This window comes from Vulpes vulpes, chromosome 13, assembly GCF_048418805.1.
Source record: "Vulpes vulpes isolate BD-2025 chromosome 13, VulVul3, whole genome shotgun sequence".
Classification (NCBI taxonomy): Eukaryota; Metazoa; Chordata; class Mammalia; order Carnivora; family Canidae; genus Vulpes; species Vulpes vulpes.
The window spans coordinates 40,939,414-41,083,592 of NC_132792.1; the positions used below are offsets into that span (position 1 = coordinate 40,939,414).

At 43.5% G+C, this 144,179-nt stretch overlaps 2 long non-coding RNA genes and 2 pseudogenes across 2 annotated transcripts; 3 read left to right on the forward strand and 1 right to left on the reverse strand.

The window, feature by feature from the left end:
- The first annotated feature begins 19,348 nt into the window (after window positions 1–19,348).
- LOC112932684 (U6 spliceosomal RNA) lies at window positions 19,349–19,449 on the forward strand (annotated as a pseudogene).
- A 15,610-nt stretch (window positions 19,450–35,059) lies between these two features.
- Window positions 35,060–77,891, forward strand: LOC140595165 (uncharacterized). The gene is made up of 4 exons (XR_011996579.1): window positions 35,060–35,197; window positions 35,682–35,767; window positions 70,998–71,108; window positions 77,752–77,891. It is a non-coding gene; the product is annotated as an uncharacterized lncRNA (long non-coding RNA).
- LOC112931652 (large ribosomal subunit protein uL6 pseudogene) lies at window positions 73,572–74,323 on the reverse strand (annotated as a pseudogene).
- A 1,284-nt stretch (window positions 77,892–79,175) lies between the features above and the next one.
- Window positions 79,176–83,956, forward strand: LOC140595166 (uncharacterized). The gene is made up of 3 exons (XR_011996580.1): window positions 79,176–80,524; window positions 83,590–83,654; window positions 83,764–83,956. It is a non-coding gene; the product is annotated as an uncharacterized lncRNA (long non-coding RNA).
- Window positions 83,957–144,179: the final 60,223 nt, after the last annotated feature.

A 144,179-nucleotide genomic window follows, 5' to 3' on the forward strand; every position in this document is an offset into this window, starting at 1 on the left:
CTGTTCAATGTGGGTGAGATAGGTACACAGGGATTTCAATGCCACAGATATTTATTTATTTAGATTTTGTTTATTTATTCATGAGAGACACAGAGAGAGAGAGGCAGAGACACAGGCAGAGGGAGAAGCAGGCTCCCCTTGGGGAGCCCAATGTGGGGCTCAATCCCAGAACCCAGGATCATGACCAGAGTCAAAGGCAGACACTCAACCACTGAGCCACCCAAGCTTCCCTCATTGTCACGGTTATTAGAATGGCAATATAATTGTGTATCAGGCACAATTAGGAATGTCAAGAAGGAGCTTTAAAGTTTGCTTGGGGGGAAACCAAGAGATAAGTTTTTAGTTGAAAATTGCATTAAAAGTTTGTCAACTGGAGATGGGCCAAGGGCATTCAATGCAAATGGGCTTTGGGTACAAAGGGAAATACTGGGTGTTTAGTGTGAGTAGAATGGGGAGTTGTGAGACTGGAAAAAGCCAAAAGGTGAGTAGGTAGGTAGGAGCCAGATCACAGTAGGTCTTGTACCTCATAATTCTTCCCTCAGGTAGCAGGAAGCCACAGAAGGGTTCTAAGCAAAGAATAAATAGTATCTGAGTTGAGCTTTAGAATGTTCCATGTGTAAGAATGTGTGGGAGAAGGTTATTCTGGAAGCAGGGAGAACATTTAGGGGATGTGACAATGGCCCCAGTAAGAAATAATTGAATTTAAACCAAGGCAGTATTTTGATAAAGATGAAGGTATATTTTGGGGGAGGATTTAAGAGAATAAAATGCATGGGACTTAACAAATCACTGGAAATAGAATGTGTCCTCCAGGAAAACCCAAAATTTTGGTTTGAGTGATGCATAGATCAGAGTTTTATTCATTCAAAAAAAAAATATATATATATCCCAAGAAAAAGGGTGAGTGCCGAGGGTCTTTAAGTGAAAAGATGTAAGATCTGCCTTCAGCTTTAGTAGGAGAGAGAGACGTCACAACTGACACATGTATATGGTACTTGCAAAATGAAATTGTGACTGTTACCTCCAATAAGAACCCCCACATCCTGAGCTTAAGGATCTCGCGAGACATCCACTGAAGATGCAGTAGACACCCTGCTGTATGTGACCAAGGCTCAGACGCTATGTATTTAGGAGTAATCAGGGTTGAAGTCACAGTCAAGGTCTTGGGAGTGAAGATATCATGAGTGAGAACAAGGGTGTCATAAAAGAAGGTTGGTCAAGGAGAGAAGCACATTTTAAAGGAGTAACAGAGGAAGAGTTGCCAACAAATAAGACTGACAAGGAACTATTAGAGAGACAAGAGGGAGACATTTGTGTCTTATCTCCCATCACCCTTGAAAGCCCTGCTTTGGTGGTGCATAGGACAAAAGGACCCCTATTATTTCCAGTATGTATTTTGGTGCCTAGTAGAGAGCAGTCACTAAAGAATGTCAATTAGTTAAATGTAATAAGGATTAGAAAATTAATTCTATCCTAATAATATGATGAAGGAAATGGAGAAGTAATGCAACACACAAAATTTGAAAAGGATTGAATCTGATATTTATTGAATTTATGATCAGGGAAATTGTAGTTTCCACCTGGCTTCATCACCAACAGTAGGCTAAGTTACCTGTCCTTCAATAGTGTTTGTACTTCAGGGTCCTCCTTAGTAAATCAGGGGATTGGGATAAAAGGCCAAGGCCTATTTGATTCTGAAATTCTGATTTTGGAAACATAATTATCAGGGCAAGCTGAAGAGGTGATATATTATCCAATGGAGGTATCCTGTCGGCTTTCACTGATATATTATCTTATAAAACATTGGGACATTAAGTATTTGATAGTGGAACTCTGGATATTGATTTTCCCCCCAGTCATAAATGGCCTTTGCTTCTGAAGAATGGTAGGCATTGCAGAGTTGTTTATACCAGTAGATTGCGTCCCTGCAAAACGAATGTCAAACAGTGCATCTGGGTATTGTCTTGATAAATTACATGACTCAGTGATCACTGACCCACATTTTGTAATATGATTTTATAAAACCCGTGTGACAACGCTAATGGAGATAGATGCACTATAGTTCTTATACAGTAGAGGCCAACAGTGTTCTTGGGGGAAAAAAAATGAAAATAGGAAATGTAATTACAGATTTGCTATTATAAGATTTCATCCAAAGAAAGAATGTTAGGTGGGTGGATATTCTTTACAGGGAGGTTGTTAGAATTTCAAGCAAATTTACTGCCTGCCAGCCAATAATACTGCTTTGTCAAAATAATTGTTAATTTCTGTACTTCTAGAATCTGCTCTCGTGTAGCACCAGGTGTGGAATAATAGGCTTGCACTCTGTACATATGCTGGGGTGCATGATACTTCGGCGTAGGTAGTCTTGGTCTGGGATTTCCTTTTTTATGACTTCATTTTTGTTGTGGCAGCCTCCATCTGAGGATTCATTCAGAGCAGAAAAAAGACACTGACCTTATCAGTGAAGATTTTAGCCTCACTCATGAAAGGAGAAAGAGCACCTCCGACAACAAATTCACTTGTGTTTACAGAGGAGGCATTAGGAGAGTTTTAAAGATTTTTTTCCTTGAAACACAGCAGCTTATATGGTTTTGTCATGTAAACTGCCAACAGAGAAGGAGGAATTTAGTGAGCTTCAGTGTAGCAGACGTGTTCACAAAAATCCTTTTTTTTTGGAACGGAACATTTGCATTCTCAGAGTTTTGTGTGTATGTTTCAGTTTGGAGTTTGAGTTTTCACTTATTGAAAAATTGCAATCAGGGACTGGCAACTGCACGTGATTATGGCTACCCTTCCCATTTCATTTCTTTAGTGATGATAGGAATCTAAAAAAAAAAAAAAACACTCACTTGGTGTTTGATCACTTTTTGAGAACAGGGTTTCTAATCTCTATTTGCTAAGTGTTCTGGGTATGCTATTATTTTGCAATTTAGTGATTCGTTGCCAGAATTAAAATGGTGGTAGAAAGGCGAAGCCGAATAAGAAGACTAGACAGTTTAGGTTTACAAAAGGACTTTTCCCCTCAATTTTTTTTTTTGATGGGTTGGGGACAAGGAAAATGATGAGGTCAGCTTTGGTCAGTTTGAAGTCATAAGCTTGTGGCATATGCAAGTAGAGATGTGAGTCTCGAGGTCAGATGTCATCATCTGTAGCATTAGTTGAAGTTTGTGCATGGAAGAGATTACCCAAGGGAGAGTATGAGGAATGAGATAAGTAAAGCACTGAGAGTAAAATCTTGGTAAAGATCAATTTTTAAGTGGCTGTTGGAGAGAGACAAGGGAACTCAAAAAAAAGAGTCAGTCAGTCACGAGGAAAATCTTGAAGGTTACGGCAGAAGGGAATTTTAAAAAGAAGGGAATGGTCAAAAATGACAAATGCTGCAGGAAGATAAAGTAATAATTGAAGTGGAACGTGTCCATTGCGTTTGTCAACCAGTAGGATGAAACTGACCATTGTGAGAACCAGTTAGGTGGAACGAAGCAGATTGCAATAGATTAAGGAACAAATAGAAAAAGAACAAATAGAACAAAAACTATTTTCCTTTTAAAGAAACTGGGTTTTCTTCAATGAAGTTGCAGTGTGGTGTGTATGGTGGTGGTGGTGGGGGAGTGGTTGTGAATTAAGATTTCAAGGAGAAAGAAGGGTTTAGGAATGTTGTAATGATGGAAAGAAAAGTCTGTTGGGGCTCGTTTGGGGATTTTTATCAAGATGATAGCATTTGACAGGACAGGGTGGTGGGTAGATTAGAAGCAGGATTATTTAATAAACTTTCTTGGAAGAACATGGAGTGCAAGCAAGGAAACAAAAGGAGGAAGGCGAAGGGCTAGCGATTGGACTGAGGTTATGCAGAGAAGCTAGATATTGTCTGTATCACGATGGAATTCCAAGGTCATGGGTGTGGGAAGAGCTTTCTCAGAGCCCAAAGTGCATATTGTCGGTAGCCTTGATGACTGCAAAATTTGCAAAGGAAGGAGACTCTGGAGGCAGTGGGCTCTAGTGGGCTCTGCACAGTGCACAATAGTGAGGGTGAGATTGCTGGAAATGGGTGGCCCTCACAGATGTGTGAGGATCCCTGTGGCTGAGCTCGAAATCGCTGCACACGTGAGAGGTCTAAAGCGACTGGAGAACCACTGTCAGACTTGTTTCTCAAAAAGTACATGATGCTTTGGGGCACCGGGGTGGCTCAGTCTACTGAGCCTCTGACTCTTGATTTCGGCTCAGGTCATGATCTCAGGGTCTTGAGGTGGAGGCCCCAGTCAGGCTCTGCATGCTCAGTGTGGAGTCTGCTAGTCCCTCTCCCTCTGCTCTTCCACCTCCCACCCCGACTCACATACTCTCTCTTCCTCTCAAATACATAAATAAAATCTTTTTAAAAAAAAATTAAAAATTTTTAATTTTAATTTAAAATTAATTTTTTTTAAAATTTAACACTTTTAAGAAGTATAGGAACAAAGCATGGGTCTGGTGAAGCATTGGCTACTCACGCTCATAACTAAGATGGACAAAAAGGAATGACTGGGTCTTGCCGTAGATGTCCTCAAGAGGAACTCATCCAAAAAGCTTTGACATCCTTGTTTATTTATACCACTGCATCTGTGACAATGGAAGTATCTGACATTTTAAGAAACCATAAGAAGAGATGTTTGGGACCCTTTAAAAGTCGGTCCAATAGAAAGAGGACTTAATTCCCCAAACTGTAGGATAACTACTGAATCGAAGGCAAGGATGACTCTCAAGTGGCAAAATGGGCATGGAGTAAAGTTACTCCCCTTTCATCCTTTAGTGACACAGAGGTCCGTGTGGTGGTGATGAGCTGTTTATTAGAATCTCAAGGGAGGAAGACTCCAATCTTTTCTCCAATGGAAAAAAAAAATCCCAGTCAGGTATCTGTAACAAATTGGATGAACACGCCCAGTATCTCACGGTTGTCACTAGCCACGATCATCTTCAGTGGACCTCTCTGAGAGATGGTGCGCTCATCTCTAGTGGGAGGAAGATGACAGGCTGTAAAGCTGCCCATCCCATTTGAAAATTCTAATTTCCTTGTCAGCCAGGGCTCTACAATCCTCCTAGCTCCCCAAAATTATTTTTTCTAAAAATGTCTTCCTTATGTAGAGATTTCACTCAGTGATCCTATTGTAAGTCCACTGGAGTTACTCTTTTAGAAGGTTAGGGACCTCTGTCTTTTTTCACATGTGTCTTTCTACCATTTTTTATACCGTCTAGAGTCCAGGTCTTCAAATACATTGTCACTGGGTATGAGGATCTAGAACTAGACACAGTTCTCCAGATGTGAGCTGGTGGTGTTAGTAGAGTGGTTACCTATCTTGATTCAAATACAGTGAGATCACTAACAAAGTCTTGTTTGTTTTTTTTCTTTTTTGTTTTCATTTTTTCCCCCAAATCATAGCAAGAGGGTCATAGGGCATTCTAACACAGGTAAAATTTATTCAAATAGAGTTTATATGTGCTACAAAGTGGGGATTACCCATTTTACCCTCCAACAGTCAATTATATTTTAAACATAAATGCAGTTTAACATTTTCTCTTGCTGGCTTCATCCTACCTTTGAGAGCTTCTTGAATCTCGATAATGCTGAACAATACATTCGCCTTCTTCCCAGATCCGTGTCATCTGTAAAAAGGTTTTGCCCCAATTCTTGATACATTCATTGAATAAAAAGAGAGCATCAAAAACAGGGTACAGAAAAATGCCAACAAAGCTCTTCCTACTTGCTAATAATTTTATGCACTGACATGCCACAGGACAATTTTCTAAATAGTTACAAATCCTCCTCATTACTCCCCAGTCCGCAGGCCTCCATTGTATCCACAGTAGTATTGTGAAAGATTGCCTGATGTCTTGGTAAAATCAGTGTGCACTTCCTGGCTTGAAGATCTTTCAAAGGTACTCTGTCCCTCTCAGGATACAAGTCTAAACTCCCCACCATGGCTTTCACTTCTGATTTTGCTGGTTTCTCCTGCCTTTTTCTTTTCATTCCTCACTCTACAGACTGGGGAGCTCAGGATGTGTGGTCTTCTCTTCCACTACCCAATGGTCTTGGCTGTTCCACCATACTTCGCCGGAAGGATCAGCTCAGCTTGCTGCTCAGCTATTTGGATTAAACAACCATTTGGCATGGGCTAAACTTCGAGCAAGTATATTGAAAGCATGGATTTCCTTGAAACAGGCTGACAAAAGAATCCGAAAGGGCAATTTATAAAACATCATTGTTTTTTCTGTTTGTTTTTGTTTTTGTTTTTTAAGAAAAACTATACATTTCTTGTTTAGTTTCAGAAAAAAAATCAAGCTGAACAGATTTTAAATCAATCAAAATAATAAAATTTACTTGTGAATAAAAAAAATAATTTTATGAATTCTATGTCCCAGGCTTTGCTACTTGCAGCTCCATAAGCCATCCTGCCCTCCATCAACTCAAAGCTTTGCAGCTTGTATTCACTTTCATTGGCATGTTCGAGGTCCCTAGTCCCCAGCTCCTTCAGCCTGGCTTATTTCTCTTTGTTCTTCCCATCTACAATGAGATGCCGATCTCTTAGTCTCTGTCCCTCACCTCAGAGCTTCCCTTCATCTTTCTCCATTACACCCACGTTTAACCCCATCTAATGCCTGGCCTTGTTTTCTTTTCCATCTCTCCCTCTAGACTGACATTCCCCTCAAGGCAATGACTGAGCACTTTATCCTCAAGGCTTACGTGGTACCCAGCACATGGTAGGGACTCAATACTTTTTTTTTTTTTTCGTAATCAATTCTGATTGGTGTTTGAATAAATTTTACCGGTGATATTCCTTCCATCTATTCTCCTTCTAATATAGTCACTGTACAAAAATAGTTTGCACTGAATTCTTTTTGGCAATCTCCTGCTGGCCTATGGTGATCACTCTTTCCCTATTAAGTGCATATAAATTATCCAGTGAAGAATATACTTTAGAGGGGCCCCTGGGTGGCTCAGTCGGTTAAGCATCTGCCTTCGGCTCAGGTCAGGATCCCAGGGTCCTACGATCCAGCTCCCATTGGGATCCCTGTTGAGAGGGGCCTGCTTCTCCCTCTCCCTCTGCACTCCCCACCCCCACTTTTGCATTCTCTCTCTCTAATAAATAAAATCTCTTTCTTTCTTTCTTTCTTTCTTTCTTTCTTTCTTTCTTTCTTTCTTTCTTTCTTTCTTTCTTTCTTTCTTTCTTTCTTTCTTTCTTTCTTCTTTCTTTCTTTCTTCTTTAAGAATACACTTTAGAATGTTGCTGGCTATGAAAGTCAAACTCTTCTGGCTTTAGAATACGAAATCTCCCTTTTTGAAATCCGAGGCATTTGCTTAACTCTGATCTTCTGGCAATTTTCCCATTCTCTCTGATTTTTTTTTTTCCCCAGGACACTAGCAGCTGCAGTAACAGCTGCAAATTGTTTTAATTGTCTTAGATGTAATGCATCTGGACTCGAACACATTTTAAAGCTGCTAGACACTCTCTTACTATCTCCCCTACTAAGATTTGTGCTCTATCCATTGCAACCTGAATATTAGCCTCTTTCGAGGAAGAAAAATGGAAGCAGATCAGAGAGAGAACTTTTCTGCTTTTTTTCTTTCATCATCTCCACCAAGCCATTAACTTATCATTCCTTTATCTTATTGTTATTAAAAACATAACTTTAAAGCAACAACAACATTCTTATTTTGGTCTCATCTCAGTTACAATTTGGAAGGTTTTACCAGCCAGGTGGTTGGGGCACAAGGAATATAACTGGATACACAGGAAAGAGAAATCTCTCTCTCTCCCAACCCTCAAGATCTACTTGGTGCCAGACAAGATCCTGACAGACAAGATCCTGCTACAACTACGATTTATTCTCTGTTTTTAGGGAGCTCATGGTCAAGTAGAGGGTGTTAAAGACCGTAGTGGTATATTTTGGTTAGCTGTGCATCAACCTTGGCAAAAAGAGAGGTGCTGATAATTATTTTGCATGATTTAGTTTTATATCCACCCATCCAGCCACCCATCCATCCTTGCCTCTTTTAAGTCATGGTTCTCAACCATAATTATATGTGAGAATCATTCAGGGATTCTGGATTGGAGAACAAAAAATAGATGGATTTGTAACTATTTGAAAACCTTTATAACACAACAAGCCAACTCAGTCAGGATCTCTGAGGAATGACGCCTGGGGGAGGTATCTACTGAAAGTTCCCTTGGGGAGTCCATATTCAGACAGTGGAGCATCATGGTCTTAAGTCCTGACCATGTGTTTTGGTAGCGCTGTGCCAGGGATTGAGGAAGATATACACTCTTATGTAATACAGAGTCCTTGCCAGAGGTAACACTTCAAGTGGGCAAGGTATTCTCATGGAAAAAGAGAAAAAATGCAAGGCAGTGTATTGTATGATTAAGAGCCAAAGTGAGAAGTAGAAAAAAAAATACCATGGAAGTTGGAGGTGAAAGGAGACAAATCATGGTCCAGAGTTATGAGAGAAGTGTTGGGGTAGGGTGAACGTTGAAGGATGCTTGGGATGGGACAGGTGGTAGGACAGAGACATGTGATTCTGACCCGGAATATATAATGAACAAAGGCTTGGTGGCAGGAATGAATATGGAATATTCTGGACATTTTGCAGACCAGATCAGCCAAAATGGAACAGACTAAGGTTATGGAAGTAAGACCCAAATATGGAGAACTGTGTGTGCTATTTTGGGGCACTTTTCTTTAAAAAAAGGCAATGCTTTTTTTTTTTTTTTATTAGGGAATATGACTCTTTCTTTTCCTTTCTTTCTTTTTCTTTCTTTCTTTCTTTCTTTCTTTCTTTCTTTCTTTCTTTCTTTCTTTCTTTCTTTCCTTAGATTTTATTTATTTATTCATGAGAGACACAGAGAGAGAGAGACAGAGACACAGGCAGAGGGAGAAGCAGGCTCCATGCAGGGAGCCCGATGTGGGACTCGATCCTGGGTCTCCAGAATCAGGCCCTGGGATGAAGGCGGCGTTAAACCGCTGAGCCACCCAGGCTGCCCCATAACCAGCCTTTAAACATTTCTCAAACCTCTTTCAAATGAGAAAGTATTTTATGGCATTGATCAACCTCAGTTTGGCTCCTGAGTTTAGAGTCTATGATATGAACTTGTGAAAGGAGAGAGGAAACTGGATCTCATGGCCAAATGGAAGTATTTTCTCTAATGCTCACATTCATTCGTGTCAGCAGCGTTCTGACAAGTGTGTAACAGCCAGCTATCTAGGGGGGAGGAGCCCTGATTTATAGTTTGCCGATTTCCGTGGTGTAAATACTACTACTGTGACCAATATCAGGATACCATCGGTTTAAAAATCACTTTGCAAAATTCCTGGAAATTTGACATTGACTCACAAGCTGGCATGAGCTGCCTTTAGTACAGCCTGGCTTGCGTTTACTACATCAATTCCCTCATAATAACCGTTTGTCTCTGGGAAGAAGCGCCTTTGAAGTATAATATTCAATTTAGTCTAAACTTCTGTGACTCATTAAAATATGGGGACTGGGGTGGTGGAGGAGGAGAAAAACCCCTGACACTTTCACTAAAGCAAAACTGAAAGAACATGTGAACATCCATGTCTTAGGAAATGTGATTCCAGAAGCATCTTGGGCTAACAGCGTCTCCCCCTTCCCCTGCAGGTGCTGGGTGGCCAGGTGGGGCTTCTTACCTTAATTCATGGTGTTTCCAGGTGTTTCCAGCAGAACAGCGAGGGGCATAGAAAGCCTGGGAAGGGGACAAATGTGCTGAGTGAATCCCAAGGCCCCGCAAGGGTGCTATGTGTGCATCTGGAGGAATCACAGACAATTGCATTTGCATGTTTGGGGAAGGTTGGCTCCTGCTGTGAGGGGCCCTTTCACTTTGGCTTCTGAACCACGGCCCCTTGGCCCCCTTGGTTCTCACAGCCCAACAGCACCAGCCTGGCCAGTGGAGACTGTTCTTGAGACTTGAAGGGCCACCAGGCCTGGTCTATTGCAGTTGCCTCTCCCCAGCGCCCTGGGTCCCCCCAGGGCCTGTGGGCTCTGGCCCTCAGTGCTCCCGAGGCCATGGGGCTGAGAGTGCAGGGGGCCACCCTGAGCATCCACAGGCCCCTGGGTCCTGCGCCTGGCCCAGGCCAGCCTTCCCCGGGCAAAGCCGCCACAAGGCCCTCCGCTCAACCTACATTTCCCTTTTCTCCCCCTCTTCAAAAACAACTCATGTGTGGGTAAGAAAGCCATTTAGTCAAAGATAAAGACTAAAATGTTTTTTCCTTCTGATAATGTTCCTGGTTCCGTCACTCGGCATTATGCTCCATAATGTGCCGCGTGCAGCCATTTTGTCATCGCTTTGGGTCATCCTCGCTCACAATTGGTTATTTACTCAGGGGCTTTTGAAATTATTGAGTTGACACATCTGTCAGACGGCAAAAGCAGAAATGCTAAAAGGTCACTTGGAGAGAAACCAGCTGCTCCAGACAAACCTTTCTGCCTCCAAATAGCACAATCATTACAGCCTGGCAGATGGGGCCTCTGCTTTCATTTCAGGGCTCCCCTTGCCTTCAGGTATTTAGCTACAGCACCTCATTGCCTGGGTCAGCCAGGCCTCCTTGTAATTACCCACACAATAGGCATCTCCCTGCTTAAGAATAACAGCTCCATTTTCTCTAAATAGGAAACCAGTTTCCTCACAGATATGGGCGACCCAACCCGTTGCCCCAAACTTTGCTATTAACAGATTCGTTTTGACAGGGGTAAGTATGTTTCTATTACTTCTGCAGCCTTCATTACCCCGAGAAACATGAGGTTTGGTCCGATTGAACACTTTGGAGGGCTTTTGAGGGTCTGAGGAGATGGCCTCTGGAGAGTAGGTCTGGGATTCCCTTTCCCCTCTGTCTAATCCTTCCTCATCCTCACCTCAGTCACCTCTGTGTGCCCCGGAGAGCCTGTGTCATGTTGGGAGGAACAGGGCAAAAGGTGATGCCTGTTTGTGCGGCTCCACAGGGAGGTTTCATTTAGATGACTTTTTAGTCAGCCTGGCTCCCCTGAGGCCACAGCATCTGAGAGGTGTGTGTGCACATGAGTGCCTGTGTTTACAGCGATGAGAGATAATGTGAAATAAAAATTAAAAATAAAAACAAGCTGATGCTGAACCTCAAGTGTGTGTAGGGAGGAGAATCTTCCATAAAGCAGATTGTCATAAACTCTGCTGGGGGACAGTTAATACATTAGCAGCTACAATAACAGCATCTTAGCCTTTCAGAATAATAACAAATATATTGATAAATAGGAAGTGATGCCTCTCAAACTTAGCGGCCATGGTGGTGGTTTTTAGAAACCCTATCTTCAATGTGGTTATGGTCCCAAAAGTAGTAATATTGCCAACAGTAGGTTAAAGTTTGCTCTCTGTCATTAGGGACCTCTCAGTGGGTAAGTTCGGAGAGTACCACATCGAGCACGAGGCAGTGAGTGGAATGGGTTGTGGGAGTTGCCTTATAATCATCATTAGAGTTCTGAAATCATCATGGATTGAGTAGATCACACAACCTCAATATCCCCTTTCAGTGTGGTAGGGCTTCACCCCTAAATGGATGTGAACTTTGGGACTTCACTTGGGAAAGGCTACCAAAGGGCTTCCAACAGAAAACCAATAACAAAGCCTTCGACAGCTCAGTATCATGATGACTCATGGTTGACGCTGTGAAGGTTGATATTTTCCCTTTCATTTCCCCTTGATCTACTCACTACCTTGCCTGTCAGCCTTCCCTTTCCACCTTTGTGTTGTCTTCGGTCTTTTATTCTGGGAGCTAAACAGGAACTCCATGGTTGCCTTTACAGCCTGCGAGCACCAAGAATAATTGCTATTAATGGCAAAAGGAGGACTCTCGGCATTGTGCCTCCATTATCTCATAAGCACTCAAAACAGTTTGTTACACAGGACAGCCTGAGACTAGCTATGGATCAGGAAATGGTGTAGAGTTTGGAAGTGAGACTGTGGCAAACAACCAGATCATTCTAGGTAATTCTTCTGTGATAAAACTATAAACTAATAAATAACTTTACTGTTTGGGAAATTCTCAGAGCCAAGGGTTTGCTCACATGGGTAAATAGTTCCATCAGGAAGAGAGACTGCTTGTTTAGGCAACAGTTCACTTCTCAGACGATACTTATTGCCAATTGCTTCAAGACATGAGTGTTTCTATATTCATCAGTTTTAAATTACTGTATCATAAACCTTGTCTAATCTCAATTCATTTCTTTCCTTAAAAGACTCCTCCTTAAGCCAGATCCCAGAATCCTAAAAATGTCCTCTTCTGATCTCTCTCTTGTGAGATATCTGTAAGATGCGGTCAAGGGGTCACTCTCCATTACTGCAGTAAGTCTGATAAACTTTGTTTTGCTCAGTCAAGTTTTTCTGGTGGACTTTTTGGGGAAATTGGTGGTCAACAACGTGGACTGGTGTCCAGTCTTGGAACAAATTGCTACAGAAAGAGAGAATACCCTGAAGAGATCCCCAGGAGAGTTCCGATGTAGCAGTAATTCAGAACATGGGTGATGGGGCAAGCCTCAAGATAGATTTGGAACATGTATGTATTTCACAGGGGTTCCCAGAAGTTAGATATGGAGAGAAACTGGTGGAAAAATAGACATCCTGTGATTCATGGGACAAAATTTAGAGTCATTGTAAGTTTAATATTAAAGAATAAATGGTGGGGTGCATGGCTGGCTTGGTTGGTAGAGCATGCAACTCTTGATCTTAGGGTCTTGAGTTTAAGCCCCACATTGGGCTTAGAGCTTACTTTAAAAAAAATGAATAAATGTCTTACTTTGAGATCACTACTGAGACTTGGGGCATATCAGATCCATAAGCAGAAAGGACATATTCTGGAGCAGTGGGAGAGGAGGGTGACTAGGGAAGACTTTATGCAGGAGGTAGCATTTGAGGGGGGTCTTGAACAATGGGTAGAATTTCTGTGTGTGTTTAGGTGGAGGTTGGTCGTGAGGGCATTTGGAATAGAGTGAGATGAAGGAGGCCGTATACTGAAGCGGCCAAGGGAGTGGGCATATGATTCAGAGGCCTGCATTTGAATTGTGTAGATGATCATGGGCAAGTTGCTTAATTTCCCCAAGTCTCATCTTTAAAATGGGGATATGATACCTACTGTATTAGGGTTAGTACGAGGACAAAATGATATATAGTAAAGGCTCAATCGACTATGGCTATTATGATCTTTCATTGTTATTATAGGCTAACACAACAGAGAAGTGAATGGGAAGAAAGCTCAGGGCTTATCTGGGGAGAGTCTGAAGCTTCCACTATGCATGCAAATGTAGTACAAAGCAATTTGGGAAGAGTCAGGGACAACGGTATGAAACCTTGAATTTATTTTTTTTTTAAATGTATTGGGTAGGTGGAGGGGGCCCGCAAAGGATTCTTACGTGGGAGTGACATGATCAGAGCTGTGCTGGTAACACACAGGTTGGATGAAAGGAGAGAACCAGTGAGCTGGGAGGCTGTAGGAAAGTCAAAAGTGTGGCTTCCTAACACCGGGAGAAGGAACGACTGCAAGAGATCGTCATGGAAGGTTTGGTCCATTTCATGCAGGCTCAACAAATCCGTATAGAGCTCTAAGCCCCTAATCTGAAACATGTCAAATGAATGGTAGCCCCAAGTTGAAAACTGGCTCATCATGCTGCTGTCGTCGTTTATGCTCTGGGCCTCCTGCTCTCTGATCCCGGGTCCCAAGGACACTAGGCACGTGGAATGAATGCAGAGCAAGAGCAGTGAGCTAATGCATCCGGCCTCTGTCCAGCTTAGAGTACATTTACGTTATGCAGGAACTTACCGTGGGCTCAGGGTCCTGTGGATGGTGAGTGAGTTGCTTAGTTTTACCCGCGTTCTGCAAACTCTAACCGACTCTAACCTTTTATCATATAGGATGTGAAGTTGGATGCCCTTCCCTTCCTTTTGGGTTCATATCAATTTAGGAAGGGAGCATTCATAAATCCACTGAACATAGATTTTCTGAATGGATTCTTGCCAGGCTCTATCTATTGGCATTCAAATTTATTTAATTAGTAGGCTTTAATTTGTGCTAAACAGAAAAGCCAGGATTCAGAGCAAGCATCAGGTGACACTAATGTTAGCCTAATTGGTCGATCTGTGTTAATTATCAGGTAACTTGGCTAAATAATAAAGCCATTCACAGACAAGGACAAAGTGATTTTAAAAGTCTCTCTTTAACAAGGGCTCACTTCCCTAGAACAGTCTAGCAGCTTTTAGAGCCACAACGTGTTATTTCTAATGGCTCTTATTAGAGATTCTATTTTTAGGTGGAGGCTGAGTATTAAGGATTGGGATTTAAGACCGGGAGATATAAATCAGAGTTAGTAGAAGCCACATAATGGAGGGAGATCAGCTCTGAAGGTTGGGATGATATTTAGAAAGAGAATGAAAAACGTAATGGGTTTTCTTCTTAAATAATTATTAAACTTCTGAAAAGACTGAGAATCATGAAGATAAAATTCAAACCACCTTGAACGAAAGGTAACTCTCCCCTCCCAGGATTGGGATCGTATTGTGTATATGGTGTGGTTTCTCTGATTCTTTTACTTAACAATCCGAGAGCATTTTTTCCCTTATAGTATTATTTCTCAAAAACACTCGTCTAACTTCACAATTAAACTGCATAAATCACGGGTCACCTTTTAACCTTTTTATATGAGGAGTGAGGTAGTGAATAAACTCAGAGGGTTATTTGTAGGCTCCAAATGGTTAAGGGGAAGTGCCCCATGTAGAGAGAAGGGAGATGGTCCCCTCTTTCTTTGGTCCTGGGTAGTTAAAGTGAGATGATGCTGGGAGAGGGTGAAGCCACACTGACCTAATTGACCTGCGTAAATTTCTTACTCCACAGCAAAATACATTCAAGCAGCCTTTCTAACATTAGGTTTCAGGATAGTTAAAGTGGGAAAATATGGCCTGTAGGCCATTTTGGTCCCCCTGCATGTTTTTAGACGGTCCATGAGCTAAGAATATTTTTATATTTTTAAATGTTGTAAAATATGAAAAGAAAAATCATATTTTGTGACACATTAAAGCTTCATGAAATTCAAATTTCAGTGTCCTTAATGTTCTATTGGAACCCAGCCATGCCCGTCCATTTGCATGTGGTCTCTGGCTGTTGTCTGCTACCACTTTCCTAGGACAGGGACAGGGCTGAGTAGTTGCGATGGGGACTGGCCTTCATCGCCAAAATTTGTCCACCTGTGCTCTAGGAGATAAATTTTTATGCTCCTATCCACATGTCTTCCTAGAATTTTAAAAGGAATTCTAAACTCTTAAATTATAACGTCCTGACATCACGACCCCGTACTCACTTGTTACGGAGCATATTCGTTTCAGATACCTACTCCTTACTAACAAGAACATTACAGCCCAGACTAACTTTCCACAGCCGTGCTAATGCTTTGGAATCTCCTGCCTCTCTCATAACTTGCCCAGCCTATGTATTATCATCACATTGTTAGAATCATTCATTAAGAAAAAAAAGACTTTTATTAGCTTTTCATTAAGCTGAGAAAGACATTTTCAATGTTTTGTTAACATTAAAGCGATAATGATGTGAACGACGTTGCAAAGCACCTTGAGAGATCTTGGATGACAGTGAGAACTGGAAGTGTCCGGAGTAAAGCTACATGCCGGTCCGCTGTTTGTTCAAACACGCACTTACACATTGGAAGATAAAATTACCTGGAGATTGTATCATTCCCTCCCTCTCACTCGCTTTCTTTCTCTCTCGCTGACACGCACACACTCACACACACTCCGTGACTCAAAGTCCACACTGGCTGCTCTATAGACAGCAGTGATTGTTGCGTACACAGCATCATGTGGATTTTCGTGAGTCGGTTGAATTGTGAGTCATACAGCAGCTCTTACCTTTCCTGACTATTCATTATTTATGAAACGTGGGGAGAGCAACGATTTTATTTTAGCATGCAGTAAGCGCTTAATAAAAGCCACCTATTACTGTGATTCGTAGTGGAAACTTGATTAACCTTAAGTATGTCTCCAGAAAATATTTTGGGGCCAGCGAATCGAAATGCTATTTGTGACTCTTAGTGGCACAACTGGAGAATGTATTAAAGGTTAGAACTCAGACTGAGTTTTGCTCTAAGGCCAAAAGTAAGGTGTTTTCATGGCTCATTTAGAGCAACGGAGAGAAGTAGAGGAATATAATGTGCTTGTATATGGAGCCTTGGCAGAGATTAGTTGTGGGGATCACAAACTGGGGCCCCTTAGTTGAATTTGGCTAGCAGTGGCTTCAATTAGCAAAATAAATATCGGTGAAAAATAAATCTGAATATTCTTAGGCAGGGCATGTGCTATATGACTCTGCCATAGTCTTTACTATTGCATAGTGCGTAACATCATACCTGTCTTATCCCTAGCGGCTTTTGAATTAGTAAGTCTTGATTAGAAACACTGTTGAGGAATCCATTAGAGGCATGTTTTAAGGGAGTTGGATATGCACGCATGTGTGTGTGCGTGTATGCATATATAGGTAAATAATTAGTTTCAGTTTTGCTGCTAGAGTCCAGATCTCAAAGTCATATAGTTCAATAAATATGCATCCCAACCAAAAAGAACTTAAGGCAAATTCTGTAGTACTTTTCTCTGTGTAGTGAAAAAATAATTCCCTCCTGTCCTTTTTTTTTTTTTTTAAAAATAATGTAGTCTTCTTGCTATTTATTACACTCAATGCTAAAAGTCGAACAGCATCAGCTCACAGAAAGCTGGCACTGCTCTGAAAATGTGTGCATCCTTGGGTTACATGAATTTGCTCTTCTAATCTGAGGGTACTATAAAGCCCTTAGGGAAAGAGCAGAATGCTTTCCTGTCCAGAGAATTTTGAACACTAGCCAGAGTAAATGAATGTCCTCTGGCTGAATGATGAGGCTCAGACTTATTATGTAGACACCTGTCCATTAAATACTTGTTAGACACAGTCCTTTTGCTCTCCAGTGGCCCTGGGTAAGTCTGATTTCTTTTCCAATCACATTTTAGGGGATATTCTGAGAAAGTGACCTGGTTATCTTGGAGTTCCTAATGGTAAAGGAAAAAAATGTTAGATAGAGTCGGACATGGTACTAAGGTTGGGAAGAGAATTTTTAAGAGTTTACATAATGGTTTCTGTTGCCGGAAACCATAGAAAGAAATAGTACTCAAGAGAGGAAGGAAGCTGTAAAAATGAACTATGGACCGTGACCATGGTAGGGCAATCCAGGAACACATGTGCTTTTGGTGGGGCTATGACCCCTTCAAGACAGGGATGTTCCTGACCAAAGACCATTGGTGCCACTTGCCTCTGTGTGCAGACTTGAACTTTTGCTTCTAACCTTGGTTCAGCACCTACCCACTTGCCTTTAGGCCTCTGACTTTAGTCAGGGCTTGTTGAACATTTGTCCGCCTGTTCTTTAGTCTACTGTGGTGCCGTTGCTGTCTGGTCTCTTTCCTCTCTGCCCTGTAAGGCAGAGAACCAAATTCTGGTTCGGATACTGTGCAAAATATTGAAGTGGATGGAAAGATTGCAACTCTTACTTTTTTGAGGTTTATGGTGAAGGACAGAGCCAGATGCAGGTGCTCAAATAAAGGTAAATGCAAAGAACTATGGGAAAATGAAGGACTTTGTCCCTGATATTTACATCACATGACATATTCAACAAACATTATCTCATTAATCTCTCCATTGTCTTGCGATGCAAGCAGTGTTCTCACTACAAGGTAAGGAGGGAAGTGGAAGCACTTAGGAGGAAAGAAGAAACAATGTGTGAAAGATTAAAAGGCTCTAAATGCAATAAGATTGGGGGGGGACATGCTAAAGAAAAAAAAAGATTCTTTACTGTATTTGGAACAAAAGAGAAAACAAATAGGCCCATTACTGGAGCATTTCATGTTAAAATGATAGGAAATAGAAATTATTATGATCCTGTTTGGCTTCTTATTTATTCTACAATAAGAATAAAAATCCATTGACTGTCAAATTCCCTGAAAAGACACCAAAAGATGCCATTGATAAAACAAAGCAGTAAGGGAGACAAGCATTTTAGAAGAAAGAGAGCAAAAAAGGGATACTTATGAGGTTTTTAGAAGTATATTTTAAGGTCTTTCAGTGGGTAGACCTGATTGGGATTGAGCAAAATTCATGATGTAACTGTTTAGGATTAGCAAAGTGTATTTTAAAGGATAAACAATCATGCAGTGAGTCTGGTTGTGAGGCCTATTGTCTGGGGAAGGGGCTATTAACTATGATGAGGGTCATAGAGTTTCACATTGTATGGAGAAATGGATTTTCAGAATGTTCTTAAAGCAAAAACAATGCAACTTCATTTTCTTGGAAAACTTCCTGGCAAAATTTTCGTGGAATATTGAAGTCACTTGAATGTAGGCAGGTGGATAGTAAAGTCATGTTAATATGGACAGTGTTGGAGATGGTTTCCATTCTCAAAGCAAGCAAGCAAAGTAAAAAATTACTACTTAATCACACAATTTGGTTCTTAGCCTTCTGCCCTGGCCCCTCCAAAATTCGTGTCCTTTTCTCATGCAAAATACACATATTCTATGCCAATAGCCCCCAAGGTCTTAATTCATTCTAGCATCAACTCTAAAGTCAAAAGTCTCACCTATATATCCTCTAAATCAGATGTGGGTGAGACCCAGGGTATAACTCATCCTGAAGCAAAATTGCATAGCAGAGGCAGAAAGGGGGAAGTGTGTATCCACAGACTACAAAAATTTACCCTGAGGCTATAAATTCTTCTGAGCATCTGGATCAGTCCTGGAGGCCCAGTAGGGCCTGCCCCCATCTGTAGGGTAGACCTGGATATAAGGTGGGGGACCCACAGTATGGCCTGAGGCAAGGCTCTGCCCAGCAGAGCCCGGGTGGAGTTGTTTGGAGCCTCGGTTGCTGCGTGGTGGGTGGAATGGGGACTGTAAGAGAAAGTTTCTAAAGAGGCGCATAACAGGGCAGGATCATTTAGGAGACAGACTCCCTCCATTGACTTTCTTATCCCCTAGCCAACAAAAATGCGTATGTTTGAGAAAATGTCTGAATATCTGTTTATGATACCGGAATTTAATTTGGAATAAAATGTATTCCACAATTAGAAATAAAAGTTGGAACTATAAATTTATATGGAAAGGTGCAATGACCAAAATTCATCGCACTGAAGAGTAATTAAGCAATGATGGTACAGTGACCTGATAATAGATCCCTTTCTGATGCGATGGAAAGGAAAGGAAGTTAAAAGGCATGGACGCTGGAAAGGGGGAGAAACATTTACTAAAGACAACACAGAGTAGCAGTCGGTTGGGCAGCACATATACTAAAATTGGACCAATGCAGAGATTAGCATGGTCCCTGAGCAAGGATGGCACGCAAATTTGTGAAGCATTCCATATTTAAAAAAAAAAAGAAGGGGATCCCTGTGTGGCTCAGTGGTTTAGCGCCTGCCTTTGGCCCAGGGTGTGATCGTAGAGTCCCAGGATTGAGTCCCTGCATGGAGCCAGCTTCTCCCTCTGCCTGTGTCTCTGCCTCTGCCTCTCTCTCTCTCTGTCTGTCTCTCATGAATAAATAAATAACATTTTTAAAAGAAGAAGAAGCAGCAGAAGAAGACGATGACGACAGAGTAGAAAAGAGCTGGAATTCCATCAGCAAATACTGCACACTCTATTTGCTATCGGCACTCTCCTAGGTACTGGGGTAGAACAGGTTACAAAGCGGACTCAACCTCAGTGCTCTAGGGCAGGGCTGGAGGGAGAAACAGCCATTAGGCAAGCAAACAAATGAAAAATAGGTCAGTGAGGGCAAATCCTACGAAGAAATATATAGAAGGATAGGAATAAAGAGAATCACGGAAGGGCATTATTTAAAATAATTGAACAGGGAATCTTCTAGAAATAAGATGAGGGTTTTAAGAGAGGTTATAAAGCAATTGAAGAGGGATGCCATGCCAAGGGCTAGACAAAGACACTTCTGCCCTGAGAGAATAGCTTGTGCAAAGGCCCTAGAGTCAGGAGCATGCTTATCATATGCAGGGAACAAGAAGGGCCAGTATATTTGGAAGAGAGGGTGGTGGCAAGAAAATGGAGGCTCTGAATCATCGGAAGGCCTTGGATGAGTGAAAAAGGATGGATTTTTTTCTAGGCTGATAATTTTTGAGAGTAATCCCTGCTTACTTCACTTGAGCACAGAAACATGGAAGATATAGGAAAATAGTCTATTATTCAAAACTTTGTACCCTCCCAGTTTAATGGAGCATCGCCCTGAAGCACCATGCTCACCTTTGCTTGTGATATTTCCCGGAGCCCCGCCTCATACCTTTCATGCTCTATAGGTAATAGGAACTTTTAGAGAGAAAAGAGTCTAAGAGGACTGTTGCCCGCATCCGTGACCCAGTTGTAGCTGCTGGAATGAACTCCCCTTGTCTTATTCCTCAAGGCGAGATTTGTCCTTCCTCCTGCCCTTCTGGGCTTCTGGGCTCTGGGGCCCGTCCTCTGACTGTCCTTGTTTGTAAATCACCTGTTTGCTCTCTTTATTGCCAACTTCCCCTCTTCCATTGGTTCTTTGTCTTGGGCTCTTAGAAAGGCTCAGGTCTTGCCCATCTCAAAACTCCTCCCTCTAAACCTGATGACAAACTCCAGTTCTTGCCGATGTCTTTCTCCTCCTTCAAGGCCAGATCTCCCTCATGTCTCCTGCTCTGCCCTTTTGATACAGGAGAGCTGGGTTCTGGTCTCACAGAGTTGAAGGATGAATCTCGCCGACACAGGAGAGTGAGGAAAGGGACAGAGGTTTATTAAGTAAAGATATAGAGGAAACTCCCAGGGGTGAGAGGGGTCCCGAGAGGGCTGTGCCTGATGGCTTTAGGGCTGGTCCTTTATTGGAAGCCTAATCAGGGAACCTAAATCCTTTTAACATCTCCATTGACATCACCATTGAGTAGGGACTAGTGAAAACATCTTTAATGCCTTACTTCCTTTTTAGAGTCTGATGATTTTGTTGGTTACCCAGGGCAGGTGGTCTGGCTTTGTTCCTTTATCTCTGGTTTCCTTACATCTCAGCATTTTTGGGATTTCTGTGAGCCTGCTTCCGTGGCCCCCTACCTAGCCCTGCCCAGCCCTGTTTGTCCCTCACTTTTCCCCTTACTCTCATTTCTCACCCCAATGAAGTCATCGCCTCACACCACCTACCCACAGAACCCCTTTCTCTTAGTTCTTACTCTTGGCCCAAACTGGCTCATACCCTCCAGTTTCATTCTATGCAAACTCTCAAGTTCCTTTTTAACAATTCTTTCCTCTTCTGTGGCTACCTCTTGGTTTCCTCTGTTCTTTTCCACCTGCCTAAATGTATTCGTTCCATAGGACTGAGCTTCCCAACCATCATGAAGCAGTGATCCCCTGTTCCTTGCTGTGGCCAGAGCCCCCAGGCGAGTTGCCTGCAGACTTGAGCTGTCTTGCCTGTTTACCTCAGTGGGCAGCCCAACCACCTGTGTGTCCTGACATGACAAAGTGCGTGGAAAGTACTGCCCTGGGAGTCCATCCTCACCCCTCCCTGTTTCACCTTCTAGATACTTGCGGTGATCTGCTGCACTTGGCTATGCCCTATGGGGAGATGAATTCTAAATCTATCTCTAGCTGGTATTTCTCTGTTGAGTTCTAGATCAGTATCATCGAACCAAGCATCTCTTCTCGGATGTTCCTCAAATTAACGTGTTCAGTATTAAGCTTTTTATCCCCAGTGCAGTTCTTTTCAAAGAATAGTATCATCAACTACCTACACGTGTGAGTGATTTTTACTTCAACTGCCTTATTCTCATATTGAATCAAGCATCACATTTTCTTGATTTTGGTTTTGTTCTATCATGTGTAGTCTTTTCTCTCATCACTCTGATGTCACTTGAGTTCCTGTCTTTATAATTCCCTTACCCAAACTATTGTGGTAGATCGTACTGTTTAGAGCATTTGCAACTCTTCCCGACAGTTCCCTTGTCTGCGGCAAGACCCTTCTTGTGGGAGAGTTTTACATTCCTCCTCCAATGAATTCAGTGTGGTCTAGGGTTTGCTTTGGCTGAGGAAATGTGGATGGAAGTCATTCAGAGTTAGCCAAACTGTGAAGCTTGAGGACGCAGTTCTCCAGACTGCCAATACCGCTCGAGACTTCTGTCATCAACTACAAGGAGGTAGGGTCCAACTGCAAGGGAGGGAAATGAGGGAAAAGTCCATACGAGACCACCCTCACTTCTGACACCCAATGCAAGTGTAAGGGTTCCCCAAACCATTCTCAGCTTTGGTATTTGCTATAAAGACTCAAAGAACTCACTGGAAGCTATTGTATTCATGGTTATGGTTTATTATGGGCAAAATACATGAATGAAAAATTAACCAAAGGAAGACATGCTAGAGCAAGGTCTGGGAGGGTTCCAAATGCAAAGTGTCCACTATATGCAGGACATTTCGCCCTCCCTGCATTCATATGAGACAATATGCTTGGAATATTGCCAACCAGGGAAGTTCACCTGAGCTCTGAGTTCAGAGTTTTTATTGGGGCTCCATTATATAAGCATGTTTAATTGATTGCCCGTGTCGTTGCCCCCAAATACCTACATCTTTGGGGAAAACCAGGTTCTTTACTGCACAGAAGCAAATTGGATCACTGTTGAGCAGCAGCTTTAAAAGAATTTAAAGAATCCCAGGGTAGGATTTTCTCTATTTCTTTCCCTCTGCTACCTGACTAACAGTGTCCCAGGGAAAGAAGTCTGAAGTGAAGAGGGTGGGGTGGGGAGCTGGGTTGCAACCCAACATGGCCATATAACATGAGCGTGATAAGCACCCAGATTATCAATCAGTGTAAACACCTAGGATTTGGGAGTTGTTTGTTACCAAGGCATTACTTCTAGGGGGGAATCATCTTGTGGATGAAGTAGATGGCATCTGCCGCTGCTTTTTTTTGTTTTTTGCACTTTGATCTGTTGGACCTACCAGAGCCCAGGCCTATGTTTCCAGTCTCCAGTGGTAAACAGATCAAGAAATGTAGATTTCTATCAGGCCAAACTAGATTTCTTCTCACTTTATTCCAGCTTCTCCAATTAGTCACAGGCTGGTTAGGGGAAGATAGGACCCACTTTTCAGGGAGGGAAGACAGGAGCCTTGCAACGTTCTTCAATCCAGCTTTTGAAATGATAAATCAGACCAGGGATTTTGATTCTCCTCTGGCCACTATTGTCTGTTCTCCAAGGGTTAAGAACCCAGAAAGGGAAAAATGGTTGCTCAGACACCCCCAACACTGGATGCCTGCAAAGGCTGAATCTGCTGACTTTAGTGTTTGCTTGGGGGGAGGGGTGGAAGGAGAAGAGGGAAGGTAAGTACTGGAATAGGTAGGAATAGATAGTTCTAGTAGATCTCATTGGCAGTCCATTTTTAATACAAAAGACTATTCAAAGGACAGCAAATGGCCAACAATCTATTTGCTCTTCAGGCAGACAGGAAGGAGTTGGCAGGGGGGTGGGAGGGGGTGTTCTAGGAAAGAATAAATATTTTAGTTTAATCAGTTTGGGTCTATCTTCTAGGATAGAATCAGTTAAGGGTGAAGCAGTTGAGTCTGAGGCTGTTGTATGCACAGGCAGGAAAGCCAGAAAGTGACTGCATGGCTGGCCACAGCGCAGCCTGTCAAGAGGGCGAGAGAGTCTCTGAGAGAGGAGCTGGAGTGGTGGGTGGCTCTGAAGAGGAGGCCAGGAATCTATATTTGATCTGGGAGGTAAAAGGACAAAGTGATTGAAGCTGTTCACATAAGAATTAATTTCCAGGGAAACAGGATACTTAGCAAATTGTCTCTTTTCCTGAATTGACAGATATGATAGGAACTATAGTAATACATCTCAAAGGATGAGCAGTTTATTCCCAGGGGTACTTTATTTACTGAAAAGTAAATCTCACTGAGAACCCGGCTGGAAATATCTTTTCATTTACTATGCTCTCTGCCTGCCTTGCCTTTAATAGAAAACAAGCCAAGAATGTTCTCAAATAAAACTAAAGACCATACGGCCACTAGTGAGTTCCAGAGGAACATTTATAACAATAATTGCAGACAGAGGATCATTCTTTCAGGGATCGCAGTTCCCAGGCCTCCTCGCTGAAGTGCAAAAGAGCAGTACTGTGCAACCCTGTGGCCGATGCTTCCTATAAAGCTCAGAGACAGTCAACTGGGACTCATGGGGAAAGGGAATGTGAACAGAAAGAAAATAGCGGAGAGAACGATTTTTTTTTTTAAAGCATAGGATGATCTAGAGGAAGTGTGTTGAGCTATTCATTAACTCATGAAGAGCTACAACTTAACTTCTTTACTTTTTCTTCTTTCTCTCCTTCTTCAGCTACCAACCTTCTCCTGCATCTGTTTTCCTAATCCTAGGAACCCCAGTAGCAATTCCTGGCAGAGACAAAAGCCAGAATTTCCAGGAGCACTGACAGTTTTGGAAAACTAGCAAGGAATGGCAAGGAGGGAGGCAGGACGGCCATAATGAAATAACACATATGTACAGTGGCTGTCTTCTTGTCACGTGATAATCCTCATTGACATGTTTGAGACTTGGCACAGAAGGTAGATGTTTCTTCCTTTTTTTTTTTTTTTTTTTTTTTAATACTGAAAGGCAGAAAGAACAGCTACTCAGGTGGTTGTGGTGGGTTCGAAGACCTCAAATGGTCCCCTCTCTAGGTTTGTTCTTGGAATTCAAAAGACACTTCGCATGCCATTAAAATGATTTCTTGGGAGCCTGCTGAAGACATGCATCTTTGACTACGCCAGGCCATGGAGCTGTGGCGTTATCTGGGGGTGGGGGTGGGGTGGGAGAGGGGGAGCAAATGCACGTATTTGGTGCTGTCAGAACACATCTTTCTGTTCAGTCATCTCTGTGAGACGATGGAAGGTGCCGGTCAAGCACAGGGTGCATGAGCGCGCTATGTGTGTGTGCATGCACATGGGTATGGGGCATACAGGCTGGGGACACAGAGCCATGGGTGAAAAGAGTTTTTGAAACAGATATTTTCTACTTCACAATTTTCAAATTTCTTACCTGGAAGTACAGTTATTTCTTGATTATGCCTTAATTTATGAACTTTAGTGGTTCCTTGTGTGTGTCTCTCTCTGTGTGTATGTGTGCGTGTGTGTTCAACTAATGAACTTTATTTTTTAGAACAGTTTTAAATTTAAAGAAAAATTGATCACTTATCAGGTGGTCCAGAGATTCACACATACCCATCCTTCTGCCTCCAAATAGAGTTTCCTTATTATTGACATTTTGTACAGTAGGATCTATTAGCTACAATTACTGCACTGATACCAATATGTTATTAACTAAAGCCCATGGTCTATATTTAGCTTCACTCTTTGTTTTGTATAGTTCTGTGGGTTTTAGCAAATGCATAATGTCATGTATTCACCATTCCAGTATCATAGAGAATAGTTTCACTGCCTCAAAAATCCCTGTGCTTCACCTCTTATTTCTTCCCCTAAGATTCATTCTTTGAATATAATGATGAATGAAATAGTTAATTAAATGTACATATGTGCATATGATATATGCATATGTAAGTGTCTAATAGGTGTACGTGTGTGTATGCCCTCATGTGTACATGCAATCTAATATTTAAGTGATGTAATTTCTTTACGGTTGCTTATGCACTATCTCCAGCAAAATAAGAAGCTGAATATATGTAAAATCTTTATACTTGTACCTAGTGACTGAGGTGTTTTCTTTAACAGGACAATCATCTATCATGAAACCCACAGAAGGTCAAACTTATCACCTGACAGTAGCATCATGATCCTTAAGATGTCCTTGCAAAGCCTGGATGTCATGGCAACCAGTATTATCTGTCAGGATCCAGTGCTGCCGAACTTCTCTTAATAAATCAGGCATAATTGGCATATATGCGCTATAATTAATTAAAAGTTATTCAAGTGGAATGATTTTATATTGTGCAACATTAAGTCATTAAATTTACTTGTCCTGATATTCCTTCAGTGTTGGTATTCTTGTTTAGCTTAAAAAAATCCTACATTTTAGTATCAACTGCTTTAAAAAGTAGCTATTTAGGGATGCTATATTGTAAAATAGATCGGTGCATTATTTATTTATTGACTTTTGAGATGTTAAAGTTAAATTCTGGTGGGTTTAGGGCAGAGAAAAAAGAGTTCTAACACTTTCTCTCCATTCTTTAGTAGACTGAAGCTGCTTGCACTGCACGTCTGTGCCTTCAGTCATGGTGCTGGTTAGCCCTGTGGTCGGTAACTATTGCATGGGCAGGAGTGCATGTGTCAGAGATGGTTAACCCACCCACTGTGCCCTCAAGTTAACTTCTTGGTGTGTGCCAAATCTAGGAGGGAGCCGAAAAGAAGTAATTGGTAAAAAGCCTAAACGCAAGGAAGGATTTAGGAAGGGCAAATGGCATCATCCTTTGCTACTCAGGATCCAGAGTATCAGAGGACCAGCAGATACATCTGGGAACTTGTTAGGAATCTGGAACTTCGGGCCCCAATTCAGTTAGACTGAATCATGATCCACCTTATTTTTTTCTTTAAGATTTTATTTATTTATTCATGAGAGATGCAGAAAAAGAGAGAGAGGCAGAGACATAGGCAGAGGGAGACGCAGGCTCCCCATGGGGAATCTGCTGTGGGACTTGATCCCAGGACCTGAGGTCATACCCTAAGCCGAAGGCAGATGCTCAATTGCTGAGCCACCCAGGTGCCTCCAGGATCTGCTTTTGATCATGACCCTCAGATGACCTGGGTGCACAACAAAGTTTGAGAAGCACTGGCTTAGTGGTCAAGAGCTTGCACTCTGGAGCTTGCCATGGGCTTGAATTACAAGCTCTACTACTTTTTAGTTGTAGGGATTGGGCATGTCTCTCAGTTTTAGTTCCTCGATCCTTTAATATGGGTATCACAGTGTATTTACCTCTTGGGAGCAGAATGACGTAACAGATATAAAGTGCCCAGCACAGTGCTTTAGATACAGCAATGCTTGTATCAGCTGTAATTAAAACTGGTTGGAGAGTGACTAAAGAATGTCAACCTAAGTGAGAGAGAAAGAGCCCCGGCTGGGAAATGTGAAAGAGTCTAAGTCAAAATCAGTAAAAAAAAAAAAAAAAAAAAAAAAAAGAGCAACCTTAGAATTTAGGAGATGCCAAGAAAGAGGAAACAGTCTAACCCAGTTTCCTGGGTGAGTTATAGGGCCAGGATTACCTTACAAGTACATTTTAGCTTCCCTACTATTTCAACACATCTCAGGGATCCAAGAATTCAGCTTCGTTGCCTCAGCAGTTCTCATGAAGTAGGAAGAAGGTAAATGAACAGATGAGAAAGGAAGCTTCCTGCATTAGAATCACCGGAGGTCATGTTTGGAAGGAGCCCCGAAAGGTAATTTAGCCTGATTATCCATTTCCTGTTTCAGTTCCCACCAAGCTGTTGCCCAGTCTATGGCTGAATGCCATCTGTCACTGAAAGCTCATCACTTCCACGGATTTAACTGTGACAGGGCTGTTGTGTGTGGGCAGAGAAGTGTTTTAGACGTCAGCTGACTCAGATGTTTAGTGTCCAACATGCAGATGAAACAACCAGAGAATTTCAAACACGTTCTCCTGTTTGCAGCCACACTTACTGAAGCATCTACTGTGTCCTAGGCATCAGGCTAGGTGCTTGGAATAAAAATCTGAATGAGACATAGAGCCTACACTTCTGCTGAGTTCATAGTCCAGATAAGTGGCAGCCATGTAAACAATAATTATAATGCAATAAAGGCAAGGAGAGAAGAATGAATGGGTGGCTTGGGTAACAGAGAAAAGGGCCATTCACGCTATTGGAGCATGTTGGGGGACTTGTTAAGAAGATGATTTTTGATATGAGTCTCGATTATAGGCCATTAGTGTTTGTTGGATGAGCATATGGGTAAATGAATTGTATGTGTATGTGTGTGTGCGTGCATGTACTTCAGAAGTGCATGTGCTCTTGAAGGGTACGCGGCGGGTGCGTAGTATCTCACAGTCCCGAGGTTGGCTTCTATGCCGTCCCTTCTTTGCCAGGTGGCATCAGAAATATTATTTCTCACCTATGAATGTCAAATCGAAACAAGGCAGTTCTTAGTGTTTTCTAATAAATAATATTGGTCCGCAAAGTCCTTTTTTTAATTTGTATGTATATTTATTTACATTTCAAGTTTTTATTTAAATTCTAGTTAGCGAATATATAGTGTAATATTGGTTTCAGGAGTAGAATTTAGTGATTCATCACTTGTGTGCCGCATCCAATGCTCATCACAGCAAGTGCCCTCCTTACTACCCATCATCCACCTCCCCTCCAGCAACCCTGTTTTTTCTCTATAGTTAGTAATAGTCTCTTGTGGTTTCGCTCCCTTTCTTTTTTTTCCTTCCTTCCCCAATGTTCATCTGTTTGTTTCTTAAATTCCACAAATAAGTGAAATCATATGGTATTTGTCTTTCTCCGACTTATTTTGCTTAGCATAATATACTCGAGCTTCATCCACATCATTGCAAATGGTAAGATTTCATTTTTGATGGCTGGATAACATTCCGTTGTGTATCTACACACCACATCTTCTTTATCCATTCATCAGTGGATGGGCTCTTTCCATAATTTGGCTATTGTTGACAATGCTGGTATAAACATTGGGATATATGTGCCCCTTTGAATCGGAATTTTTGTATCCTTTGTAAATCCTTTGTAAATACCTAGTAGTGCAATTGCTGGGTTGTGGGGTAGTTCTATTTTTAACTTTTTTTTTTTAAGATTTATTTATTTTAGAGAGAGAGAGAAAGAGAGAGAGATGAGGGGAGAGGCAGAGGGAGAGGGAGACAGAGTCTTACGCACACTCCCCACTGAGTACAGAACTTGATCTCATGACTCTGAGATCACCATCTGGGCTGAAACCAAGAGTTGGCCACTCATCTGACTCTGCCACACAGCTGCCCCTTTTTTTTTACTTTTTGAGAAACCTCCATACTGTTTCCCAGAGTGGCTGCACCAGTTTGCATTCCCACCAACAGTGTATCAGGGTTCCCATTTCTCGGCATCCTTACCAACATCTATTGTTTTCTGTGTTCTTAATTTTGGCCTGACCAGTGTCATGTGATGTCTCATTGTAGTTTTGATTTGTATTTCCCTGATGCTGAGTGATGTGGAGCATCCTTTCTTGTGGCTATTAGCTATCTGTATGTCTTCTTTGAAAGAATGTCTTTTTATATCATCTGCCCATTTCTTAACTGGATTATTCATTTTTTGGATGTTAAGTTTGATAAGTTCTTTATAGATTTTGGATACTAACCCTTTATCAGATATGTCATTTGCAAATATTTCCTCCCATTCTGTAGGTTGCCTTTTAGTTTTGTTCATTGTTTCCTTCACTGTGCAGAAGTTTTTTATCTTGATGAGGTCCCAAAAGTTCACTTTTACTTTCCTTTCCCTTGCTTTTGATGATGTGTCTGGTAAGAAGTTGCTGTGGCCGAGGTCAAAGAGGTTGCTGCCTGTGTTCTCCTCTACAATTTTGATAGTTTCCTGTCTCATATTTTGGTCTTTGAATTTATTTTAGTGTATGGAGTAAGAAAGTGGTCCAATTTCATTTTTCTCCATGTGACTGCCTAGTTTTCCCACCACCATTTGATGAAGAGACTGCCTTTTTCCCATTGGATAGTCTTTCTTGGTTTGTTGAAGATGAATTGACCATATACTTGTGGGCCCATTTCTAGGTTTTCTGTTCTGTTCCATTGATATATGTGCCTGTGGTTGTGCCAGTACCATGCTGTCCAGATAACTACGCTTTGAAATACAGCTTGAAGTCCATAATTGTGATGCCTCCAACTTTGCTTTCCCTATCAAAACACTACCAGCATTTTTCACAGAGCTAGAACAAATAATTCTAGAATTTGTATAAGTTCACAGAAGACCGCAAAGAGCCAAAGCAATTTTGAAAAAGAAAAGCAAAGTTGGATGCATCAAAATTCAAAGTCCTCTTTAAACACATATCACATGTGAAAATAGAGATTTATAAAATGTAAAGTTGTGATTAGCCCATAAACTCATTCTTCATTTTATAGAAGGATTTGTTTTCAGAATGTTTATAATTTCTCTTTGGTGCATTTGAAAGATAATTTGCCTTCATTTTTTTTTGCTGTACCTTGCTTTTTAAAGCAATGTATATCTCAATTTAGGTGGTATTGATCATAAAATAAGTATTTGAAATAATAGAGAAAATAATTTGTGTTTGGAATGTATGGATCAAAGAAGCAATTGGAAAAAATATACTGAATTTAAAAAATTCTAAGAATGTTCCTTCTGTTGAACCATCCGTCCATCTATCCATCCATCCATCTGTCAAACCCATTAATCCATCCAGTATTCCAACTCAAGAGTTACTATTTTTTTTTCTAACATTGTAATGACAGTGAGTACAGAAAACTTAAAAATCATTGATTGAATGTGAAAAGTCTAAGATACTGTCTAGTTATTTCTGCATTTTTCTCAAAAAATAAAATTTGGATCACCCATACACTTACACCTGTTGTAAATCACTGGGTAGCACAACAGATTATTTCTTTTGGGTTCGTTTTTAGGTAGGAATTTAACTTTTGATGAGTGTTATTCTCTAATATCTCAAATCTCTGTAAGTTATTCTTTGATGTGCCTACAACTTGGACCTCAAATGTTTTGTAATGCATTGGATACATTTCACCAGGCTTACCTAAGGAAAACTTCTAAACATATGAACCACTTATAAGGATATCTTTGGCCTTTTGGACATCAACTTGATATGAAACAACAGTTTGTTACAAAAGGTGTAAGTGAATTAGAAACAGATGGATTATATTTCTGTGAATAAATATAATTAAAGGCTTAAAAGCTTGCAGAAATATGCACTAAAACCAAATGGCTCCTAGAACAGTTTGTCTAGGAGCCATGACTAACCTTAATTAGGTTAGGATTCCCTTCCAAGTCAATATCAAAATGTCCTGTGGGTTGCTTCTATCTGTTTCCCACACGTTTGGTCAGTGTTTGTGACTAACTTGGAATCACCAGACAGTTAGATGACCTGGCACACACGTCAAAAGAAGTGTCCTTTAAGTCACTTTGTCGTGACTTCAACATACCCCCTATGGCAGTTACAAACCACCTTATCTTTTCTGCTGGAAATGTGCACTTGTTGCATCCAGTAATTGCTTCCGTTGCATCTCTGGAGCAGGCACTATTGAGTCACGTCCAGGGTTTGCTCAATTAGGATCCAATAAAATGAATCAAGCAGATTTGATGTTTGAGATCCAGAAGAGGGCAGTAGGACACAGAGATTAAATCCCAGTCCACCAGACACTACAACAATGGCTGCTGACAAGTAGTCAGTGTTAAACCTAATGCCTACTTTCCCTTTGGCATACCGTGACCAGCATGATGAGGTTAAGAAAAGAAACTAACCCTTCTGCACCCCTACTATGTGTCGAACACTAACTAGGTGTTAAGTCATAACAGTCTTGAGATGTAGGTAACATAGTATTGCCATTTGTATTAACAAGAAAAATCAATTCTCAGAGAGTTTAAGCAACTTGCCTGAGGTCACACAGCAAGTGGTAAAACTAAAATTAAATTCCTGATCTGACCCCATGGTCTCTGTTCAGCTTTATCAGAATTTGATTACTGACCCCACTGCTCATAAACTTACTCACCTTGGTTGGGCAACTAATGAAACTGTTTGGAACTCCAGTTTCTTCATATTTAAGGTAAGTCTAATGATGCCCTCTTAGCTTTTAAGTGCTAAGAATCAGTTTTTCCATGATCAGTTCTGTCCACGTGGGTAGGTTGTGTCTAGTGATAATGTTTTAAATTAGGATAAAGAATTATAGAAAATTAAATCTAGCAGGGAAACTGGAGAGCTTATCTAACACTTTCATCTTAGAGATGATGAAAGGAAGGCCCAGGTTGTTTCAGTGACTTGTATACGAGCAGGAAGCTTGATAGTGACAGACACTAAAATTCAGAATTGGCAACTTTTGTCCACCTCTCTTCTCTGTTCTCTCTGTATCATTTGCTAGGGATATAGCACACGGAGATTTTGATGATGATCATGCTGTTGAGAGGGGGTGAGGATAACAATAAATGTGCCTGAAGAAATTTGGAAGTTACTTCGTCCTATAAGGAACTTATTTTATTAGGAAGTCCTGTGTCCCTTGCTCCCTTCGTGAGGGAGGCCAACAGGTGGCTAAGACTCCATATAAGATTTGCCTAAGACTGCTGGTTGATAGGAGGATGAGAAGGGCATTTAAGATGCCCACATTTAAGATGCTCTTCAAATAAGAAATGTTAAAATGCAGACCCCAACCCCTGCTAACATCAGATTTATTGGTTTCTATCGATCTTACTGGTTTTGCTGAGGATCCATGATGGAAAAGCCAGCTACTTGGAAACAGTGGAGATTGAGCTAATGTAGCAGTGCCTCCTTTGTGAAATTTTTGGGTTACCAACTGTATTTTTATTATATTTCTTCTAGCTTCTCCCTTTTTGAGTTTGGTACAGTCCTTCTAGTTCCCAAGGTACATTTATAAGGAATTGGGTAAGAGGAAGAGAAAAGGGAGAAAGGAGAGAGAGAAAAAAAGGAGAGGAACAGAAGGGAGAAATGCTTCAGCCTTCATCACCAAGAGGGGAAGAGGCCCAAGTACCTTGTCTATGTGTTTAAGGAATCCCCCAGGTTTCATTGGTCTGTGGACTTACAGACTGTAGCTAGGAAGGCTGATGGTCGGTTATACAGATGTAGAGATCTTCCTATTTAAAGAAATTGCAGCCAGAATTACTCGTTTCCCTAATTTATCCAAAGCTGGCTTTTTGTGTTAAAAATTGCTTGAAAATAGAGATTTCGAATAGTTTAAGTGATCTATGCCCCTGCTCACCTTTGGGATACTTTCCCAGATCCCATTCATGTCTCTTATTTCATCAGATCCTTAGGGCTCTTCCTTCCCCTTGCAGTGCTGGAAAAACAACTTCTCAGGGGTCTGGAGAAAGGCAGTTGAGGTGGTGAACCCTGAACACACGTTCCAGGAGCTCTAGCATGGCTGTCCTGGAGGCTGACGGGAAGGACAGGTGGAGACCTGTGATGTTATTACTTCCAAACTCAGCACTTGAACATCTGTGCTGTTCATTGACCATTAGTCATGTAGTCCCTGTTCCAGTTTTCTGTTATCACTGGCCAAAGCATACATTTTATTTGTACTTTGTGATTTGATATCTTATCTGCATTTTCAGAATGCCCAATCTCAGCTCACCCTCATGATCTAAATGCAAGGTTATGATAATATTTATTGGTCATTTTGAATGACCCTCTGAACAGGACAAAGCTTATGACTTCTATCCAGTCTAGAGAGAATGATTGGAAAGATGGGAAGTGAAATATAAAGAAATAGGGGGAAAAACCCCACCAGTGGGTTGGTAGTGTAACCTGGTATCTTTGGATGCAGAGCTTAGCATATTAACAAATGACAATATTGCCTGTGAAGTGCTGAAATAATTCCTGATATATTGCCTGCTGAATGGCAGCAAAGTGTGATACAGCACTGCTAATGGTATGGGGTGTGAGAGATGATAGGTTCTGGAAGATGGGGCCTGCCCATTCTATGTTGTATTGAGGGCCTGTTGCCTCAGGATACTATTATTTTATCATGATAGATGTTTGATGCAAGTTATAATAATTTCATCACCCACAGTATTCCTGGAAGACGGCTGATAGGATTCACAGACACACAGAGGGATGTGTGCGTGCAGTTTTAAAAAGCCAGTAGTTACCCACGGAGATATGATAATTTTATATGGAATAATTATAGAAAATAAAAGATAGTAAAATTTGAGAGTGAAATTATCACAATAAGCATTAAATGCTTGTATTGCATGTGATAATAAATAAGGAGCTGATGCTCCTTAAAACATGGTCAGGGTTAACGTGGTCAATAGTGTTTAATACAGGTTAGTGGGGTGTTGAGTTATGAGAAGAACAAAGGTCTGACTTTGCCATTTGTACAGTAGGTCCAATGATGGATATTCAGAATATCTTGTATCTCATCATTCTGTAATACCACTATCATTTTTATCATAAAAGAATTATGTTACTCCATATATGAAAAATGCATTCTTGAACCACTGTGAATTAGTTTTTAATGTACTGTGACCTTGGATTGCCCTGGGATATTAATGCTAAATGATTACTTCTGAATGCTTTTTGAATAGCTGCATAGTGCAATTAAATGTGCAATACATCATGGATGACATAGCTAAATGCCTCTTCTGGTCAAGGAACCCAAAGAGGTCTTGGGAATGATGGTAATTCTGCATTGCTGAGGATGGGAGAGAAAAGGATCTCTTGTTAGTAGTGAAATAAGTATAGACTGAAGTAGATGATAACCTTTTCCTGGGGTTAGTCAATGGGAAATAAATTTTTGATTAAGAACCATAAAGGAAGATGATTTTTGATCACTGCCAAAGTAGTGTCCCATTATACCTGCCAAATATGCAAAGTGAATAATTATCATTAGTCTTTCTGAGTGACAAGTTGCCAAATGGCATGTGTGTGTGTGTGTATGTGCGTGTGTGTGTGCGCGTGCGTGAATGTAGAAGTATAGATAAAGGAATAGAGAATTTGGTTCACATTCTAGCCCTTTTTCTAGAACGCGCTTCTACTGAATTACCATTTGTTTCAAGTGCGGAACCTCATAAATCTTGCACTTAATCAAATCTTTTTTTTTTTAATCAAATTATTGGGCCTGGGGAAAGGATGACAGATGAAAGGGTGGTGTGGAAGAGCCAAGATCAGGAAAGGGTGGTGTGGAAGAGCCAAGATCAGGTAGAGGGGCTTTTACCTACTGGCCAATGGTTTGCATCCAACTTTGTTGGCCGGTGGCTGTGGAGGGTCACTGCCCTGCTGGTTGTGGGCTGGTGGCCAGAGTTCAGCTGTCAGCTGACTGCAGACTCTAGAGAGTCTGCAGAAAAGCCAGGAGTCCAGTGGGCCTCCCGGTGGGAACTGGGCTCAGCTCTCTGGACAGATACTCTTTATCTTTAGGTGACAGGAGCTGTTCTGTGAAAAGGCTGCTGCAGAAAGGCCCAACACTAATGCTGTAGGGTGAGTGTTCTGGGATTTCGATCTTCAAGCTATCGACAAAGAGAAATTTTATTTAAGGCAGAGCTCACTAATTTCTCTTTAACTGGTGACATTTTAACAAGAAAGCATTAATAAGGATTTTGGTTCTGTTTCATGAATATGAGCTGCAATGATGCAAGTCCACTTGACTTTAGAACTCAGCCCCAAGTGTGTCACCCTTACCAGGTCCAGCATCCTGTGGCCTCTTGTGAGACCTGCTTGAGATGCTCAGTCGATACTGAAGTGCTCCAGTGAGCCCCTCACAGAGACCCCGGGGGCTTTGTGGCCTCAGTGAGCCCAGAGATGGAAAGGGTTAGAGATCCCCATTCCCAACCTCCCACTCCCACCCCTATCATTGGAGCCCTTGCTTCCTTTCTGGAGAATGTGACCTTGTATTTTAAGTGCTGGTGTTTTGGTATATGAGCTCCAGCCTGGATGCAACATCTTTTTTTTTTTTTTTTTCTAGAATGACACTGATATAAATTAAATGTACATATCTTAGTGCCTACATCTCAACTGACTGACTTCGGATGAGCCTCCCAGGACATTTGGGTGAGGATACACGCAGAGCTGCTCTTCTTGAGTTTGTCATTCTGCTCGTGTTCATTCATCGAGATCTGCATTTTGTGATTATTTATTTGTTAATATATTTATCGTGCGGGCTGCCAGTTCCGCGAGGCAGGGACTTTGCGCTTTGCTCTTCTTCTGTACTCTGCACCTAGCACAGTGCCTTCAACATAATGGGGAGTCAATAAACATTTGTGGGAGGGAACACGTTTGTCAGGGACACGTTTACATGTGTGAATGGAGACAGGGGCCTGGAAAGAGGAAGAGGGTAGGAGAATAATTTTATAACCAATCAAGGTATGAGTTTTAATTACAAAAGCTCCACTATGAAGGCAAGAACTTCAAAGCCCTTCACTGGGGCAGAGTGGAATTAGAAAAGCTTTGGTGCTTCCCTGCAGGCTTTGCAGCTCACCAGCTCTGAGCTAATTTCCTCCTTAAATGAGCAGAAATTGAGAATCTCTGTTTTCTTCCACCAACAGGCCCTGTCTCAGTTCAGATCCTCTCTGTTCCTCACCTGGATTGTAGAAAGGGCCTCCCAACTCACTTTGCTGTTTCAAGAGCCGCTGGCCCCTCTCACATCCTTCCCTCTTGGAGCTGCCGGGGCAATCTTGCTCCAATGCAGACCTGACCAGGCCTCTTCCTTCTCTGTTACTCCACCCTCCTGTCCCACTCTCTGTCCAAACAGGGCAGCTCTCAGGAAGCCAAGCCCCATTGCTCTGCACCTTTGCAAGTTGTGGTTCCTCCTTCCCTTTGGCTGGTTAACTCCTCGTCTTCCCTCAACACTGAGCTCGGTTGAGGAAGTGTTTCCTGATGCCACTCCCCCACCCTCCCATGGCTGGGTCCCATCGATCCCTCTCTTTCATGTGCCCTTTGGTAGCCCAGAGTGCCCGGTAAGCCCATGGTTATTGAGCAGCTCTGGTCCCAGCCTTCATGAGATGCTGAGAAGCTGCAGGGACTCTTCTTCTGTCTCTGAGTCTCGTGTAACCTGCTCGTGGTAGATGTCCAATGAAGGTATGTTGAGTGAATGAGTGAGTGAGTGGCCTAGTCACGGCCTGGCAACACCTCGGCTTGTCCTCCATGGGTCAGATGCAAAGAAGAGAATGCGGTGGGGGGATAGTTGGTTTGCTCAGGTCAGCTGATTAGTCAGTTGTCAGATCTCTGTCTCACTCAGTGCTGCATGGAAAGCAAAGTCAAGTAAAACAAAATGAAAAGCCACTGGAAAAAAGGAGAAAATGTTTTGGCTGGATGGCCGCTGATGTGGTCTAGGCATAGATCTTTCCTTCCTTTGAAATCCCATATTTCTCTCCTGGAACTGGTCTGATACTGTGATTCTGTACGCTCTTGTCTTAGGTCGTTGTTTCAGTCAACTTACGTGAGTTCTATTGTGGGAACGAACAACCTCCGCATGGCACTGGCTTACCACAGCCAAGGTGGCCTACTGGCTCCTTGTTGCTGCATTTCCATCACGAGTCGGCTAGGGCTCTGCCCCTTATCGGGGCCCAGGCTCATGGAGAGAGCAGCCCCCATTTCTCTCTGGGATAGTGCTGGGCTCACAGCAAAGGAAAAGGGGACATGGTTGGCAAAGTACACATCTGGCCTTGGAAAAAAATTGAGACATAATTGACATGCAGCGTTATAATAGTTTCAAGTGTAAACATGATGATTTGAAATGTGCGTGTATGTAGTGAAATGATCACTACAATAAGTCTGATTAACATCTATCACCACACATCCTTAAAAAATCTTTTCCTTGTGATGAGAACTTTCAACCATACAATGCAGCATCACTGTCTGTAGTCATCAAGCTACATGTTACGTCTCCAGGGCTGCTTTATTTTGTGATTAGGAAGTTTGTGTGTTTCAGCCACCTTCCCCCATTTTGCTGCCCATCCTCTAGCCCTTACCTCTGGTGACCGCCAACATTCTGGTCCCTGTGTCTATCAGTTCACTTTGGTTGGTTTGTCTTTCAAGATTCCACATGTGCATGTGATCATGTTTGGCCTTAATGCTTCTGCCTAGAATTGTTGCTTCTATCTGTATTCCCTCAGCCAAAGCAGTGCCAAGGGCAGCTAATTCTACTCCCACGGGAGGGAGGGGCAGCACATAGTGCGGACGATAACGTAGCCTAGGACATCCCCACCCAGCACTGTAGACTCCTGGAGGGCAGCAACGGTGGTGTTCTCTGACTCACAGCCTGCAACCTGGCCAAAGCACCTGACTTATTTTCTTGGAGATAGAGAGCAGGGGTGGCTTGCTTCAGGAGTAACCTAAGACTTATTTGGACCATTACTCTTCTCTGTCATCAGTTACGTTTCAGTTTGTATGATACTAATTGTTTAAAAGCCCTTCTTTTTCTTTTTCTTTTTTTGGCTGGGTACAGTATACTTCATTGATGGTACATGACAAGGTAGGACTCCCCAAGCCCCTCCCCTTCCTCGGGGTCTGGGATGTAAATTAGAGGTCAGGAGATTCTCAGTGTGTTGGGGGATTAAGTTGGGGCAGGGACTCCCCAGCAGCTGAGGGCCTCTCTCTTCCTCTTGTTCTTGCTGGGGCTGGTGGTCCAGGAGGCTCTTACTCCTCGGAGGCCATGTGGACCATGAGGTCCATCATCTGGTTGCTGTAGCCGAATTCATTGTCATACCAGGAAATGAGCTTGACAAAGTGGTCATTGAGGGCAATGCCAGCCCTGGCGTCGAAAGTGGAAGAGTGGGTGTCACTGTTAAAGTCGCAGGAGACGACCTGGTCCTCAGTGTAGCCCAGGATGCCCTTGAGGGGGCCCTCTGATGCCTGCTTCACCACCTTCTTGATGTTGTCATATTTGGCAGCTTTCTCCAGGCGGCAGGTCAGATCCACAACTGACACGTTGGGGGTGGGGACACGGAAGGCCATGCCAGTGAGCTTCCCGTTCAGCTCCGGGATGACCTTGCCCACAGCCTTGGTGGCGCCAGTGGAACCAGGGATGATGTTCTGGGCAGCCCCTCGGCCGTCATGCCATAGCTTCCCAGAGGGGCCATCCACGGTCTTCTGGGTGGCAGTGATGGCATGGACGGTGGTCATGAGGCCCTCCACGATGCCGAAGTGGTCATGGATGACTTTGGCCAGAGGAGCCAAGCAGTTGGTGGTGCAGGAGGCATTGCTGACAATCTTGAGGGAGTTGTCATACTTTTTGTGGTTCACACCCATCACAAACATGGGGGCATCAGCAGAAGGAGCAGAGATGATGACCCCAGCTTTCTCCATGTAGTGAAGACCCTAGTGGACTCCACAACATACTCAGCACCATCATCACCCCATTATCAACATCAGTTGGCAGGATCTTGCTCCTGGAAGATGGAGATGGACTTCCCATTGATGACAAGTTTCCCGTTCTCAGTCTTGGACCGTGCTGTGGAATTTGCCGTGGGTAGAATCATACTGGAACATGTACACCATGTAGTTGAGGTCAATGAAGGAGTCATTGATGGGGACAATATCCACTTTGCCAGAGTTAAAAGCAGCCCTGGTGACCAGGCATCCAACACGGCCAAATCCGTTGACTCCGACCTTCACCATTGTGTCTCAGGGACACGACTGACACTGCACCGGAAGATGAGGCTGTCTGTTGAGGGGGAGGAGCAGAGAGCCAAGTCCTTATTTTTCTAACTCAATATTTCGTGCCTGATATTAATTGGAATGTGTTAATAGGTTACTTGCAACACAACTCTAGTCAACAGAGGTGTGTCCAGTTTCCCCTGCTAATCCCCACCAGGTGCTTGATGCTAGCTCTCCTCTTCTTCCTCCGTAGCCCATCCCGTAGCTTGTCCCTGAGGCCCTCTGCAGTCTGGCACCAGGTGATGCTACCCTAACCCTAACCCTAACCCTGCACGTCTAGCCACTCTGAGCCTTTCCCTACGTGTGTTCCCTGCTTTTCCACCTTAGAATCTTTACTCTGGTTGTTCCCTCCGCCTGGCATTGACCCCTTGTCCCATCAGCACAAATTCAGTTCCTTCTGAAACCAGTCCTCGCCCCCTGGGTTAAGTGCTGCTTCCCTCAGGAAGTCTTCCCTATCGCTGAGGGGGTATAATCCACACTCTCGTGCCACACCCTTTATTTTCTTCCTCTGGCAACTACTCTGTTTTATCCTGTCAAAGAGGCTAGGGCCGTGAGTTTTGTAGAGTTAGAATTTGAACTAAGGCTCTGCCACCGAACTACTTCTCCAAACTTGGGTGAATTTCCCATGCTCTGAGTCTCAACCACCTCATTTGCAGGTAGAGGGTAATAATAACTGTCTCACAGGACATATTTGATAAGTTATGTAAAGTGATGTACCAGCATCCTTGACATACAGGAAGCGCCCAGTAAATGAAAAGTCATTACCTGATATTACTGGGTAGGATTTCTTTACTTCACCCTTCTATCTGTCTCAGTGACATTGCGCAGAGTAAAATGAAGATGTTTGTTGAGTGACTTAGTGGATAATGCAATGATGCTAGAAAATGACTGTGAGGCTCACCTCTCAATGTAATTAGTGAAGCTAGACTGAGTCTTACTTCTTTTCCCTGATACTGAGTTTGTTTAGATTTTTAATGACTTAGGTCCGGGGGTAGCTGTCCCAAATCCAGTGATAGGGCTGGGAGAGATGGAAACTATTACAAAAATGCTTGGAAGGTGTTCCCTGGTAGAGGATCAATGAAAGCAGAACAAAAAGTCCTCCGAACATATTTGTGTGTGGTTTTTAAAATATACTCTTTATTTATTCATGAGAGACACAGAGAGAGAGGCAGAGACATAGGCAGAGGGAGAAGCAGGCTCCATGCAGGGAGCCCGATGCGGAACTCGATCCCAGGACTCCAGGATCATGCCCTGAGCCAAAGGCAGATGCACAACTGCTGAGCCACACAGGTGTCCCTGAACATATTTGTAATAAAATATTACTGTCCAGAGACCCCCAGACAAAACCGTTTTATGTGTCATCCTCATAGTTTATTAAAAGTACCTTATTTCGGGATCCCTGGGTGGCGCAGCGGTTTGGCGCCTGCCTTTGGCCCAGGGTGCGATCCTGGAGACCCGGGATCGAATCCCACATCAGGCTCCCGGTGCATGGAGCCTGCTTCTCCCTCCGCCTGTGTCTCTGCCTCTCTCTCTCTCTCTGTGACTATCATAAATTAAAAAATAAAAAAATAAAAAAATAAAAGTACCTTATTTCTTCTTCCTCTCATTATGGCAGACTGGATAAACAGCTATTTTAAAAATTGGGTCTAAAGTTTCCACTGTACGTCCTTGACATACTGCAAATATTTATTGAATGGTAAGTGACAACTACATAGCGATTATTTACCTGATCAAGATGATGCTGTTTGGAAAAACCACAAGCTACATATTTCAGAAATCTTGTAATAAATTAATGTTTTCAAATTAATGCAATTTCTCTTCATAAATAACATCACAGTTCATTTTAAAGCATTACATTTATTTACCTCACTCTCAAAAAGTGACTTTTAAATCAAGCCCGATGTTACTCCTTTTTTTAAATAGGCAAGGTCGTCAAATTTTCGGATTATTGTCCCCCAGGAAGGGTAGCTGTCGGAACTTCCTAAGTGCCGGCGACGGAGGAGTCTGGGTCCTGATGAAGCTGGACGCCTCAATGCCAAGCCAGAGTGGGGGGGTCAGACCCCTGGTGTGTCCTCAGTACAGAGATACCTTCATCTTGGGGAAGACTTTGCAGTGAATCAAACTTGTGCTGCCACCGTAAGAGATGATCACTAGCGTAGGGGCTTACTGTAGCACAGGTATATTCTCTCGTACTTCTGCAAAGGAGTCTGACGGGGAGGAAATCAAGGTGCCCCCTGGGTTTGGTCCTTTCTGGAGGCTCCATGGGAGACTCTGCGTCTTGCTTCTTCCAATGCCAGAGGCTGCTGACGTTCCTTGGCTCCTGACTGCCTCCCTGGTCATGTTGCCTTCTCCTCTACTGTCATCAAGACTTCCTCTCTATCCCTATTATGAAGATGTTTGTGATTACATTTAGGGCCTGTCCAGATCATCCAGGATAGTCTCCCTGTCTCAAAAATTCTTATATAATCACATCTACAAAGTCCCTTTGCCATATATATTGCAGCATTCACAGGTTCTGGGGACTAGGACACAGGCATCTTGGGGTGTCATTATTCAGCCTACCGTGACTTGCTTTTCCAAAGCATTTCCAGAATCTACAGTATCGTATTGACTTTTTAAAAACAGAGAATAAAGTACTGGTTTTCCCCGAAGGGAAAAGGAAGGCATTTCAGAAGACCATAGATCACGGAAATGGGGAGTAGGTTGGAAAGGTTCTGATTTTGCCTAAAGCTTGGCTTATGCAGTTTGGTTATCAACACCACAGTCTGTCCTTGTCGTTGTGTGAGTTTGTGTTTGTTTCTATACCCGAATGCAAGTGATGAAAACCCATTGATATGATTTTGAAGAATGAGAACCGTCATAGGACTCACTTCATCTTGCACAAAATAGAGGTGTAGGCACTTAATGGTGTGTTGAGTATTTACATAATCCTCCCACCATACATACCACCTGTGGTCACTACGTAATCCTTGGGATTTAGGGTCACACTGCAAACCTAATGAATTACTATTCAAAGTGGAATTGATTCTAAATCTGCTTGAAATTAGAAATGGAAAAATTCATCTCCAGCTTCTCCAATTATTGTATCTTTCTTTATAACTCTGGGTAGAGAACAGTTTAAACCTTAATTCTGATGGTCCTTAATTTTATGAGTTTCATTAAAGCCCCTGAGAGTCATTTAATTTTATGGAGTTCAATGCTAATATCAAAATGCGTTCTTTCTAGAATAGATTTTTACCTTGTATTATAGGGATTGAGCTTCCATTTTTAACACATATGTTCTTAGTGCTTATGCTAATTTCACTACTTATCTTTAAAATTGGCATATCATTGTTATTGTTATTATTATTATTGTGTATTGACCAAGTTGAATGCTTCATTCTCAAGGGATTGCTGTCAGAGTTATATAATACAAGAACAATGGGTGAATGTTGTTCATTTTAAATGTGAAATTATAAATCAATTACAGTGGTGGCTAAAACCCCTTCATGACATGCCACAATTTACTTCCAATGACATTTAAACCTATCTCACATGCTGAACAATCTGTAATAAATTATGATTTTTTTTTTTTTGCTTCTGAAATGAAGCTATAATTATGACAGTTGAATTCTTGTTCTGGGAAATAAGGTGGCATTTAATTCCTTGAGAACAAATGACACTCACAAAAGAACAGTTAATTATTCTCAGCTGCAAAGGAAGGGAGGAGGGGAAAGAAAAATTATGAAAAAGAACATGGTAGCACTTTATGTGAAGTATCTATTAACTAATCCTTAACTAAAGCTGAACTACAATTGAACTTCTGGGGCTGCCCCTGAGCCCAGGCAACACTTTTCATTATTTCAATTCTCAATAAAACCCAAACAGAAGGAATTAGCAACCTGCACATTGCTCTATTCCTTGCACATGATAATACAAATGTCCCCCCGCCACCCGCCCCCATCAGCCTTGCTTCCACGAACATAGATCTACACTGTAGCCCAGTTAAAGCTGACTCAGGGGGGTAGCATGCTGTTAGTTTTCCACTACAGCTGTCCTAATAAAGGTCTTTAACTGCTATCATCATTCGATCAATATTGCAAATGAAGAGAAAGGAAGGCATCGTACCCCCAGAATTTTTTATGTTGTTGTTTGTTTCTAGTTTAAACAGCAACGATACTTCTACTGGCTTTTCTCTGACGGCCCTTTCCTGTTCATTCTGGCAAGGAGCCCCAGTGCAATTGCATATGCCAGCAAACGCGAGGCCACTCTTCAGAGCTAGTCCTGACACCATCAGCTGTGATGTTAGCAGCCTGCTATTAGAGACGCCTCTTTCTTTGACTTCCCTTTCTTCCTTGGGAGGAATAGATACTCCAGAGAAGGGCCCTGCTGAGTGGAATTCCCCATTTTGACTGCAATTAGGGATTGTGACTTGATTGATTTGGGGGCTCTCTGAAATGTAGCAGGATCAACACAGTTGCACACAAAACAAGGCATAATCCACTGGGTTAAATTAACGTTAAATCAGAGATGATTGGATTAATTGCTATTACATTTTATCTTCTGTGCACATGTGCTGTTGGCAGGCTTTCAGAGCCTTTTTAAAATTAGCTTAGAACTGGATGGAAATGGTACAGGTGCAAATGATTTGTGCACTGGGTCTTTCAAGTACACAGTGGGCTCGTAAGAAGGTGCACTTTTTTTTTTTCCAAATCATATTTTGGATGTGATTTACGAAAACTGCACCGAGACTAAACTTGGCATCGCAATATAAAAGCTATAGATGTGTTAAACGGCAAAAGGACCCTGTTGGCTAGAAGATGACTTGGAAAGTGGATCTCCTTTGTATTGTGGCCTTGGCACTGTCTCCCTGTTCAGTTTGCTTCCTTTACATGCTTTTCGGCCCTCATGGGAGTCTGGAGGGTTCTGGAGTTTGGGGCAGCTGAGCACTTAGTGTGACATCTGCTACCCCAGAATATATTCTTCAAAAGCCACATCCCTTCCACAGATTTTATAGGTTAAATGTTGACACGATGGTTGTTAACAGGACGAATCTGGGTAGCAGAAATAGTGTGGAATATGCAACTGAAATATGGAATGATCAGCTGAGGGGCACAGAGTAAAGATAATCAAAGGCTAGTATCCTTTTATGTGCTCATTTGCCCACCAGCCGGCGGCCTAGGTTCACTGCCAGGCTGACAGTGTGAAAACCTGCTAAACCACTTGGAAGAATGCGTTAGGTTTTTATGTTTTAGGAAATGGGTTGAATCAACAGCTCCTTTTTAAGACCGCTGTGTGCACAGCACTATACGCAGGTACCGTAGAGGAGACAAGAATTCCATTCTGGGGCTGACCATATTTTGGATCGATGCAAACACTTGGGTGAGAGCATGGGATCTTCTCATCCTTGACCCATTGATCTTTGCCATCAATACCGGGCCCAGGAGAGCAAGCCATGACTTGGCAACAGGATTTCCCCCTCCTGGGCAGTCTTCCTTCTGCAGGTCTTTTGCATCCCATGCCTTTGCCTCTGTCTTATGTCCCTGACCTGAGCGTCTTGGTGTCTTTTGTGGCTTCGTCACCCTTGCCTCTACTCTAGGCCATGTCAGTTCCCAAAAGAAAGGGTGTTATGATATATACAAATGTCCAAATGCACCAGTTGGGAATTGGGCTCATATGAAATCTTTTCAATTTATTAAAATCATTTCAATTATTTACATATAAGTATGTATGTATCACCTTTTAATTTATTCTTTTGAAAAGGTAACATATATGTGATTAAGTTCACATGATACCAATAGCTACCCTGAAAAGAAAGTTTCTTTCCCGTCCGTGACTGCTAGAGTTCCCCCATTTCAGAGACAACCACTGTTGTCTGGGTTTTATATTTTAGTCATTTTTCTAGAAATATTATATACATATGTAAGTACCTATACATGTGTGCTCTATCTTATTTTTACAATGAAATGATAGCATCCCTGCACTCTTCTATATTTCCTGCTTACTATTTGCTTAAATATATGGTGGAGATTGTTCCCTCTTAGTACACATAGAGATGCCTTATTCTTTTTAAAATTTCCATCGTGTTCCTGGATGTGCTGTAATTTATTGAGCCAGTCCTCTACTGATGAGCAGTTAAGCTGCTTTTCTGTCTTTCGCTTTCATAAATAGTGCTTGAACCTAATTTTTAATATGCATTATATCTAGACAGCAAAATTCCTAGAAATAAAATTTTATGGATATTATTACATAATTTCTATTTCTTTTTGCATGAAGAAAGCACACTTCGGAAAGGGGCGCAAAAGCACACGTGCAGCTCAGTGAGTCATTGCCAGTGGAACACCATATAATCATGGCTGAGGTCAAGGGAGACTATTGCTGACACCCGAGAGAGCCTCTTCCTGGCTGCTTCTGTTTCTTATCTGTTTCCTTCTTTCACTTCCTTTTTATACTATAGTTTTTCTTGCTTTTGAACTTTGTATAATTGATTTAAACAGCGCTATAGAGTGGATATTTGTGTTCCCTCCAAATTCCTATTTTGACACCTGACTTCTGATGTGATGGTGTTAGAAGGTGGGGCCTCTGGGAAGTTATGAGGTCATGAGGGTGGAGTCCTCACAATAGGATTAGTGCCTTTATAGAAGAGACCTTGGGGAGCTCACTCACCCCATATCCATATGAATATACTTTTATTTTCTCTGAAAAGTTTGTGTAGAATATATTTTGATTAATAGTTCTTTCTCAGATGTATCTTTTGCAAGTAGTTTCTTCCAATCTGTGGCTTGTCTTCTAATTCTCTTGAGTTGTCTTTTGCAGAGCACTAGTTTTAAATTTTAATGAACTCCAGCTTATCAATTATTTCTTTCATGGGCCATGCATTTGGTGTTGTATCAAAAAAGGCATCATCATACTCAAGGTCATATAGGTTTTCTTCCATGTTATCTTCTAGGAGTTTTATAGTTTTCACATTTTACTTTTTGGTCTGTGATCCATTTTAAGTTAATTTTTGTGAAGAAAGTAAGGTCTGTGGATATAGGGTTTTGTTTTGTTTTGTTTTGTTTTATTCCATGTAGATGTCTAGTTGTTCCACCATTTGTTGAAGAGACTATCTTCGCTCCTTTGTCAAAAATCAGTTGACTATATTCATGCGAGTTCTTTTCCTGAGGTCTCTATTCTGTTTCATTGATCTGTTTTTGTATTCTTGTAATACTTTACTATCTTGATGACGATAGCTTTACGGTAAGTCTTGAAATTGGATAGCATCAGTCCACCAACTTTGTTTCTTCTTCAATATTGTGTTAGTTAGGGATCCTTGGGTGGCTCAACGGTTTAGCATCTGCCTTTGGCCCAGGAAGTGATCCTGGAGTCCTGGGATCGAGTCCCACGTTGGGCTCCCTGCATGGAGTCTGCTTCTCCTTCTGCCTGTGTCTCTGCCTCTCTCTCTCTCTCTCTCTCTCATGAATAAATAAATAAAATCTTAAAAAAATATATATTGTGTTGGTTATTCTGAGTTTTTGTCTTTTCATATAAATTTTGGAACCAGTTTGTCAATATCCATAAAATACTTGCTGGGATTTTGATTGGGAGTTGACTCTATAGATCAAGTTGTGAAGAACTGACATTTCTGACAATATTGAGTTTTCCTATCAATGAACTGGAATATCTCTCCGTTTATTTAGTTCTTCCTCATATAGATGTATATATTTTGTCAGATTTATACGTATTTATTTAATTTGGGGGGAGGTGCTAACACAAATATTATTATGTTTTTAATTTCAAATTCCACATGCTCATTACTGGTATATTGGAAAGCAATTGATGTTTTTATATTAACATTGTATCCTGAAACCTTACTCTAATCTCTAATCGCTTACTTGTTTTAGGAGGTTTTTTTTTTTCTTTTTTTGTCAATTTTTTGACACTTTTTACATAGACAATCATGCCATCCGTGAACCAGGAGAGTTTTATATCTTCCTTCCCAATCTACGTACATTTTATTTCATTTTCTTCCCTTATCACATTAGCAAGGCTTCCCAGTACAATGTTGAAAAGGAGTGGTATTTCATTATATTTTCAATAATATCTTCTTAAGATCTTTTTTTTCAATATTATCTTATAATCTCTTTAATGTTTTGGTATGTTATTTATATCTTTTCTCTTTTTTTCTTAGTCTGTCTTTGGAGAATGTTATCAAATGTTTTGATTTTTATAATGAAACAATTTTGGTGTTGTCGATCCTCTTTATTATATATTGGTTTTCTATTTTATTAATTTCGATTCTTATCTTTTAAGTTCCTTTTACTATATTTAGGTTTATTTTACTGTTTTATCACTAACTTAGTGAGATGAATGTTTAGCTTATCGACTTTGTATTTTCTTCTTTTGTAATGAATACTGTACATTTCCCTCTGAGAATGGGCCTAGCTGCATCTCACAGTAGTTTACCATCAGTTAATCAAGTAATAAGTATACTTATTATAAGTATTATTATACTTATTAATTCACACAGATATAGAGATTTTCTAATTTTGTTGTTGTCGATGATTTCAAGCTTAATAGAATTATGTAATAGAACATATTCTGATCATTTTAATCCTATGCAATTTGTTGAGTTTTTTTTGTTGGCTCAGCATTCGATAAATTTTTATCAATGTATGGTATGTGGCTTAGAAGTTAGATTTTGTCGTTGCTGGTTACTGTTATCTACAAGTCAATTACTTAATGTCTATTAATCATGTTGTTCAGATCTTCTGAGTATTTACTGATCTTTTTTACTTCTACCATTTACTGAGAAGATTGTGATTGTTTCCCACTATGATTATTGGCTTTTCTGTTTCACTTTGTAGTTCTGTTTTCTTTCTATATTTTGAGGTTATGATATTAGGTAAATACAAATTAAGAATAGTTAAAGAGACACCTGGGTGGCTCGGTGGTTGAGGGTCTGCCTTCAGCTCAAGTCTTGATCCCCGGGGTCCTGGGATTGAGTTCCGCATCAGACTCCCTGCAGGGAGCCTGCTTCTCCCTCTGCCTATGTCTCTGCCTTTCTCTCTGTGTCTTTCATGAATAAATAAATAAAATCTTTAAAAAGGAGAATGGTTTAACCATTTCATTGACCCTTTCATGTATTTCCCACCCAGTCTCCAGTATGTGTTTTATTTACTTTGATATTAGTATAATTTAATCAGCCTTTTTGTTTTATGATTGCATGTTGTACCTTTTCCATTCCTTTATTTGCAACTTTTTTCTTATTTTGTGATGTATTACTTATAATCATCATACAGCAAATTTTACAAGTTCCATATGACCATTTTTGTCCTTTAATAGGATTATGTTATATAATCGCTGATACATTTATGTTTAAATTTCCCATTTTGTATCTGTTTTCAATTTACCTAACTTTCTTTATGCTCCTATTTTTTTTCTTTCTTGCCTTGTGTTTTGCTAGGTTATTTCTTAATAATGTATTCTTGCTCTTCTTCCCCCATCGTATCACCTTGGTAGCTGCATCTATTCTTTCAGTGCTTATCCTGAAGCATACAATATTTATCCTTAAATTATCAAAGACTCATTTTGTTTGATTCTTTTTATCCATTTTCTTGATATGAGAGGGATCTTAAAATACTTTAAGTCCATTTACTCCTCTGTCAACATTTATACTATTTTTTGCCTTGTATCTCAATTCTTGTGCACTACTGTTTTGCCTTTCTGTGTTTCATGTTTGTTATTTTCTTCCTTTTTTTTTTTTACTTTCAAAAACAGAAAAAGAGACCCCCTCTTTACAAAACTTACATTCCTGTTGAGACAGTCAACATACACATAAATAACCAAAATGGATAGCATATCAGGTGGTGATAAATATTTCAGAGAAAAAGCGGGGAAGGAGGGCACAGAATGTTGGGAAATGGGTGGAATTTTAAATGAGGGTAACTAGGGAAGACCTCCTCGAACAAGTGAGCTTTGAGCAAAGACCTATGGAATTGTGAGGCTAAGCCATGAAGAAATCTGGTAGTAGGGTATTTGCAGGCACAGGGAATTGTAAATGGAAACTCAGGAAGAATTGCACCTGACACATGCTAAGATCAACCAGGTGGCTGGTGTGGCTGGAGGTAAACGAGTGCGGGAGGGTAGAAGTCGACGATGAGAGGGGTAGTGATGATTTTATAATGAGGTAGTGAGGTGGGCAGGTGGGATGTCTCTAGGGCCTTGTCGAAAAATTTTTGGCTTATGATTATGACATAAAACCCAGCTTAAGAGTAGTGATGGGAGTTGAATGCAAAATGCAACTTACTTGTTTTCTTTGAGCTTACATTTTTAAAGGGCTTCTTATATGCTGGGTAGTGTATTAAGCACCTTACATGCCAAATTTTATTTTATATTCAATATAAGAAGAGGGTAGGTTTCACACAGGTTAATAATTTTACTCAAGCTTATAGGCAGCAATGCTAGAAGTCAAGGCCATGTGGTTTCTTAACCATAATTCTATATTTCTTGGACTCTTATTATTTAATGACAGAAAATTTACCACTTCATCTGGAGAGTTCTGGCTCTGAACTCTGTGGATGGGCTTTCCCACTTCCTCTTCTTTCAGTACACAGAGCATTAGCAAATGATCCCAAGAGACTTGGTTAGTTTGCCATGTAGGTCATTTACCTGTTCTCTGTTTTAATGACACATGCTACACATGTGATTCTGGGTCATTTTCTCTTTCATAAGCTATTGCCAGTATATAAGAATGAACAAAGACACCATGGATAGATAAATCCTAATTAAACATCATTACTGGGGAGCCTGGGTGGTTCAGTCGATTAAGCATCTGCCTTCAGCTCAGGGTCATGATCCCAAGGTCTTGGGACAGAGCCCAGCATTGGCTCACTGCTCAGCAGGGAGCCCGCTACTCCCTCTCCCTCTGCCCCTCCTCCATCACTCGTGCTCTCTCTCTGGCTCCGCTCTCTCTCTCAAATAAATAAATGAATAAAAAAGAGAAAAAACCCATCATTACTGAAAAGAAACCATGTCCTATAGGGGACATTGGTATGAGAGTTATTTTAATCTACTATAAGATCTTTCATCTACATCTGAGTGACTGTTATGTCCCTTTTTTACTTTAGGTAATACAAAAGAAAGAACCAAATGGGTCGACAATGCAAGAAAATTTGTCCCTGAACTAATCCAATACTATATTTATATGTCACAAATGAGTAGCATATGCATTCTTCAGTTTAGCATCTCTGAGGGAGGGGTGTTGGATAACCTGACCCCTGTGGAACAGTCAGGAGGTTGGGCGAGTCATTTTATTTTGTACACAATTTTGCTGGAGAGCTGCAGATTTATTGATGTAAGGTAAAATATTAGCTGGCAGGTAAAAATAAGCCTATTAATGAATGTGATTAGAACAGCAGCTGGAATGAATTGCAGTGTTTGCAACATCAATGGAATTAGTAGACCTTAAAATATTCAGGGAATCAATTAAAAGTCTTCTCTGGGATTCAAAAAATGTGTGTTCATGCACTTAACTTTAAAATGAGCACCGGGAGAAGAAATGGCCAAACCTTCTGTTAGAAAAGCGTTTAAAGATTCCGAGGGCGTCTGACTGTTCCTGGGCCCAGCCAGCTTCTGAAGGAAGCCCTGGTGGGCTGAGCAGCAGGCATCGTGGAACGTGGGCTCCAGACTTTGCTCCTGAGAATGAAACGAGAAGCATGTGAGAGCAATTGAAATGGGCGTCCTGGCCACACTCCCTGAAGGTTCTGTAACCTCGTTAACCTTTGAGAAGAGCACAGCTTCCAACCAGGATGAAAGACTAAAAAAGAAGGTGATAGTTTCTTAAATGTGCTCTTTCTCATGGTCACCCCAAGGACCTTGAAAAGTTTCAAGCCAGAAGTTTTGAGCTGAATAATCTTGTATAAAAGTCCTTGGGAAGAATTAATTGGACAGCATAATGTATAAGCAACTGAACACAGATATTATCTAGCATTCCCAAAACTAGATTAATTAACCTCCATTCCCCCACGCTTACAAATAAGCTAGATAGGCTCTTTAAAGTTATGCTTTTATGCTTTTACCTCCAGGGAAGAGCCAAGGGACGCATCCATTGTCCTTATTGTTCTACAATCCAAAGTTGAGTTTCTCATCAAATTAATATAAAAGGTAATAAAGCTGAGGAGATTATTTAGTTTAGGCCATGGTTGTCTAAGACACCCATTTGAATTTGGGGGATGCATTCGTGCCCTATTTCATGTCTAAATCTAAAAGATATGTACCTGTTCACACATCTTCCCCCCCACCCCCTCATCCTATCAGTAGGAAGCTGGGCAGGGTCAGAAATCCCACAAGCCACAATTACTGCATTTGTGAAGATGACTTCAGGATTTCTGAACCTGAAAACTTTACTGGATTCTTTTGCCCATATGGCTTCAGGTTTCATTGTTACCCCTAGGCCCAAGTAGTCAGGGTCCTGCCTTGATCCCAATCACTTATGGACATCTTCTGGTTGCTCTTACTGGGGACAGAAGACAGTGAGGAGATGGCCAAGGAGCTGTGCCCACCCAGTGCCTAGCTCCTCTCTAGACCATACTCTGGGGGACTCAAAATTCCAGTTCAAAGTCTCATTTGAAGGCAACAGTTTGTCCTTAACAAGAGTGTGTGGGTACCATGGTACCCACTGTGGTGCAGTACCCATGGATCTAAGGGGTTGACAGTGGGGGAGAGTGAGCATAAGGAGGAGGGGTGGATGGAGCTTAGAACGGGCCTCTAGGCTGGCAAATGATGGGGGCTAGGGAGGATGGGAAGACTGATGCTTCCTACACAGTTAGGGAACCTCTATCAGTCCCAGCCTTGCTAAGCTGCTGCAGCCAGCCATGATCACGGCCACATGAGAAGAGCTGGCTATGCCTTGGGTCCCTTTAAAAAGACACCGAAGACACAATTGGCCTTCTCACCAATATTCTCCTGCTGGTTTCCTCAAAAACTGAAGTACTCACCTGGCATTTTGCTGCAGTGTCAGAGGCAATAGGGGGGTAATTGCACTATTTATTCTACCTTTGTTCTAGTCTCAGCAACTTGTCTCCTATTTTAGCATCTCCCGAGGTTTCTATTTGGATATTCCTTTTCTTCCAAAGTCTCCCTCTTGTGATCCAGGCATCATATATCACCTCTGTTCCCACCACAACACTATTCAGGTTTTTTCTTGCGGTATAGCCCCAATGATCTTCCACTTCAGCTGCACTGAAGTGCACTGAAGGCTTTTATTATATTTGCCTTAGTCTAATCCACGAGTGCTTGTGATGATGACGATTTCAGGTAGAAGGGGGGGTTGCCGTAGAACCACACTGTGTATATATGTTTTTATGAATAGCAGAGAGGAGAGAGAAGGGAAAATCCAGTGTATATTCTCCAGTGGAGACTTTGAAACCACAGAATCTCAGCGCTGCATATTCTTTTAGGGTTTTCGATATCCATCAATTAACCATTTGAAGACCCATAAGAAGAGAAATACATTCCCTGTGTGGAGCATGAAGGAGAGAAAATTATTATTATTTTCTGACAAAAAAAATAAAGAGTGGGTAAACATCTTAGCCAAGAGCTCAGATCCTGATGTGAGGATGGGGATAGGTAGGTAGGAGGTAGGTTTAAATCCAACCAATTCAGAAAACAAGATGAAACAAAACAATTTGAGACCAAGAAAGCACTCACAGTTGAGTAGCGAAAACAATACATTGAGCTGTCATGGGATAAGAGGACCCACTTCTCTCTCTCATCACCAGCTGCCTATATGACCTTGAGCAGCTTACCAACTATGTTCGCCTCTAGATGCCTCGATTGTACTATGGGCATGAGGTCTTCCTCCTGCCTTACAGGGTGCTTGCAAAGGTGTGGTGAAGCAGGGCCTCTGAGAACACGGTGTCCCCTGGAATGTGCTGTGTTTCCGTGTCAGAGCCCCATGTGCCCTCTGCAGCTGAGACATGTGACGAGTCTCGACCCAGTCGACCCTGGTACACACGCTGGTGCTCATGCTGTTTGCTCTGGTTTTCCCACAAGCTGCATGCAGTCCCCAGCCTGTACAAGTTTGCAGGCTGAATGAGAAGAGGGCGGGAAGACATTCTGCTGCGGTCACATGATCCTCTCTCTCACGTTCAGTTTTATTTTGCAAATAGAGATCCACTTATACTCTGGTGAGCCAACAAGATCACACCAGCTCCTACAATGGGAAGGACAAGTCCTATATCTCCTCAAGAGGCCTGGTGGTTTGGGGGCCTGGGATAGCAACTTGGCCATTACCCAGCTGTGATGGGTCTCGGGCATCATGACTTAGTGTGCCTCCCTATTCCCCTCTTTCCTCAGCTATAAAATCAGTATTTTAAATGACATGATTTCTAGGATCTCTTCCAGCTCCACTTCCTAGGATTCTAAATCTAGCATACACATGTGTTCAGGTCTTCTTTTTCTTTTTAAAATGATGAAATAAGTAAAAGAAAAACCAAACAGAACCTAAATAATCAAAATAATTAATCGATTAATGAACTATTTTATTTACTAACAATTGTTTCTTTTTTTTTTTAATAATAGCTGGCCCCCTCTATTAAGAGAGAGCTATTTTTTTAAATTTTTTTAAAATTTTTATTTATTTATGATAGTCACAGAGAGAGAGAGAGAGAGAGACAGAGACACAGGCAGAGGGAGAAGCAGGCTCCATGCACCGGGAACCTGATGTGGGATTCGATCCCGGGTCTCCAGGATGGCGCCCTGGGCTGAAGGCAGGTGCCAAACCGCTGCGCCACCCAGGGATCCCCTAACAATTGTTTCTTGAGTATCAACTTTATGCTAGTCTAGGTACTGGGGACACTGGGGAAGAAGAGAAAGAAGATCCCTGCTTTTCCAGAGCTACTCCTTAGTGAGAAAGACAGCAAAGAAATAAGTGAATGAAGAGATATTGAATATATACACATGCTGTAAAATTGGAAATGTTCACCAATGAACCATACATTCCCTGTCTCCCAAATCCCCAGATTTCTGACCAAGGGTTACCCTTTTGAGCAGATTTAGAGCATTGGGTGTGCCTGGGTGGAAACAAGGAAGGGAAAATAAACTGAAAGGAGCTTAGAGAATTCTGAATCTTTGAAATCATTAACTCTTTCAATTTTGGGTAGCAAAAAAAATCTACACACAAAAATGAGCAACTCTTAGATACAGCATCGATTAGACAAGGTCTGTCTATGGGGAAACTGAATAATATGGTCATTGATGTACAGTGGGTCACTATTTAGGCATTCATTTGCATCTTGATGCAGTATATTGCTGGGAGAAAGATCCTAAATGTGATGGAACTAATTTGAAAGCTTACAAAGCCTTATTAGCACAGTAACACAAATCATTATATACTTAAAGTTTAAAAAATAGAGAGAAAACAATACGTGTACAGTGCTAGTGAATAAAACAGGGGAGTTAAAAGTACGTAAGAAATTGTTTTGAAGGGAGGCACCTGGGTGGCTCAGTGGTTGAGCATCTGCCTTCAGCCTGGGGCGTGATCCGGGAGTTCTGGGATCAAGTCCCACAGGAGGATCCCTGCATGGAAGCCTGCTTCTCCCTCTGTCTGTGTCTCTGCCTCTCTGTGTGTCTTTCATGAAAAAAATAAATAAAATCTTAAAAAAAAATAAAAGAAGTCATAGTGGAAGGGTTGTAGGACAGCCGGGAAGAAGGCGAAGATCAAGGGAGGTAGGAAGATGTAGATGCTTCAGAAAGAAGACCTGATACACAACTAGGAGATAAAGAAGTCCCCGAGATCTAATGTGCCTGCACAGGGATCATGGACAACAATATTGTATCATAAGCATATAACTTGCTAAGACACTAGATGTTAATTATTCCCACCACAAAGAAAGAAATGATGCTTCTGTGATGATAGGGGTGCTAGCCAACCCTCCAGAGACCATCATGTTACCAGATCAAAATGTATCAAGGCAACATGTTGAATAACCTCAAGCTTTACTCAGTGTTACATGTCCAATATATTTCAGTTAAAAAAAAAAGAAAAGAAAAGGAAGAAGACCTATCTAAAATTCACAAGTTGTGAGGAGAAAAAGGCAAGACATGGAAGAGCGAGGAAAGCAGGTAGGGCAAATTAGGATATTTATCTGATGGCCAAGAAGGAGGAAAACCCAGGAAACTGCAATTGGTTTGGGGAAGCAGTGTGACCCGGGAATGGTTGGTCCTTGGTGCAGGTGACAGACTGCAACCTCCTATTTACACATGAGAATCTGTGGAAACCAGACGTTGGTGTGCTAGGGTGTGCCAAGCTTTTGGACATCTGCCTTGGACCTACCAGCATTTTTAGCCACACTACATCTTCTTTTAAGAGAAGCTTAAGGCTGTTGTTTTTCGTTTGGCAAATCTACCGTCAGGTGTGGATGGCTTGCTGATGTTTTAGGACCAGCAACAATCTATTTTCCTCATCAAATGCTGAATGAGAGGTTTTATACATATAAGATGGATTTAAGAAATTTCCCTGCAGAGGTTAATGTGCTTAAAGGTCAAGACAGGTGGGGGTGTGTTTTGGAAGAATGTAATATGAAGCCTTTAAAAAATATAAATTTGACAGGTCTTTGCCAGCTTTATTGTCTCAAATGTAATGCTTTACTTTGTGTGAGATTCATATGCCAGCAAAAGAAATCATTACTGGTACTTTGAAGAGAAGAGTTGTTCCTGAAGCTCCTGTAACGCTAAGAGTACTATATGCACGGACAGCAGTGAAGCCATAACTCAGTCTTGTGTGATTATAATGTTTAAGTAGAAAGCAAGATTCGGGGAAAGTGTTTTGCAACAATGTCCTCTCCAAATAACAGAGTATTTACTGGTTCACCAAGAAAACGCCAGTGTTCAAAAGGACTGTGGGTGTCACATGCAATTAGTGTATCTACGAAGGCTCTTCTGCAATTCCCAGAGAAGACAGGAAAATGTTATATAGAATGTGAAATGTAGGGGTCATTTCAAAAGTAATGGATACTGACACAGAGCTACAAACAATTGTAAGGTTTACACATCACTCAAAGAAATTGGATTAGAGCCAGAGAAAAAGATGTTTTATATTACACTTAAAAAAAAATCTCGAGGGCATTTGGTATAAGACAGCGTAATATCTACCTTCTTTTGAAATGTGATGTACATGAAGGCAGAGGGCTCTGTATCATTTTTTGAGGTAAGATGTTACCATTTTGAGCATATTTCTTTCCAAAAGACTTCACACTAACAATACCCTGTATGTATTAAAATGGTTTACAAGTCGAAGTGCCTAAATCCTAGTGTTCAAACTGTCTCTGTCTTCTGCTGAGAGCTTGCTCATCGGATGAATCTCAGCCTTTGTCTAGATTCTCAAAGAGGAGCAGGCTGCCATTTGTTTTTCTTGGAAGTGCATTTAACCAGTCTGGTGTTCTGACTCAGTCTTGGGATAATATTTGTGGCATCGGTTGGCTTGGGAGAGTGTTTGACTCTCCCAACAAGGAATTTGCCTCTCTATATGTGGACCTTGTCATGCTTTGAGTGGTGGCTTCCAAAAAGATAGGTTTATGTCCTAATTCATGAGACCTATGGGTATTACCTTATTTGGAAGAAGGATCATTGCAGATGTAAGTAAATTATGGACCCTGAGATGAAGAGATCATCTTGGATTTACCTGGGTAAGACCTAAGTCTGTTGCCAAATAGCCCTTATGAGAGAAAGGCAGAGGGAGACTTGAGACAGTAGAAGAAAAGACACCAGAGGCTGGGACAGTGATTAGACATAGAAGAGACTAGAACGATGTAGCCACAAGCCCAGGAAATCAAGAAATACCAGCAACCATCAGACACCAGAATAAGCAAGGAATGATTCTCTCTGAGAGGCTTTCCAGGGAGTGTGGCTTTGGTTTTGAGCTTCTGGCCAGCAGAACTATGAGAAAATGATTTTTATTTTTTAATCCCCCCAGTTTGTGGCAGTTTGTTACAGCAGCAGTGGGGACCTTACATAACCTGGAGCTTCTGTGGTTCCTACACACCAAAGTAAAAAGAGGGTGCTATGTGGGACATGGTCCAGCTGTGCTTGTCCTCTATCCTTCTGCACTCGAGATGATGAAAACCCACTGGGAGGAGACAACAAAGTCAGAGAAAGTAGTTCTAAATTCCAAATCTCAGACTGTAAAGGTATCTTTAGGTTTGTGGTGTTTTTTTGTTTTGTTTTTATTTTTTAATTTATTTTATTTATCTATTTTTTAAAGATTTTATTTATTTATTCATGAGAGGCAGAGACACAGGCAGAGACACAGGCAGAGGGAGAAGCAGGCTCCATGCAGGGAGCCTGACATGGGACTTGATCCCAGGTCTCCAGGATCACACCCTGGGCTGAAGGCAGGCGCTAAACAGCTGAGCCACCCGGGCTGCCCTTGTTTTGTTTTTAAAGTTGGCTCCATACCTTGTGTGGAGCACAATGCAGGGGGGGCTCGAACTCATAACCCTGAGATCAAGACCTGAGCTGAGTCAGATGTTTAACCCATGGAGCCACCAGGCATCCCGAGGTATCTTTGGTTTTGAGGTGAGGAAAGGTAGGAACTATTTCTATCAGCACACTTACCACAGTATCTTTCTGCTTCCTTTGTCCTCCTGTCCACCAGTGTGGCCTTGGGGAACAGGAGAGCAGGGGAGACACAGGAAGAGGAAAGAATTAGAAGGGAGTAAGGAGTAAGCCGAGCATAGTAATGACTCTTCTTCAATAAGAATGTATAATGGTTTACAGATGAAGAGATCCTGAAAACACACACACACACAAACTAGACATATACCCAGGATAGATGTTAATTAACAATGAAAGGGTTCATGTGGCTTTTGCACCTTAACATTTGATGAGGTAGATGGGTTAGGCCATCAAATTGAGAGAGAAGATATTTCTCGGTCTTGCCAGGTTGCTTGCATGAAGATTCACAATGATGACTCTGCATTGTATCATTTAATTGTGGAGGGATATTTTTTTCTGTCCTGCACAGTTTGGAGTATATTGTTTTGACCCTTATTGGAGTCAGATACTGTTCTTGGTCCCTGGTTCTCTGTTCTCTTTCTCTCTCTCTCTCTTTTTTTCCTCTGTAGCCATACCTTTCAGGTAGGGTTCCTCAGGGTTCCCTTGAAGGGAATAGGTCTCGGGATGCCTGGGTGGCTCAGTGGTTGAGTGTCTGCCTTTGGGTTAGGGCGTGATCCTGGATACCCGGGATCGAGTCCCACATCGGGCTCCCTGCATGGAGCCTGCTTCTCCCTCTGCCTCTCTCTCTGTGACTCTCATGAATAAATAAATAAAAATATTAAATAAAAAAAAAAGGGAAAGGGAATGGGCCTCTTGAATTTATTTCTGGGTCTCCTCAGTGAACTCAATTTAGGAGGTTCATTTAACCTATTAACATGTCTCTTGACTAGTGCATTTTACTTTTTGGCCCCATGGATTTGAGTCGATCACATCCTAATGTGTTATTAGGGAATTTGCCTTCATGCAGGCTCCATAACATAGCAGCTCTGGTCTCTTAAGTCTAAAATAATGGAGATCCTCTACGTGAACAGAGATACGGGTGTAGACAACCCTGCAGGCTCAGTTGAGCTGCCTTGTATCCATGAGTGGCCATGAGAGGACTGGGAAAATTTGAGTTTGCACCGAGGGCTTTGCTCTGAAGGCAGCTCCTTGTGAGGAAGGGTTGATAATAAGGCCGTGCTGTCAACAAGAAAATGGATTCAATTTGTTTCAGTTCAAATAGTTGTAGAGGTGATTGGCTGAGTCAGTACATCGCGTATGGCCTTGTGGAATGCCCTCACAGAGACACACAGGTGCCCCAGAAGATGTCTACTCAAACAGCTCAACTGCCATTGCCTCGACCTCAACCTTAAAGTCTCCCTGAACTGTCCACCATTTTTCTTTTTCTACTGTGTTCCTCTATCCACCTGCCACTTTGACCAACCCTAGCCATTCAGCAGTGATGTCAGGCCCTTGGCATTTTGTCAGGGTTATCTGTCCCCTATCTCTGCCTGAGATCCTAGCCATTTCAAGCCTAACTCAAACCTCCTAAACACAGTTACCCTCTCCTTCTTCTGCAGGCACCCATGGCCCACTCCCGGGGCTTCTCTCTCTGTCCTTCTTTCATTTGTCCCATTTCACAGCTGATCCTTTTGCTAACTGTACCTCACTGGAATATCACTTCCTGAGGACTTGTGTCCTCCTTCCACAACTCACAGTAATTGATGGGGGACTGTTTTTTTGTTTTGTTTTTTTTTTCCTGTAACTGGTCGATATACATTTAAAAAAATGAACAAAAAAATGATAGAGGAATAGATGATTTGGGCAGTTACAAAATAGTTTTTATTTCCTGGAGTTGTTGGAGGATGCTGAATGAACAGTTGCCTGGAAGACCCAGAGATCAAGTCAGTGTTTGAGAATCAAGAAAGCCATTTGTTAAGCCATTCTCTAAGCATATAGACAAAAATGTTGGAACTGGCTCAGGATTTACCTCGCACAGGTTACTTTCAATGGGAAAAACAAGGATCATTACTGCCAGACTCTTAATGGTTTCAAGTGTCTTGCTTGGGTGTGGCCACAACTTCCTGGCCTGTCTCCACCCTTCCCCGGCATAGCCTCCAAACCACAGTCCTCACAAAGGGATATTTATAAAATGGAAAGTTGACCCTGCCTTGATCCTGCTCTTAGGATGTGAAGTCTAGACACCGTGGCCTGTTGCGTAAGGCCCTTTGTGACCTTCCTCTGCCTTTCTGGTTGTGTCTCTACAGATTTTTCAGCTCGCTTTTCAGATTCACTGCTTATTCTCTGATCCCATGCTGTCTCGGGCCTGTGTTCTGTGAGGTTTTTTTTTTTTTTTTCTCCTGGAACTTTCTTCCTCTTTTCATCTTTCAGAATAACTCCTTTCTTAGTCTCTCAGAATTGGTTCAGGCTGAGTGTGTTCTCGGTGCCCCTGCCATCATCACACTTTTTAGCTTAGCATTTCCTACCCAGGGTCATTGTAATTGAGGTCTTTTGTCTTTTTCCCCATAGAGGGCTGGGATCATGCCTCACTCACAAGTCTGGAGCTGTAGGCATCTCAGCCCAGGGGAGCAGTATGAGTAGTGATGCAGATGAGGTTCCCCAAGAGCATTGGGCTGAGAAAGGAGACCCAAGGAACACTAGTTTTTACAGAGTCAGTGGGAAGAAAAGTACCCACCGAAGGAGACCAAAAAGGAAGAGGAGAATCAGAGGGAATCTGCATTTGGCATCAGAGGAAGGAAAACGTTTCATATCGAAAAAGAGTTCAGCTGTGTGAAGTACGGCAAAGACTTAACTTGACCGCTAAGTAAAGATTGAAGGGTACCCATTGGGTCTGGTGCTTCGGGCTCATGGGTGGCCTCGATAGTACACCACAGGGTCTGTCTCTCCTGGCTAGCACGCACCTTAATGTCATTACATCTAGCAGAACAGATCATTTTGACTTGATATTTTGTAATGCCAAGGTTGGCATATCTACTATGCTTTTGTCATGAGGGACCCAGTCCAGGCTCTCCACATGAAGAGGTATTTGGTGGAAGTTTCTGTGCTTTGGACGTGATTGTCATCCTAGCTTCTGTTGAATGCTCTAGTCTCAAACCCCTCCTCAGATTCTCAAACCTCATCTGCTGGCTGGCCCTCAGCTGCCACTGAGACAGATTGGTTAGTCCTTCGTGGGTCTGTGTGATTTTTGCCACCTGAGGCTGATGGGTGGAATTCCCGGGGCCTCTGGCTCCTCTGGCCACTTCAGGCTTGGATGCAGTGGGCTGCTGGAGTCCTGGAATGGGTCTCTTGAACAGCTTCTGAGGGAGCTGGGCATTGTGACTCGGGGTTTGGAGGGAAGAGCCCCCAGTGTAATGAATCTGGGAGACAAGAGAGGGAAGTAGCTATGCAGCGGAATTTCCCCTCCTTCCTCCTTGAAGCAGCTGCCTTGAGCAGCTTCGATGCACAGCCTGTCTGGAGGCATCCCAGGTGGCTGAAGTCACTGCACCTGCTGAGCGGCCAGCTGTGTGTCTTTGAGGATTCTGGTAAAGCAGTGGCCAGTGTGATGACATGCTGTGGCTCTGTAACCTTCCTTGTCACACTTCTCCTTTCATGAACTCTCCCTGCCTCATGACTCTACCTTTCAAAGTAGGCCCTGTATTCAATATCCAGGCTCTATTTTCAGTGGAGCCCAGGCTGAGATGTCTCTTTGTCTCCCCTGCCCACTTAGGATGCTGGTGACTGTGACAATACCAACAGCAAAGCCTAGACTTCTCTACCCAGTAGCTGACCTGTCCTGTCCTTCCCATCCTCATGGCAGTTGATAGAGCAAGGATGTCACATGACTTGGAAAACATGAATAATTGGCCAGGACTCATTTTGACTCATCCTGCAAAAGTCAGAAAACTGTCTTGAATAAAGAAATTGCTTACTTAGGGGATGAACCCAGGATCCACATGCCAGCTCATCACCACCAGGGCTGACTGACTTTGCTTGGCTGTAAATGTCAGGAAAAGGGTGTTGTTCAAATGTCAGGAAGAAGAGGGTGATTTTGTCAAGACTCCACCAATGGGTTCAGTCCCCTGTTGGCCGGGTCCCGTCTGCACAGATGTGAAATTGTGTTCTTGTGGAGACAAGGGTCCTTTAGGTGAAAAGTAGTAAATATTATCTTCCTTAAATGAGACGTTGTTAGAATTGCTACTTAGGCTTTTGGCAACCCCGTCCCTCTACCCAAAAGTGAATCTGTATATTCTAGAGGAGGGGGAATCATTTAAATTTTGGAATCTGGAGCAAATCTCTCAGCAGCTGAACAAGAGCTGTAGAGGAGGGGAAGCTTCTAGCTCTTTTTGTATGGGGCCATAGATTGAGGGGAAAAAAATAAAATCAGTAAGTGCCAAAGTCTACTGCTAGGAGTTTGGTTATGGAAGTTAGGATACATAGGGTGATCGCTAGTGGAGGAAACTAGGTCAAGGTTCCTACCTTTTCGAACCCTTTCAATACTGGGGGGGGGGACTACTGTCTGTCTACAGGCCGAGGGGAAGGGCCTATCTCTTGAGTTAGGGGATAACCACAAAGAGAAAATGTCTCCCTTGTCAGCCAGGTGACTCTCAGGCTGTCCTGTGAGTTCTGCAATGTATGGTCACCTTGCACCAGCACTCCCCCACCACAATTTCCTTTATAAAGTGAGGATACTGTCCCCCCAGGTGGTCTCCAAGGTGGTTTTTTAAAAAAAAATTATTTTTATTTATTTATGATAGACATAGAGAGAGAGAGAGAGAGAGAGAAAGGCAGAGACACAGGCAGAGGGAGAAGCAGGCTCCATGCCGGGAGCCAGATGCGGGACTCCATCCCGGGACTCCAGGATCACGCCCTGGGCTGAAGGCAGGTGCGAAACCGCTGAGCCACCCAGGGATCCCCCTCCAAGGTGGTTTTGATGAATGAAGGTTTCCTGGCCATTCATATGACTGTGTAAGTCCTGTGTTGACATGGTCTCAGGTCCTCCACTGGATTCCAGAGCAAGGGTAGGCATACTGCTGATGACTTGTGTTCTGACGTCAAGGTTACCGCTCTGAAAACTCCACGTCAGGGTGGAATGGTATCAAAACATTTTTCTTTTTTTCTTTCTTTTTTTTTTAACAAAACATTTTTCAAAAGGACTACATGGATCGGTTGGCCGCACAGATTCAGAAGTCCTGACGTGCCCCAGAAAGAGCACCCGAGTGTCGATGCATAGAGATAAGGTCAACCTGAGACAGAGACAGAGACAAGGAAGAGGGGAGGAAGAGGGAGAGGGCAAGAGGAGAGAGGGAGGAGGACGGGACGGAGGGAAAGATGGGAGGGAGGGAAAGAGAGACAGACAGACAGACAGATAGGATCTAATGCCTTTACCACAGAAACAAGCATGAGTAACACCAGGTTTTGTTTGTTCCCCAAGGGGCAAAGCTACGCTAACTCTCTGCCTAACTCTCTGCCTCTTTACAATTCTGTTACAGTTCCCCATTGCCTCTCTGCACCCTGGTAGGAAAACTACGCAGCTAGAGCCGTGCAACTTTTTCTTGCTTATTCTCATTCATTGTTCCAAACAGTTTCTGTGACTATGTGAGGGACCATGTGAGCTGAGATAACCTCTCAAGTGGGGGGAAAAGCACCTATGATGTGGGCAAGGGGAGGTGCTGGGGCCCCTGGCTTGATCACACTTGCTGCACTTGGACAATCCACCAGGCACTGCACCCTCCGTGTGCACAGCAGTGGATAAGACAAGCGGGGAGCCCTGAGCTCATAAAGCTTCCATCCCCCCATCAGGCTTTCTCCTGAGGACACAATTACATATACTGTGTCAATGTTGAATGGATCTTTCTCATTTTTCATAGATAATTTGGAGGATCAATGTAGATTCCATCCACTCAATAAACAAACATTTGTTGGCTACATACTATGTACCAGTGAACCTTCCCAGTGTTGGGATGAAAGGTCATATAAGACAGACTCTGTTCCGCCTCCTTGGAGCTCATGGGCTATAGGGTGGAAAGCAGAGATGGAACACATAATTGCAACTGGCATGGTAGGTGGTGTGAAGGACTATGGGATATCGAGGGACGCCCACAGGGGTATTTAACCGGAGGTCGGGGAGCAATTTCTGAAAGACTCATGTTGAAGGGCATTAGAGCTCGTTCTCAGTTATTTGAGTTTGGGAGATTTAATGCAGAGTAAAAATTGTAATCTCTCCTTTGACTTCACTGCTCCCACCTTGTCTGGATGCAGGTTGTCTCTTCAGGTGCAACCAGTTGCTGCTTTCCAGGGAGCTGGTCATCATTTAAATGTTAATATAAGCAAAACATTATTAGGAAGGTAACTTTGATGCAAATAAATATATGGAGAGTTCTAAAGCCAAATACTAATTATTTAAAAATCACCTGCCGGGTTCCATGACCCCTGCCCCTTTGTTATGAATATGGATGGTTGAGAACTGACTGCAAGATACAATTTCTAGCAGCTAATTGATCTCTCCCATGGACCAATTTAAGTTTTATTATTCGTGCTTGATTCTTAAGAGAGAATTAACATTTTCCCAATTGCTTTGCTGTGCATCAAATGAACGATATCCTATGACATTCCGTGAAAGCATTTCTTCAACTCCAGCTTGAGATGCTAATGACTCGCTTCCTGGGACTGCTGGCTGGCTGATGCTGTGATGGCTAGGGACCCAATTGGGATAGTTTGTCAAATGGGGGAAAGGTAGCTAGAATTTGGGTGAGCGGGGATGGCAGGGCTATGAGCTCAATTAAAACCTGATACTTTGGACTAGCTTTGCTTTCCAAGAAGCAGCTAGAACAAGGAGTGCAGGCATCACCTTACCCAGTTGTAGATACTATGGAGAAGCTAAGTCCTTGGAAGGTTAGTAGCCAGGAGTTGAGCATCAGGAAATTCACAATCAATTGAGTTATTTGCATTTTATGCCAAAGCATGCATAAAGGTTTGGAAAACATGCACACCACAATTCACTGAAAAGAGTCCAAATAAAGTCAGGATAGAGGTGACCTCAATGAGCCATCAAGTTCTTGAGGTGTTTCTATAACCTAGATAACCATATCCTGAATTTGAAAGCTAATTTTTATCTTTTCCCCATCTAAACCGTAGATGTTTCTGGAATCACATCCAAAGGACTTTCTGGAGCACAGATCAGGCTGCATCCCACCACTTGGGTCCACTTTCAGGCAGGATTGGCTGGGCCCTGACCAACACTGTGTCAGAAGGGGATATAAACCAGATCTGAAGCTGAAGTCCCAGGCTGTCCTGGGCTTCCAGAAGTTCTTGGTTTGGAAATAATTTTAATCTTTTTGTGACTCTGATTAAAGCTGTGGATTCTTTCTCCAGTAAAAGGCATATATACATAAAATGTTGCTTGGTCTCTTTAGGACAATATGAGACTTGGATCTCATAGCCTTTGGCTATGAGATAAAATAGAGCCCAAATCGCTTTTATTCGGACTGGAATATTTTCATGTTGAATCTTGTTTGCTGTTGACCACAGGGGTCTCAAATCTTTTGTGGAGAGTTCTTGATCCATTCTATTCACTTTGATATTTGTGATTTCTAGTCACTCTTAGGTAGGTAATAAAGGCTCCTGTGGTCCCATTCAGTCCCAAACACAGTATCAAATAAATTCATAATATATTAACTCTGGTGTCATAACAATGAAAAAACCCCCACCTCTGATCTCAATTATTGTTAACCTCTTTCCCCCTCAAAACATGGAACAGGAGCTTGGGTCTCTTTGAGACTAGAGACCCAGAGTTCATTACCAGGCAAGGGTTTTGACTTGGCTTCTTTTTCCCCCCCGTGCATTCTGGTTTACTCTCCGTCATCTTGGCAGCTATGATTTCTGAGCCCTGGGGGTTGGAACAAAGTGAAAAAGAGGAAGAGGAAGGGAGGCAGGAACGATTCCATTGGAAGGTGCTGCCGGGAGCTGGCTTCAAGCTGGTGGTGATACCACTGCTTCTCTAGTTATAGGATTTAGCAGACTCCGTAAGAGTAAAAGGAAGTAAATTTTGGGTGGGTTTGGGGAATTATCACTTACTGTGGTTGAGGATCAGTGAGCTCCATGAGGAAAAGGACGTGGCCTATTTAATAGAGCTGAGCAACCGGGGAACTGACACTAGTCACTGTAAGCATTTCTAGATGGATGGGGGGAAAGCATAATGAGGAGGACTGTAGGCTTTGGCAAAATAAACTATGTCCAGACCTGCCTTTGCCCTTTGCCAGTTGTGGAACCGTGGTGAGTCCTTTCTTATTTCAGCAGTTGGTTTCCTAACTAGGAAAATGAGCATAATAACAACCTCTTGTGGCCGGTTTGGGTCATCAGAGATGATGTTGATACGGTGTTGGACACTTAGTAGGCACTCAATGAATGGTAACTATTCAGATTATTTTGAAGACATACCTCAAGTCCCTTTGGCACAGAAGTCTCTGAGCATGGACATCCACACCCTGCCTCGGTCTGTAGCAAACATTTGACGTGGCCTCCAACACGTTGACCACTTTGAGGAGAAACGTGATACTCAAGCTGAGGTTGGTTCCCCCCCCCATGTGGTTTCTCAAAGTTCTAGTGTGTGGCTTAGGTCCTGGACCCCGCCCAGGCAGTATGCAACACACTGATGTCCCACGGGTGCTGCGTGGAGACAGAGGCGCCCTGCACACAGACTGAGGATCACGGAGTCAGACCCGCTGGGGCAGCCGGAGAAGATTGGGCCTGATGGGCTCCAACCCCACAGGCGGGGACTCACAGGTGGCCCCGGGGGCATGCACAGTGGCTCAGGTCCCAACCTGCTCCCCCAGCTGAGCTCTCCATTGGGGTGAGGTCAGAGCCCAGGTGTATGAGCCCCTGGTCCCGCACGCCACACGTGGAGAAAACTGCACCCTTAGCTTTGTGGGGAACCAGGCAGGACCTTCAGGAACCGTCACTGCCGTGACTTATTAGAGACATTTGCTCGGAACCATTTGTTCTGCGTGGCTCCCCTCTGCCCTGCTGACTTCCTCCCCTTCTGTCACCCCACAGTCTCTCACGACACCTGTGGCCCCAAAACCTTATTTTTGGACATTGTTTGCTCTTTGGTATTTGTTGGAAACTTCTTTCGTCTCCCCTTCAGGATGGATCTGAAATTCCGTGCACCCCTATTGTCAGAATTCAGAACATTGGATCTCATGAGTCAGAGGAGCTTGCAGAGAGAAGCGGTTTTAGCTTTTCCCTCCCTCTGTGGTCTTGTACCAGGTGAATTGTCCCTCCTGTGCGTGCTTCTCCTGTAGCACAAGTGCTCTGGTAGTGAGCAAGGTGTCTTGCTATGCATTTATTTATCTTTGATCTAGAAAAGAAGAAAGAAAGAAAGAAAGAAAGAAAGAAAGAAAGAAAGAAAGAAAGAAAAGAGAGAGAGAAAGAAAAGAGAGAGAGAAACAAAAGGAGAGAAGGAAAATGAGAAAGCAAGCAAGTAAGCAGGGAAAGGAAAATGTTTAGGGTTTGTTCTTGACCTGTTTGTTCCTCGAGGGAAAATACATTATACATTCTAAATAGACCATGGAGTGAGAAAAAAGGCCCAGATTGAGAGGTAGAACTCACTTTCCACAGAATTCAGACACACATCCTCTAGAAATGGTCCTGATCCACTGCGAGCCGTTTTGTCTATGACTCCCCAGCCTCTGTTCTAGCCAACAGCTGCTGGCAATTTTGCAATGAATTTCTCCTTTAATTAATCAATTGGGGTCCACATGGAGGAGGCCCGTATTTACTGTGTCAAAATTTTGACAAAGGCATGCATGCAAGGGAATCAGGCGTGCACAAAAAAAAATCCAATTTCTTTTTGACCGTATTCAAACAGTAATCAGAAAGCTGCGTACAAGCAACAAACAACTGCCTTTGCATAGGCAATTAGTGTGGCATTCCTTTAAAGGGGGGGCATGCTCTGGTTACCCGAGTAAACATAACAGTACTGACTGTAGGATCAAGAACAGGACGATGTGTTTAGGGAAGAGAAACCAAGTTCCTAAATCCAAGAAGCAGAGTAAGCGAGGGTCTGTCTGTCAAAGAATGAGGACCATGGAGGGAAGGAGGTCTGCCTGGATGTAAGCAGGAGCCTAAGCAGAAAACGTGCACTTGTTCCAGAAGCGCAGTTGACATGGGACGCTTGTGCTGACAGGGAGTGGAAGACAGTGGGGAACAGGGGGGACACGAAGCCCACATCCTGACATGCTCCAAGGCACATGGGATGCAGGACAGGTGTCAGGGGATTTGGTAGCCTCCTGGAAAAGCCAGATTTCATTGAAGATAGGGGTGTTCAATGAGAGGGGTGGTCCGTGAGGACTCCAGGTCACATAAGTGTTTGTTAACAGGGGAAGGGCTTCCAGACGGAGCTTCTGCACCTTGGGATGGGCTGTGCTCCTCATTAGTTGCCACATGCCACTATCTGTGGCAATACATGTGTGTCAACCTGTAGGTCACTGGTACACATGTGTCTAAGGTCTTCTCATGACTTTGTCGATCTTATTTACGAAAACAAAGTTTCCGCAACCTCAACGCGTTCGCTCAGGCTAGAAATTTTCTCTAACCAAGATAACCATTTTTTTTTAAATCATAAGCTGTATTAAAACCAACAATGTGAAAAGGAAGAAAAAAATCACTAGAGAGGCCACAAGACACTCTCCAGACAAATATTATCCGTATATAGATGAGAATTCTGAGCAAAATGCAAGAAGGCGCTCAGTGGCCAGATGGACTTGTGTAGCAGCTACCTGGATTTCCAGGGCTTGGCGATTTCATGGTTTCTACTTTTTCCAAGCCCTAGTCTCCAGTGTCAGGCAGTGATTGTGGCAGGGGGCACCTCCGGCCACAGGGCGACAGGGGGAGGAGAGGCGTAGACTCCTGCCGGGGTATTTAGGGGACACGGCCCACTGGGTGGGGTTTTATCTTTTTTTTTTTTTTTTCCTGCTTCATGTATTGTTTCTCCCTCGTTAGAAATGACACTGCTGACAGTGTTCTTTCTTGGCAGTTTACATGCCACAGAATATGCTGAAGTCGTCTGGCAGCTTCCATGATGAGGGTAATCATCCTCGCAGACGCCAGCCCTCGCGCACCTGCACCCGGCTCCTGCCCCCTTGCTTTGCTCCAGCTCCGCAGGCCGGACTGCTTGCTTGCACGCGAGTGTGCAGTCAGGGACTTGGGAAGAAGGGTGGAGACTGAGGCTTTGCTCGCACACGAGCCCACGAGCCTCCTGGGCTGCCGGGGGTGCACGGAGGCTCCCATATGAAGAGTGATGGTGCAATGTCCGGGGGCACAATGAGAAGACACGGACCCTTCGCCGGCTGGTGGCTCACACCTGAATCAGGGTCAGACCTGCAGGGTAGGAAGCACCTTCCCTGTGCCGGACCACCTCCTGCTTCTCGTGCAATGTTCTCCGGAATGCCACCCTAACATCTATCCCAGAGAGAGAGAGAGACAAGGTGCTGCTTGCACAGGGTCCACTGCACGTAAGCAGGAGCGACGGAGCATGTGGCGTGCCCCTCATCCAGGCACTGCCCCTCCAGCCAACCAGCCACGGAAAATGTCTGAGATGAGCACGTATTTTCTACTGTTACAGAAAATATGTGCTCTAAGAATTAAGGGGGGGAGGGGATTGTTAGCCGAGTGACCGGTCGGAGGCCAGATCTGGGAGGAAAGGTGGGCTTTACAGAGGGATGGAGAAAGGGGGGTCATGGGACAGCTGTAGCTTTAAAATTCTTCCAGCTTATATGGGATGTGGTTGCGGTTAGGAACCTGTGTTAAGTCACAGGGGTCTCACTGAGATAGGATAGGGAGGGGCCGAGGTCTGGGTAGGTGTCGCTATGGATTACATTTCCGTCCGAGCAGAGACAACTCGGATGGCAGGAGCAGACCTGAAATGAGAGAGAGAGAGAGAGAGAGAGAGAGAGAGAGAGAGAGAGAGAGAGATGAGAGTGGGGCAGGGACCCATCACCCCAGAAAGGAGAAATCAGTTCCTGAAATATTAAGGGTTGAGATGTTGTTTGTAGAAGGCTCAGAACGTGACAACGGCGTTGGCAGGTGTAATTTCACCTGCTTAACGGCTGCGCAGGAGCTTAAACCAGAAGTACCTGTATGGGACCTCACAGCTGGAAGGCCACCGTGCAAAGACGTGACAGGACCAGTTCTGTTGTGAGGGCACCATGCGTCCCCCTCTTGGGTTCTATGATTTTATCTTTAATCTACATATATATATATGATGTTATTTATTTATTCATGAGGGACCCAGAGAGAGGCAGAGAGACAAGCAGAGGGAGAAGCAGGCTCCATGCAGGGAGCCCGATGCGGGACTCGATCCCGGGACCCTGGGGTCACGTCCTGAGCTGAATGCTGATGCTCAACCTTGAGCCCCATCAGGGCCCCCAAACTCCCCATATATTCCTTTGTGCTACTTGGAACTGCTAAAAGTTGACTTGGCTATGTTGTTGTCTTACTTCAGTAAAGAATACTCTTCTCTGTTAGAAACACTAGAGAATAGGCTGAATGGTAGAGGCCTACTGGTGTTCTCTTTGGAAATTAAGTTCCTAGGCCTCTGCTCAAGCACCTGAAATCTCCCTGGCAGCCGTGTTTTACTTTCCCCTCCCACCACCCTGCATCTAATGAGCTGTCCCACCTGCAAAATTCTTCCTGTCGTCTTTCACACCTTTCTCCTCCTGTCGGTGCTCATGGCAACTTTCCTGTCTCAATCATCTCTGCCTCTCACCTGGATACCAGCACATCCTCACTCATTCCCAGCACCACCATTCGAGCATTAAGGTGGAAAGCTGGGATTGTAACGATGCCACGAGACACAGCCCCTGCTTTAATTTATTTTTTTAAAGCTTTATTTATTTATCTGAGAAAGAGAGAGAGAGAGAGAGAGAGAGAGAGATCATATGTGGGGGGCTGAGGGGCAGACGGAAGAGTGAGTCTCAAGCAGATTCCTCGCTAAGTGTGGAACCCAACTCAACCCTGAGCCTAAACCAAGAGTCACACGCTTAACCGACTGTGCCATGCGGGCCTCCCAAAGCCCTTGCGTTTATTTATTTTTTAAAAATTTTTAATAAAGATTTTCTTTATTTCTTCATGACAGACACAGAGCGAGAGGCAGAGGGAGAAGCAGGTGAGACTCGATTCCAGGACCCCAGGACCACGACCTGAGCCAAAGGCAGACACTCAGCTGCTGAGCCCCCCGGGTGACCTTGTAAGTACTGTGTTTGGCCAAAGAAGCTGAGATGTTTCCAGCACTCAGAGGAGGGCCACCCAACCCAGGCAGGGGCTCAGGAGCAACTTTCTGGGGAAGGAAGGAAAGACGTGCTAATCAGAGAAAGTAGGGTGGGAATGGATGGCCCACACCAAGGTTTGGGGGCATGAGTGAGCCTGACACGTTTGGGGAACTGGGGAGTTCTGAATACCATACCCCTAGGAGAGGGGCATGAGAGTAAGTAGCTAGGCAAGTAGGCACGACTGGGCTGTGTTGGGTCTGCATTCCATTCACTTGTCATTCAGTCGTTCATGGTTTTGAGTGTTGACTATGCACAAAGCAAGAGACTAAGCTTCCCTATGTTAAAGGAAGCTGAGAATAATTATAAAAATTTGTTGATGAGAAAGATCACAAGTGAGGTGTAGTTGGCCCTTGATGCAGAGAAGAGACAGGGGTTCGTGCTGACTAACGCATCGACCGGTGTCATCTTCATGCCCCTGCCGTCCTCAGGCTCCAGCCGCAGAACATGGTGTCACCGACGGTCTGCACCAAAATGTCAGGTTAACGTTCCCCTCCTTGGCTGAAAATATAAATGTAGGAAGGATGATAGGGCATTCAACAGTGAGGAAATGAGTCAGGGACTAAGTAGAAGCAAGCAGGATGGTTGAGCAATTTTCTTAAACGATATATGAAAGGAGAATCTTGAAAAGGAATAGGGTTTGACTTGACTTTATATTCAGAACTTATAAAAATGCCGGGCAACGTGCACTCAGCGGAGCATTAGTGCATTAGGAGCCATAATCTAGTTGAGTTTCTAAAGTAACTCCAACCAAGAAATGAAAAATGAGGGTGTTCGATTTCTGCAGAATCAATTTTTGAAAAAAAAAAAGTAGTGAATAATGGATGCAATAGAATGGAATAACTGAATAATACAATGGGAAGGAATTAGGAACAAAAAACGGGAAAAGAAATTGCTTGGAGATAATCTGATCCATGGCAAAGGGTTATAAACTATCATTTTTAGCAATAAAGGTACTTTGGGGCCAAGGAAAAGAATAAGAGAAATAAAAGGTAATTTAAGATGAAAAAGAGAGAGAGAGAGAGAAACATGTGAAATATTAAACACTTGGGCCATGCAATATTGAAAAGACAGAACAAAATTAAAATAATATTTAAACTTTGACAGTTTCCACTTAAAAAAAAAAAAGTCCTGTTACCTCAGCCTGGCTCCCAGCTACTGACGCCGTCCCGGGGACCCTGGCTCCAAGCCCTGGGGACAGACGCGGGGTACAGGTAGCAGCCTCCCCTTTATCTCCCTCTTCAGGGAAGCTGCAGGTAGCCTTCACTTCTGCACCCACCGCTCCAGCCGAGCAGTGGGCTGAGATCCAGTGCTCCCAAGGCAGGGTAGCCAAGGTTCTGGAGATGAAACAATGAAGTGCATCCATGGAAGAATGACTAGAACAAGAGGTACGATCTGGTTCTTCTGGGACCTGGGTTCCGGTGCCAACAAAGTCTCTTGCCCCTTTGATCTTTCCTCTACCTCGACCTGGGTGTCAGCATGCCCTGGGAACTCGTTAGAACGCGCAGATTTATGAGGTTCCCATCCTGGACCTCTTGATTCTGGAGGCGGCCTAGAAATCTGAAGTGCGAGAACCTCGGTTCTGTTTCTTGAGCCAGTTTGTGTCCATCGTTCGTCCCTACCCGGGCCCAGGCCAGAGCGGGGCGCTTCGCCCATGGGCTCTTAGTGCTTGAAACGACCTCAGGGAGGATGTCCTTGCTGCTGCCCATTCTACAGAAGACGGGACGGAGGCTCCATTGAAGAAGGCACGTGTCCAACATCTCAGTGAGCATCAGTGTAAGAGCTGGGGTTTGGATCCAGACCTGGCCAATGCCAAAATCTGTGCTCCTTTCTCTACACGTTGTTGTCTTTTCTGAGCACAACCTTTCCTTTTTTGTCTTTAAAAAGATTCTGTTTATGTATTTATTCATTTAGAGGAGCGGAGGGAGAGAGAAAGAGAGAGAGGGAAACTCAAGCTGAGCACGGAGTCCAACATGGGGCTCGATCTCACGGCCCTGAGATCATGACCTGAGTCAACACCAAGAGTTGGTCACTCAACCGATTGAGCCACCCAGGCGGCCCCACCACAGCCTTTTGTAATTTAATTTTCCATTGCATGGCCAACAATCTCTCCTGTAAGTCTCCTCTGTCCCACCTCAGAGTATATCTGCACGCATCTGCCCCTCATTGTGCTGCTTGGAGAGAGGGAAGGAGGTTCATTTCCAAGGTTGACTCTTCTACTCTGCTCTTCATCAAGATTCCTCTTCCTTCCTCACTGTCTGCCATTTTCTGCCTTTTCCTATCCTTTTTCTTCATTAGCCCTTCTCATCCCTTGGATCTCTCCCAAAAATGACTTGTCTCTTGCCTCTTTTTGCTTTTCTTCTTTTTTTTTTTTTTGCCCCAAATCAGTACAGTTTTTATTGCATCTTTAAAGTATCACAAATAAGTCTGAAAAATCATCTGGCATCTTGCTGTTTCTGTAGCTCGACAACTCAGATCTTATTCACCACCCTGCTGAACTGTTCCTTTTTCAGAAACATAGATACCATCCTAAAATTTTCTGATATCCTTGTTTTAACAGTTGTCTTTTGCTGAGTCAAAGGAGCTGAGTTTGATACAAGTTCAATGTCATTTTCCTTTAAGAATTAATTCATCTTTTTGAGCTTGAGATACAGAACAAGCAACACCTGGCCTCTTCTGAACCCTGCAAATGTATTTTTCACCCAAGGAATTTCGGATTTCAAAAAGAGAACCATTCTCCTGGATAACAACATTGACGGGGAAGTGAGCACACACTGACCTCACCTTGTAATGGAAGCCCGGTGTAAAGCCCTTGATCATGTTCTGTGCGTGACTACAGACAGTGCAAACGGTAGCCACTTCTTTTCCATTTCCACATCATTTGTGAACTCAGAGCCTCTTCTTTTTCTTTCCAAGAAGACTGAGTTCTACATTGATGTGATTGAAGCCCCTTCTCAGCGTTCCTCTGGGGCCCGCCCTTCACGATCACAGTGCGTCCCTTCAGGGGGATGTCGACATTTTCTGGAATGGTGACGATTCTCTGATTGCTGAGAATGGTCTTCACTCTCACAGTAGATGCAGCAAAGGGAGAGCATCTCTTGCCCTTTTTTTCTTTAACCATCAGACTCTCCCTCATCTTCCCTTCTCGTCTCATATTCTCTCACTGGGAATGTCCCCAAGTCTCAGGATTTTTCCTTGGATGAGATCCAAATCGGAGTCTCCAGTCCTGACCTCTTTCTCACACTCCAGACCCATGGGTCAAGCTTCTTGCTGGACATCTTATCAACCTCAGCTCAGTGGGCCTAAAATGTATCTGATGGGTCCCTCCTCAGATCTGCCCTCCGTACTCTTCCCTCCCTTTCACATTCTCTATCCATTCAGTTCCTGTGACCTCATAGTTATTTAAAAAAAAAATCCACCAGATTTGGTCCTCTTAGTTATATTCTCCAACTAAATTACAAGCTCTTTGAGGGAGGGACAGAATCTTATTTCCTTATGTCTCTACACCTGGCTCATTGCTTTGATATTATAGCTGCTTCCGGGATGTTAAGTGGGTTTGTAGAGAAATTATGGGGAATAAAAAAGTAGCAATATTTTTATTCTCATAGAAAAAGGAGAGAAATAGCAGGCACTTGTAAAGGTAAGTTAAAATAATTTATTGACAGCCAAGGTGACTGTTAAAATGCTTGCTGAATTATTAGTCCCAGGGGAGCAAAAGGAGGGAGACCTGAAAGACTTAACAAATAATGAATCAAAGGATGGTCCCTGTAGCCTCCTGTTAAGAGGCAGAGATATTTCAACATCTCAAGAATCAAGTACTACAATCTTTTATGAGACTAGAAAATCATTGTAGGTCTCATAAATTTCCCTCTTCTCATTGTTCCAAAGGCTTAATTTAGGATGAGTCACTCCATAAATCTAGACAAAGATGACTAATGATTATAATAACAATATCATAAATTATATAGTGCTTTTCCTCCAAAGCAAAACGGTATCTAATTTATTCTCACAATATTCCTCATTGGTTGCTAAGACCAGGGACGATTATCTCTATTTTTTAGCAACCAGGGGATGGAGGTGGACATACCTGTTTATACTGGTAGCATGACATTTCCTGTGGCTGCATCTTCATGTCTAGCCAAGCTTACTCCGAGGGGATTAGGACTCCCTCCTCACCTTCGTCAGTCTCCAGGCCTTTGTTTTTTTTTTTTTTTTTTTTTTTTTAGTCTCCAGGCCTTTGATTCATTTTCTTTCCTTCTAATGGTCACACCACATTCCCGACCTTCTGTAATAACATGTTTTAATTTACTCATTATCTAACTCATTGACCGGAAGCTCAGAGAACCTAGCCTAAGGGAACTAAAAAAGGTTAAAAAAAAAAAAACTATGCAAAATGAATTTTAGTCAGTGTTTTGATAATAATTATAATACTAGTTAACTCCCTTCTTATAACGGATACTTAAAGTTATGGCAATTGCAGGTTCCCTTTTTGATATATTCATTTCAGATAGCCTGCGAATGCCAATGAGACAGGAAATATGCATGTGTTTACTATATCCTCAGTCACTCTTCAGCAGGTGATACAAGATAGTAAGCACATAGTTATTCTTTTTTGCTAGGTGACTTGGTTAAAGTCACAGATTCAGTAATGCTATGATCAAAGTTTTTGAGTCATTAAAATATCAATCCAAATCTTTTGATACTCTGTTATGTGGTCCGTAAGTGTGTTCTTTTGTTAAAATTAAAAAAAAAAAAAAACCTTTACAAACCTTTACCTCACAGATGAGTTAATCTATGAACAATGACTTTAAGAATACTGCCCTTTATCAGATGTCATTTGCAAAATATCTTCTCCCATTCCCTAGGTTGCCTTTTAGTTTTGCTGACTGTCTCCTTTGTTGTGCAGAAGGTTTTCATCTTGACGAAGTCCCAGTGGTTCATTTTTGCTTTTGATTCCTTTGCTTTTGGAGGCATGTCTTGTAAGAAGTTGCTGCAGCCGAGGTCAAAGAGGTTGCTGCCTGTGTTCTCCTCTAGGATTTTGATGGATTCCTGTCTCACAGTTAGGTCTTCCATCCATTTTGAGTTTATCTTTGTGTGTGCTGTAAGATTTACCCCTAAGATACAAATGCAATGATCCAAAGGGGCACCTGAACCCAATGTTCATAGTAGCAATGTCCACAATAGCCAAACTGTGGAAAAGCCCAGATGTTTGTCGACAGAGGGATGGATAAAGAAGATGTGGTCTATATACACAATGGAATATTACTCAGCCATCAGAAATGATGAATACCTACTATTTACATCTACATGGATGGAACTGGAGGGTATTATACCTAGCAAAATAAGTCAATCAGAGAAGGACAGTTATATGGTTTTACTCATAGGTGGAATATAAGAAACAGTGCAAAGGACCATAAGGGAAGAGAGTGAAGACTGAATGGGAAGTCATCAGAGAGGGAGAGAAACCATGAGAGACTTAAAAATTTTTTTTTTAAGATTTTATTTATTTATTAATGAGAGACACAGAAAGAGAGGCAGAGACACAGGCAGAGGGAGAAGCAGGCTCCCTGCGGGGAGCCTGATGTGGGACTCGATCCCAGGACCCTGGGGTTACAACCTGAGCTGAAGACGGACACTCAACCACTGAGCCACCAGGTATCCTGAGACATTTTCAACTATAGAAAACAAACTGAGGGTTGCTGGAGGGGAGGTGAGTGGGCAGGTGGGGTAATTGGGTGATGGGCACGAAGGAGGGCACGTGATGTGATGAGGCACTGCATGTTGTTATATACAACTGGTGTATTATTGAACACTACATCTGAAACGAAGTATGTACTGTATGTTGGCTCATTGAATTTAAATTAGAAAAAGAATAATGCTTTGGTTTAAAAAAATATTTCTTTATGGATTCAAATTGCTTTGCATGTATTATTTTAAATGACTTCATAAGATGGTAACGAAAAGAGCAGTCCGATTCTTGTCTCTCCCTTCATAGATGGACTTGATAATTCATCCATTCATTTATTCTGCAAATATTTATTAATTGCCAAGTATATGCCAAGAACCCCCCGGTGTGCTGAATATATGGACGAACCACACTGTCCTTCTCCTTGAGGAGCTTAGAGCTTAAAATGAGACATGGATATGAAGCAAAGAGACACGTAGAGGGATGCATAACTGCAGAGTATAAGAAGTGTTATCAAGAAAAAGAATTGAGAGGGATGCAATGTACAACAAAGAGTCCAAGAAGGCATCTTTGAGAAAGACATTTGTTGTGGGATTAGAGGCTAAGAGTTAGGCTGAGCGGCTTGCACAGTAGCAGCTCGTGTGAACCACCAGCATGTAGCCAGGAACCTGAGCAGGCCGTGTGGCGCTGGTGGAAATAAGAGGGGAAGGGGTTCTGAAATGAGGCAGGGGAAGGGGACGGGGATAGGGGTGCTGCCAGATGGTGCGTCATCTTGTTGTCCCTGCTAAGGATTTGAGATGGTGTTTTAAGTGCAAAAGGAAACTATTTAAGGGCTTAAGTGGAGGAGTAGAATCAATTTTTTTTTTTTATTTCAAAAGGACCATGCTGTCCATTCTGTGGGAGCAGAGGTTGGAGAGGTACAAGAGAGAAGGACCAATGAGGAAGCTCTCCAGTGAGTACTGGGGTGCTCACTGTAAAGGTAAGCAGATTTCAAATCTATTTTAGACTCAGACCCATAGGACTTAGTGATGAACTGGGTGGAGCCAGGGTGGGGGATAAAGGAGATTGAGATGCTCTAGGTCTCTGAGTCTCTGACTGTGACTATCTCTGAGCATCTCTGACTGTTGGAGCCAGAAGGAACCTTAGGCGCTACCTGACTCAAATCCCCATTTGAGGGCAAACAGAATTGAGGTTCCAAGACATGAGGTGATTGACACACACCAATAGTCATTGTATTGCAGGTAGAGAAATGAGTGCTCTTCAAGGTCCGAAGAATGAGCCAATGGAATTAAAATAGTCTACTTATATTTAATTCTTACCTCTAGAAAAATACCTGGAACAACTATTATGAGAAACCCGCCATTTACTCTATAGATATTTACAGTAGGTCTAAACATGCGGGAAAAAGTTCCCAGCAACTTTTCCTGTGGGCTTAAGTGACTCGTCAGGTGGGAGAGCCACCTCCTCATCTGGTCGGTTTCACAGGGCCAAGAATGCCGCAAAATCATTCCTTGAGGTTCAGTCCGAGTTTCTATTGTCCAAAGACAGACATTTGATTTTAGTTGGAAGTATAAAAGAAACCACTATTTCCTGATTTGCTCCTAAAAAAGAAAATAGGGAGCTTTTTCTTTGAGTGAAGTATATTCATGCATGCACATTTTTATTTTATTATTTTATTTTATTTTATTTTATTTTACTTTATTTTATTTTATTATTTTGTTTCTTTTCCCTGATGCAAAAAGAATTGACCCCGAGAAGTGAATCCTGCTCCTTAGCCCTGTTTGGGCAATGTGGCATATTCTTTGAAAGTTTGGTTATTTATAAAAATGAGTGATACTTGTGAGTGCAGTCTCTTAGGAGAATGGGGCTTATATTTAATGGTAATAATAAGTCTGTTTTAATGATGATAACCAATAGGTACAGATCCAATCTATGTGCCTTGAGTCAGACAGTTCCCTGTGGTAGAGCTGAAGTTCAAGCCCAAGTCTGTCCGATTACAGAGCCCGCGGTCAAAGCCATCCTTCTGTGTGTTTGTTCACACCTTCACTACATGGCAAGCAGTCGTGGGCCAGGACTGTTCCAGAAGCTGGGATCCAGCAGTGACTAAAACAGATGAAAATCCTTGCTGATCATGAACTTACATTCTAATTTGGGGCAGAAAGGGATTAAAGATAAAGCATAATAAACAAGTAAAGCATAGAGTGTGCTGGAAAGCGATAACTGGCACGGAGAGAAACGTCTCTGGGTGAAAGGAGGTGGCTGCACTTTCAATGAGAAGGGTTGAGGAGGGCAACATGAAGAAGGTAGCATTGGAGCAAAGACTAAGCTCTGTGGCTATTGAAGGGAACAGCCTTCTAAGCAGAGGGAATAGCAAGGCGAAGGCTCTCCTTTAAGAGGTGCATGGTATGTCTGAGGACCGGCAGGGGGGACCACTGTGGCAGCAGTGGAGGGAAGGAGTGGGGAAGGGTCTCCAGGGGCCAACGTGGGGCTGGGGAGGGTAGTAAATGTAGGCCGTGATGGAAGGCCATAGCGTCCTGCAGGGATTTCCAGGCCAAGGTACTTAAAAAAAAATAAAAGAAATCTTGTTTTGTCACACGATTGCAAGGTGAGCCTGGCGCACGTTGTGCTCTGCGCCTCCAAGAATTGGATCACGACACTGGTTGCTGCTCTCTGGGAGCCACCGAGGAAGGAGGGCTGTCTCAGAAAGTCGGTTGTGTGGCTGACCTTGCGGTAGCCAAGGGTCAGAGAGCTTGTATTCAACCTTGCAACGAATCTGTAAATCCAGTTTTCTGGTGCTTCAGTGTTTCCCCAACTTGAATGTGCATAGAAATCACCTGTGCACACCTTATTTTTAAATGCAGGTTCTGATTCAGTGGGTCCGAGGCGCAAGCCATGAGGCTGCATTTCTAACGAGCTGCCCGGGGAGGAGCGGGTGCTGTGGCCCGGGGTTGGGACCTGGAGAAACAGGGCCTTAGGCTCCGCCGCAGACCTCCCGGGGCCTCCTCGCGTTCTAATTGGGCTCTCGGTCCAAACCCGGGGTCCACCGGGTCCCAGACTATTGTCCTCATTTACAAATGAAGGACTCGGAGCTCCGGGGGCTGTGATGACCTGGCCAGAGGCCGTGTGGCCCCACGGCAGAGGCGTGACTTGCATGTTGTTCCCTGGCTCTTCCCCAACAGCTGCCCTGGTGGCTTTTAAGGTCTAATGCGTAAAGGTGCGCTAATGAAGGCTTTTGGCTGGTGCATGTGGTGTGCGCTGGTGCACACACGCGCTCTCTCTCCTCACACACATCCACACACGCGGTGGGGGGGCGAGGGGGTGCGGGAGCTCCTCTGCAGCTGTAGCTCCCAGAGGCCCGCCTTGGCAGTGGGGCATCACAGCACGCCCTGGAAGTGCTCCCCCCCAGCTGGCCCGCACCCCGGGTGGGGGGACGGCTCCCTCGCACCCACTTTGCTCGCAAGCTAAACTGCATTTCTTCCACCTCCGAGATGAGATGGAAAGTACTCCTCTCGCCAAGGACAGCCCGGCTCTCAGAAACCGTGCACCGTGGCCCCACACCGGGCCCCAGCTTCCTGCGACCAGCAGAAATCTTGAAGCATTCCAGCCGGACCCTGGGAGAGGTGGACCTGTTTCGGAGCTGCAGGATTCCAGGTTAGAGAAGTGTGTCCCCCACGTGCTTCCCAAACGCCGCAGCAGCTGTTCGGAGGCCCCCACCTCCCTGGGTGAGCCCTGGCGGCCTGCTCAGGCCGGCCCTCGGGGAGGCCCTCAGCACCCACCACCCCCACGCTGAGAGCTGGGCGCAGGGACCCACGGAACTCACGCCTGCCCGGCTGCTCCCACTCAAGCTTTGCTGTGCACTTTTTATTAATGTTTAAAAAATCGTGCTGCCTCTCAGCTTTTCCTGCAGATGATGGTCAGAGGGGAGCTCCCGCCTCCACCGTCTAGAGCCCCCTGCTCCCCAGTGGGAGACACTGAGGTCCTTGGTGGCCGCGCTGCCCCCTTCCCTCTGCCCGACTGTCCAGGCTGAAGATCTCTGCCCATGTCCCGTGCGTTCCTCAAAACCCTCCTGGGACCCACCGGGGTACGGGGCTGCTGGCCCTCCCCGCTCCTGGAACACTCAGTGTCGTCACTCATCATGAGCCCTAACCCTGTGCGTCTGGGATGTTGTGGTGACAATGGTGCCAGCAGCGTGGACAGTGGGATTACCCTTCACTCACACGGCGCTCAGCACTTTGTGCAAATCCTCCCCTTTACGCTCAAGAAGAACCTCATAAAATTGGTATTATTGTCCCCATTTAAAGATAAGGAAATCAAGGTATGGAGAAATTAGGGTTTGCCCGAGGTCACACAGCTGGCTCATAAGTCAGAGAACCTGGGCTGGCACAGGTGTGCTTTGACACCTGGTACCTGTTAAGTAGGTAAAGGTAGTGCCTCTTCTCCTGTTATGTGGAGACAGTAGTCAATGAACAGTGATGAACAGCAGCACTTTAATAAATCTCCCTGGATTTCGGCAAAAAACTACCCTGGACATACTTCCACCTTAATATCACCACCCGTTGTCACTACCTTTAGTGCCAATACTGCTACTATTTGTCCCCCCGTAGACATAGGTGGCTGTAGTAGTAGCTACGTTGTGTGTGTGCATTTCAGACGTCGTTGGGGAATGACCAGTTTCTATTCTTAGTCATGGGATTGGGGTAAATGCAACCTCCTCATTTACCCACTTCCTCTGAACCTGGCACCCAATCCTTACCAATAAAATATTCCATACTCCTGTACGGAGGGATGGATCCGAGTCCAGCCAATCAGAGACTGACATAGGAGGACAAATTTGAGATTGTGGGTACCTAGAATGGTAGGAGCCTGAGTCCACTGGGGGCCACCTTTGTCCCTAGGTAGTAAAGCCAGCCTACGAAGAAAGGCAGCACAGAAGAGGGTAAAGCGTAGAGATAAGAAACAGTCTTTTTTTTTTTTTTTTAAAGATTTTATTTGTTTATTCATAAGACACACACAGAGAGGCAGAGGCATAGGCAGAGGGAGAAGCAGGCTTCCTGCGGGGAGCCTGATGTGGGACTCGATCCCAGGACTCCGGGTCACACCCTGAGCCGAAGGCAGATGCTCAACCCCTGAGCCACCCAGGTGCCCCAAGCGACATAGTTTTAATGAGAGATTTGAACCCCCGGATCCAGCTGGGCTTTATGCCTAGACTTTTCAGATATAAGAACAAATAAATTCTCTAATTTTGTGTAAGCTATTTTTGAGTTGGATTAATCCTGTCATAATTGAACGAGTCCGGACTCACTATTCGAAGAAACCTCTCATTAAAACGAACACTAAAATTGGAGCCCCTGGCCCCTCTGCCTGTAAGTGGCAGTCATTTGAGCAGCAAGGGTCTGCTCTCCTTGTTATCCAGACCGCTGCTATTCAATAGCATCTTCTGTGATGACTGGATTATTTCAGAAACGGTCGAAGACCTGCATCATCTGAGACAGTAGCTCTTAGCCACGTGTACTCCTGAGCGTTTGGACAGTGGCTAGTGCAACGAAGGAACTGAAATTTTAATTTTGTTTGTTTTAAACTTAAATGAGCACATGTGCTAGTGGCTATTGTATGGGCAGCAAGTTCTAGACCACCTCTGCTCTATATGAATGAGTAGAGAAGCCCTGGATGACTCCGCTGCAGCAGATGGAGTGGCCAAAGAATTACAGTTTCTATCTCTGTTTTTGCTGGGTTCCCAGGTGTCCTTTGGTCTGTGTGAATCCAAAGCTCAAGCTCTTCCCCCTGGAGGAGGCTCAGAGAGGGGGATGACTTGACCAAGTCTTCTAATGGCAAACACCTCAATGGCTCTGCTTGTGCAATGGCGGATGAAAGAAAATTCTCACTCTTTGACCATGGCTACCCCACTCTGGTCTGTCTACCCAGACACCTGCTGCAAAACAGGCCCCGGGAGGTCACTGTAGCTGTAACTCCTTATAGTCTAGATTGTGCCAACACTTCGTGGTGAGAATAAAGAAAGAAGAAGAGACATGGCAATATTCAGATTGCTCTTGTTTGTCTTCTATGTCTTTATCTAGGTTTGCAGAAGGCAGAGGCCAACCTTAAGATTGGCTTTAAGGCCAACCTTACTCAACTAGAAATTCATTTAGTTGTCAAGAGCTTTTGGAGGCAGGTGGACCAGCTTTAAATTCTGACTCCATCACTGGACACATGTGAGACCTCCATGGAGCCATTTGTGGTCTTGGAATGATGAGTTTTTGCAACCGAAAATAACTAGGGCCATAGCATCGAGCTCATGATGTCTCAGTGAGTATTAGGTGAGACAGTTCACGTGAAAGATGTCGCTGAGTGCTCTGCAAATGCCCCCCACCATGCCTGTTTCAATTATTACTGATATCTATGGGGTCGTGTTTTCAGTAATGAAGGGCACAAAACACGTTGGTGATTCTTTACAACTTTCCACACCAGGGCCCCTCACTAGCCTGTGACACCCTTTCCATCTGAAATTTTGCTGAAAGGCTGAACGACATTCGCCTCCACAAATCACCCAGTCTTAACTGGGGTAAAGTAAATGGAGAGCCCTGGTCAGAAAGATGAGTGTCTGCCCGGCCTAATGACTGCTCTTCACTGCTTGGCAACTTTCTTTTCATCTTTCAAAGACGTCAAGGGTTTGTGCCAGTGGGGTTTAAAAATAAATCCATTCTCTTCTTTTCCCAAAGGCTGAAGCACTGGGCACCTTCATGATGACACGAGGCCGCGGCTTCCCTGCAACCCGGGCGAGGAGGTTGTGCTGCCACCTGGGCTGTCTGTCTGTCTGGGCTTCAAACTACTTAGACTGCAGTTCAGGAAACATTTATTCCAAAAATATTTATTGCACGCCTCCTACTTTCCAGACACTGTGCTGGCCGCTGAGCATACAGGAAGGAAGAAAAGGGACAGCCTACAGCTGCCCTCCTGGAGCGTGTAGTCCATGGTGTCGCCTGCTGGCTCATGATGGGGGCTGTTTTAGTGCCCCGTTTATAGGAGACTGGTCATCTGCCCCCAGTTATTTCCTCGTTAGGACAGCACCGTTGGTGGAGCCTCCAGGTAAGTATAGGTGGTTGAGAGGACATTACGTGATTCCATGCTGAGGCATCTCTTTAGTTGTTTTTTTCTTTTTTTAAACTATTGGTCCTCGCTTTGAGTTTCTTTCTTTTTTTTAAGATTTTACTTATTTATTCACGAGGAACACACACACACACAGAGGCAGAGACCCAGGCTGAGGGAGAAGCAGGCTCCCTCCAGGGAGCCTGATGCGGGATTCGATCCTAGGACCCCAGGGTCATAGCCTGAGCTGAAGGCAGATGCTCCACTGCTGAGCCACCCAGGTGTCCCCATTTCTTCAGTTTTTTATTCTCATCGGGCAGAGAGAACATTCCTATGTCCACATAAAATAGTGGAAGGGCCAGAGTCGTGCACAGCGGGCACAGTTCTGCGCATTAGGGGAAGGAGCCTCGCAGGGCCATATTATCACATCCTCTGTCCTGTAGGCTTGCGTGGGCTCATTTTCCCCAGACTTGTCGGTCACACTTGCTTCAACGTCGGATGCAAGTGTCCCAACCCTCAAGCTGTGGGAAGCAGGTTCATGGCCATGGTGGCTTGGGAGCCGGAGCGCCCGGTTGCTACTTGTGTCTTGGGGCCGGAGCACCCAGCCCAGGCGGGGGCAGCCCCGGGCCGAGCTTGGGCAGCAGCGAGCCTCTTCCTGGGGGCGGCGGCTGCTCCCAGCAGCTTGATGAGGCCACGGTCCTGTGCGCGGGCCCAGGCCCCGAAGCTTCTGTGGGGCGTCCACGGTTCCCGGAGACAGACAGACGCACAGCCTTTCAGATGGCTTGAGTTCCTCTTACCTGAGTGGCCACTGGCTGAGTCACTGGCCCCGTGAAACCCCAGGGCCGACTGCACCCATTTACGGGGATGGTGCTGGGTGCTCCTCCACCTGCTGCGCCCAGGTGGGCAGCACGTCACCTGCCACCTGCCAGGTGAGACTGCCCCCAGCTGGGGGAGCCTGCCACCTGCTGGGGGAGCCTGCCACCTTCCAGGTAAGCCTGCCACCTGCCCAGGGGATGTGCAGTGATGACAACAGGCCCCAGATCAGGCCGCAAGGCCTGAGAGAGCCGGACTGTGTGCAGGCCGTGCTGTACTAGACCCCGAAGCCCTAAACCCACACTATCCAAGGGGAGGAGTGACCGTCCACCTCTTTCTTTGTAAATGCCGGTCAGTTAGATGCTGGAGGCTCCACGGCAGGGATGGGGAGCAGGGATGGGGTACGGGGATGGGGGACTGGAGCTTTAGTTAAAATTAAAAAAAAAAAACAAACAAACTATTGTTTCGGCCCCTGCTTGATCTTGCAGGGACCTGCCACTCCTCTACAGCTTTTGAAAGCCAGATGCCGTGGGGTGGGATCACTAGCTCTATGCCCTGGTTAGCATCTTCTCTGACCTCACCTTCCTTCCCCTGCCTCCTCCGCACGGGTTCTGCTTCTGAGCTGCTTTGATGCAAAATCCATCCCCTCCAAGTTCCCGCAAAACACCCAACCTCACGGCGCCCCGTTTCTCTATCACATTTCCCGAAGGTTTTAGGCCGCGTTGCGCAGATATGGTTTTGCTAGTATCCTACCGGTGGCCCTCAAACTCCTGGTCCCCTCCCGTTGCTACGCAGCCCCAAACACCTCAATCACACGTACTTGCTCCCTGAATCTTCCAGAAGTCCACGTGTGAGCCCCCACGGGGATACCCGTCTGGTGGCTTCCCCACGCGGCACAGGTGTTCTCTGTTACTGTTCCTGTCTTCGGAAATCCGATGGCTAGAGTCCTCTCCATTTCTGCACTCATAGAGGTCTAACAGTTTTATGCACATTGTCCTGAAATCCTTACAATCACTCTAGGAAGTGGATGTTTTGTCTTCATTTTATGATGGAAACACGGACTCCGAACATGATTCACCCACGTTCTCCCCGGGGGAGCCCTGTTGGGGACCTTCGCTCCTCACCCAGACTCTGACGCATTGCCTGCTCCCTCCAGCCTCCCCCATGGACCGAGGCAGGTGGTGCAGAGAAACAAGGGGTTTTTCCTTAGCCAGGTGACTCTATCACCATCGTCGTCACCCCAGGGCAGTGCTGTTGACACTTTGGGTGGGCGATTTGCTGCAGGGAACTGTCTTGGGCATTGCTGGGAGCAGGGCATACCCGGCTCCATCCCCAAAACGCTGGTGGTGTGCTCCAGACATGGTGGCAACCAATGAAATGTCCCTGAAATGTGTGCCCGAGGGTTCCTTTTTGGGGAGGGGTGGTTCCTACTCCATGAAGAAGAGCAGATGATCCCTAGCAATCCATAGGTCAATAAATTCTCCTTGCATACTAATCAGTTAGTTGGAAGGTGGATAGGAAGAGAGCAGCCCCTGCTAATGGTAAAACAGCATCACGGGGCAAAAGGGTCAAGAAAGAACAGAAGAGAGTAGGAAAAACAGAATATAGCCCTGATTTTGACACACAGAACCTATGGAAGACCCAGGTTACAAGGCCACTGTCACCCCTGGAATTCGGCTGCAAGTAGAGTCCAAGGTGGCAGGGAAGCAAGGCCAGGAAGTGGTGCTTTGGGAAGCAGCGCGAAGCAGTATAGAGGTGGACAGATGACTGGAGGAGAGGGAGAAGGGTCCGGATCTGCTTTTGGCTGGGTCACAGGCCACCATGTAGTCTTGAGTACTCCCCTTCTCACCTACAGGATAAGAGGAGAATGAGATCATGGGATGGCTAAGAGTCTTCTTAGCCACGTGTCTCAGTTTGGGGGTATTTAGGGGATCAGAAATGCTGGTCGTTTTGTTTACTGAGAGTTCTTAATCCTTTGGTCGCTGTGTACAGTTTAGCGGGCTAACGACTTCCATACTTCTCAGTCATTTCAGCCTGAATCATCTGGATCCCTTGGGAGGAAGGAAAGTCCAGGTCCATGATTTGATTCTGTTCAGAAACCATAGCCCTCGGGCCCAGGCTCAGGGCCTGTGCTGTCCTATTTATTCCTGCTGGCAAGTCACAGGCTCCGGGTTAGGGAGATACATGATCTTAAATGTTAGCAGAGTCAGATGTGCTCAATGGAAACAGTCTGGCTAACTCACAACAGATTCTCAGCCCTCTTGGCTGTCCTCCAGAAATCATGTCTGGTCGGATTTCTGCAACAGATCTGATAGTTGCTGACTTAGAGAACGTGGAAGCTGTTTGTGAATTCATGGTGAATGGTCCTAATTCCAGACACAAATTCCCATTGACAGTGAGAGGCTAGAAATGTACAGAAAATGCATTGAAAGCTTATTTGTGAAGTGTGTGTGCATGCGTGTGTGTGTGTGTGTGTGTGTGTGTGTGTGAGAGAGAGAGAGAGAGAGAAGGAGGGAGGGGGACACAGAGAGAGAGGGAACCAGAGTGTGTGAAATATAGGTTGGTAGAGGCTAGATACCTTCTAAGTGGAATATTTTGTAAAGGGAAGGAATAGACTAGAATAATGAGCTCTAATGATTTTCTCAACACAGAACAGAACATAACCTCACAAGACATCACCAAAACAGTGTGCCCTTCCAGAAGGCCAGCATGTAACCTTTGATGATTGACGGAAACAGGGTGGGCAGACATAGGACATAGGAGAGGTGGTAAAATTTACCTGAGTTTACAGGTCGGTTTCCTTTATTTTGTGTTCTAGAACATCAGGGAACCGTTTTGGTACATGATCAAACCATTTTCTAAGGATTTTTTTCTCTCATTTTGATGCACTGATGATTTTTGTGTTTTTACTTTTCACTACATATTTCATAGAACCTGGCCCTATCTCCTCTACCACTCACAGAGCTCTCCTGTACGAACGTGTGCATGCGTGCAAGTGGTGCAAAAGGTAATTTGTGCAGCTAGGAAAGGTGGGAATCGGCTATTTTAATCTCTTTTGCAGATTTGCTACTTGTGTGCCGAGTGACAATTCTAAAACAGCAGAGGAAAAATAATATTAATATCTAATAATATACTGGATTATAGATATAATATAGATAATTGCCTTATCGCCTGTTGATCAGATTTCTGCTGTTAAGCTTCTCTATGGAAACCATTTTTTAGGGTGGGCAGATGCAGGAATATAGTTGTGTAGACACGTACATTGTTGCTGCTTTGAAGACTAGAGTTTGAAGAAACTTCTTAATTCTTAGTGTGAGGCCAGGGAAATGAAATTGCGAGAGTCAGCTCTTAGATGGGTGATGTTGAGAAGTTAATTTTGGAAAACCAGGACTTACCTGGTTTCACTGGTAGGACATTTTTCCCCAGTTCATGTTGTGTGAAGACTATGGGAGGAGCCTTTAGACATGCATTTGCTCCTTCAGAGGACAGGTGGGTGTAAGCGCTGGTAACATCTAAATGGAACTTTCCTTCAAGGTGTTAGGATAACTTCTATGGTTCAGTCGCCTGACCTATAGTACACAGAAACTCTTGAGTCGGTAAAAAAAAAAAAAAAAAGAAAGAAAGAAAGAAAGAAAGAAGTCCAGTAGGTTTAAAAACAACAAATCAGGAGTCAAATCGTTTGAGTGTCTTAATACTTTCTGGCTGTCTAATGTATATACCAACTGTTTCTAAATGCAGTGGCTTAGGATGACTTAGCATTTCCTGTCATAGTTGTGTGGGTTGGCTGTGACTAATAGAGGACCCCGTCCTACGCAGCGTAAACGGGATGGTTTGCTCTTGAGGTTCTCCCGTCTAAAGGCTTGAACAGGTTGACTCACTCGGACGGCAGTGGATGATGGCCATCGGCTGGGAGTTTAGCTGGGGTTGTCCCCTGGAGTACCTAAATGTGGCTGGAGCTTCTCATGCTTGTGGGGGTTGGGCTCCCCAAAGAAGCACCTTAAGAGCTAGCCTTCCAAGAGAGAGGAGATGCGAGTCTCCTTCTGATCTTGCACCTTAGCTCCCGGGATGTCACCTTTGCTGCATTATCTTGGTCAAAAGCAAGTCAGAAAGGACAACCTAAGTTTAAGGGGAGGGGAAGTAGATCGCACTCTATCGTGGGGAATCTGCAAGGTCATGCTACACAAGAACGTAGGGAATAGGCGACGTTGCTGTGGGCATCTGTGGAAAACACGATGTGTCCTAACACTTTTAACTCAATACTGAACTTGTTTTATGCATGTGAATGAAGACTTTATGTCTAGAAAATCACATTATCACTGTAAAGACCTACTTGGGAAAAGGCTAATGATAAGAAGATGTAATCCAGCAAGATACAAATGGAATGGTGGAGCGCTCTGACCCATGCTGACCTGGTTTTCAATCCTGTCTTCACTATCCGAAGACCTGTGGGACATTGGTCAAGTGCAGCTACGTAATTTAGGGGGCCCAGTGCAAAACGAGTGGTTTTTCAAAACTTAGTAAAAAATTTAATGTAATATCAACATGATGATCATTAAACCAAGTGTGGGGTCCTTTTCAGTGCAGGCCCCTTGGCGACTGCACAGGTTGCTTGCCCGTGAGGCATCCCTCAGGCTATATAACTTCTCTGAACCTCACTCAGATCTTCAAATTGGGAATAATACTATCTCTTTTATAGGGTGAGTGTAAAGAAAACTTGAAGTGATTGTGATGTAACAGTATTTATTAAGCTTATCAATATGCTTTCTAAGTTTATTAAGTTCACAGAAGGTGCTTGATAAATGACTATTAAAAGTAGCAGTAGTTGAATTAAAACATAAATGAGAATTTATGTTCTCATAAATTCTGTATCTAAGTCTTTGGGGAGACTTAGATCAAGAGGTCTTTTTTTTTTTCTTAATTTCTTGTTCAAAGAAATAAGAGCTTGGTTGCAGGCCACATGCATACCCCGAATCTATCCCTGAGTAGAAAATACATGAAATTTAGAGAAATGCTTGACACATGCTCAGTCATTCTCGTTATAATATTTGCAATCATAAAAATGTCTGCTCTGATACTTTCCAACTTGAGTAGAATTTCTTTTCCGTGGAGTACCGTAGACAAGTGAGGTTCCAGGTTTCAAATTTAGACATTTTAGTTACTTGAACCATTGAAAAGAATGTTTTATATTGAGAGCAGAAACTGTATATTCCTCTTTCATATTTAACAGCGGAAATGATTGAAGCTCAAATGTCATCTTCAAACTCCAAAAACACCTTTGGGAAGAGACAACGCTAAAACTTTTAAGTCCTAAAGGACATTTTAAAAAGTCACAAGCTTAATGAAAACAGGACCATGCATTTTCTGAAAACAATTGCTTTGACATTTTCCTTACCTGGAAAACTGTTGGGAAGTCATAGGTTGAAAGTGAGATAGCTGGTGTATAGGTCCCTGTTCCTAGTGAGTTATCAACATGAGGCTTCAGATAAAGTAACAGGGAATCTAATATTTTATTCAAATTTAGTTATTAGGGGTGGGAGGAGATAGACCCTATGAGGTGATTCTATTTTCTTTCCTTTCATTGGAAAGTTATTCTCTTTGTTCCCCTCTCCTCCCTACCACCCCCGTCCTGTGATTGATCTGAGTCACAGTGTCAGATGTTTCTTTGGTGACTTTCACCCCTAATTCATAGTGGTACTGTCAAAATCTGGCCAAGAATCCATGTTATCAGTCTTCTGCCTTCTGCTCGAAGGTCCAGAGGACATATGCCTCCATGAAGTGGATTGTGAGGATTTTGCAGGAACTTCCTACCCAGTTCGTGGAGAATTGGATCCTCCTCATAAGATGCCTAACCCAGAGGCTATAGGGGCACAAACTCTGTGGCCTCTGGGTAGTTAAGGATGCACTCCGCCATGCAGGGTGAGGGTCTGTATGACCAACTCCATCCTTTCAGAGGTCAACTCTAGAAGATCTAACCCAGAGAAAACCGAAGGCCATTAAAATGCTCTGTCTTCATCAAAAAAGATCCCTGTGTCTTTCTGTTTTACTCCAGAGTCTAGCTCTAGGTTATCCACTGATGCTCTCCGGGACCCCAAAGTCTGTCTGCTTGGTTGGCGACCCCTCAGTTGTGCTGCCTGCTTTCCCTGGAGCTCTGCTAGTGGTCTGTGCCTTCTCGTGCCTGGCCCTGCCGGTATCCTTACACCTACAGATGTCATGCCCACCCCTACCCACCTACCTGCAGTCTTTGGGATCCCATTGACCTGACCTCAAATGCAGCACCTGGTCATCTCCCCTCAGACTGTTGAAAACTTTTTATTCCCATATACGTTGGCCAGGTGGAGTCTTCCTCTAGGAGCCTGTTCCCCTTACATTCATACACTCAAGTCCAAAACCCCAGTGCCTCAGAATGTGACCTTGTTGGAAGACAGGGTCTTCATGGAGCTAATCCAGTTAGATCGGGATCATCAGGGTGGGCTGGAATCCAGTATGACCAGTGTCCTTTAAAAAGGGGGAAATTTGGAGATAGACTAACATATAGGAAGAAGGCCATGCGTACATGTAGGTGGTCATCTACAAGCTGAGTGGAGAGGCCTGGACCAGATCCTTCTCTCACAGCCTGTAGAAGGACCAACCCCATGAACACCTTGACTTCAGGCTTCTGGCCTCCAGAACTGTGAGATAAGGCAGTTGTGTTGCTTCGGCTCCCCTGGCCCCTGCCCCAGTGTACGGTACTTTGTCACGGCAGCCCTAGCAAACTCATAGAGGACCCCATCCTACACAGCCCCCAAAGCCTTTTCTGGGCTCTTCTGGAGCATTCAAAGGTTCCAAGCCTGTGTGGTGGCAGTCACTCTCTCTGCCAGGGAGCATGTTGACATGCGTGTGGTAAGGTCTGTTTCTGTGTGCACAGCACAGAAATGTGTTCGGCCCGTGCCTTGCAGGTCTCTTGAAACCCGCATCTCTGAAAGGGCTCCTGGACTGATGTCCACATCTCTAGTTGTCTGTCCCACTTGGTCTTTTCTCTGAGGACATAGTATTCAGGTCTTGTCTCCAGGCCATCTTTCCCTCTCTTCACTGTCTGCCTCCTAACTGGAGTGAATGAAAGCAAGTCGGCCCCCGATTCCCCTTCAGAGAGGACCGTTGTCAGTGTCTGGCTCGGCCGCTTCATCAAGGAGGGTGACAGTGAGGCCAGTCATGCCATCAGGGCCACAAATCAAACGTGGCCGATTCGTTGCAGTCAGATATAATATTGTTTCCCCTGCCCTCCCTACGAGCAAGTGGTCAGAGCCGTAATTAGTCGTGATGGCAGGTGGCAGGTCTACATCACATCTTGACGTTGGCTTTTAGCTATTTTTTTCTTTATAGCTGCCAGTGTGCTCAGTCAAATACCTGTCTGTCATCACAATCAGACAGGTCTTAATGTCTCTGCATTACAGAGGAGGACCTCGGCTCCCTTCCAGCCCGTTTATTATGGTCCCAGCGTAGCATTTTATCACACATTCCTTACGCATAGCCTCCTCTCCACCACCACGGAAATCTTCCAAGTTGGCAGCTTTAGTGTCTATTGCCATTAATCTTCACTAGGCTGGGATCACGGGGCAAAGGATGATTTATTGCAATTACCTGTTATAGTGCAGAGCTCAGGTGAGCTGGGCTCACACACATTTACTGGGCTCCCTTCCCTTCTCCCATAGCCAAGGAGTAAAATGTGTTTGCTTTGTTTCTATGTACATCTTCTTGCATTTAGCCCATCAAATGTTACTTAATTAACAGAGAGGTGGAAAAATAGATTTAGATGGTATTAGGGTTACGTGTAGACGTGGTGAAGCCTGGCTGTTCGAAGCCAGAATGACACTGACATTTGACAGTCCATTTAATTTCTTTGTTGTGTCTGCATTTTAAGAAACATCCAAAGGAAATTCGAAATTGCACTTACCTGCCACTTTCTGCACCATCTGTTCCAGGTGATTAAAACCAATCTGCATATAGTGTGTTTCATTTTCAATTTCTCGCTCCCTGGGAAGGCATGGGGCAGTGCATGAAGTGGATAATGTGTGCTTGGGTCCCTCTAGTAAGGAGAAACGTCAGAGTGGGGGTGGAATAAATAGCGAGAAGAAAGTTCCATGATAAGCTCTTTATGGCAGAAAAAAGTGTGTTCCTAAGAGCAGTCCATTGTTTTCCCATTACCAGCTCTGATGGCAGCTTCCTGTCTGTTCAAAGTTAAAGAGCTCCAATACTCTCATGTCCCGGCCTAGTGGAAAAGGGACAATTTTCTGGAAGGATCAATGGAATTAAAAAACATTTTTGCTATTGTATCTGGGCTCTGATTCGTTGGCGAGTTGGAGATGGTCACACTCTTTGGTGACCCTATTACGGACAATAAATCATGTGTCTCCTACTGGAGTTGGGAGGGGTGGCAGGCTCCCTTGGGTAAGCTGCCCTTGACCTCAGTTTTGTCATAGAAAATGTGAGGAACTCCCAAATTCAGAATCTCTTTCCTTTCTAGACTGTGCCGGGGCTGCAGCAGGAACATGCCAGCTAACAAAGAACGAAGGGATCCCAGAACTAAACTGTGCAGAGAGTCTTTCTGAACCAAGAGGTCAATATTCCCAGTGTATGAAAAGTTGCTGCCAAATCAGAAGATTTAGATTACACCTGGGGCCTGCGAACCAGAGGCATATAGGTATTACTTGGTCGTATTTGTTTGGCCTACAGATAGTTTTAAAAATAATTTGAGGGCCACCTGGGTGGCTCAGCCAGCTAAGCATCTGACTTTGGGTTTCCCCTCAGATCTTGATGTCAGGGTCTTGAGATGGGGCCCAAGTTGGGCTCCGGCTTGAAGATTTTCTCCCTCTGCCTCTCCCCACAATTGCATGCACTTGCACTCTCTCTGTCTCTGTCTCTCCCTCACACACACAAATAAGTAAATAAATAAATAAGTAAATAAATCTTTAAAATATTTTGAATTTCATTGCTGATATTTGTAAATCAGATTTATATGAAAAATAGGATATTCTGGTGTTGGGTGGGCCTACATTTCCACGGAAAGTAATTAGTTGGGCTGAGTAACTGCCCTTTAGGCAGTGGCAGGCTCCCAGTTCCACCCAGTCTTATCGTCCCCTACTTCTCGGGATTAGTGCACTTGCTACTATCTTGACACTCTATTGCTTCGTTATACTACACTGTTTTTTCTTATACTATATGATTTTTCCTGTACTCATCTCATATGCATCACTGTGGGCCTCATTTGTGACCTCTGCACTGGACAAATACTAAATAGCTATCATTCAGAAGTGTGGAGTCCACATATCCAGCCTAGGAGAAGACCTACTCGATGAGGAGGGTTACTTACTTGTTCTACCCAATGTGGGTTCCAGAAAAATGACGGCAAAGGCCATTTGGTTCGATCCGGTTGAGGCATCTCTCCTGAACACTTGAAAGGATTCTTTTAATTTAGGAATTTATAAGGACAGTGGTATATGTGAGTGGAAGATACCAAACGTGGTATGTTGAATGTACTTTTTGAGTATCTGAATATTTATCTATAATACCTACCATTGCTCTGGGCCTTACATTGTACTGAGCACGTCACATCGGTTATCTCATTAATCCCTCATGATGTCCCTGTGGTAATGCTCTGATAACTGATAATATGAATATCAGATAGAACTCAATATTAGCCAATATTTTACAGATGAAGAGACCAAGGAACTGAGAGCGTTAGTGGTTGTCCACATGACTCAATGGGCAAGTCCCAGAGCCAGAGACTTCAGACCAGCAGTTGGATTCAGAGTCTACTTTCTCTCTCTCTCTCTCTCTCTGTATATATATATATATATATATATATATATATATATATATATATATATACTTTTTTTTTTTTTAAGATTTTATTTATTTAGGATTGCCTGGGAGACTCAGTGGTTGAATGTCCACCTTCGGCCTAGGGCCTGACTCCGGGGTCCTGGGATCAATTCCCACATCGGGCTCCACAGGGAGCCTGCTTCTCCCTCTCTCCCTCTGCCTGTGTCTCTGCCTCTCTCTGTGTGTCTCTCATGAGTAAATAATAAAAATTTAATAAATAAAATATTTAAAAAAGATTTTATTTATTTGAGATATAGAGAGAACATCATGGGGAGTGGGGGGCAGTGGTGTAGAGTCAGAGGGAGAGGGAGATATGGGGCTCCATCCCAGCCCCTGGATCATGACCTGAGCTGAAGGCCGATGCTTCACCGACTGGGCTCCCAAGCACTCCATAGAGCCCACTTTCTCCATCTGTACCTCCCTGTCATCCTGTCTACCCGGGAGGAGGAATCAGTAGTGGCTTGATAGGCACTCCAGGCAGTCTTCTCAGGTGGGGAATTGGTGAAGGGTGACCTGAGTACAAGTATATACCTACCAGAGGTGAAAACTATCAATCCACTTGCCTTCCCTGGAAAATCAGATCACGCCTGAGCCCTGAGGGCTCTGGCAGTGATTCTCCAGCTGCTTTGTGCATCACCGTCTCCTGGGGAAGATTGAAGCAGTAGATGTCTGCATCCTTGTGGGACTATATCACTGTATGAGCTGGTGACTATTGGTATTTGGTGATGACACTTGGACCTCTCCACCGTGAAGTTTGCTGGTCGTGCTGGTGCAGGCAAAGATGCTGACATTGCTAGTGAGGGGGCCCCTGGGCTGCTGCAGAGGGTATGCTGTCCCTCCATGATCTTCTGGTAGGACCACAGGACCGGTCCTGCTATGGGTAGTTGTTAGACAGAAACTTAACTACCACTGCCCTGTGTCCTGCTGTGAAGGTAGAAGGCCTCCAACACTGTGTGCTAGACCGGGGACCAGTGTGTCACTGTGATTAAGAATGTGGAGCTTGGCATTAGGTAGACCCGCGTTGGAATCTCCATTTTGACATTGAATAGCTGTGCAAATTTGGGCTTGTTAATGAACCTCTCTGAGTGTTCATTTTACCGTCTATAAAATAGTGACTAATCTAATTACCTGCTCTATGATATCATCCTAATGATGATTAAATAAGATGATTTTTTTAAAAAATCACACTGCACAAGATCTTCCTTATGATGGGGTTACATCCCAATAGAGCCATTGTGAAGTTGAAAATGTCGTAAATCCAAATGCACTGAATACATCCAACCCACCAAACATCATAGCTCAGCCTATGCTGCCTTAAATGTGCTCAGACCACTTACATTGCCTACAATTAATCGGGCACAACCATCTCCACAGCCTATTTTATACTAGTGCATTGAATGTTGCCTATGATTTATTGAGGATTGGACTTAAAGCAAAAAACAGAATGTTGTGCAGGTACAGAATAGAGTTGTCAGGTGTTAACCCTCATGGTCGTATGGCTGATTGGGAACCGTGGCTGCACGATCCAGGATTGTGAGAGAGGATCAGCCCACCCAGGAAGTGGTCAAATCTCAAATCTGGAAGTAAGGTTTCTACTGAATGTGCATGGCTTCCACACCATCATAATTAGGTAAAAAAATCATAAGTCAAATCACTGTAAGTCGGGAGCTGTCTTGTCCCCTGTTGTTGGTCATTTTTATTTTAAATATCAAGAGCAAATAGAAAACCTTTATGGGTCTCCTTTACCTGGCACCATCACATGTCTTTGATTTCAGGTCTCCCTGGATTGTAACATCATCCAATTTGTAACTTTGGGAGAGAAAAAGAAACACGCACACACTGAACCACTTACAAAGCACATCTTGATTTCAGGTGTGAAACTATGAAGAATTCTGTCTCAGAGTTGTGTAAATGGGATTTATCAAGGCTGAAATGCACCCGATCATAAAGACTTGGCTCTATTACTCTACAAGAATAATAACCACAGGAATCGAACCTAAATGAAGACTTGGTCCTTGTCATTTTCTTTCTTTCTTTCTTTTTTTTTTAAGATTTTATTTATTTATTCATGAGAGACACACACACACACAGAGAGAGAGAGAGAGAGAGAGAGAGAGACAGGCAGAGAGAGAAGCAGGCTCCATGCAGGGAGCCTGACGTGGGACTTGATCTTGGGTCTCCAGGATCTTGCCTTGAGCCGAAGACAGATACTCAACCACTGAGCCACCCAGGTGTCCCAAGAGTCAGGCTTTTCATTGATTTGTTCAATTGTTATTTTTTTAAGTGCCTCTTTTGGGCGAGGTTCTGTGCTGGGCTGTGTAGACACTGGTGTATGATAACAGAGACATGGGACCCTTGCTCCATGGAGCGTGATCTTTAAAGCAGGGGGGAGGTAGTGAACAAGAAAACAAACGACCATAGAATTATCACTGGGGATAAGTGCCACGATGGAAAAGAGCTGGGTGCAGGGAGTAATAGCAGAATGTAGGATGATGCAGGAAAGTCTCTCTGTGGGGTTGGCATCTAAGCTGGAAGAAGCCATCAACAAAACACCAAGAGAAAGTTATTCTAGGATAAAGGAGTGTGTATATGAAGCTTCTGAGGTGGGTGGGTGGGTTTGGCATGCTTCAGACTTGGGAAAAAGCCATTGGGAAGGGGCACAGGAACCCAAGGGATTGTCTGTCTTCAAACTCATTCGCTTATTATTTCAGTCATACGTTGAAGGGAATCTAGAAGAATAATTATAATCCAACCAAATATTTGAACTTCTGGGGAGAAACTGCAGGACATGGGGTATGCAAGAACACATGGGGGGAATTGGTCATCCTTTTCTTCCCATGGTGTTGCACAGTCACACATCCTACATGTGTCATCTGCGCTAGGGTTCAAGCAACCTTTGCCTCTTCAGGGGGTGGGGCCGGGGCTGGGTTTCTCCTGCTGGTACTGACTTCATCCCAACTGTGCACAGCATCATTGGCTATGGCTACTGGATCCAATCACCCCTGAAATAGTGAGTTAAGAGCATAGCAGAGTATGAGAAATTCCCCCCATCCCCCTGCAAGCTTGGTATTTGAAAGTAGTTTCTTTGGTGGGGGAACGCCTGGGGAGCTCAGCCAGTTAAGCACCTGGGTGGCTCAGGCAGCTAAGCATCTGCCTTGGGCTCAGGTCATGATCTCAGGGTCCTAGGATCAAGTCCTTCATCCAGCTTCCTGCTCAGGAGTGAGTCTGCTTCTCTCTCTCTCCCTATCTCTGTCAAGTAAATAAATAAAATCTTTAAAAAAAAAAAAAAACGAAAATAGGTTTTTGTGTGTGTGTTTTTTTTTGTTGTTGTTGTTTTGCTTTGTTTTTTAGCTTTTCATTGATGTCTCAGTTCTCCCAGAACTGAGTATTGCTTCGTAGGTACCATGGTCTGAATGTTTAGGGTGAAGTCTTTGTATGTGAAGTCTCAGTGCCTGACGTGATGGTAATAGGAGGTGGGGCCCTCATAGATGGATTAGTGCCCTTGTAAAGAGGCCCCAGGGAGCTCGCCGGGCCATCCCACTGCGTGAGGACATGGAGAGAAGGCGTTGCCTATGAACCAGGAAGGGGGCCCTCGGTCAAATGTAACCATGCCAGCCTCTTGATCTTGGGCTCCTTGGAACCCAGGACTGTGAGAAATAAACATCAGTCATTTATAAGCTACCCACTCTGTGGTATCTTGTTACAGCAACCTGAACGATCCAAGACAATAGGTATTAGATTAAAAAAAAAAAAAAAAGGCCTACTCAAGAAAATAAATTTGGGAGCTCTCGGGATGGGGCTGGTGGTAAACAGTGTTAAAAACCATTCCAAGACTTCTTGGAGCCCTTCAGAGTCTTGAATTTCCTCAAATACTGTAATGCAGGTTGATATTTCTGTGGGGGTAGACCTCAAAGAAGAGGAGAAGTTTCAAAGCGATCTTTAAGATTCCTTATTTTTATAAGATATCGAGAAAAGACACGGTTTATTCTAACGTGTGACAGAATCAAGAGCCCCGGCATCAGATGGGAGGGCAAAGCGAAGCTGCATCATGGAACAAAATTGAATCTGGGACATGAAAGGCAACCATATTCTTATGAGTTTGAACTCAGTTCTCTTCAGAAATAAACTACGTCACCCAGGGTCGGGGGTACACCCTCTCCTGTGACTGGAATCGTGGCCACGTTTGTGAGGCTGGGTTGTCTGAGAAGGAGCCCTGCCTACAGGCCTTCCCTGAAGATGGCGGGGGCTGGAGAAGTAGGGACACGGTGTCGCGGGCAGGGAGGTGAAGCTGAGCCAGGCCATATGGTCGATGCCACGCCGGGCCAGCCCGCAAGGGCCAGACCAGCCTGTGAGGGATTGTCCTGTGAGAACCACATGCATTCGGCCCCGAGGAAATGAGGACAGAGAGTGTGCTCGGTGACTGACACTTGTGCTGATTGGAGCCAACATTGGATGTTGAATCACGTCTACACGAAGTTGATTAGGACGGATGGGAGCCTTCTAATGCCCTAAAAACATTCAGTTCAGGGCGAGCCGGACTTGTCCAACGTGCCATACACAAGGCTGGCTTCTGGTTTGCGATGTTTGTGACTAAATATATTCAACTGATCAGAGGCCTATAAATAGATCTTCCAAAGAAGTCCTCTTTTCCTAACCATGCTCCGTCCCAGATGTCTCCCTGTAGCTGCCATTTATCCATAAAATAATATGTAGGTTACATTTAAATATCAAGCTTTCCAGATTAAATGGAAAACATTAATTTTAGATGGGTGCCTCCGCCCCAACAGATCATGCACCTTGTTGCCACGAATGCATTAGAATTTGCTAGTGACGTTGGTGACCCAGCACTGCCTTCGGCTTCCCAAGTCTGGTCGGCAGGGCATGAGCGTGGGGTTGTTCCAGACTTGGGTGTCGATCATTCATCCACTCCCCAATGCTGCTCTCATTCTCCATGCCACGCTGATGGAAATACAGCCAGATAACTGGAAAACCACCAATGGCAGATGCGTAACTCGGTTTTCCAAACCAAGCTGCTTTCTGGAAGTAATAGATGCATATTGAGTTTGATGCCATCCATTCAGAATTGTAACATAAAAAGCAGGAAAAGGATTCTAACTCACTTGAGTTCTTCTCTGTCCCATACTACCCCCCTACCCACACACACACTATGCTAGACATGGCCTTTTTATAACAAATTGCTAACCCCCAAGATGCTCGAGCTAACTTAGCATCATTAGTGAGTTAGTCGCTCTCACCCTCGCGCGCACATAACCACACACATACATTATAATCTTTTAATGTTCTGCTGGAAGGATTACTTGAAATTTTTTGCACAAAAGAATAATTATCACAGTTATGGTTATATTATAATATATACAAATGACCTTAATGTCATGTAAAAATGTATATCCTTAGGAAAACCCTTGCTTTAAGTCCTAACAGCAAAATTGATATTATGAAATGAGGTATTTCATGACAAAATAATGGATTCATTTTCTCACAATGCCCCACAAACAGTTGCTAAGATTAAATCATCCATTCGCTAGTGACAATGATTTAAAATATCTCGCCTCAATATACTTTGTTATATTAAAGTATGTAACGTCTCGTATAGTTTCCTAGAGACTTGAACTATTTTATTTCATATATAAGGTAGCAATGAAAAAAAATTTTTTTTTGCAACTAAATCTGGCTTTTCTTCCTATACTTAGAATTTTGACATAAATGCTCTTCAAGGGGGTGGAGCATGTAATTATATTCCAACTTTCTCCTCTGATTTCCAAGATATCCTCCTAGAAGAAGACCTAAGGAAGGACATAGTTTGGTATGAAGTATGGCCTTGGCTGATGCTCTGATTTTTAGGACATGATTTGGAATAATTAATCATGTTCTAGTGTTTTGATTGGATGCCAGGGCACTCTTGGGTGGTGAAAATGTGTCTCCTCTTCTGAAAACATTTCCTTTATGGTCAAGAAGCTGTCTCCCTCTTCTCTGTTGTTTATAAAGTCCTTGTGGATCCTTGTGGCTTTGGTTTTGGGAGGCCCTCCCCAGGTTACCTAGCAATAATGGCACCATTCAATTCCATACTTAGGTCTGATTAAAAACATCAAAAACTCAGCAGCCTAAAGCAGATTCAGGGAAGTATATCATTTAATCAATACACAGCCACACATGAAAATCTGGGGTCCCCTTTTCAGTCTACCTAATTCTCTGATTCTAAAAGGAAAAAGAATCCAAATTATTCTGAGCCTGAGACTTGATTCACATGCCACAAAATTCAGCAAAATCTAGGATTTTGATGGATTCCTGTCTCACATTTAGATCTTTCATCCATTTTGAGTTTATCTTTGTGTATGCTGTAAGAGAATGGTCTAGTTTCATTCTTCTGCATGTGGCTGTCCAATTTTCCCAGCACCATTTATTGAAGAGACTGTCCTTTTTCCAGTGGATACTCTTTCCTGCTTTGTCGAATATTAGTTGACCATAGAGTTGAGGGCCCATTTCTGGGTTCTCTATTCTGTTCCATTGATCTAGGTGTCTGTTTTTGTGCCAGTACCACAAGGTCTTGATGATCACAGCTTTGTAGTACAGCTTGACGTCAGATGTTGTGATGCTCCCAGATCTGGTTTTCTTTTTCAGTGTTCTCCTGGATTTTTGGGGTCTTTTCTGATTCCACACAAATCTCAAGGTTATTTGTTCCAACTCTCTGAAGAAAGTCCGTGGTATTTTGATATGGATTGTATTGAACATGTAAATTGCCCTGGGGAGCATTGAGATTTTTCACAATATTAATTCTTCCAATCCATGAGCATGGAATATTGTCCATCAAAAGATGAATGGATAAAGAAGATGTGGTCTATACATACAATGGAATATTCCTCAGCCATTAGAACAATGAATACCCACCATTTGCTTTGACGTGGGTGGAACTGGAGGGTATTATGCTGAGTGAAGTGAGTCAATCAGAGAAGGACAATCATTATATGGTTTCACTTATACAGGGAATATAAGAAATAGTGAAAGGGATTATAGGGGAAAGGAGAGAAAATGAGTGGGAAAAATCAGAGAGGGTGACAAAACATGAGAGACTCCTAACTCTGGAAAACGAACAAGGGGTGGTGGAAGGGGAGGTGGGCGGGGGTTGGGGTGACTGGGTGATGGGCACTGAGGGGGGCATTGGATGGGATGAGCACTGGGTGTTATATGTTGGCAAATCGAACTCCAATAAAAAATATACATATAAAAAATATGTCTAGAGTGGGCCTATGAATTGGAGACTATGGTTCATAGAGCTGATAAATCTATTGAGAAAATGCCCCAGAAACTTTCAGAAAAGTACATCTTCTTTCTAAGTTATTAAAGCTTTTTTCATATCACATCTCTAATGTAGACATTTAAAATTATTGGTCTTGAATGTCCCATTGAGCACGCTTTTTTTTTTTTTCCTCCTCTGGTTGTTCTGTGAGCAATAATAATGAAAATTTAGCCTAGAGTTTTCCATTTATTCTTTATTCCCAACCTGGAACCTGGGAGTTTATTGCTGTTTTACTTTGAATTATTCCATTCTGCTCGTGTTTATAAAGCACCAGCTGTATGCTCAGTCCCTTAGCGATGTGAGGAGTCCCAAAGGCATTCAAAACTTGGTCTTTGTTTGAGAATTACCGTCAAGTTGGGAGGCAAGACTGACTCACATAAAGCAACCGAGAGATCAGCCCTGTGATGTAGTACCAGTGTACATGATACAGAGACCTGAGTTTCGTACACATGAAATGTGGGCTGGTAGTGTCAAGACTGCTGGCACTGTGCTCTACATGCATTTGATAGGCTTTTATTAAATACCTACTGTGTGCTTGTAACTGGTCACCTCTCTTCTTGACTTCATTGAGGTTCATGGAGAAAATGACCGAATTCTTGCAGTAGTTGTCCAAGCTGGACTTGATGCTTAGCAAATCTGTCACCATCTCTGAGTGGCTTGAATGTCGCCTCCCTAATAGCAGTTCAAACATTAAATGATTTTCATTAAGCTACCCATTCCCTCACTCCTTGCCCTTGTTTTCATTAAAATATGGAGCAGAATGTTCTCTGATCTCTGCTCATTTGCTCTAGGGTTTTTCTATTTCTTTTCCCATCTCTATCTTTTCCTTCTTAAGAAAAATGTGCCTTGGGCCTTTTGAGTTAACATGGTAACCATCAATAAGAAAAAACAACAGGGAGTGGGTAAAAGCACAAGCGAGCATTTCTTACCTGAGGAAATCCATTTGGCCCATGCATACATGAGATGACCAAAGCTGAGATGCCCACTTGGCCCAGAGTCCCATCCCCTCTATGTCTTTGGGGACTTTGCTCCCATTCCCTGTCACTTCTGCATTTTCAATCTCTCCCCCTTCAGTTGCTCCTTCCCCTTAAGTCTTTACCATCCCCAAATCAGCAGATTTCTCATTGGTTCCCCAGAATGCTATTCTCTCTCTTGGCTTCTTTTTCTTGGAGGCCCAACTGCACTGCCTATTTTCTTGTGGCCTCTACAATCCGCATCTCCCTGCACCTTGGTTTCCATCTCCAGCCTTCTAACTCTTAATATGTGTAGGTCGTATTCTAGCTGCAGTGGAAATCATTGTGACTATAATAAGCTCAGCCCAGTGATCGGCATATTGTGAGCCTTCCATAATCGTTAGCTCTTGGATCCTTCACAAAAAGAAAGTGACGACAAAAGCCATTGTCATCCATGATGGTGACCATAGAAAGTCACAGTACGTAAGGCCAATAGCGGACAAATTGAAACTCCCAATGTAGCTGTCAGCTCAGGAGTATACTGCCAAGGTCCACTAAGAGTCATCTTCTCAGTGACGTGAAAATTAATTAATTAATTAATTAATTAATTCTCTTTACTAACTATGTCCATATCTCTGCCTTTTGGGCACATGATACGATGGCAGTTCTTGGCCTCCTGGAGTTGGTAAGGTCTTGTGATCAGTGGCAGCCAATGAGTTGTGAGCAGAAGTTACGCCTGGCTTTCTGGACCAAGCTTTGAGTGGTTGGTGCTGGACTCTCCTGAGTGCTCGTTTCTCCCTGCCAAAATGTTCCAGGTAATGGCAGCTCTATTGGCCAGGCTTCTTGGCTCTCTAGACAAACGACATGCAGGTTCAACTTTATTTTACCACTTTTATTTATACCACTGGGTGAATCATGAAAGATACTAGGTTCTGTATACATAAAGTCATAGGGGGGCCCCTGGGTGGCTCAGACGGTTAGGCGTCTGCCCTAGGCTCAGGTCATGATGTCAGGGTCCTAGGATCGAGCCCCAAGTTAGGTTCCCTGCTCAGTAGGGAGTCTGCTTCTCCTTCTCCCTCTGCCCCTCCCCCCTGCTCATGCTCTCTCTCTTTCTTTCTCTCTCAGATAAATAAAATCTGTTTAAAAAAAGTTATAGGACTGCCTCCCCAGGGTTGGAAGCAGCAATTTCCTACTCGACTCAATGCTTGACCACTAGCTACAGTACCCAGCTCCCTCTACACAAGCATACAACCAGCCAGATGGAATGTTCCAAGTTCAGAAAGAATCCCTTATTATCAGTGCAATCGAGTTGGTTGTTACTTTCAGTTTTTATTCAAGTTTTACTTTAGTTTTTAATGGGCAGCTGTTATTAGCTTGGTTTCTTTGTATCAGTTTAATTGGCTGCAGCTTATTTAACCTAAATGTGTAGGTTGCATGTTTATTGCAACAGTATTTTTGGCCTCTAATTTTCTATTAATTCGACTTTAAAACATAATGGTATTATCATTCAAACTTAAATAAGCTGTATATTGTTCTTAAAGAAAATGTATACACACTCCACTGAAAATTCGCTTATATGGTCATACTTTACTGGCAATGTGGTCCCTATAAATTTGTGCTACTTAAAATGCTTAAAAGTGTGAGTTAAATAGTCAGCATAGTAAGATGACTGAGCTCTTTCTAATTTATAGGGCATTTAAAATACACTTAACCTTATTTTGTGCTTACGACGATTGGGAAAGACAAGTATGCCCATTTACCAAAACTGTCTACAGAGACGGAGGTAGAATGAACAGTTCAGGTGGAAGCGTATATTTTGTTCTAGGGAATAAACAATGAGCAATTAAATCATATTGCCAGCAATAAGTTTGCTACAACTTTTACATTGTGATCCTTTGTAATTGTTTCTCATGACTAAGCTTTGGACAGTGGGAAGGGTTGGTGAAATGGGTCACAGGATCTTTGACCCTGAGACTAGAATGACAACATTTGAGAGTGGCTGACCTCAGGCCTCATTAGTGACCTGGTGAAAGGCTCAGTGCCTGATGTCACCTTGTTCAAAACCTCATCAGGCTTTAAGGGTGTGAAGGGGAGCAAAAGGGGAAAAAAAAAGTCGATTTGCCTTATGTGGCCCAGAGAAAGGTTGCGATTTGAAGCGATGGCCACGGTGGTAGGCAGGTGGAGCACACGACTGGATACTGGGTGGACGACAGCAAGAGGCTGTAAGGAGTATATGACCTATTTAAAAGCATTGCAAACAATCAAGCAAACAAACAAATGACCCCAGACATAGTAAAACAGGCCTGCAGGCTGAATTCAGTGCTGGGACGTGCAGTTGGCACTCTGCTCTAACGGGCAGACCCAGCTGCATTAGAGAGAGAGAGTGAGAGAGAGCACATTGTAGGTATGTTGGCTTTGGTTCAGCAGTAAGACTCTGTTTCCATGAAGTTGAAAACGGGGTGCATGTAATTTTGCTGGAGACACACGCCAAGATCTATTCATCCGTTATTCTAAGACTCCTGAAATGGTGTATTTTATTTTTCCTTGAAAGGATAAATATGGATATATCAACTTAGCCTCCCCCCCCCCAATAATTTCTATCATCCCTTCCTTATGGTAGCTCAACCTGAAGCATTTGATGCTTCTGGTAAACCAGGACATACCTCATACCTTGATACACTTATTTGGAATCTTGAGAAAACAATTATCTGACCAGTTCTTTTTTTTTTTTCTTCTTCTTCTCATTTTGATTTCTCTTACATTATTGGCAGGGATTCTCCAGTTCTATCAGCAGGTTATTAGAGAGGAAGTAGAACTGGGATCGGAGACTCCAGGTGAAAGCAGGTGTAGATTATCTTCATTTGCTGTAATCACCTCAATGTTTGCAGTTGGAAGATTAGTTTTCTTAGAGGGGGAAAAAGAAATAAAATTGGAGATTAGTAGTTCTGTCCTTTCTCTGCCATTCCCTCACCATTCTATCAGCTCCTCCAAGCAATGGGCCAATCCCTTTTTTTGTATTTCTTGTTCCACAAAATTTAACATTTCTCTCATCCTTGCTTGCCCTGGACTTGGCCAGTGACCACTAAGCCTTCTGGTTTGTGCCGCCTTCAGAATTCGATGACTTACACGTTTTGATCAAAGTCCATTAGAATCCAAACTTCATCAGAAAAATACCTCAGTGGCCGTACCTGCTTCTTTGGTTGCCCTCCTCTCCTGTTTTCCCTTTTGACTGTGTTTCACTTGCCTGTCAGAAGTCTGCTGGATTATAGACTCCCATCTGTAGAGTGTAATGTCCACAGTAGCAGCAGTAATAGTAGTAATATCTACCACTCATCCCCCCGGCCCCGGACATTTTGAAGTCTGCTCACTTAAAATCAAAGACATGTTGAAGTCTGCTCACCTAAAATCAAAGATACATTACATTATGATTAAGCCTTTAGTTCTTCTGATCAGAATTCAAACTTACTGCCAGCCCAACTGCTTTTGTCCCGCATGAGGTCCAGGCTCAGTGGGACTCAGTGTGGTCGGGTAGGAACGGCCAGGCTCCACCTCTCATGAGCTGTGTGACCTTGGGCAAGTTGGCTAACCTCTCTAAGCCTCAGTAATGTTTCTGATCTGTGAAATGCAGACAGCGCCTACCTTGTGAGGTTACTGTGGCAATTGTGTAAGAAATGCCTTTAGCGGAGTGCCTGTTACCATACAGAAATTCTGGAAGTGGCAGCCGGCGTCTTCTTCTGAGACGTAAAACTTCAGAGTACGTTTACATCCAGATGCTTCACTGTTAACAGCCAAAGAAACTTCTAGCATCTGCTGATGAAGAAGATGGCGGTGATGATGACTCCAAATACCATTTATGGGGACACGCACTCTGCATGACTGTTTACCGTCACGGCAACTCTGGGACACAAGCACTGCTCTCATCGCCATTTTATGATGGGGTAAACTGCAGCCTGAAGAGATGAAGCAACGTGCTCACAGAGGCAGAGTCCACTTCCAAGGCAATAGGTGCCCGACTTTGAGGTCTGTGCTCTGATCATCAATGACACTCCCCCCCCCCGCAACTTGTCCATGTCAGGTCAACTCTTGGCAAGTGTGTCCACATGATCCACCTGTCAGGTCTGTGTTACACCCACAGTGACACCACGTCCCTGCCCCACTCTGTTTACCCCAACCCAGTTTTCCTCCTGTGTCTTCGAGCTCTGCTCCTTGTGCGTGTACAGAACTGGACACCTGCGAAGCCTCCACATAACATCTCCCTACGGTTCTGTACTTTCTGATGTAGTCACCGTTCTGCTGGGTGGAAACCCCCCTTTCTGCTTCACACTTGTCTCCATGACATCTTGATCCGATTCCGTAAGTTTCTAGCTCCCTTTGGTGATGCATGGTTTCAGTTTAGTAATTAGGACTCAGTCATGCTGATTTCTCAGTTTCAGTCTGATTTGATTCAGAGCTCTCTTCTCCCAGGACGGGGAAGAGCACCCAGCAGGAACCCAGAGCGGAGCGGATTGTTTTCTCTCTGCTCTTCTTTCCCTCTGCTCTGCACCAAGGCCTCTGGGGCAGGGAGGTGTTGGAAGAAGAGGAAGGCAGTCTGCCATTTTGCCTATTTGTGCTGTGGTTCCTCTTCCACATCTGCCGGTCATCACCAGGGCACAGTGGGTGATGGGAATGGATTGTGATGGGGAATTTTCTGTTCACGTCGGCTGGACTGTGGCGACCAGTTGTTTGATCAAACATGGGTTCAGATGTTGCTGTAAGGGTACTCTAAGGTGTGATTAACCTTTACAATTTGTGGACTCGAAGCAAAGCAGATTGTTGTCCAATGTGTGGGTGGGCCTCATCCAATCAGTTGAAGGCTTTAAGAGAAAAGACTGAGGTTTCCAAAGAAGAAATTACACCTTCAACTTGTAGCATAGAGGCTGTGCCTGAGTTTCTAGCCTTCAGCTCAAAACTGCAAGAGCAACCCTTGCCTAAATCACCAGGCTGTTGGCTTGCCTTGCAGATTTTATACTTGCCATCCCCAACAATCAACGAGCCAATTCCTTAAAATCTATTTTTGCCTCTCTCCCTCTCTCTTTCCCCCTGGAGAGATAGAAGATCTAATATTTTAGGTTATATCTCTGAAGAGAGGGGGGTGGGAATTGAGAGAAATAGAGAATCCTGACTAATACAGTAATAATCCCTTGACTGGAGTATTATAAAATGGGAGTTTTTTTTTTATACCAGGAGAGGTTCGAGATGCTCCACTGGAGATGCTACAAGAAATTAGGATGTCTATCCATAGAGTTCATGTTTTTTTTTTTTTAACCCAAAGAGAAAAAGAAAAAGTTGTTTCACTAATGTTTATTTTGTGGAAAAAAATCTTTAAAAATATTTATTTATTTAAGAGAGAAAGAGAGAGCACAAACCCAGGGGAGGGACAGAGAGAGAGGGAGAAGCAGGCTCCCCGCTGAGCAGGAAGCCCAGTGTGGGGCTCTATCCCAGGACCCTGAGATCACGACCTGAGCAGAAGGCAGATACTTATTGATGGAGCCCCCCAGGTGCCCCTTACTAATGTTTAAGATGTGGTTTGGCACCAGCACCTTGCCTGGATCCACATATCAGGTGTCATATTCCACATATGAGGCCTGAAGGCTTGTGATGAGAAAAAAGGCTTGACGGAGCAAAAAGGCTTGACCGTGGTGCCTTCCCACATCCTTTGACTTTTAGCGTATTCAGGTACTTTCCAGTGAACTATACACACACTTGCACTTGAAGTTCAATGTATTTCTGGATAATATGACCTGACTTTAGCTAAACCAACCTTGGTATAGTGGACAAATATTTTCAGATGATCTTCACAAAGGATTTCTGGGTTCAGATGCGTGCTGGTAATGGTGTGCCCTTTGTGCCAGTGCTTCTTCACCTCGATCATCAGGTAAAGATGGAAAATCTGGGACGTTCTAATCAGATATGCCGAAGAGACTGCCAACAAGTTTTCTTGAATTTTCAAGAAGGTTATTAAAATATGGACTTATTGTCATACCTTACTTTTGCCTTATCATGTAGTTGCTCTCTATACATTGTAAGATAAGTAAAGTGTAAGCATCTCTTGGTCTAATTCTATTGCTTACATCTTTTAGTCTCTGATATTATATAATTAGATGGAAGAAGACACAGATTTCAAGATGATTTCAAAGTTTTCATCCTGAGCAAGTGGATGAGATATGACATGGAAAGTTGAGAAGTAAGGGGTAGATGATATTTTTTTGGACAAGCCTGAGGTCAGAAGACCTCTAAGTAAAAAGTGAATAACACACACACACAATAGTACACATAGAGATAGATGCTTAAAGATGCTCTTCCATTTTGAAGATCTTGAAAAAAAAAAGGATTTATAAATTCAAATTTCTATAAGTTAGTTTATCCCCACAGCATGCTAAAGCAATGGACTATATTATGCTCTTTAAAAATACAGATATTAACTATGAGTTCATTTATAAATGACAACCCATTCTGAGGGGAAAGGGTCTGTGCCAAAGTGGTGGTGCATAAAAAATGCAAATACCATGCCATTGTAACTGTATATTTTGCAAATAAAACATATGATTTCCCTCTCATTTTTTTTTTGCTGCTTGTTTATAAATTTTACAAATCTGATATACTTCAAGTGCTTCCTCACAATAGGTACTTGGACCAGGGAGAGTATAAAACGATAATGCCATTGTCAGCTCAGCATGGAGAAAATCCAGAGGATCCTTGGGTAAATCACCACATCTCAGCTGAGCCAGATGCATTTCATGTCCCTTGGAGAGTCTGGACCCACAACAAGGCCGTTCTTCGAGGCTAAGATGGAGTCCTTTTTCCCTTTGGCCTTTCCTTGCCCCTTGACTCTCCTTGCTCAGACCTCCCCCCTGCCCCATTCCCCAGATACACGCAGCATCAATTGACTGCCACAGTGCTGGACGGACAAACAAGCGAGTGAAAATCAGTTGAGTCGACCGCATTGAGGGTTTGGGCCCCATCACAGCAAACTATTCTGAGCTCATCTTACTCTTTTAGCTTGGTCACAATCCACAAGTACACGACACAGCAGCAGTGAAGGGCCAGTGTCCTGTGTGGCCTATGCATACGCAGCCTGAGAGCATGGATTGTGCAGATCTAGTGCTCTCTCTCTCTCTAAAAAAAAAAAAAAAAAGAAAAAAAAGAAAAAAGAAAACATCCCAAATCACACTGTAGTACGAGGCAAAATATCTGATTACAGAGTCTAAAACTGCTTTGTGTATGTAATTTTTGAAGAGAAAAAAATTACAAGCCAGCAGCAACGAAGTGCTTAGTGCAAGATTTCAGTTTTCAACCTTGCAGCTATTACATTTCAATCCGAGCAGCGGGAAGATTCTGCTGATCCTAAGCTAACGAATGTCAAGAAGGAAATGGTTTTCTTTCTTCTTTTAGCAGGTGGTTATTGTTTTAAAAATGAAGAGCCTCAAACCTGGCTGGAATCCAAGGCATGTCACATAATCTTGATCTAGAGATCCGCAGTGCGATTCCCTAGCCCCCAAATATTTGATTAGAGCATATGTAAATCGTCCTGTATTCTTGGCATGGGCTGAATCGGGAATGACAACGCGGATTATGATGTTCTTATACAATCAAAGGTTATTATTACTATTTTTCCCCCAAAGGAAAAAAAAGTTGTTTAGTCAGGAGATCTGATGCTTCTTGGTAGGGCGGATAATTTCTGCTGATATTCAATAAGGAAATAAACAGTGAATGTTAACAGTTCATGACATTCTGTTAATGTAACTTGGATTGCCTTTTTTTAAGATTTTATTTATTTATTCATGAGAGACACAGAGAGAGAGGCAAAGACGTGGGCAGAGAGAGAAGCAGGCTCCATGCAGGGAGCCTGATGCAGGATTCGATCCCAGGGCCCTGGGATCATGATCTGAGCCAAAGGCAGACGCTCACCCGCTGAACCCCCCAGACATCCCATAACTCGGATTTCTTGAAAAGTTGATAGCACAGCTAATACTGGAATATGTAGCCGCTCGAATAACTATTAGCAATTTTCTTTATTGACCCCAATTTCTAAGGGCTATAGATAGCAACTGTCCTTCGGTCCCAAATCAAAAAATTAGATTTGAGAGCTTCAGATATGTTTGAAAATCATTTGTAAACAGAGTGGTAGCTCAGATATGAAAGGGACACCTTGTGTCGTTGTATAATTAATTGACAAGAAATTTCAACGTTTTATCCACTTGTATGTGCAGGATAGTATCCCGAGAAGTAAAAATCGTTATGATCTTAAACGCTGAAACTCAAGGGTTTGCAGACAACGGCTCCATACTCTCACTGATGTCCCTGGCTTGATCCCATGGATCTGGCAGTATAAAGTGGGTGCCTTAACCCCAATCCAAACACAGTTAAAATAATTCTAAGTAATGCTTTTCCAATCATAGTAATAAAGACGCAAAGGAGACACAGATTTACCAAGAAAAACGACGTTGCTGTGATTTCACACAATGGAAAAAATGGAACTGTATGTATTTAATATAATTTGCACTCCATAGAGAATTGCTGTGCGTATAGAGAATAAATCCTGAGGGTGTGAGTGTCTCATGTATATACCTGATGGTGATGGGATGACAACCAGACTGGTGTTTATATCCCAAAGTTGCCAAGTTTAAGAACAATGCAGATGAAATCTTTCCAGATTAGCTCCAGAAGTAGTTGAATTATTGGATTAAAAGTGTGCTTCTTCCTCATAAGAATGAAGAGGGGGAAGGGATAGAAACCAGTGCAGACGGGAACCAATCTTGCCTGGAGGTAGAAATATATGCGATGCCTCAGAACAGACAATAGAAAACTAATGAGGTAAAAAGTCTGGCGTAATTGTGATCTGATTTTCACAGATTAAACTAATGTCAATGAGGAGAAAGGAAGAGTGAACGAGCTAAAATGGCTTTGAGACACCTGCAAATAATGGTGTTTCCAGCCATAGATTGTTCGGGCATCGCTTTATATGGCGATTTACAACAGGAGGGATGGAAGGGTGTCGCAGAGGTGGGATTCTTTGCTCACGACTCCTCCTCACTCCAGAGATGCTCCCCCTAGAAGCCCCCGCAGCAACCGTGTCCCAGGAAGGAGCTGCCTACTGACCCCTCTGCCTGTTTTATGAATCCTACAACTGAATTAATAAGAAAATAAAATCGTTGCAGCTGAAAGCTGCACCCTGATCTTTAAAAAGAAAGCTTTCCAAGCACTAATACTTCACGGCACATCTGTACCGTACATGGGTTGCATTTCTTCACTGAATTCTAGGGGCTATTTTTGATTTGTTAGCTTTATTTCCTGTTGGGGGGCTGGGGAGGGCCTGTCTACTAAGAGAAGTCACTGAAAATTTAAGCAAAGACGCGTTTACTTGGGCAATGAGGATTGCAAAGCTGGGGATACAGAGTCAGGTGGAAACGTGACTTGTGTTTGGAGGAAGACAGAGGGAGCAGAGTTATGTAGGCAAAGGCTGGCAGTGCAGTTGTCACTCAGGTCCTCTGTGCAAAACAGGAATTGAAACTAGGTGCACTGGGATTGGTTGAATTAATATGCAAATAAAAGATTGAAAGGCCTTAGATCGAATGGGCTCCTTTTTACGTGTAGACTGAAGAGGCAGGTGTCTCGGTGAGGAGGAAGTTAGATCCAGGTTAAAGGGCTGGAAGCTGGCTGAAAGGTTTTTAAAACGGTCATGCTCTCTCTGACGAGGACACGCACAAATTCCTTCTCCCTAATGGCCTCCCAACCCTATTTTAAAAAGAAACTCATTTAGCTAGGTTTGCTTTTTCTCTTCTAAAATCTCCTTTTCCAGGCCTTTCAGCAGCTGTATCTGGATCCATATTTTGCTTAGAATTCAATTTAAGTGAGGGCCTCCGGTAGCCAGCTAAATTTTTTGACTGTCAACCCCCCAGGAGGGGACATATTCCCCATCCCTATGAGCAGCTCCTATAAAAGGTTGTAAACAATTCTCTAGGGGCTAGATGAGGCTAGAGGAGAGGCAGGATGCATATAACCAGCTTCAGACTTGAAGTCTTTTACTCCCATTCGGGAAACAATGAAAGCGAGACGGTGATCCCTGTAAGACAAATACACTATTTGGACTCTGGTCATTAATCACTGATGTGATAGATACGTAGTGAAAAATTCTATTTTAGAGTTTAACCGTATGCAGTTAGGCGTCTTGATGAGCTTAATAGGGCTGCGCCTTACCAGAAAACAGTCTGAATTGCCATGGAAATACAATTTGCTTCTACAGGAAGAATCACAACCCAAGCAGGGTAACAAACTCAAGTTGACTTTTCCATGATTTTTTTTTTTTTTAGTGTCAGATTTGTTGAGCTATAATTTGCATATAGTAAAATTCCTCTTTTTGAAAAGGAGCTTTGACAGCCATGCAGTCATGTAACCACTGCCACAACCAACTACAGCCCGCTTCCCTCACTAGCAGAAATTTCCTCCTGTTCTTTTTTTTTTTTTTTTCCTCCTGTTCTTTTGTAGTCAATCTCCCACCCTCTCCCCTCAGCCCCTGGCCGCCCATGCTCTGTCTCCTGTTCTATGGCTTTGCCTTTTCTGGAGTGTCACGTAAATGGAATCATCCAACACCTAGCGCTTGGAGTCTAGTTTTTTTATTTAGTACAAGTGTATTTGAGATTCATCGCGTTGTGTAGGCCTGTAATTCATCTCTCTTTATTGCTGAGTACTATTCCACGTGCTTGCACTTTTAACACGGGGATGCAGCGGGGGGCTAATTCTTCCCTCTGGGTTATGACAAAGGGAGGCAGAGGCTTTAACTGGTGCCAACAGAACCCTCTTTGCAAATGCTTCAGTGGAAAACTCTTGGATGACACTTATTAGCCTAGGAGAACCCAAAGCAAAGGAGCCCAGTGGTTATATATATGGACTTTGCTCTCACACAATTTGGGGGACGGGGGCGATTCTGAGGAAGAAAGACTGGCTGGAACAGAGGTAGATATCCAACTAAGGTTCCAGTGGTGCCGGGAATTGTTTTTAAAAAAATAAATGCCTGCAGATAAATTAACTCAACATATATGGCTTTCTAAAAAAAAAAAAGAAAAAAGAAAAAGAAAAGGAAAAAAGAACCATTTAGAGAAATCAACTGGAGAAAGTTTTAAAAGATGATTACGTACTCCTGGACTGATTAAGATATTATTTTTCAAAATAACGGTGCATAGATTTGTCTAGAATTTTCTAATATTTAAAACACTTACTTACCACTTGTGTTATCTCATTTAATTCTCACAGTCACCCCATGAGGCCAGCGGGGGACATATTGTTACCCTTGATTTACAGATGGGAAGCCAAGAGTCCCATGACCTTGGACTCACTCAAGGTCAAATGATGGGTAACTGTCAGCATTGGCTTGAAAGCCTGAGACTCCTGACTCTCAACTTCATGAAGACGGAAAGGACCAAATCCTGAATGATAAATTTAAACAGAAGTAAATATTGTCAGAGTTAAGTATTCAGGGTTTCAGGAACTAAACTCATAGGAAAATTCAACCCTGAGTCTCTTGTTATTTTGTAAAAGATCGGAATTTAAAAAAAAATACAATCTCACCATGTTATTAGGTTAAGCACTTCTAAAACAAACAAGCAAACAACAACGTATTGTAAATTAGACCATTTTGGAATTTGTGCAATTTAAATGGTTGAGTTATTTTATGTTAGGGAAGTGACTGCACAATATTCATTAGCTAATTTTCATGATGTTTTGGTTTTTTTAAAACACATTGGGCCAAATTACACTTTCAGAGATGCCAGCAGAATTTTAATTAACGTAATAGGTCTAATTTCAGTTCTCTGTATAGTGGTTTCCTTTTGATTCAGGGAGGTGTCGAACATTATAATTCCCCTTTTTATGAGGGAAGAAAATCAGTTTTTGCAGGCCGAGTTATAAACCCACAGTCCAGCAATGAACTGTAGAAGAGCTCACCATTGATATGGGTTTTATAGGAGTGAAGTTTTGGCCCTAATAATTTGAGCCAAGGCTGGTAAAATCGGTGACGTAAACCTTTGTCCCATTGAGTGGCTTAGTTATGCGATATTTCCCCAACCTCCCACCCCAATCTCTCACCTGGTCTCTTTTTTTGTTTTGAGGTGGTGTAGGAGTCCTGGAAAGAACAAAGATCTGAGTATATTCGATAAGCTTGTTAAAATATTCCCTAGAAAATGGAACAAAAACAAAAATTTTACTGTTTTTACTTATACGGTAGCATGTTCCATCAACGCTTTGAGAAGACTTTTTAGCCTTCATGGCCACCATCCTCCTGGGAGGTAAGTAGTAGTATCTATAAGCCAGTGGGTTCATTTATATTTAGTAGGGTTCATATGTAAATAATTTTACTCCAAGAAGCTTGATGATGAGAGTAACACTCCATAAAAAAATACCCTTTCCCGTGTTGTTTTGATGTCTGAGGATTTCAGGGCTTGAGCATCAATACGTAACATCTCACCAATTGCGTTCCAGAGTCAGACTCCTGGGGAAATAGAGTCACCTTTAGCATCTTAGAGCTGTGATCACCTGTCTTGTGGATCTGTGGTTGAAGAAGAGGAAGAAGAAAATTAATATTTTCTTTTCGTAGCAGGAGCTACGAAGCGCTGGATACTTAACCCGAACCGGTGTCGATTATTAAATGGCAGTCATTTGTATTTTACTAAAAACATCGATATGGCTCTCAAAGAATTTTTAAGAAGACCTTAAACCCCTTTTCATCGCCGTGTCTGATTTCTACGTTTGTTACCTTCTTTCCCCCAAAGAATGCCTATCCTCCCTTCAGAGCCCCATCAAGGCTCATAAAAACCAATAAAATATATTTTTGGAGGAAGCCAACACGTACTTGAAGGAATTAGGGTTGATCTGGGACACGCAGTGCTGGTGTTAGAGCAAATTAGTTCTGTTAAATATGAGTGGGATGAGCGTTCTGTACATTGTTCTGCAATAAACTGCACGGGCAGGTGTAGGCGTGTGCACGGCCGCGGCGCACTCACATAGGAAGCTGCTCGCGCGTGCCAGGAGGTGTTTCCCCCTGTCGTGCGGCAACAAACTAGAAGACGAGCAAGGACAATAGGGTTTTCTCTAGAAGCTGTAGATACCCGTACAGTGGAAGATACATTTCTTATATCAAGCCCTCTTTTATTTTGTTTACACAACAAAGTTATTATGCTAATTACATGGTAATACGCTGCCCCTGAGGACTTTCTACCCTGATAGCATCTCCTTGAGGATGCAGATTCAGAGCCAATGTGTGATTATTACTATTTCAAAATGATATGATCAGAATGACAGTTTTTGCCTTCTTCGGGGGTCCTGGCTAGGCTCCTCACTGCTGAGTGTGGGCTTTGACAGGGGATAGGAGGAACCATCCAGGAGAGTTTGGGGGATACTCTTTTTTCGTGTTGCTTTAAAAGAACGTGATGCTGGACAACTTTGGGGCTGAAGAGTCAGGTTTAAGGACTGGGAGTGCGTGCTCACGTGCGTGCGTGTGTGTGTGTGTGTGTGTGTGTGTGTGCGCGCGCGCGCACGCACACGTGGGAAGCTCCTTCTGATACGAGTGCAACCTCACTAGGGGGAGCTCTTGGCTGGCTGTTCAGAGGCTTGACCATTGTCTGTAGGAGACAATTTTTCTTTGTTTGAAAATTTACAAATCATCAATGAAAATGCCACAGATACAGCAGAAGCTCTGGGGCGAAGTCACTGGCTCCCAGTTTTGCCTCCAGGTGGGGATGGTGGTGATGATGTGTTGCCCCCCTTGGTCCCGCACCCGATGCCCAATGGGTATATTTGTACATTCCCATCATGTAGCAGATTTTAGAGCTACTGTAAATATTTCTTCTCACCCAGAGATATTCTCTGCAGCCCATTCCTTCTGAAAGGCTCTCCACTATTGGGGGTAATGGTGGAAAGTTTACATGTACCAAACCTTTTCTCTCCCATATGAACTCAGATCAATTCGTTAAAGGATGATAGAAACATGATTATTCCGAATGACATCACAGTGCCGGTTTACACATTGGGAACTTTATGATTGCAAATGCACCCGATCAGACGGTCATTGGGAGAAAAATGATCAGCTGGAGAGACAGAAAAACTATTTGAGAATCTTTATAATCTGATCATTTTGGGAGCTGAGTGTATGGGGGGGGGGGGATGGATATGTCAGGCCTGAGATAATGGTGACACTGGCTTGGAGAATTTCAGGACAATTTTATTTTCCTTATTCTTCAAATGTTCTCCTTCTACCCCTACCTACCCAGATTTTTTTCCTTTTTTTTTTTTATCTTTTTAAATTGGAGTAAAAAAAAAATAAAGCAAAGTGCTTCTTTCCCTACCATGTTCCTTTCCTTTTTTCTCCACTCTAATGACATTTGGCAGGCTCGGCTGTGTAATGCTTGACTGGTTTTATTGTTGTCTGTTCCCAGTGGGGAATAGTTGACACTGCTCTCTGTTTTCAATTGATATCCATTTTCAACAATATTGCTTTCTATTAGATTCCTGCACAGTTTGTGCCAAGCAAACTGAATATTTACTGGGCTGACCTCAAAGCCTTCAAATCAACAAACACGAGAATAAGCAAAATATGCATTTTAAGATCAAATGTTTTCAAATGCTCCTTTTAAAATTATTATTTTTAAATGCACTGTGAACCGCAGATTAAAGGATATTATATTGCCACTTTTGTCAGCCCATTCTTATTTATTTATTTTCACACATTAAATAATGGGATTAAACACGGAAAGAATACTTGTGTACACTACCTAGGCGAGGTTAAAAGTGGTTCAATTTTTTCCATATTTAGCAATGCCTCCTTTTAAGCAATAAAGCTTGTTTGCTCATTGCTTTTTAATGTAGACGGTGTTAATAGTATCAGATTGAGCAGGGCAACTGAGTCTGAGCATCCAGAAGACAGCCAAGCCATTTCCAGGCTCTCTCAGTGGTCAGGGGCTCTGTGTTAGAACCGAGGGGTAGAAGCTTGGATTTAGCCATAAAGAAATCCAACTGGCCAGCGAAGTTCATGAATTTTTAAATATCTTTCTTTCCATTTGCTAAGCAAAGTTGTTCGGAATCTTAATTGGATGCCCTACCTGCATCACGGTGTGTGCGGCCGCGGTCGGCACAAGGGAGAGGAAGATTTGGTTTGATTTTGGGGGATAATCAAGAAGAGGATTAAAAAGGTAGAAAAGGAGTGTTTTTTTGAGAGGCAAGTCTGGCACTATTGCCATCCAGTGAAACCTTTCTTAGCTACTTTTCAAAGGGGCATGCAATTCTTCTGCACTAGCATGGAAACAAACCGTAGTAGGTAGACTGTGTCTACTCAATGTCCCTTGGTTGGGCTGCAGTAACCATGGCCTTTAAGCCAAGAAGCCTGCACAGGCGAGGTGAAAATTGACCTACATTAAGGGCAGTGTGAAGAACTGCTGCAGCCAAAAAAACAGACATGGTCAAATGATATTCCGAACACCAAACCCTCATGTTACGGAAGATAAAACCATTCTTACAAGCTCTAATGAGTCCCAGGAAGAGAGTAGTAAGCCAAAGTCCCCATTTACAAAGTTTTCTCCCTCTCTCACATCTTTCTTTTTCCTTCCTTTCTTTCATAAATATTTATTAGGTGTCTACATTAGCAGCCTCATTTCTTTTCAGGCAGAGACCAATTTCCCTGCGACCGGTTCCTGAGTCCAGACTACCTGCCAGCTGCTTGGTGCCTAGTGTGTTCCATTCCTGTCATCTACCCCCAGCCCTCCCCAAACAAGTTTGAGCTCTGACCCCTTTATTTTGCTGCTTCTCAAAGTTTCTGTGTATTACAGTCGAAACACACCGGGGCTTTCAACGATCACCTGCCGTTTGAAGCATCTTACTCCGAATCCGTGGTCCAATGGAGAAGGTGCGGGCCTGGCAAGCAGTGGCCTGGGCCCCGCCAGGCCGGGTGGTTCTGAGAGAACCCCTTACTCAGCTTCATTTTTCACCATCTGTGTCTCAGTTTTGCTATTTGTAAACCAGGCATAATTAAAACTGCCCACTGGGCCTTTCACAGGCCTGTTGGGAGGATTAGCAAGCGGCTGCAAAGTTTCCTTAGGTCTTTGAAAGAGAGGTGTTACAAGAGATTCAAGGCAGGAGGCTTTTTATGCAAGGTGTTGTCTGCATTTACATTTAAACCTCCATTTTTTTGAAATTAAATATGGCATTCTTTGGCTCTGACGAGGAGCACCATTCATCAGTAGGCTCTCAATCAAAAATACAATTTTCATGGGTTCCAGGAATGCCTGGAAGCTCAAGACCGGTATGGGACTAACGTGACTGGGCTCATGCGACACAGGGTGTTCTGGATGGGTGTTCAACAAACTTGGGTTCCAACCTACAGCTGTCATGAAGCGGCTGTGTCAATCCTGGCAGGAGATTGCTCTCCCTCAGCTTCCTCACTTGCAAAAATAACACCCTTTCTGATCACCTCAAGGGCAATAAAACTAAGGAAGACGTGAAAGTATTAGGATGATACCAAGCATTATTTGCATGTAATATGTGCTACCGGTGATTTTTGAAAATGGGACGAGATCATCCCAAACTCTGGATAATTGCAGTCGCATTAACACAATGCAATACGGATTATTGCAAGAGTAAAGAACCTCATTGTCCCCATTGTTCTGAATCCAGCATTTTGTCATTAAATTTTGATTATCTTCCTGGTTGAGTATTAAAGCAGCTACGAGACAGCCATTTCTCCAAGTGCTTTGTTCCTAAAAAGTACCCTCAGATGGAAGATGCATTTCATTCTTGCAGAAAATATACATACTTGTGACCCCAGAGTGTTTTCTCTCATGAAGCTTGTCCGGGAATCTGCAGATAAAATATACAGCGTGCTAGCCGCACGAATTTTTTTTTTTTAGGGTCCCCTGAACCGTCTTAACATTCTCACATCTATGACCAGATTTCCCAAGTGGTATCAGCCTTCAATTATGCTTTCCTTGATTTTTTCCGCTTTCCAAATGCAAATGACTATTTATCAAAGCAGTGAGCATATAGATGACAAGAGAGAGAAGATCGATTTCACTGAGATCTGTTGCTTTGGAGAATTCTTCATTTAAATTGGATTAGTAAGATGGAACTTCCATTTTCTCTCTGAGAGTTGCAGAGCTGGCCCTGGCAAGTAGACTTGAAGCAAGGTCACCTGTGAAGGCCAACAGCCCAAAGGATCTGGGATCATCTTGGTGATGGCTACTGGAGGTGCATGGGGGTCAGTTACTGTAAAGAAGAAAGGACTTAGGCAAGGACCATAAGGGGTGGGAGAAATGACAGAGTGTCCCCGTAATTAGGTGAAATGGAGTTAAAACAAATTTCTCTATCCCTGAAGGGAAGAAAAGATTAAAAAAGAAAAAAAAAAAAGCCACATGGTTTTTGTTTTTAACAGCAGACAAAGACCAAGTAGGCAGAGAGAGGCAATTATATGCCACTTCTCTCCCCTTCCTTTTCATCAGCCATGACCTTTCATTATTCCAGTTTGGCCAACTGTAGGGATCAAGCCAAGGCATGGGCTTATTTCCAAGGCTTATTTCCAGGTCAGGTCTTTGGAGGGGTTTAGGATCCCCTACGTTTCCCTTGGAAGTATTCCGAACCTGTGATGCCTCCATGGCACATGGTCTAGAGCATGGCACGGTGTAATTGGAAGCTCTCTGGCCTGGGAGGACGGAGCACAGAGGTGGTTGTAGCCAGAGAGGAAGGCCAGGGGTGCAGAGGTGGCATTTGGGGGCTCCAAGTGCAGGTGCGCACTGGGATAGAGATAGGGGTTGGAGCAGAGGTCAGGAGGGTGAGGACTCACACCTGAAGGAGCACGAGGGGGCCTGGAACCAGCACGACGTGGTTGTCCTGTGGATTCCAGTGAGTAATGTCACTGTCAGAAGCTCAGGCTTTCCATCTCCAGAAGGACAGAAGGAAAAGGGTTACCTTTAGGAACGTTGGAAGAAACAAGTGAGATGCTAGCTGTAAAAAGCATTTTGTCCAAATCATCAGATCATGTGCAAACACAAAGGCCTGTTGGGGTTGGATGTGAAGCTGGCACAACTTTGGAAGTAGGGAGGGCAGCCCGCAGGGTCCTCTGAAGTTTGCAGTCATGGCACCCCTCCCTGCTGGGCCCCTCAGGCTCATTGGTGGGCAGTGGGCAGTGGGTTTCTGCATTGCCCGGCTCTTCTCAGCACCCCTGGGTGGGGGCAGACCTTACCCGGAGTCCCATTTTCATAAAGCAAGGATTGTGAGCACTAAACTCATGTGAAAAACAAAAAACAAAAAACAAAAACAAAAACAAAAACAAAAAACAACTGCTTAGGGATAGAACTTTCTGGATATAATCTTCAAACCTTGGCCTCAGGAAAGTGACCTGCCAAACACCCCATTCGTGAAAGAAGCAGACTTAAAACATTTTCACAAAAGCAGAAAATATTATCATCCCAGAGACAGACACCATAAGGACAGCGTTAGGATCTGCGGTTGGTTGGATTTCATAAAATGAAGACCATCAAACCGGAGGCCTGTTTGTGGAGTGGAGGCATGATTGTATTTTTAGTTTTCTTAACTAAATAAATCCATCAGTTGACAAAGAAGAGAGGGGAGTGGATTAGACAGAGAAGTTATGATTGAAGACTTGAAGGCAGGGTCAGCTAGAGATGCATTGATCACAGTCTCATTAGTACTGGAACAGAAACAAAAATGAATTTGAAATGTGGAGAGGGGGTGGGCGAGGATAGATAAGGGACCAAAGGGAAATATGGGTGCATTTTCCAACAGTGTGATTCATAACACACAGAGATACAATTCTTCGCTTGAATTCCTGACTGATTCGGAGCCAGGGTAAAATGTTAGCCATCCCATCCCTCTTTCTCCTGGTCTTTCTAGGAAAGCACCCTGAAATCATATCTATGGCATAGAAGAGGGGTTCTACTGCTGAAAGGATTAGTAATGTCTGCGAGACTGCAAAATATATTTCTGAGTAAAGCTAGAGACAGTTAAGGGTGCTGGAGAGACGGGCAGTGGGAAAGCTTCGGACACTCTTCCTCTTGGCAGGTCATTTCTCTGATTAGGATATTAGGAAACCTATATTAGCCGTAAAAGAGATCTAGAGAGGAGCGATTGTGTATCTCACTAAATTAGGGGTGAAGCTGATCAGAAGATTTAATATTGGGAGAAGCTGAATCATTGGTGCAAAATCAAGGGAAGTGTTATGAAAAAAAAATTTATTTTTATTATGAAAATTTTAAAGTTCGTCTTCAAGGCCTTCATCAGCTATCCCACTGTCCTGTGTCTTTTCAAACTGTCTCCCTCATTATGTTTCATTTGCTTAGAAAATTTAGTTTCGTTTCCCCCCATGAATCTTCCTTTTCTTGCCCACACGACATTCTTTCTTGCTCACATGGTTTCCTGTGCCTGCCTCCTTGGTTCTCTTTCACTTCTAGTCCTATGACATCCTTCAAGATCTGGCGGGAAGCTTTCTTACAAGGTCTCCTTGAGGAATTCTAGGGCTTGGGGGAGCCTAGCAATGAACACTTCTCTTCTCCACCTTAGTTCTGAACCAGTTGAGAAGTAGAAACTGGACAGATGAAGCCCCAGATGCCATCTTTACTCTGACAAGGTGGGAGAATGTGGCAGGTGGGTCTTATAACGTAGACTTGGGAGGACATCCGCACCCCACTACAGGCTGTGGTGTAGGCCACGGTGGAGATCCACCCTGTGTGAGAAGTGAGATGTGTGCTCTGGGTGGGCAGCGTCACTCCCGAGAGAAGGAGGAAGGGACCGAGCTGTGTAGACACACTTCCTAACCCCAGGCTTCTTTCTTTCAGTTCCTACTTTGGCCAACTCTGGCCCGGAATCATGGAGAGATTCTGGGAAAAGTCGTTCTCAGCTTACACAAGCTGGTTAGTAGAACAATACCTTGATAACTTGGCACTACATGCTATATATTGTGTACGTTCTATGTAGCATTATACGTAACATAAACCATCATGAACATATCTCAGATGGTAGGAAAATCAGAGAGAAAAAAAGAAAAAATATATATTCAGGCCAAGTTAAGGAAGCAATGCTAGTGAGTACTATAGTCTTCTTTTCTGTAATTGGCCTCACAGTCCTTGCTGGTGTGTAAAACTTCTTTCTGTAACCGTGCCATATTCCCTTTGCTCCAGGCAAGTACCTCAACTTACCATAGTTCTTGTCTGATGGTGGGTGGGGGACCTAACCCATCTCTCTGCTATTAGCTGTCCCACCTATAATAGGCCGTTGCAGTTTTCTATGTACTTCATCCCAGCACAGTGGGAATATTGAGTCTTCTGACCCTGTTGTGTGGTACTGTGTAGAATAAGAAAAATATTTGGGTTTTGTTCCTGGTTCCTGGCACAGAGCTCCTAAAACCCTTGGGATTTCCTGATGGATAAGGGTGATAAGATGTCATTTGTTCTAACAAGGGGACTCTTGGTAGCCCCCTAGAAGGCTTCAGGATAGGGGCTGGTGATCAGAGGAAATAACCGTGTGATTAGAGCAGAAATTTTCAGACTCACCCCCAACCTCTAGGGAAGGGTGAGCGGATGGCGGTTGAATTAATCACCAATGGTCAACAATTGAATCAGTTACCCCTGTGTAATGATGCCTCCTGTGAAAAACTCTTAATTGATGGGATTTGGGGAGCTTCTGTGTTGAAGCACACATACAGGCGCAGGTAGGGTAGCGCATCCCAACTCCATAGGGTGCCTGCATTTGGGATCCTTCTGGACACTGCCTTATGTGCCTTTCCATCTAGCTTTTATTTGTATCTTTCATAATAAACTGTAATTGAAAGTATTGAATTTTCCTGAGTTCTATGAGTCATTGTGATAAATTATTAAAACTGAGGGGGGGTGGTTTATGGGAACTCCCAACTTTGTAATTGAGTTAGAAGCATGGGTAACCCAAGGAACCAATACTTGAAATCGGCATCTGAAATGGACTGAGCCCTTAAACCTGTGGAGTCTGACACTAACTCAGATAGTGTCGTAATTGAATTGGATCGTAGGACACACAGTGGTGTCAGAATTGGTTGGTGGGAGGAAGAAAACCTATCAAGTAGTAAGCCAGTTTCTTTTTGATAGACTCAATAACCCCAACCAATAAAGGAAGCTCCTTCTTTGACGATTGGTTTCCTCATGTGAAGAGCCTGTGTGGCCAGGTGGTCATCTCAGCTTCCAGTTTAATGAAATCTGCGTGCGTGCGTGTGTGTGTGTGTGTGTGTGCATATGCACACACACACACACACACACACACCCCTGGAAGCATTATTCCTTAGCAACAGGAAATTCTAAACCAGCAGGGCCCAACATGGTGAGGCTAGGAAGCAAAACATTGACTAGTAGACGTTAGGGGTAATAGGAGAGGAACCACTTCCATTTCTATCCTTTGATTCTCAGGCTCCTGCATCCTATCTATGGAAGAAACATAATGAGATATTAGTCACTAATCTGGCTTTTAGTGAATCTTGGGGAGTGTCACAAAAGGGTGGTACTCCACCGAAACCCTAACTGCGTCTTTAAGGCCTTTCTACCGTTCCGTCAAACCTCAGAAAGGGAAGGACCATGGTTAAGTACAGAGAATTCCATGAGCAGAAGCCCACGACCCACTTCATTTGCTGCAAAATCAATTCTCTATCAAGAGCAGCATTGTGTAGAGTAGGATGATGGTAAATAAGGCATTCTGCAAGTTCACGGATGGCATGTGGGAAATGAAGGCAAATCCATATTTGGGGTATCAATTCCATGAGAACAGAGTGCTGCCTCTAATGGGAAGGCATGGAGGACCACATGGAAGCAGTCCAGTGTAATCAACCTGCTATTAGGTGCTGGCAGTTTCACCAGGAAATGGTGCCATATCAGGCGCTCAGTGTTGATCTCCACTGTTGACAGGTTACATACTCAGCAATGACGATTGCCAGATCATCATGCCGTTGGATCCAACACAAATTGTTGACCTACAGGACTATGACCAAATAAATGTTCTAAGCCACTAATTTTTGAGGTGGTTTGTTGTACAGCAAAGGCTACCTTAAACAGAAATTGGTGCTGAGAAACGCGATGTTGCCATCACAAGAAATCTGAAACATGCGGCGCTGGTTTCATTTCGAAATAATTGGCAAAGATACTTCATGTGGTAACTCAGAAGTTCGAAAATGTAATTAATAAGCTTGTGGATCTGATTAAGAAAATTTTCAGGCAGAGTGTTGAAAATATATAAGAAAGGGAGGAACTAAAGACAACTCAGTCTGCAAGCAGAAAGTAGAGGAAAGATAGAGCACCTCTAGACTTTCTAAATTCGAAAATAAATTATGTTTCCGGGGCACCTGGGTGGCTCAGTTGGTTAAGTGTCTGCCTTTGGCCCAGGTCATGATCCCAGGGTTCTGGGATGGAGCCCAGCGTTGGGCCTCCTGCTCAGCGGGGAGTCTGCTTCTTCCTCTCCCTCAGCCTCTGCTCCCAGTCATGCTCCTGTGCTCTCTCTCTCTCTCTCTCTCTCTCTCACTCTCAAGTAAATACATAAATAAAATATTTTTAAAAATTCCTTTGAGTAGGAAGCAGTATGAGAAAAGCTATTTATCTGTAAATAATGTCTATTTCTTTTTTCTTTTAAGATTTTTTTTATTTATTCATTAGAGACACACACACACACACACACACACAGAGGCAGAGACACAGGCAAAGGGAGGAGCAGGCTCCATGCAGGGAGCCTGATGTGAGACTTGATCCCGGGTCTCCAGGATGACGCCCTGGGCCGAAGGCAGGCGCTAAACCACTGAGCCCCCAGGGATCCCCAATAATGTCTATTTCTTAAAGTAATAGGTATATGACTGGATTCCTGAATTACTATGGACCAATGACTCCTATTTGCTTCCCATTTCTCCTGTGTTTGAATGGAAATATTTATTATGATTATCTTATCGCTACCTCACCATTATGCGTTGGGTATGTGGGCAGAAGGAGCAAATAAATGCATTTGTTTAGTTCACAAATTTCTGGATTAAGAGGGGCCAGATGCAAGAAGCTGTACCTACGTAAGAGACCTCATCATCCACATCTAGACCATCCACATCTGGGTACACTTCCGAAGCTACTGGACTCTGAGTCTGTGACACAGTTACACGATATTTTTCAGCCATCTTGGAAGTGGGTGAATTCACTTGACATGTAGGAGAAATACAAATAATTACAGCTGGTGGGTGATCACGGTAGATCAAATATGGCCACAAATCTTTCGCAGCTTGTCCCATGAAGAGATGGAGTGGATTTCTCTCCCTCTTGAGTTGTGGCTGGCTCATAACCTCATTCAGCTAAGACATGTGGCAGAAATGACAATGTGCAAACCGAATCTCAGCCTCCAGAGACCTTGCGACCTCCGTACTTGCTTTCTTGGAACATGGCTATGCTGAACAAGCCTGCCTTCCTCTTCCTGTGGAGCAAGAGGCCTAGCCACCCCAAACTTGCCAGCTGTCCCAGAGGAGGCCTCAGGTATAGGAGTGGGCTCATCAGATACGACGTAGGTTAAAGATAAAGATGTCTCAGTTGAGCCCAACCCAAGTCTACAATCCACAGAATTGAGAGAAAAATAAATGATTATTTCAAGCCGGTTTCGAGGTGGTTCATTACCTAGCAAAATCCAATTTTGTGGCTTCATATAGAAGTCTTCTGTCTTTCTACTGAGATTGTAGAAACCTTGAGAGCAGTAACAGCATCCTACAATTTTTGTGACTTCTAAAACACAGCACAGGGCTGGGTACAGATTGACACCATGTGAATCCTTTTTATGTGCTTGAAGCTATTATCCCTTTGTTTGGAAATACAGAGTTTAAAAGTAAAAGAACATCAGAAGAAAAAGTTTAGGCTGGTTTAGGTATGTCATAGGGTTTACTGTTCCCCTCTGCCTCCTTTATGCCCTTGAAGGGGGGAGGGGTTTAGTCTTTAACCATTGGTCTTCAGGATCAGGGGGAAACTAGATTTTTTTAAAATCTATTTTTGTTAGACTCTCCATGGGCAAAAAAGAAGTATCCATCGCTTAAAGAGGTGACAATATAAAGAGAAAAAGAAAACAACTAAAATTGGGGAATGTTGGCCCAAACTGAATCTTGGCGCTAATGCCCATGGACATTGCCGGACCTAATAACCAAAGCAGATGAGTTGAAAGCAGGCCAGTGAGAGTCAGAACAATTGCCTGGAATCCTCTTGCTTCCTTCCTGATCTGATTCTGCTCTGCTCCTGTTTCCTCCTGGATCCTGACCTCTGGCTTTGTTTCCCATTTACAATCTCCTCACTCGTCCCTTTGAACTGGCATTGCTATTAAGTATTCCTGGCTTGCGGTGTCAGTGATTTGTGCAGATGCTGGCTTAGGCTCACCTTTGGATCCTTCCACTCAGAGTTGCCTTAGATAGGCTGCTGTGACCTAATTTTAGCTCCTCGCGGAGTGACCCTCCAGAGATAATGCAAGAATGAGCTGAGAGGTGGGAGAGGCTCTTATATGAGGGAGAGACATTACGGGGGAGCTCATCATGAGAAACTTGTTCAGCAAATGTTTGTTGGCCAACTAACTGAATATCTCTTCGCTATAAGAACAGCAGAGTTACTTTTCAAAGCCATATTGTGACTTTTAATTTTGCATCAAGGTCAAAATATGCTTAGTCCCCTTCGTGCCCATTTAAAGATCACCCACGAATCTCTAAAGTGACAGTTACTAGAAATGTGGGTGGGCAAAGTCAGCAAATGACAACACTGCCTTTCTGTGTATGAGGCCTCATTAATACTTCAATATTCATCTGAAGACAGAAGGGTATGTGTCCCCCAATCCCCTCGCCTCCCATTATGTTTTTGCTTGATTACTGCAGGTGTGCAAAAGGCTTTTCTGCGTGAAGCCACATGTCTCTGCATAGGAGTTTGGGGTTTGGGAGTGCATTTATCAAATGCATGCCAGCTCCTGCACAACTCCCTAAGAAAATTGTAGAACACCTGCATACTAATGGTTTTTATTGTTGGAATTATTTTATTGCACAATCAAAAACCTACAATCATATCATGGAAACATGCTACATGACTCCAAGTACAGAAATTGGCTGTGAACTTCACTGCTGACACTTTATTTCTTGTAATTAAACTTTTACTTTTATTTCACCTATTTTATCCCATAAACAGGGAAAGAAAATAAAACATATGGAGGGAACTATGGGATGTTGTGGTTTATTCCATGTTTTGGTATTTTTAGCTGTTCCCAATGAACCTACAGGCCTAAAATTTGTACTCGAAGTGTTTTAAAAAATAAATTCATTAGTTAAAGACTTTTGAAAAGCCCAGCTACATATTTAGGTTGGAATCTTCTCTATTTCCTTGTCTTGCAGAAAGTAACAGACCATAGTTGCCTGTGTTTTCTTTCCTCTTCAAAACCACTTCTGCTCCAAAGACCATGAACCTGAACTGAAGAAACGACTCCTTCCTGCTGGCGTGAGATAATTCAGTCTCCATGATGTCTTAATCCGGGGCCTCCCTTAATTGACTTCTAACTGTGCTGAACTGTGGCTGCTAGGAGTTGCAATGTGGATCGCAATTTACAAGGCACTGGAATCGTGTCTCGTCCTCAAATTAGTCCTGAGCTATACTTGAGAAAGATTTAAAAAAAAAAAAAAAAAGGTTTACCTTCCTGGCTGTCTTGCCATCTCAAGTGAGACTTTCTTACCATCTCAGAATGGATGGTTGCCTTTTAACAACTTTGTTAGGGACAGAAGGGAAAGAGCATTAGGGCTGCCGATACCTTGTCAATTTTGTCTTAATAAAGCTGCCTCACGTGGCTTATCTTGTCCAGGGGGATTGAAGAGCTCCTAATGCTCTTAGATGTTCACGAGGGGCTGGTGATTATGTTGAAGCCCTGTTCTGTAGGGGATCCAATAGAAGGATCACCTCCTTTTCCTTTCCCATGGATGTCACTGGGATATATTTATTAAGTAGGAAGTGTCCTAGATCTTAGCAGCAGGAGGGAATAAAAAAAAGGAAGTTATTTCTTCCATGGCCCCTTATGGCCTTTTAACATTTATTCCTTCTACCTATCCTTCCTAGGTTCTTTCTTTCCATCTTGGGAACCCCAACTTGGAAAGCCCTGACATATGTACACATACACACCAGTGGGTATAGGCTGTCTGTTAACTCTTGAGATAAATAAGATATAGTAGAGTCCTCAAAGAAGTTGCAGCCCAAGGGGGAGATAGGTACCTAAATGATATTGATATAATCTAAAAAGATGTATGTGAAGAGTGTTTACGGGAGCAGAGGGGAGGGACACCCATCACTGGGGCTGGGGGAGTAAAGGGTGGTTTTCTGGTTGCGATGGCAACCAAATCAGCTCTTTAAGGTTGAGTCAGAGGCAGTTGCAAGTCATGTCGGAATCCAGATGGGAGGTTTGGGAGATGCTGCCCAGGCCGGGAGGTAGGTACGCATGGTCTTACATGCCATGGCGGTGGGCTTGGACTTCATCAAGTAGAGGATGGGGAGGCTCTGGAGTAGGGATTTGTATCTTCTGTATATTATTTAGGCAGCTGGGCACAGGGTGACTTTGAGAAGGCTGGAGGTCAGGCAGGATGCTGGCACAGTTGTCCAAAACAAAGTCCTGAATTAAGGTGGCGACAGCAAGATAGTGCGAGGTTAGGGCTGAGAAACAGATGATAGGATAAATTGGAAGGACTTGGATTGAGTTCTAAGAAGGTGATTCAGAGGTTCATTAATTCTTCAGAGTGGCCGCAGAAATTACTCTGGCTTTGGAGACTGGATCCTTCCTTTGAGACCTGAAGATCCTCCATCATGATCGTCTGCCTATAACTTTGTGGAGAGGCTGGCATTAACGTTCCAGGGGTTATGGGTGGCCATTCAGGTACGACGTTAATTCTTTTTTTAAAGATTTATTTATTTATTTATTTATTTATTTATTTATTTATTTATTTATGATAGACATAGAGAGAGAGAGGGGCAGAGACACAGGAGGAGGGAGAAGCAGGCTCCATGCCGGGAGCCCTATGTGGGACTCGATCCCTGGACTCCAGGATCACGCCTGAGCCAAAGGCAGGTGCTAAACTGCTGAGCCACCTAGGGATCTCCTACGACGTCAATTCTTATAAGAATTCTATGAAGTCTGGTCCTTCTTAGTCTCAGGAACCTTTGGACTGTGGAATAACTATGATGGAGGACTGAGGATGAATGGGGCTGGGAAGATTGGGACTAGTTTTCAGTTACAAAGCCTAGGATTTGCGTTTCTAAGTGTTCCTTGACTGAGAGCCATACTTTTGGTCATGGGAACGCCATTTGGCTCCTAGGATGATTCCTCAGAGCTTTTAGGAGAAAGCCAGCATCCTGGGCTTTGTACTCAAGACCCTGTGACGGTCTGCTCCTGTCTTCTTCATCCTCCTCTCCCACCATTCCACACAGGCATTCTTTCTCCATGCCTTGCCAATTAATGAATGTGGACCTTTGCAAACGTCATTCCTACTTCTGAAGTTTCGTCCACAGTCTTCCATCCAAATACCTTTTACTCACCTTCAAAAAGTATCCTGGAAATCTTATTAGATGGTAAAGTCTTGAAAGGAATGAACTGCATTTATGTGTATGTTTATGTATGTTTATTTTTAGTTATCTCAGTGCTTGGCAAAGAGTTTTGAATGAGTATGGGTAGGTGTTTGTCTTGTCCTATATTAGGCTCAGATTATCGGGGATTTATAAGTCATAAGAATAACTTAAAATACCCAGCAACAAAAAATTCTAGAAGAAAATTATATGATGGTGCTTTTAAAAATGGAAAAAATGATCTACCAAAATATATTATTATTGTGATGAATGCCATGCTAATCTACTCACTCATTTAGCTGATAATTATGTGGCAAAACCTATGAGTTAAGCACAAATAGACGAGCTATGGCATGCTCAGGGGACTTACCTGATTGAAGCCTGGATCTTTGGAGGACTAGAAGTTCAGGAATTGCAAAAATTTGCATGTTTTACTGACCTTTGCATATCGTGAGCACTAAGTGTGGCTGGGATGATGGAAAGCTCTAGGTCTCCTGGCAGGGGATCTGAGCTCTCACAAGCTGATTGAGTGAAAGCCCTCCCTCACTTTCAATGGCTTCATCTACGGCCTGGATAGGGGCACACACCTCCTGGATTATTGTGCAATTTGGTGAGATGATGGAAGCCAGTGTGGGTGTGGAGAAGTTGGCACCAGGGTGGGCTCTATGAGTATGTGAACTATGCGGTTGCGCAGGATCTTGTCCTTGGCTTAATGCTCTGCAGTTGCCATTTTGAAATTGTTCATAAGTAGTGAACAAGGGGCCTCACGTTTTCAATTTGCTCGAGGTCCCTTTTTTTTAATAATAAATTTATTTTTTATTGGTGTTCAATTTGCCAACATACAGAATAACACCCAGTGCTCATCCCATCAAGTGCCCCCTCAGTGCCCATCACCCATTCACCCCCATCCCCTGCCCTCCTCCCTTTCCACCACCCCTAGTTCGTTTCGCAGAGTCAGGAGTCTTCATGTTCTGTCTCCCTTTCTGATATTTCCTACCAATTTCTTCTCCCTTCCCTTCTATTCCCTCTCACTATTATTTATATTCCCCAAATGAATGAGACCATATAATGTTTGTCCTTCTTCGATTGACTTATTTCACTCAGCATAATACCCTCCAGTTTCGAGGTCCCTTAAATTGTGTAGGCAGTGCTGCCTGACACACTATTGGCATATAATAGTACCCACAAAAGATCCTTAAATTTTTAACCAGACATTAGGAGGGAAGCTGATGGGCCACTTCTAATGAGTGTTGGGCTTTGATGACACCTTCACTTCGCTCTTCCACTGAAGGCATGATATTCCTCCTTCTATTCCCATACCTGCTCCCTGAAGAGTATATAGATTTTTCAATTGTGCCATCCACTTTTTCTCATTTATTTTAAAAAAATTCATCCTGGGATCATTCTTTTATCTTAACTACTATTTTTATCTTCCACCTGCCCCCTTTCCCTACCAAGATAAACACATTGGCCACCAGCTGTACATAAAATCAAAAATGCAAATTCCTTCTTGATTCCATCAAGGTTTGAGTTGCAGGTTTTTGGTTTTTTGTTGGTTTTTTTTTTCGGTGTTAAAATACTTTAGAAAAAAATTTTTTTAAACTAAGTCATTGAGATAGTTTGATTTTGGCATCTACTATATAACTGTAAGATTTTAATATCTTTGTTGATCATAAATTGACTGTGAGTTTTGCTCTGATGAAAATTACTTGTGCCCGAAAGCTACACTGGGTTGAAAAATTCTACCACAGTAATCCCTACGGATTAGAGCATATTGAAGTACAACCATGGGAAATAGAAGGCTTCTTTTAAACCACTGAGCCAACAAATGAGGTCATTTGATGCTGAGAGACTGTGAACGTCCATGAAGGGGTTAGCTCACCGGTAACATTAAGCTGGTTTGGGCTGACCTATCCCCTAAGTGGGTGGTAGGAATACCAGGATTTATTTATTTCTTTTTATCATTCCCCTTTTGCTTTTTTGTCATTCCAAGTTACAAGCTAAAAAATAGACTAAAAGGTGGTTGACTCCCTACATGGTTAAAACTAAGTCAGGTTGTGTGCAGACTGTTTCCTTTTGAATTTGTTGTCTAAATGCCTTGAGAGCGCGTTAAAAACGGCGACGTGTTAGGCATCTTAAACGGTGAAGCTTTCAGGTGTCATCTCTAAATGACAATTCAGGAAAACTCACTTTGTATCTGCCCCAAATGCTGAGATAGAAAAACTGAATGAAAAGAAAAATGGGAAAACAAAACAAATTGGAATCGTGCCTGGCTTGTTTACTTTAGGAAATCTCTTAACACTCATTTTAATCAATTGAAAAGAGATGGTTCATCAGATCATAGAATTTTAGAGCTGAAAGGAGCCTCAGAGATTATCTCATCTGACTCTCTCATTTTATGGATGAGGAAACTGGGACCCAGTGAAGGGAAGACTGCTTTCTAGCATTCCACGGCTAATTAGCAGCTGGGCAGAGAACCGAAGTCACCACATGCCCAGCCTGGTGCCTTTTCCAGCCCGGATTACTGCCTCATTTTCATATCAATTTAAAAGCTTTATATATTTCCAAATTAAAAAGACTTCCAAAAGTAATTTAGGAACAAAGGAAGAATAATTTTTTTTTTTTTTTTTTTTAGTTGAGTGAGAGCTTTCAAGTATGTTTCTGAATATTGGCAGTACTGGATATAAAGCTGTTTTGCACATAGTAGACACTCAATAAATATTTGTAGGTCGATAGAACTGCTCAGGAAAAGTTCATTTATGTATATAAAAAAAGACCCCTAAACACAAAACCCTAAATACATATGTTTGACATTACATAATGGAAAATGCTTATGTCTACTATCAAATGAAACAAGTCCTTCCCCCAATAAAATCCTAAATGCAATTTCAGATGTTCTTTCCAGGAATAAAAAGAAACCTATGTGGTAGGATATTCAGACTTTCTCAAGGTTGCTTATCAATAGAGTAGACCATCTAATTTTTTGTCAATACTGAGTCACTTTTGAAAGTGAAAGGAGACATTATAAATATTTTTGTTGAGGCAACAAGTATAAACTGGAATTTCCAGGGCGAGCAGGACATATGGATCACCTTACATATGAAATGATAAAAAGTTTGCATCAGTTCAGTATTTACTATGTGCTAGGCAAGGCCTCAGGGATTTCTAGACTTTAGTGTCTCTTTTACCAGTTGAGCAGGTAAAGTCTTCAGTGACATTTTAGTATGAGGTTTAAAAATTATATTAAAAGTCAGAGGTGTGGGATCTCATAATTTTTATTTCCTACAATGAAAGGTGCAGAGCCCTTCTGTTTTTCTAGGTAGAAAGCAATGAAGGCTTTCTGGGTAACCCCCCTCTCCTTACCTCCTCTCTACCTCCTTCCAACCCCATCTCCCCCAACCCCTGCCCAGATTTCTTCCACAAGTCTCTCTTTCTGAGATTTCTTTGAGTGGCAAAATTCAAATAGGATTTTATTCGGTGTTGAATATTTTTCTGAAAACAGCTTCCTGGTGAGGAGGGTTTCTTTGTCCTGACAAGATAGGTTGCTGCTGAATTTGCTTTTCTCACTTTTAGTTGGTTTTATAATGGGGTTGTTGAAAGCAATGAACGGTTTAGAAAAATACCCTTGGTGTGGCGAAATAGGGACCATTTCCAAAGCCTGTTCAAAATCTGATTACATTAGCAATTTCTCAAATCCATTGTATTAGCTTTGTAATTTGCTTCCATGACCCACGGAATCTATTGACTCAGACAATGACTTTTCTTTTTCTTTTAAAGGAAGAGAAAAAGACCTCTCTCTTTGGAAAATACAAACTTTGAAGAACTTGGAAACAATAGATTTCTAGATTGTCTGGAAGGTAAGATCCGCGAATCTACCCAATTTGCTTGTCATTGTTTGTAGGGCCTCTGTAGGGAGCTGGGATGGATGCCTTGATAGCTCTTTTGGATTTTAGACAATGCTGTAAGGAGTCACCACAGGCTGTGCTCCTAGAAGGTCTTTCTACAGGTAAGTAGAAAACTTGATGGTTGAAAATAGCTAGTACGCTTATTGAAGCTTGAACATACACCCGGACCTTGATACTCCATGCTTTCCTTATATTTTATCATTTCACCTTCACAGAAATCCCATGAAAGTGTAAACTGTCACTTGCCCTGGTTTGCAGGAGAGAAAGCAGAGGCTCGCAGAGGTGGCTTCATCCAGAACTGGCAAAGTTGGGATCTACAGTTTGGTCTGGTTCCAAGCACCGTACCCTGAGCTCATAACCAACCCCTCTGCCAGGCAATGTTGCCTGGACTCCCTTGGACTTATCTCTATTTGAAAGGACTTTCTCCATGGAAAGCCAACCACTCACTTCTGGGAACCAGAACATTTGTCCACAGTTACAGGTTGAATTGTGCCCCACTGCTAAAGGACAGGTTGAAGCTTTAGACCCCAATAGCTCAGAATATGACCTGATTTGGAAATAGAGTGTTTTAAGAAAGGATCAGGTTAAAGTGTGGTTGTTAGTGTGGGTCCTTGATGTGATTGGGTGCCCTATTGAAATGGGGGATTTGGCCACAAACACACGTAAGGTGTTGCGAAGAAGATAGGCGTCCATACGCCGAAGCTACGAGCAGCCTACAGGGCGAGAGGCCCGGAACAGACCCTTCCCTAGTGCCTCTGGGGAGAGCATGTCTCTGCAAACTTCTTGATTTCAGACTTCTGGCCTCCAGAACTGCAAGAAGATAAATTTCTATTGTTCTAATGCACCCCCAGTTTGTGGTACTTTGTTACAGCAGCCCTAGCAATACACGTTTCCCCTCATGTGAGCTGGTGGGGACTTGCTCCCGAGTGATGGGCTGTACCCACTCTTTTTCCTGACGGTGGCCAGTGCAAGTTGCAGAGAGAGACAGGGCCAGGTCAGAAGTGCCTGAGATGCAGCACCAGCCAGCAGAACCATCTCTGGGCTTCAGGCCTGATGTAGGGCCCCCACTGCCCTGCCACCGATGACGAGGGGAGGGTGGGGAGGTGGCCTGTGTGGTGGCTCTGGTCTCCCACCTCTTGGATGCACCCAACGTGGTTCCAAGCAGACTCCTTTTTCTCTCTTTCCTATGCCCGTGGGAGAATGATCTGTCATGGCTCTTGAATAATGCACACGCTGATGATTTCTTAATAACTTAAAAGCCCTGAGGATGGCGTGAGGGAAGGAAGAAAACATGTCCCACCTCCTGCAAAGGGAGAACAAAAGCCTTCATTGAAATCATTTGCAGGAGGAACCTTGGAACTGCTGGGGTCGGTGGGGGTGGGGGGGGGGACCCGATCCTCAGCTTCTGGGGAAGGTAACCTGGTTTTCTCAAACTCACCACTCCCTCTAAGTGCAACCAGAAACACAACTCTACTATAAGCTAGAAATAATAAAATGCTCAATAAACCCAAAAGGATGAAGGCCCAGCCAGGAAACTTTCAAACACTCATGTTTACAGCACACCTGGCGAGTATTTTTACAGTAAAGTATAAAATATGCCCTTTTAAATCGCACAAAATTGGTGGCACAGCACATTTATGCCCTTTAAGCCGTGAGCCAGAGTCTGCAGAGTTTATAAACGCCTTATAACCCTTCTCTATAATGTAAAAGTTTAGAATAAAAAGAGTAGTTTGACACACTGCAGAGGTCAAAACAAACAGCTTCTCTTTCTTGTCTGAAGAAGAGAAAGCTGACGGGAGACTGAGTGTCTGTATGGAATCGCTTTGCCCCAGGGGGGAAACAAACCTGTAAGGGGGACCTGAATCAGATCAATTCCATCTTTCTTTTTGATTTCTACTGTTGTGCTGAGGACAAACTTATAAAGAAGAAGGCTTTTGTGGAACAAGGTGTTGGAATAGTGGCAACCTGTTTGGGATTGGCATTTCGTCACCCCCATCTGGCCACGCCAGGTGGGGATCTGTAGCCTTTCTCACAAGGTGCCTGTTTCTTTTTTTTTTTTTTTTATTTAAAAATTTTTTTTTATTATTATTTTTTTAATTTATTTATGATAGTCACAGAAAGAGAGAGAGAGGCAGAGACACAGGCGGAGGGAGAAGCAGGCTCCATGCACCGGGAGCCTGATGTGGGATTCGATCCCGGGTCTCCAGGATCGCGCCCTGGGCCAAAGGCAGGTGCCAAACCGCTGCGCCACCCAGGGATCCCAAGGTGCCTGTTTCCTTTGTAGACCTGTAGCAGTCTGTGGGCCTCTCCGAGTGTGGGCCAGACCCTCTCACACTCAGGCCACATCACCCTGCGTGCCATCCTCTGCACCCTGCACCTCTGCCCGCCCCTCTCCCCTTGGCCACCTCAATTCCTCAATTTTCTGTTATAATCAGTGACCCCTGCAGCAGGCTGGGCACCTGCCACTCCCCACCTTCTTCTCTCTGGAGTCCTGGTGGCCTGTCTCCAGGGATGAAATGTATTTTCCTGAACTTTCTGTCTTGGGTTGGGTCCCGGGAGCCTGGGGAGTGCTCCCAGGGCCATCTCCTGTGGGGCAGTAGAGGAAGAAGGATGAGGTTGGTGGAGGAGTTCACTACGATGCAGCCACGCAAAGGTCTCAACTGAACCCTTCATGGAACAGCTGGGTCTTGGTAAACCTTCCTCGGGGGGACGCTAGAGGCTGGCCAGCCTGGGGATGGGCATGGTCTCAGGAAGAGAGGCTCCCTGTGACTAGGGGCAGCTCTCACCTGGGGAGGGACTCAGCCGGGAACCTTTGGTTACCAACAAGCCTAGCAGCTGGGGTCATGAGTGTTGGGTCTTACCAGGGTGTGTCTGGGTGGGCGCCACGGTGTTCACCTGCATTGTAGAATTCCCATATGAGGAAAGGAAGACCTTACAGAAAAATGAAGGCTGCAAGTAAGGTTAAGAGGAATCTCATATCTATTTTTTACATTCACTGAAATATAACAATAAAACACGTGTTGTCAAGCCTGTTTCGCATACCTTAAAACAGTAATAATTAATGCTCTACAGCTCATTAGTTTATTATTTATCTCTTTCCCATCCCCTGAGCTTTAATAAGATACTTACAAATGTTTTTTCTCTGTTACAAATGATATATTAATAATTGCCATGAACTGAGCACATGCTATATTGCAGACACCTACTATTTTATTCAACCTACATAAGACCCCATAAGAGAGATACCATTATCCCCATTATGGGTGAAGAAAGCGGGCTTTAAAAATTTTTTTATTTATGTATTTGAGGTAGTGGGGCGAGGAGGGGCAGAGGGAGAGGGAGAGAGAGACACTCCAGTAGACTCTGTGCTGAGCGCGGAGTCCCACGTGGGGCTCGAACTCACCCCCCTGAGATCACAACTTGAGCTGAAATAAAGAGCCAGATGCTTTACCAACCATGCCACCCAGGCGCCCCAGGAAAATGAGCTTTAAAGAGGACAACTCACTGTCCAGTTCACACATAAATGACAGAACTGGGTTGTGAACCCAGCTGACCCTGGAAGCTCTACTTTTTTCTTCTTTTTTGGAGAGGAAGAGAGGAAAAGGGGCAGGAGGGGCAGGGGGAGGGAGAGGGACAGAATCTTAAGCAGGCTTCACCTGGAGGCTGACACAGGGCTTGAGCTCCTGACCTGAGCCAAAGCCAAGAGTCTCACACTTAACCGACTGGGCCACGCAGGTGCCCTGAAGCTCTACTCTTTTAATGCTATCAGATTGCATTTTAACCTAATAAGTAGTTTATTTAGCTTTTTGGTTCTCTTTCCTGATTTTTGTTTTCCCTGCTGGTTAGGGAAATCCGTTCTGACCATAATCCCAGAAATACAGCCATGAAAGAGATAGTGGGACCCTGTACTGAACCTGGCCGGAGGAGCTGGGTGGGTGGTCCTCAGAGAGCCCCTCCTCATTCCTAGTGGGGAGCCCTGGCTGCATGGCCCTGATCCCTCTTCTGTCCACGGATGCAAGCCAGTCTCCCCTGGCTTCTCCTCTGTGCTCTGAATCTGGAGAGGCTTCACCACAACAACCTCAGTCCCTACTCCACCTTCCTCTTCCCCTTCCAATGCCCAGTTCTTCCTTTTTAGTTCTGAGCAGAAATGACAATTGATGTCCACAAATTCAGATCTAAAATTCTCATGGCAACAGAAAGAAAATAAGTAGATGCAGTCCCACACCAGAGAATTTCAGGCACAGGGAAGAGAGACTGACAAGGGACCACTATATATATGATGACTTAAAAACCCGTTCTTCCTATGTCCTCGTATTACTAGCATGTTTCACACTGGTCAAGACTAAAACTTCCTGGAGTTTGAGGTCTCAGGTAAAAAAAAAGATTTCCTACTTCATCATTTCAGAAATTGTAAGTTAAATAGAGCCAATTCTCTGTCTCTGTCTTTGTCTTTCTCTCTCTCTCTCTCTACACACATGCACACACACAATCCATATCGGTATAATATCTAGGTATATAATTTGTAAAATTACAAATCTATCTATAAATATAGATTCTATATAAATACAAATCTATATATGCAATTTGTAAAATTATAACAAAAGGAAGCTTATCCAGCTGGCTTTATCCAACTTAAAATGTGCCATGTGGGCCTTAGAGAAGAAATCAGGATGAGATGCTTAGCTGAGGCCTTTTTTTTTTTTTTATACTAGAATAGTGGAATTAAAATCTCATTTTTTGAAATGAAAAAAGGATAGATTTTCATCTGTCTGAGATAATTTAATATAACCTACCTGGGAGGCAGAGGAGAATGGAGCGAATGATTCTTGTAGTCATTTCTAGCTCTATAATTATATTTTCAGAGGGAGAGAATAAAGATTCCTGCTGCTCCGCACATTATTATACATTTTGAGGAGGATTCAGAATTTAATATTTGTCATTCAGCCACTTTCCTAATTTTATGTCTAATTAGCCAAGAAATTGAAGTTTCAAAAACATTCTCGATTTGCCAAATTCCCATACGTATTTCAATTGGACAAACATGTAGTGTGTTCCTTCTAGGTGTGCGGCACCTTTGTTGGGGAACCAAGGAAAGAGGCTGGAGGGGGAGAGCACAGGTTAGTCTTTGCAGGCCCAAAGTCCAGTGAGGGAGGAGGACAGTTCAAAACGAGTTCCTGACTTGGGGCTATTTCCGCTTGAGAGAGAGATGGAGGTGGGCTCACTGCTTTTTGTTGAGGGGGAAGGAACACGGAGGAAGCTTCACCAGGAGCTGCTTTTGGAACTGGGTCAAGGGGCAAGCAGAGCCTCACACAGGGTGTCTGAGAGAGGAAGGAAGGAGGAAGGAAGGAGGAGGGAAGAAAGGATGGAAGGGAAGAAGGAAGAATAGAGGATGGAAAGGAGGCAGGCCAGAAGGAAGGTGTGTCTGCTCCACCTCTCCACTGAGAACGTCTCTGGCCTGTTGTGACTCACGTGCATCCACTGCGTCTACTCTGTAGAACCCGAGGGCCCGAGCATGAAGGGCCCAGGCTCTGCAGAGCTTCTTCATTTCAGAAGTGTCCTGTCATTGCTTCCCACCCGCTCTTGGGATAAGGAGGCACTGCTCACCCCTGCACTCAGTCCTTCAGTCCTTCAGTCGGGAGGACTACCCAGCTGTTGGTGAGGGAGGCCTATAGGGCATGTCACAGGCTCATCACCCCCCAACCACAACGCTCCCTCTCCCCTCTTGGGAACCCCATCACTGCCGTGTATTCCCCGCGGAGAGAATGCTCTCCTCCTCCCAAGACTGCCTTGTCTTCGGAATCTCCAAAAATAATAGTACTGTTCCTCTCAAAACTGCTATTTCCATAGAGATGAATCTTTCCTCCCACATTTGTCTTATTTTGCAGGACATTGTTAAAAATAAAAATATCTTTTCATAACGAACTAATGGCAGTTATTTCTCCCTTTCACAAGTATTATAATGCTGCAAAGGATGAATGCTTTGCGAGGGGTTTGCTGAAAACAGCCATAAGGCCACAGCCCCCTGCTCAAGCCAGCGCTCATTTCCGCGTGAAGGCAGTGAGTTTGAACTCCGGCGCAGCTCACTTTCTTTTGGCTTCCTAGCCACCCCCATACTCTTGTCAGCTAATCCTTCTGAACCGTGAGCCCACAACTGAAAACGTTGCCTTGTCTAGAGACACATCCCAAAGGGGGAGTCGCAGGCGGAGTAACTGGCTCAGTAGAACCGTGGTAGCGGAGGACCTGCTGCTGGCCCCGCTACCGGGCCCAGTCAAAGAGGAGCCTTAGTCCAAATTTCCCAAAGGTGGTGGAAGCTGCCTTTTCCACATCTGCAAATACTTGTCAAAAATGTTTGGACTTTCTAACTTCTAGGGACAGATGATTGGTGGCTACTATAAATTACTCCTGCCCTCCTTTTTCATGGGTCTCCAGGTTGGCATCTAAGACCCTGCTTCTTATCTACAGACAAAAGAGAGGCTCTTAAGGTCTGGCTTTCCCCACCGTTCTGCTTCTCTACATCAGCCTCCGTGTCCATGTGAGCATTTGTCCCTCTCCTCTGCCTCCTTTACCCAAAGCAAGCCCATTTTGCTGTGTTCTCGGTTTTTCCTTGTGCCTCCTGTTTCACCAAATGCTCTTTCCTGCCCGTAGCTTCAAAGTGTCCCTCTCTTTGGTCATGTGAGTCCTTGCCATCACCCAGTGTGCAAATCCTTCTGACCTGAGAAACCATCTTCCTCTCTATCTTCAACTCGTTACAAGTTGGTGTTCTTCCTCTCCAGTCTGACGTAACTCTTCTTTCTAACACCACTGACCATCCTCTAGCGGCCAACTTCATGGATACTTCCCAGGCATCATATTTGATTTCCCTGCCATACTTCCCGCTGCTGACAATGCCATCCTTCTTAAACTTTCTTTCCTCATTTGGTTTCTTCATTGAGCTGCTTGTGCTCTTCCTTGGTCTTCTTTCCAGGCGTCTCTTCTTCCATAACATCTCTTAAATGTTCATATTTATTTAAATATTGATATCATGAATTTCTCATTAGCCCATTTCCCTTCTTCAGTCCTTCCTAGGCTCTCTCATTTACTTCCACAGCTTAAGATCCATCTTTCTTCTCTTGACTGTGAGGCCCCATCTTTCACTCAGCCCTCTCTCCTCTGACCCAGACATGTGTGTTCAGATGTGTATGTGCTCCATGCCAGTCCAGATGCCTTTAATTTGCTCTACCCTGAAGTATGTCTCCCCTCTTCAACTTCCTTCACCTTACTCTCTCTCCTGTATTTTCCTAAAGGTGCCCAGTACCTCTATGCCCACACGGGACTCCTGGATATATTTCCTGCCTTCACCCCACACAGCTAATTGAATGGTAAGACTTTTTTTTTTTTTTTAAGATTTTATTTATTCATGAGAATGAGAGAGAGAGAGAGGCAGAGACACAGGCAGAGGGAGAAACAGGCTCCATACAGGGAGCCTGATGTGGAACTCCAGCCCAGGACTCTAGGATCACGCCCTGGGCCAAAGGCAGGTGATAAACCACTGAGCCACCCAGGGATCCCCTTGAATGATAAGTCTTATCAGTCATACCAGCCCATGGTTCTGTGCCCTCCTCTCTTTCCTATAGCCTCTGCTGATCCAGGCACCCATTACTTCTTACATGAACTCCTTATGCTGTTTCCAATTTCTATTTTTGTCTCTCACCACCCCTCTACCAAAAAAAAAAAAAAAAAAAAAAAAAATTTCATCCCCTACGAATATGAACATGTCAGCACCCAGTAAGAATTCTTCAAGGACCTTCTTGGCTCAGAACAGGGAGAATATGCCCCATGGGCCAAATTTGGCTCATCTTCTGTTTCTGGGCAAACAAAACTCATGTACAAACTCAACTCTTCCATTGCATGAAAGTAGCCACGAACAATGAAGAAGACTTGAGTCTTTGCGAAAGAGAATGTAGGGTCTGCAAAACCTAGGATATTTCCTATCTGATCCTTTACAGAAAAAAATGTGCTGGCCTCCAGCTAAGAGGATTAACCCAACCTTCTCCGCAGAGCACAAAAGGCCCTCAACATATGTTCTCTCGCTGCCTGTCCAGATTCATGTTCTTTATCTTCTTTCTCTCTGAGAGGAAACAACACTGGAACTTTTTTTTCTTTGTGCATGAAGTTATATAACATAGTGATTCAAGGTGGGCTATTCATCCACGATACCTGGATTGCATCCTGGCCTTGCCACCAATTATCCGTGTGATCTTGGGCAAATTACTTACTTCTTCAGGGTTTAGTTTCCCCAAGTGCAAAATGGAAGGTCCTGACTCAAACTTTCCTCATTCAGAGAACTATGGAAATATTTTATTTGTCCGTAACATAGAGCTCATGAGATTGTCTTTTAGGTGATAGCTCACGGCAGTAAGCTGTACCAAAATGTATTTCTGAAAGGAATGGTAAACATATTAAAATATTCTCACTTGGATAAACCAACTGTCTTATCTCAACTGACTTAGCTAAACTTTGGTAGGGACAAAACTTCACCTGTCAATGCAAAAAGGCAAAGAAGTGAGAAAAAAGAGAGAGAGAGATTTTTGAAAAATTTTAGACTTTATTGGAAAAGAGAAGGACTCTCTCTTTAAAAAATTATTCCACCTTGTATGTGAGGGTTACTTAAACTGAGAAGGACCATGTATCCATAAACTGTTATGTTTTGACTTGAGTGCTCACTCTTATTTGTTTCCCTTCATCTAATTTCTGGGAAAATGATAATTTCTTGCCCTCTTACAGTTAGGTACAACCTTGTGACTGCTTTGGCCAATAAGCTGGACCCCTCATTACTTCCTGGAGGAAGCTTTGAATTACAGGTGGGAGACTAGCACTTTCTTCCCAGGCTGGATAAAACAGGTAGGATAATATTCCAGATGGTACACCGACAGATGGTGGCACTCTCTCAGCCTGGATGACTGAGTCACCATATGGGGGCAAGTTGCCCCAGGGTGTTGCCTGGACCCACAATAGATTTTTCTGACTGTGAGCAATGAACTTCAACTGGATTCAGTCATAGATTTTGGGGGTCGTTGGTTATTGCACATAACCTAGCCTATCTTGGGTTATGGTTCTGTAAGAGAATAACACCTTTTCCTCCCTTCCTGCTCTTAGCCAGCAGGATGAAGTGCTTACCCTGGAGGGTGGAGCAGGCTTCCCAGTACTAAGCCTGGAAGGAGCTGGAAGGAGCTTTCTATTGTTCTGTGCTGATGAGGAAAGGACGCCCCTTTGTGATCGGCTCCTGGTTGTTTTCCCTCTTTTAATTAGCAGTTTTTGTTATTGTACTTGAGAGGCGAAGCTTTAGGAGCAAAGGCCATGGCTTTAATGATAAATTCCTCCTCAAACATTCCTAACCTGCAAATAAAATCACCTAAAACCTCTCAAATGAATGTGGGAGCAAGCTGCAAATGTCAATTCTGCCATTGTATGGATTTAAAATCAAATGTAAACAATGTTTGAGGAAACACTGACCTGAATCAAGTCTTTTTTTTCACACTAGTAATTAGTTCTCCAGCAGCAGGCTCAGGCTGAAAGCTAGGTCAGTGCCCCTTTCCCCCAGGAAGCCGAGAAAATTCTCACTGCAGCTGGACCACAAGACAAGCCCTCCCCCCGCCTCCCAGGGATGTCGTCCACCCAGGTTGCCACTTGGCCCATTTCTGGTAAAGGGCAGGTTTCGTGGCAGGTGCTCCCTACCTTGGTTTGCAGGGAGTGGATGGAAATTCTTTCATC